The sequence below is a fragment of the Phalacrocorax aristotelis genome, chromosome 13, assembly GCF_949628215.1.
Source record: "Phalacrocorax aristotelis chromosome 13, bGulAri2.1, whole genome shotgun sequence".
Taxonomy (NCBI): domain Eukaryota; kingdom Metazoa; phylum Chordata; class Aves; order Suliformes; family Phalacrocoracidae; genus Phalacrocorax; species Phalacrocorax aristotelis.
This window is the reverse complement of record NC_134288.1, coordinates 16,213,781-16,356,576: the sequence shown is the minus strand read 5'-3', so window position 1 is coordinate 16,356,576 and position 142,796 is coordinate 16,213,781. Positions and strand designations below refer to the sequence as shown.

The 142,796-nt window shown below is 43.7% G+C and overlaps 3 protein-coding genes and 1 long non-coding RNA gene across 18 annotated transcripts in view; 3 read left to right on the top strand and 1 right to left on the bottom strand.

Moving 5' to 3' along the window:
* The window catches only part of LOC142064196 (uncharacterized), a 20,728-nt gene extending 11,774 nt beyond the window's left edge, over nucleotides 1–8,954 (top strand). The window contains exon 4 of the long non-coding RNA XR_012663027.1: nucleotides 8,718–8,954. This is a non-coding gene — a long non-coding RNA (uncharacterized LOC142064196). The remainder of the gene's footprint in view (nucleotides 1–8,717) is intronic.
* On the bottom strand, nucleotides 1,329–10,562 carry CYP24A1 (cytochrome P450 family 24 subfamily A member 1). The gene is made up of 12 exons (XM_075108834.1): nucleotides 10,296–10,562; nucleotides 10,008–10,198; nucleotides 9,714–9,807; nucleotides 8,935–9,031; nucleotides 7,605–7,696; nucleotides 6,689–6,800; nucleotides 5,139–5,284; nucleotides 4,662–4,828; nucleotides 4,443–4,521; nucleotides 3,834–4,028; nucleotides 3,615–3,726; nucleotides 1,329–2,743 (listed from the first exon to the last, which is right to left on the bottom strand). Exons 1-11 carry the CDS (start codon nucleotides 10,560–10,562, stop codon nucleotides 3,616–3,618), a joined length of 1,551 nt encoding a protein of 516 aa, XP_074964935.1. The 3' UTR covers nucleotides 1,329–2,743; nucleotide 3,615.
* A 12,422-nt stretch (nucleotides 10,563–22,984) lies between these two features.
* On the top strand, nucleotides 22,985–26,232 carry PFDN4 (prefoldin subunit 4). 2 transcript variants are annotated; one of them, XM_075108656.1, is made up of 4 exons: nucleotides 22,985–23,358; nucleotides 24,206–24,313; nucleotides 25,338–25,481; nucleotides 25,818–26,232. In XM_075108656.1, exons 1-4 carry the CDS (start codon nucleotides 23,335–23,337, stop codon nucleotides 25,947–25,949), a joined length of 408 nt encoding a protein of 135 aa, XP_074964757.1. In that variant the 5' UTR covers nucleotides 22,985–23,334; the 3' UTR covers nucleotides 25,950–26,232. The 2 variants fall into 2 exon arrangements, with proteins under 2 accessions (XP_074964757.1, XP_074964756.1); XM_075108655.1 differs by lacking the exon at nucleotides 22,985–23,358 and adding an exon at nucleotides 23,572–23,782.
* Nucleotides 26,233–41,044: 14,812 nt separating this feature from the next.
* On the top strand, nucleotides 41,045–141,150 carry DOK5 (docking protein 5). 14 transcript variants are annotated; one of them, XM_075108649.1, is made up of 8 exons: nucleotides 41,045–41,131; nucleotides 117,363–117,470; nucleotides 128,014–128,128; nucleotides 128,229–128,348; nucleotides 129,139–129,289; nucleotides 130,646–130,781; nucleotides 137,484–137,604; nucleotides 140,532–141,150. In XM_075108649.1, the coding sequence occupies exons 1-8, from the start codon at nucleotides 41,060–41,062 to the stop codon at nucleotides 140,555–140,557; spliced, it is 849 nt and encodes a 282-aa protein (XP_074964750.1). In that variant the 5' UTR covers nucleotides 41,045–41,059; the 3' UTR covers nucleotides 140,558–141,150. The 14 variants fall into 14 exon arrangements, with proteins under 14 accessions (XP_074964750.1, XP_074964747.1, XP_074964740.1 ...); XM_075108646.1 differs by having other exon boundaries at nucleotides 129,100–129,289; XM_075108639.1 differs by having other exon boundaries at nucleotides 129,100–129,289; nucleotides 140,480–141,150.
* The last annotated feature ends 1,646 nt before the right edge of the window (nucleotides 141,151–142,796 follow it).

Sequence of the window (142,796 nt, the reverse complement as noted above, 5' to 3'; positions counted from 1 at the left end):
ATGTGATATCCCTGGAATTGAACAGCAGTCCTGACTTTCTGTTAGCACTTAATCATAGAATCATTAAGGCTGGAAAAGACCTCCAGGATCATCAAGATGAACTGTTTTCTCAATGCTACCATGTCCCCAAGCGCCGCGTCTACATGTCTTTTGAACCCCCCCAGGGACGGTGACTCCCCCACCTCTCTGGGCAGCCTGTGCCAGGGCCTGACCGCTCTGGCAGGGAAGACATTTTTCCTAATATCCAGTCTAGTACTTGTTTCATATCGGCACAACTCCGTTGGCTCTCCTGGAGTAATATTAGTTTATAATACTGTAAGAAGAGACTTAGCGTATATTATTGTTGTAGCACCTTGGGCAGATCTCCCCACACAGCCTTGCACCTTAGCACGAGCTACCAAAGCTCCCCGGGGATCAGGCGAGCACCTACGGTCTCCCAGCCCACCTTCCCGGGGCTCTGGGACCCGCTGCTCCCAGCTGCCAGGTGCGTTTCAGCAGCACGAACTACAGCTACTCTGAAGTACACATTGCAATATGTTTTTTCAGAAAAGCGTTATTCTCACACAGCCCTGTACCGGATTTTTCTTACACCATCATTCACTGAGCTGGAGGCAGCCTTCCCTTGGCAAAGGCAGCACAGTTTTGGTAACTGTCAGCTTTGCTCTTTGCATTACCATCAGGCTGTCAGTCACAGTGCCGGGTGGACGGCTTTTTTATATATATCCCACTTCTTTTGATCCTGCAAAGGTTCAAACTGTTTTCATCTTTCCTCAAAACTTTATATTGATTTTATCTTGTCGTAATAGCAGAGACCCCATCCCTGGAGACCTCAGTGCCGTGCATGCTGGGGAGGAGCATGTTCAGGCTGTGCTGTGGATGCAGACAGCTTGCATCCACCGAGGGATTATACAGGGGGAGAGGGACTGTAGGCATGGATTTAACATTCCCAAATACCAGGGCTAGCTTGGATTGAAGGAACAGCAAGAAGATTAACAGCACAAAAGGAGTTTGGTATCAAAGCTCTGTGCTGCAGGGCTTACCTCCCCCGTGCTTGCCGACCCGGGATCCACCTCCCCGGGCTGGTCCTGCGCCCGCTATACCCTCCCGCCGGGAGCTGGGCTTTGCAAACAGTTTCCCAGCTAAGGGGTTGTTACAGCACACAATCAAGCAACTTGAGGCTATTGTGAAGCAGAATTTTTTCACTGTTGAGTTAAAGTAACTTGATTTTGTAGAACTTCAATTTCAAGCCCACTGAGGATGTTAAGCAGAGGGATGAAAATCCCACAGCAATTTTTTTGCAAGAAGTTACTATGAAAGACAAGGTTTCTGTAATGCTACAAAGACTTTATAGCAAACTATGGAAGACTATTTATAGAAAAAAAATAGAAATCTTTATTTTATTACAAAATTGACTATTACCAAATGGACTAGAAAGGTGCAGATCATGCACAAATTGCCTTACACTTTGTAGTACGGCTACATTTACATGTCTGAGTACAACAGCAGAGGAAACCAAACATAAAACCGCAGGAGACAGACCAACAAATGCTAAGAACTTGTATCATTTCAGAATGTAAAAAAATAAAAATAACCATTCACGGTTATATATATAAACCTGTACTTGAAACTGCATCATGGGAAAAACACAGTAGTGACCGTAATAGCTAACATACAGTATTACATGCAGGGCAGTGGCGGCTTTAACCTTTAGATACAGGTGCTGAAGTCTCTGCAGGAAATAGACCTCTTCGAAACGTTTAGGATCCGTATTTCCTGTGTTCTTTGAAATATATGTTTTACATTACTCATCTGATGAAGTAACTATCCTGTTAGGATAATCATCATTTAGTAGTGGCAGAACCCATAGGATTCCAGTGATTCCATTTACGGAAAAGGCCTTTCATGCAATAAAAGGCCACCAAGGTTTTACAATAAAGGTGTGAAAAAAATGGCTCGTGTGGGAGTTGGAGGCATGAGACACTCTATGGGTATGAGCAGAGTAAGTGGCAGGCACAGTATTGCAACCCTCCGAAGCAAAGTACTGTGCAGGCACGAGGAATAAACCCTGTAATATTCCCTTGTCCTTATTTCCCTTTTATTAAGGAAGTGAATACCATTAGGAAAAGCATCCTTAATCCATCATCCTGAATTTTAAGCCCCATTGTTAGCGTAGTTACAGCCTGCCACCTTACTTCTCAGTTTAATTCATGACATCATTGGTAATTTGATAAGGACTAAGCGACTTTCTCCCTTAAACTGACTTCTTGAAACTCTTCAACTCTGACCTAACAGGATCAGCTCAGCCATGACTAGCGTTCCCCCAGGTGTCCTATATGATACCCACAAACTGGAAACCAGCTCTTTCCAAACTAGCCTGTTGAATGGCTTGGGGCCATCAGCATTTCACTGTGCACGAAGAAGAACTATACCTAACGCTCCACAGCTCATTATCGGGCTCCATCCTGTACAGTCCCTCAGCTGCACTAAATCAGTATATTTGCATAGGTTTACGAGCGTGCATGGTATTTTTCTTTCCTTTTGACATTGCTAAGTACAGCTGAACTAACCACATTTTCCAATAAAACAGTATGGGAGCCTTTGTTGATACTCTTTCTGGCTCAGCAACTGTTCAAGGGATGGGTGTTGCAGTTTCTCCGCTGGTTACCATAGGCTTTGGCTTTCCCAGTCAACGTATATTATTTCAGAGAAGGCAGCAGCAGGGTTGTCATTTATTTTCTGCAAGCTGTATTAAAGAGAAAAAGAACCTATTGAGTGATGGATTGTTTAAAAGCAAACAGCAATGAACAAACTTCAGTTAAAGGACTTAATGGAATTAATGCCCTTACTCAAATTACATGGGGTGATTCCTTCCTGCGGTGTTGGCCAGCAAAAAAAATATCTCCCATAGTATTTAAATGTCACTTGATTTCTAATTTGAGGACTTAATTCTAGATCAAAGACCCAGTTTTCCAATTTAGATTTTTATAGAAATAAGCTTTTATGTTAGCTTATTTGTGTAAGCTTGTGAGCAGAGAAAAATCTTATATTCAATGTTTTTGAACCAAAAAAATGTATAATAAGTTGCAACATTGCGTGACTATTTACAAATAGATTTTTTTTTTAATCCTTCTGCCTAAAATCAAGTTTTCTGATCTAAACATTGTAGAGTCCTGGTGTACTGTTCCCTCACTAGGGCATTTTCTTTTCAATCTGTGCGCTGATGCTCAAAATCAAATGCTACTTTAGAGGAAATATCTTCTAGAAATGCAGTGGAGAAGTTATGCCATAACAAAATAATGGCTGTTATTTTCCCCAACAGTATATACATTTTGATTTCCCTGTTTCTGATCTGCATCATGCACAGAAGACACGGTCCCTTGGAGTTTAAAACTAGACAGCTAACTTCAGAGCCATGAGCCGTACAAAATTTGTCTTCTTAGTACATGGAATATTTTCTGGTAAAAGTAATGAAATGTGATGGCATTTAATAACTCTCCCATTGTGAGAATAAAGCTTAGAAAAACATCTGTTCTCTTACACTCACAGTTCTATGAAACTCCTAAATGAGGTTCAAGGAGCAGCCCGATGTACTCAGGAGACCCTTATGCACATACCTTATCGCCTGTGAAATGCAATGGGGAGCTCCCGGCTGGGAATCAGTATTCCCGAGTGCAGCGTTTCCACTGGTTTGTTGTCAGTTGCTACAATCTGGTATTTGCGAATGAGCTGAAACACAAAGATTTCAGTTAGCGTTTCAGGCTTCTGGAACCTCTGAGTAGGTTCAGTGTGAACAAGCAGGCATTGTGCACGGAACGCCATTTGAGAGTATTTACCCAGCAAAGGGCCAAGTGAAGCTGTAGCTCTGCTACGCGGCGCCCGATGCACATCCTCTTCCCAATGCCAAAGGGAACATGAGAAAAAGGATTTATTGAGTTCTTCTGGAACCAGCGCTCCGGTTTAAACTGAGTCCAGCCATTAAAGTATTCTTCATTGCAACCCAGGGCATGGCTATTTATCATTAGTACGGTCTATAAACAAAGCAAAGGAGAGCGTCTCGTTACAAATTGGCTTAGAGCTACCGAGTAAATCAGCCTGTTAATGGAAAAAAACAATGCAACAGTAAAGGCGAGGCAGCTTCCTCAGAAGATGTTGTGTAATTCTTTGAAGATCGATTCAAACACAGTTTCCTCAGAAAATCATTGGAAAGTTTGAAAAAATTTTTTGAAATGGCACACCAAAATATCGTTGTCCAAGTCCAACAGCAGCGCAGGCAGGTACGGTTTTCAGTTTAGGGGAATTCTTGGTGTGAATTTGTCATTCCTTACCCTGGGACTCATCCTTTGGCAAAGTCATTTTGAGACTGAAATATGACCAACTTCAGTGGTTTACAGGTCAATTTTTCAACGACAAAATATTCTAATAGGCGAAATTAATTGACTTACTCCTTTGGGCAGTACATAATCTCCCAGAACCATTTCTGTGTCGATGGTGCGAGTGGTAAATGGCACCGAGGGTGTTAATCTGCAGTGGAGGAAACAAAATGGGTTACATTTCCAGTATTTTTTCTTCCCGTTTCCATTATAGTTCACCCTAAACAACAAGGTGAACAAAAATTATATATACTAGAAAATCCTTTCTCAGTAGTTCTTTGAGAATTTTACCTCATGGATTCTTTCAGACATGCCTTTAGGTAAGGCATATTCTTCAAGTTCTCGGCACTTGGACTCTCATTAGCAGCCAAAACCCTCTGTATTTCCTGGAAAAGCTTCTGCTGCACATGCGGATTGCGTGAAATGTTATACAAAGCCCACAGTAAACTATTGGCTGTCTGAAATAAACCAAAAAGAAAAGTAAGACCTCCATTTGTGGCGGCAGGAACAAGAAGTTGCCAAAAGTTCAAAGCAACATCTACGGCTGGTCACTGCCTTATGGTATTTTGTAAACCTAAGGGATTATGAGCCATCCCAGTTGTTCTCTAGAAGTCACGAACAGTAGAAAGAATCTAGTGATTCCAGGTAAAAATTCACTTGCATTTAGGCCACCAAAGCAACTACAGGCTTAGCTCACTCTCACACGTCACGGAAGAAAGCAGGGGGTTGGAAGGAAGCTCTAGCAAGCCCTTGGGAAGTCGGGCTTACCGTTTCTACCCCGGCGATCTGGAGCTCCGCGATGGCAGCGTACAGCTCCTTCTTGGAAAGTTGTCCTCCAGAGTAGATGTCGCACAGGAAATCCTCCTGAGGGTTTGCAGAGTGTTTATCCAGTCGACAGTCAATTGAGTGCTTGGCTGAGGAGGGAGGAGCAGGAGGTAATTAATGGAAAATCACTAAAAATACTATAAAAATAAAAGCGAAAACACACCTTACATGCAGGATTTTGGAAGAGGATACCAAGCTGTGCTCTTTTTTCAAGCAATTAGCATAATACTGAATAAATAATGGTATACTCAAATTTTGAACAAAGAACTTGGTCACAAAACCCACGTCTGAACAGAAGGAGCTCCTGCAAACTATTAGGAATTCTGCTTTCTTGAGTTAGGAAAGGAAATCAGCCATGTGTTGAGTAAAATATTCAGCAAGCAGAAATACAAGTCTGTAAAATTTATTAGGTTGAATTTTCAAAGGGATCAAGGTGTTAAAAAAAAATCCAAAAGACTTAGCACTCAGACTCCCCGAGGGGAAATTTAATCCTTTAATTTACATGGGGAAGGCAAAAATAGATGCCAAATTTCTACACGCCTTTTTTTTTAAAAAATATAGAGAACTAGATTTTGCCCACCCTTTCTCATGGATAAGGTGTTCTCATTAATAACTTTCTCCTAGTAAGGAGCTATTCACGTCAGGTGAAGGTGTCAAACTGCTTCTTCTGAACAAAACTCGTTTAAAGTGTCTTTCCTAAAACCCATAAAGTAAGAAGCAGTACAAAAAGTGCACGTGTGGCTGGCATGACCAGAACTCCTGAAGTATCAAGTACTCAGATACCCAAGAGAAATATATATCGTGTAGTGTTACAATCATCCAAGTGCCAAAACCTTTCTTAATCTTTAGCTATAACTGTCAGCCTCTAGCAAAATATTGAAAAATATAAACTTCATGTCCAGAATTAGAGAAATCTCTGTAACCTCGAAGGCCAATTCATCTTAAATAGGCAGAAAATGTTGTCAAAAAGCCGAACTGTACCTTATGATTTAAATTGCATCCATTTTTAAATCTTACAGCTATATTCCAGGTAGTTCAGAAAACCTATATTTCTTCTTTTTTTTTTAGCAAACAGGCTTTTGTTGCATGTAAAATCCTAGTTTCTCAAGAAAACAACTCCCTTTGAGGTCCGTTGGAGGGAGGCCCTTTTCTTACTCATATGCCTCGCCTTTAAAGAGGTTGTACACTTTCTGGCTATTTACTTTTATGACAGATTAAAGTGGACTCATGACACTGCTGGCTCCCAAATTCCTGGGGCTTCCCTGGGGATTGGGTAGTGCCCCACAACCAGAGCTAAGCGTTAGTCGTAAGAAAACAGCGCTCCTATGCCTGGAATAGGTCTGTGGTTAGCTGCAGCAAAGGTGTCTCAACCTGTGCTGAAGGTAGCAATTAACAGCAGCGTAGGGCAGTAGCAAGTGTGAAGAAAATTAATTCCACCAAATAGGAAACAGAGCAGAAGGAAAAGGAGAGGAATGATGTTAAAAAAAAATAACCTGTTTTAAATATATCATCCCATGCTTTAGTATGAGCTTGCCAGACTTTTGTGTTCAGACCCTTGTGAAGTTCCACGGGGGTCACCATCATCATTCCAAAAGTAGCCATCATCTGTGGTGGAGAAAGAGGTCTTGAAATCTTTCTTTAATCTACCTACTTGCAATTTGTAAATAAAATTGAGACTGTAAAGTAAGAGGCGATTTTCAGGAAGTCAGGATTCTGGCAGAGTTTCCCTACTGGACAGAAAGGATGGGTCTCAACCTACTAAAGACCGTATTTTCCAGCTAAAACTTAGGGAGAGCCAGTGGAGGACAGGAGCTTCTCTAGCAGGTGATTCATCCTATCTATTTTAGGCACCTGTTTTAGAATGGGACAAGCCACCCTTTGGCAGTGCCTCTCTCTCCCTTGACAACAGATGGAGCTAAACAACTGGGCTAGGCTAGATGCCTATCTTTTAGATGGCTAAAATTAGGCAGATTTCTATCACCGGCGTCCAAGTTGCAGCAAGATGCACAGCAGGTGTGTTTCAGGAATGACTAACCTCCATATCCAGCGTATTTGCATAATCCCACACAACTCCAAGAGTCCTACCCAACTAAGAGCAGTGTTGCACAACAGGTGTCTCAGAGGGAGAGGGAAGTTAACCAACCAACCCCAGAATTCTATTTCCAGGATTACCCTGCTGTCCATACAGCATTTTTCCCCTACAGATTTAGGCATTTCATAAATGGGACAGTCTGACGGCCAGTGCTAGCATTGCACATAGAAGCGTCGCTCTGCATGAGCAAGGCTGCCAATACACATGTGGCACAGAAGCCCGAGCTTCTTTTTTCAGATGACCCATTTAAACTGGTACCCTCTCACTAGCAGTAGGGGTAGAAAATCACTGCAGCCCCAGTAAAGACCCTTCCATACCGTTTTTACAGCCTTGATGAAGTTCAAACTTTCTTCTTCTACATCCTGCTGTAGGAGACCAAACCTCTTTCCATACAGCACCAGGCAGATACCTGTTGTTGAGCAATATTATCATTAAATTATATAAACAGAAGGGAGTCTGGTGTCTGCCATTTATTGTCAAGGAACGGCTTGGACTATCCTTCTGGAAGATGGTCTCTGTTCTGTGATACCCACCTGACAGGACAGCACTTCAGACCACCTTCTGAGCGCTCGCCTCAGGCCCAGGCAGCCATGTATCTAGCTAAGGTGCCCTTACAGTAGCCCTTTCTTCACAAATAAGAATCACTGCTGATCCCTTCATGAGCAGCAGATCATTCTGCCAAGCAGGGCTGGCAGTTTTGGCAAGTAAGCTATTTGGCAAAGCTACTGATGCGAACTGAGCTGCAGGAAAACGTGACCTGACGAGGCCATCTATTCCAGCGTGTCCTAGCCCTTTCCGCAGCCAGAAACCACTCACAAACACTGGCAGCATCCCACACTCCACCAGCTTCCACCTCTTTCCACTTGCTCTTGTTTTTTTCCCTCCCCCAGTGTGTCACTTCCTTTATCTCTTTCCAAAAGCAGCCATCGCCACTGGGAGTGGAAAAAAAAAAACCCAACACCAAAACATTTAAAACATTTTCAGGCAGTCAGTACACAGGCTGCTGGGATGAGCTGGCCAAGAGCAGACAGGTCTGGCGGAGGTCGCTCAGTTACGCGCCGTACCCGACCATCCCTCCTCGTTGGGAGCCACTGATGCGGTTTCTTCTGCCCCAAGTCATTCCCGGCAGATGGTGCCTTGCTGTACACTGAAAGCTTTCTAATGGTGGAGGCTCCTGTCTTCGTAACTTATCCCAATGGTTCTCAATCCCAACGCAAATGTTTTAAATGGTATTTTCCCACCCTTGTCTACAATGATTGATCATTCACTGTTATTGGATCATATAATTGATCTGCTGCTGGTAATTAACAAATATCAGATAGGCAAAAATGGTCATGTTCTAACCGATCCCACTCCTGATAAATGCACTGGATTCCCCCAGGTTTGGATTTCTAAGTCACTACTAATGTTTGATTTTTTGTTTTTACAAGCTGCATAGATAACCTGACAGAACTGAAGAGAGAACAGATGCTGATGAATTCTGAACGTGTACTGATGGTCACTGGCCTTTCTGCAACCCACTTTCCATGATGTTGTGGCTGACAGTTTGGAAATTATCAGCCTACACTGTCATCACTGATCGTACTTCAGCTGAAATGCCACGGCAGGTACAACACATGTACATTCTCAGGCAAAAAAACAACTTACTTTCAAAGGACCACTTGTTGAATTCTGAATAGACATCTTCTATTTGTCCGTTGTGGTTACAAATATCATCTATTCTGTGCATGAAGTCCCCCAGGACCTAAGTGGTGGAGAGAAGAGAGGGAAAAGAAGGGAATAAAATGACATCAAGTAATAAAAAGCCTGTGTAATTTAACATTTCAATTGTCTTAAATGGGTAACAATCTCACATAAGAGAGGAACAGTTATATTTCCTGCTCAATTTCCCCCCGTGTTAATATGTTTGGGTTTTACATGACTCTCGTGCTATTCCTGCTTGTGCTTCGGTGAGCTGAGCTTTCCTCCGCAGGGATGAGACGCTTCAGCCTGATGCTGGGATAATGCTGGAGTTTCACAATAAAGAGGATTAAGCTGTTTATCACCGATGCTCCTCAAACTCCGTGAGGAGCACAGCAGTTAAAGAGGGAAGCGTTCCCTGAGACGAGGAACGTAAGAATGAAGTGGTAAAGGCAAAAAACTACCGAATGCAAGAAAAGTAAGCAAAAACCCTCTTTGCAGGAGCCCGTATCATTGGGGAATCATCTTACTGTTCTGTGGAGAGAGACATCTCCCCAGTAAGATGATTGCACAGTGACTACAGGTTTCTGTGCGGTCTCGCTTCTGGCCAGACCCTGATAACCAGTTGGCACTCGTTAGTCCCTGAATGATTTCAGATTTCATGGTTATACCGCCCTGCAGGTGAGCCCGCCCGCCCCGTCTGCTGGGGACAGGGGGGAGAGAAGGGATTTCTCGAAGCGCAGCACCTCATTGATTGTGGCGTCCAGTTTCGCAACTTCCCTGGGTTTCATTAATTTCTTTTGAAAGGCGCTTCTTACCCTCTGCCAGTCCTTTCCTTCCCTGGATTGAATTAAAAACAGCGAGGATTGAATAAAAAACGAGCGATTGAATTAAAAAGAAGAGAGAAAAAGGCTTCAGGGAGGGGGCATCGCCCGGGGTCGATGGCGCCGGGGGGGGGGGGGGGCGCAAAAGCGGGGCGCCTCGGAACCGACCCCCGGGAGCAGCCCGCCCTCCCTGCACCCCCCGGGGCCGCCACTTACAGGATCAGCAGCCCGTAGCCCTCGTCGCGATAGTCCCGATAGGCTTTCCAGGGTTTGATCTCCAGGCGCTGGGGGCAGGCGCTCTCCCGGCGGTACAGGGCTTCCAGGAGGCAGGGGGCTGCGATGTGCACCGAGTCGAAAGCCCCCAGCTTCATGCGGAAAATCTTGCCAAACCTCCTGTGGTACTCGGCCTGGGGGCGCAGAAAACCCCCCCCCCAAGGTGAGTGCGAGGCGCTGCCCAGCCTCCCCCCGCCGCAGCATCCCCCGCCGCCCCTCCGCCCGCCTCACCAGCGTCTCATGCTGCCTCTTGAGCCCCCCCTTCCAGAGGACGTCGGGCAGGCTGCCCATCAGCGGCCAGCTCGGGGGGCCGGGCAGGGCGGCCAGGGGGTGCCCCCGGCCCCGCGGGGCGGGGGTCGCCGCCGCCCGCGGGGCGCTGAGGGGCCGGGGGGCGCTGAGGGGCCGCGGCGCGCTGAGGGGCCGGCGCCCGGCGGGGCTCATGGCGGCGCGGCCGCAGGTGAGGGCGGGGTGCCGGAGGAAGATGCTGCAGCCTCCCATAGCCGCCGTGACAGCCGCCCATCCGCATATATCTATATATATACAGCCGGGAGGCTCGCTGGACTTTCATCGGGGGCCAATGGGAGCCCTGGGTGGGGTGAGGTGGGGCCGGCTGGCCCGGCCCGGCCCGGCCCGGCCCGGGGAGGCTGCGGGGCAAGCGGTTCATGAAAGGGTTCAGACGAGGCGGGAGGGCACCGCGCCAGCGCCCTCCGCTCCGGAGCTTCCACGGCGGTCGCGGGTCCCCCTCTGACCCGGAGCATCCCGGGGGCTCCCGGTCCCTCCCTGACCCGGAGCATCCCGGTGGTCCCGGGTCCCCCCCGACCCGGAGCTCCCCGGGTCTCCTCGGTGGTCCCGATCCCCCCCTGATCCGGAGCATCCCGGGGGCTCCCGGTAGTCCCTGTCCCCCCCTGACCCGGAGCATCCCGGTGGTCCCGGGTCCCCCCCGACCCGGAGCTCCCCGGGTCTCCTCGGTGGTCCCGGTCCCCCCCTGACCCGGAGCATCCCGGGGGCTCCCGGTGGTCCCGGGTGCCCCCCTGACCCGGAGCTCCCCGGGACTCCCCGGTGGTCCCGGTCCTCCCCTGACCCGGAGCTATCCGGGAGCATCTCGGTGGTCCCGGTCTCCCCTGCTCAGAGCATCCCTGTGGTCCCTGTCCCCCCCCTGCCTCGGAGCTTCCCTGGGGGCTCCCGGTGGTCCCGGTCTTCCCTGCCCCGGAGCTCCCCCGTGGTCCCGGGTCCCCCCTGCTCTGGAGAATCCCGGTGGTCCTGGGTCCCCCCTGCCGCGGAGCTTCCCTGGGGGCTCCCAGTGGTCCTGGTCCCCCCCTACCCTGGGGCTCCCTGAGCAGCACCCACTCCTTGGCAAAGGTGCCTGGCATTCGTGTGAACTGTCTCATAAAGCAATTAATCTCTTTTATTTTTTCTTTTTTTTTTTTTTTAAATTCAGCTTCTTAAGGGGGGTGAGGCAGCCAGGGCACATCTGCATGAAGTGTGTGTGTGTGGGGGGGTTGTGGTGTTCATACTGCAATGCACAGGTGGCCAAATAGCTCAGTCTTCCTTCAGTATTTGCACTTTGAAATGACGGAATAACAAATCCAGGGAGCTGAGGAATAACAAGTTTTGGTGGGTGGACTGCTGTTACCCTATCTCGCTGACTAACCACCTATGTATGAAAAGGGCATGTGAGTGCACCATCTGAGAAGGCAAAATTCCCTTCGCTGTTAGTGTTGGCAGCCATTAAAATCTGACAAAAATCAGTTATTGCCATGAGCCTTTTAATCGGAAGCTGAGCAGTAACCCTCAGAGAGCCAAAGGTTTTCGTGCTAAGCGAAGGCAGGAGAGGTGCTAGCCCAGATAAAGCAGCGCGGGTTACCTGGGCGCTTAGCACTCTGTCCTCTCCTTGCAAGAGAAGTCAGAAAGGCTGGGGATCTTGCTGTGAGACAAAAAGCTACCTGTAAACAGGAGGATTTCCAGGAAAGACAGGTAACTACAGTGAGGACTTGATTTTCTCCCACCCCACGCCACCTTTTTTCATCTTCCCCAAGTTGCGTTTTGTGACTCAGCTCTTAATCCCCTTTATTTAAGTGTCTGACGGTAGATGCAGAGCGTGCAGATAGATGGGTGTGTTAGACAAGGGCAGAAGCTGAGGAATAATCAGAAGATGGGTTTGACACAGAACCTGAAACCCAGAAAGGCACACGTCTCAAAGTCAAATCAATAACAATAAAGGGACCAAGGTCGCAGTGGTCATTACGGAGAAAAAGGTACAAAAGCGTGACATCTCAGCGCAGGCTCTTTCTGTGATTTTTTTATACGTCCTTCCCAACCCTGCCCCTCTATTTCAGTGGTTTTCTTCTATGGGATCACACCACGAGGGCCACAAGATCAGAGCGCTTTCTAGGTGGGCTTTAAAATTAAAGCTGGCTCAAAGGTTTGCAAATTTATTTATTTTTTTTTTAGGGAAACACCACAACAAGTTGATATTCTTGTGATTTGTGTTCTTTGAACCAGTCCTACTGAAAACACATCTTGCTGTCCTTGTAGACCGAGTGCAGCTCGGGCTTCATTCAGTGATAAGTTCTTCTGAGAAACCAGACAAGAAGAGACAACTCGCGTGCCCTGTGGACACCTGTCTATTTAAGGAATTAAAATGAACTCATTTGAAGGGTCACAGCTTGGTGCCTGTGAAACAATCTCTTTAGAAGAGTCTGGAATAGGCAAGTCAAGGCTAAACTGGGCACAGGTCAATTTTTCCATGTTCGGCGCTGCTATGGGGAAGAAACCACCCTGTTAATACGAAATCTCCTCTATTAAGCTGTTTTTAAATTACAGAATGGAAAAGGTTTTATTTAACTTCTGTGGTCGTGATGTAACTCTCTGGCAGGGAAGCTAGTGTATTTGTAGCTCAGCTGGGGCTGGAGCTGAGAGAGCTAATGATTGCCTCAATTTCTGGTAAAAAGCAGTTCTAAGGGCATTTTCAGCCTTCACTTCTTCCTCCCCTCCCTTTTAAGAGATCTCAAAAACAAGCCTTTAATTTTCAGCAAGATCTTTTCTTGTGACCTTTAGAACATATCGAGGGTTACCTTACGAGTAAAACGACGCCAGTTACAGGGTTCCTGAACTGGATTTTGGGGGCATATCCTCCCAGGAGTACCGCTCCACTGAGGCACCTGTAACAGTGAAGATGTCACCGCTGTCCCACAGATTTTCTCTATGTCCCAATATTTTCTAATAATTTTAACAGCTAATGACAACAGAGTCATTCCCTTCTACCCTATGGCAAGGAGTATTTTCAGGTCAAAGACCAGAAAATATCTGAAGATCAAAACTAAATAGGTTATAATATGTATTTTTCTATGCTTCTCTTTTGCTATAGAAAAAAAAGTGTATTGATTTCTGCAGTCTCAGGTGTCAGGAGAGAACATTCCTTGAAAAATGATCTGCCGGTGTGATGCGTCTGTAGAAGATCGGACAGGGACTGTCGTAGAGGCACAGAAAGGCTGTATCACAGCATATATTTTTCCTCACCGAAATATTTAATCAGCACCTGGAGTCCAAGTTTTGGAGCTGCTTCCTAAGCAGAAGTAATTGCTAGTCCTGCCTCCTGGGAAACAACAGTAACATATTCTTTAAACCAAGCTTGGAAATCCCATCCTCACTGGGATTTAAGAGACTGAGGTGTGCTTGGAAACCTCACTGAAACACGACAGCTGAACTGCTGAGATACTGCAAACCATACCAAAAGCATTGAGCTCATGAAAGGGAACTGAGTGCTTTTCATATAGCGTGTTCCAAATACATGAAATACTACCAAAATAACCCCTCAGTGGGAAAGAGCTTGAGGTTGGCAGTGGATTCTTAATACCTGTAATTGCAGGAGCTTTGTTTTGTGACATATTACGCAATTCCTCTCTCCTGACCTCTACTCTGTCTCCTCGTTGGAAAAAACTTTTTGCTATTTTGGCCCTAAAATGCTTGTGAAGTCTCCTGCGTTTTCTAAAATACTGCAGTGTAGGAGGATGGGTCGACTGCCCAGGGAGAATCTCAGTCGCAGGCAAGGTATTTCACAATGCTGGGGAAGACAAAATGCAACTTGTAAACTCTAGCGTCAAAACACAAGGTTGTTATTCCAGGTTTTTGCTCATGTTTGTTTATACACTTTCAATTCTATGTCTCTTTCCAGCTGAGGATATGAGAGTTTTGTAAATATTGACGGATTCAGCCTCAGCTTAGGAAATGGGAAAGTACAGTAATTCCCGTGCTACAGAAGAGAAACTGAAATGCGTTTGAAAAGTGAGATCTCAAAGTCATTACACAGACACTCACTGTAAAATGAAAGCAAAAGAAATCTTTATAATACTTCTACTCAAACACTAGCTTTTTAACACTAAACCCTTCCGATCTCACTGCACACTGGACGGTTACACTCCTACAAGATGCCAGTAGCAGTGTGGAAACAAAGGTCTGACGAGCAAACTGAGACCAAGGTAATCCTTAGAGAGGGATCTAGTAAAACAGAAAGGTAGATGAACAGCTCAAACTCCACCAGCCAAGGAATCTTCTAGCTGGCCATGACCTGTTTCAGATATCTACCTCTGCAATAAACATTGCGACATGCAACTACTGAAGGAGTCTCTAATTAAGTACACGGTTCAAGAAAATTAAGAGATTTCTTTTCTTAAATTAAGCATAGTTAATGTTTACTTAAAAAAAAAGTTGAGCCATCTTTTCTGTGAATAAAAATTTATTATCTGCTTCGCATGGAAAAAGCAGTGCGCCACACATGCTGCAATCTCTAGAGAGGTTAGGCTTACCGGGGATAAGCCAGGGAGAAAGTGGTAGGCACAGACCAAGAACCTGAGGTCCATGACAAGATGTTCTGACAGTCAGCTTGGAAATACTCAGGACATAACTGGCTCTTCCCTTTCTCCTGATAACCAGAGCCGCTTTTTGGGCTTCTCCAGTTTCTTGTCTCTTTAAGCAACCTTGTCCTCCCAGAGCAGGGAAGGGAGTCATTGTAGCAAAGGATTTAGGATGCTGTGAGAACGAGTTACTGTCCCAGGCTGAATTTTCCTCTTTGAACAGAACTGACAGAAATCTAGAAGCTTTCTTCACCTTCCACACAGCGCTGTGGAAGGCACATTTGGTTGAAAACCAGCAGCACTTAGCAATCTGTCAGAATATTTCATTTTTGAAAGCGTATGGTTGACGTTCAGGAGGTAGGAATCTCACTTGTGGAGACTGTGCCGTGGCAGGCGATGCTGGAAGTCCTGGGTTCTCCTTACTAGTCTTCAGCTCTTTCAGGGGGACACTGAATGTGAACTGAATCCCTCAGGATGGCTCAGAAGTACCTACTGAAATCATGATTTTGTGATTGCACAACAATTGCGGGGGGATGCTAAGCATACTAAGCATGACATACTAAGCGTGACATATCATACTAAGCAGGACAGCCTTGTTTGTCCCAGATGTCCGCAACCCATCTTTTTCCCGGTGACGCCCACCCCGGCCTTCTCTGTTCTGCAATTACTGACAGGCTTAATGTACAATCTAACTGTATTTTAAGGATGCAATTTGGTTATTTACTTGCAAAATAGTTATGTACGTTTATGACTGTAAAAATCTAAGTGTCAATTTATTGCTGATGTTATCAGCGTAACACGATGCTATGCAAAGAAAGTCTTAGAGGACACAAAAAGTATAATGCAAATAGTATTTCCCTCGCCACTTGAACAGGGTCACCTAGCCTCTTTTATGATGCCTAATGATCCATGACACGTAAGCATTGTGCCTTTAGATCTAGTCTTTACTGAAGCATTTTAGCTTAGCAGTATCAACAAAGGTTTATCATTATATAAATTCCATAAATTACCATTAAACTCCTTTATTTTTGTGGTGGGTGTCAGGGACTTCAGGTGATGTATCTGCAAATCAGGCCAGCTTGCATCCACTTCAGCTTAGACCTGCAGACGGTCCGTGTATATACGCAACGTCTAGATATCTATATCTTTATTAACTGATCCTAAAGGTACAGCGGGCAGAAGGGTCCTGGGAATTATTAGGAGGGACTGTGAAAGATTCCACCTAAAGTCTAAAGAAGCATTTGGGTGGTCGAGTTATGCCCGAGATTCAGGCCAAAGGAGTTGGTTAAAATTTGCCGTATCCCATGGAGACACGGAGCGTTAGATCTCTACAGAGTTCGAAACGTAGAACTGCAGGCATCCCATATCAAAAAGGCATCTAAATTATGTAGGTGCCTTTATTTATGTTTCCAGCTGTAAAAACCCCTAACAACTTGCATCTCTGCCACCATGAAAGTATGCAGCTATCCGCGTCCTGAGACAGTAACTCTTGGTGATTTTTCCCCATTGGGAAATTAATCTTGATTTTGGCTCTGCTTACAGAAACAGTGTACTTAAGAGCGATCGTGTATATTAATTTTTATGCACAATTATACTTTCAACCTTCTGCTGAGACATTTTACGTTTGCAGTTGCCTTGTTCCCAGGCAGTTAACACGCAGAGTAGCACTTGTGTTATGGTACTGAAAAATTATGAAAAATGTTTTCAGTTTTAGTGGTATTAATAACTCTACAATGTAAGTAAGTGGCAAAAAACTGTTTGCCAAAAGCAAGGAGAGCTTTCAGAAGCAGGAAGCGTTGAGTATCCCTTTAACTCAGCACTTGAAATTTAAAATAAAGATCTACTTTTATGAATCTGAAGCTTTTAGTTGTTGTGTGACTGTCTTAATTGCCTGGAGAAATAGCTGTTATATGACTTCTTGAGAGAATTTGCTAAAGCTGGTTATACAAACACTTGAACCAGACTCAAACTCATTAAATTTACTGGATTTGTTGATTAAGCCTGTAATGTTGGTACAGATTACTTCTGGTCTGATGGATGTGCTTCTGCTGAGGTAAAACTGACCTCATACCAACTCCTTTGAAAGCAAACAGATACTTGCTACTTGCTAAAATTTTGAAGGCTCTATTTCTATGAGACGCTACCAGCCAGTTTGTCAATGAGAAGACAAAAACGATACTGCTTTTGTACATTTTTCTTACATTTATCATAGAATAATAAATATTTATCTTATTGTTCCTGCCCTGACATGTTGTAATAAAATCTCATACAGCATAATTATGCGAATATAGTCTTTCATGTTATTTTTGTATTATACTGTGTTATACTTCTAGAATTAGAGTTTCACAGATATTAATATCTGGTCTCTAAATTCCCCTGAAATACCAGGCTAATAGGTGATGCTCTCATGGGGTTAGCATCTTGAACTCTTGCCAATACACGAGAGAGATGGTTTCGGAGGTTAAGTTAGTGACTAAGTAAGCGGTGTCTCCCCGCTGAGCCGGTGCAGAGCTCAGAGCCCCAACCAGCTGTTTGTAGCTTCTCCGCCGTTTGCAGCGAATGCCTTCTGAACAATGCACACCACCCCGGCCATTTGCAGGTGTTCAGAGAGGAGGAGTGCTGGTTATTATTATTATCATCATCTTGCCCATGAGAACAGTTTGGTAATAACATCTGGTCTGTAAATTTCCCAGAAACGGCAAATAGAAGGGAGATCTTAAATGTTTTTTAGTAATTATTAGGGAGCACTGCTGTGTTTCATCCCAGGGAGGGGGTGTGTGAAACAGTCCTTGCCCATGGCCTTTAGAATATTTTCTGATGAAAGTTCTAATAGATATGTAAAAGGTACTATTAATCCAGCAGCAGTTCTTTAAAACCACAAAGAGATGAGTTTGAACTTTAACTAGCAAATCGCTGTGAACTCCGTGCATTTTGCTTCTGTTGTCCTCATTAGAGCCATAAGAGAATATGAAAACTCCATCTCCCGTTACCATTAGTCAGCCAAAAGGCACTTGGGCTATGCTTTGCTGAACTCAATACCCTCTGGGCCACATCCTGGTTACTCCTATTCATTGCTTTCGGAGGGATTAGAGCAGATTGCATCAGTAGTTCATCAGATAAAGCCTTTGCCTGAAATCTTCTGTTTATTTCAGTTCAAATGCCTGGCCACAGACCTCTCTAGGGAAGAGTTTAGTTTCCTTAGATGTATGACTACTGAATGCAACTATTGCCCTTGGGAAAATATTTAATATATCTATTTGGTAAAGTATCAAATGAGCACATCTGGTACCTCCCCAAGGAAAACTCTTCTCCCAAACCCCGTTGAGATTCTGCCAACACTCCCCCCACCAAAAAAAAAAAGAACATAAAAACTTGTGCAGGTTACAAAATGCTGAGTAACACTACAGAGAGGGCCTGTTAACGGCAGACCTGCTGTGAGTTTACAACCAGCCTCCGGACTCCGTGGCAAATACATTTATAATGCTTTAAGATGAAAGAATGCAGCAGGGTGACGGTTAAGGAGGGAACAGGACTCTGCTCCTCCTTATGTGTATTTTTTCAAAAAATAACATACAGGCTTTTGAAACTGGCCCTGGCAGTGCTGCTCTTAGACAGGAAATTATTTCTCCCTGTACAGGTGTAACTGCAGACCTGATTTCAGGGAGTTTGTGAGCGGTTCTTATTGCAGCTCAACGACAAAAGTAAAAAAAGAGCAAGAGCGATGCCGCAGTTCTAGGCCCTGTAGAGAGACTTCCAGTCGCGAAACGGTCCCGGTAAACTGAGACTTGTTCCACCGCTAGAAACGTTTCTGGACCAGGATGGATTGTGGAGTAACAGAAACATGTAGCTGATGTTTTGGACCCTGGTATATTCCCTGCTGATACTGAGATGCCACGTAGTGGTGAGGAAGGGCAGGGTTGCAGGGATAGCTCTTACCTTTTATTTTAAATAAAACCAGCAACAACTGTTCTGCTGGGACAGAAGCATGGGATTATAAGGCACTACGTTTACAGAATATCCTGTCCATAAAGGTGGAGTCAGGTCTCCTACTTTGCTTAACCATGGAGGGATTTCCCAGCAAAGGGGAATCTCCAGCTTCCATTTCAGGCACAAAAAGGCAGCAGAAACTCCCCTTGGCTTCATGGGTCCGGCTGATGCTGCAGAACTATCTGCAAAGCACTACAGTGAGGGAAAAGAGTTCACCTCACGGAGGGTGAAGTTTATGGGGATGGCTTGCAGAAAGGGGCTAACGCGATTTAATAACCCTAATGCTGGATATATATGAACATAGACAAGGGCTTGAACGAAGGGCAACAAAGCCGGTAAAGGGTCTGGAGAGCAGGTCTTACAAGGAGAGGTTGAGGGAGCTGGGGGGGTTTAGCCTGGAGAAGAGGAGGCTGAGGGCAGACCTTCTCGCTCTCTGCAGCTGCCTGAGAGGGGCTGGAGTGAGGGGGGGGTCGGTCTCTGCTCCCAAGTTACTAGTGATGGCCTCGAGCTGTGTCAGGGAGGTTTAGATTGGAGATTAGCAAAAATGTCTTCACTGCCAGAGCGGTCAGGCCCTGGCACAGGCTGCCCAGAGAGGTGGGGGAGTCACCGTCCCTGGGGGGTTCAAACACCATGTAGACGTGGCCCTTGGGGACATGGTTTAGGAGGCCTGGGGGTGTTGGGTTGGGGGTTGGACTTAATGATCCTAGGGGTCTTTTCCAACCTTAGTGATTCTATGATTCTATGATTGAATGATGAAATGGTGATGTTGCTTTTGACTAACAGGAGGAATTTTCTTTCTTTGAAAGAACACGGTTAGAAATCTGAGAAAATCTGCCTTCCCTTTCCTAGACCACAAAAGAATGAAAAACTAAGGAGGATTTGTCCTATAGATACTTAAGACTTGTATCATTAAGAGCTGGCATGTCTTTCTGGAGAAGAACACCACCATTAGAAGGGGATTTTTCTTCTTCAACGCCCATTCCCCCTGCAGTGCGGGTATGAGAAGGCCAGACACAGGCATTCTGACACAAGGACCTTTATACCACAACAAATCACGCTGTCTAGTATTGGCAATGCCATGCTACTGCTAGCTCTGCATCTGCATGCTACAGAAGCTGTACCCCTTTAGTACAGTGGCGCAATTAAAACAGAACAACTTTGTGCGGCTTTTGCTAATAGCAATCCACATTAGAAAGGCTAAATCTAGATAAATCAACCACTTGGTCTCCATTAAGTTTTCTCCATTTCTAATGTATCTTGTATTAACAAACACTGTTGATGTGTGGGTGTTTCAAGATGCTCAAAGACTGACAAAGAGCTCTGCGTAACTTCAGGGAAAGGGTAAAGAGTTTGGTAATTCAAAACAACTCACTTAGGCAGCAAAGAGCACGGGAAGACTCCTGCTGAGCTGTATTGCAAAAGGCTACAGCAAGTAACATGAAAATGAGAAAAAGAACCACAGAGGAGACGTAAGATGAAGGGCGTGGAGGTTATACACACCATGGAAGGGATCCCACCAAGTGCAAGGTGAAGCTAACCACACTCACAACAACAAGGACCAGTACAAGAAAGAGCAAGTCCTTTTATGCAACTGAAAGAGAAATGAGGTCACCGAGTTCAATGAGTTTATCTTACTCCACCACTAGATGTTTGCACTCGTGCACTGTTTTCACTTTTATTTACATAAGAAAGGTCTACAGTAAGTTACTCTTGGCAACATGCTCACACCACAAATCTTGCCTGAGCATGTGGGAGAAAAAGAGATATTTTCAAAGCCTTCAAGTCATTAAATTCTTACGAAATCCACTCCTTTTCTCTTGAAGGAAATTACATTGGCTCAGACCTAACATGTATCATTCAGTTAATCCACCCGCGGAAATAACCATGCTTTAGACTACATCCTTTCATAGTAGGATCTTTAAGACGAGAGAAGACAGCTGACTTAGGGAAGAGTAGGAGAACAGCCAGAGAGAGGAGTTTGTTCTCTGAGAGAGACTTAGGTTTATGTTCTTACGTAAGTTAGTAACAACATAATTCTCCAGGGAGAACTTTTGTGATGAATATTTTCCCTCTGTGGGAAACAAGTCAAAATTATGCACCAAAATAAAATGTAACAGTCATCTTGAGGGCCACTCAAAATATTTTCTTCCCTATTTTGTTTTTTTCTACTCGTTTGTAACAGGATTTTTGAAATGAGCAGTCATTCTGAACTGAAAACAAACAGAACTTTTTCATACAGTAAATATCCATTACAGAATCCTTTGATAGTTCTGAAATTTTTTCCCTCAACTGATTTTTAAGTTAGAATCCCACCCCAATCTTTCCCACAAGTAGTCATGACTTTCTTACATTTATTCAGCAAAAGAGCAGTTACTGAAGGAGAGCTCCCAAAGCAGCTCTACCATGAAGTGAAGCTGAATGCCGTTGGTGTAAGCTCTGTCTCCATAAGTAATAAGGAAGGACCCCAAACTTTTCATTCTCACAGGCAGTAGGGCCACTGTTCTCATCTATGATGGGCAAAGCCAAGGCTGAGAGAGAACGGTGTGAGTGTATGTGCTAAGACTCAAACGGAGCATGCCATATTTCAGCTCTTCCTAATAAGGCCTAATCGCAGGAAATTAACCGGAAACTTTTAAAAGATATACCCATTCTTCTGCTGGGTGTTGTCTTCTATTGCTCTCCACGGATCTCCTTTGGGATGGACTTTTATGAGCTATCGTGGAGCAAGGACTCTCCTGCAGCTGCAGGACTGGATTCTCCCTCAGCAACGAGTGGTTCTACCAAAATCAAATGCTAGCACTCCGTCCCATTGATCGTTCCTATATTTTTCATTAAAACGGTGTTGGATAACATAACACATGGAGTTATTTATGGTTGAGGCATTAGGAGGGGGGTGGGAGATGTGAATACCCATCAGACAGTAGGGAAGTGTACAGCAGCATCCCATACCACGCTCAAGTGTCTGAAGAACAAGACCATTGCGTGCAGTCAGGGTATTAGCCTTTTTAAAGCATAGCTTGAGAAAGAAAGGTTCTAAATTTTGCCTTCAGGAAACAGTTTTGATCTTTGGACTCCAAACTGGTGTGGGCGATTCTCGGCAGCTCTGAGAAAAGGTTCAGCAGTTTTGGCTGCCTGGGACCAAAATGTGCTGACCCGAGACAGCTCCTCGGTCACAGTACTGTCTGGTTGTCTTTCTGGAGATCCAGACTCTCCCCAGACACTGCTCAGTGAGCTGCAGACTCTAAGCCAGCTTTCCAAATTCCTTTCCAAAGCCTGACACTTTAGAAGCACGCCGTCCAGGGCCCTGGGCTCTCTGTACCTGGGTACTTTGGGTCTCATGCTAACGACTTTCAACTGCAGCTCCCAGGAGGGCATAGCAGAAAGATGAATCACAGCAAAACACCTGAAGATATTTACAAACACCTTTCCGAATCTTACACCGCAGACTCATTGCCATCCCCTCCAGACACTGCCACAACAGCTCAGAAATCTTTGGGGCTGAGGTGTATCCAAATTTCCGAAGGCTCGTGGGTACCGCAGAGGCTGACCGTTCTCCAGGAAGGTCTTGGCAGACCCAAGGAGGAGCCGATCGCAGTCTCGAGGAGCCTCGGCCACCCTCGATGCCTCCAGAAACCCTGCCCGATTTGAGCCTTGGCATTGACAAACGCCCATCCACGGACTGCCCCGGCCTTGGGACGCGGGGCCTCGCACCCGCCGCCCACCTCTCCCCCGCAGCTGCCGAGGGCTACAATAACCCGGGTCCTTTCTTCTTCTGTTTGTTTTGCAGCTGCAAGAAGCTAAATAAACTTAAGCATGTGGAGGCAATTATGCAGCTATCCGCGTTTCTGTTTAGAAACCGTCAATCAGGCTTTTCAGAAAAAAAAATATTTATTTTTGCTTAAAAAAAAAAAAATTAAAAAGCCCCTCCGCAACGAGCTGACCTCGAAGGCCCCTTCCACAGCCGCTTCCAGAAAGGCGGCTGGTTCTGCTGGCGGGGGCGCGGGGGGCGGCTCGGGGGAGCCCCTCCCGCCCTCGGGGAGGCGGCCCGGGACCGCCCTCGCCGCGCCGGGCGCCCGGGGGCGTGCGGCCGTGGCACCGGGAGGGCGGCGGGCACCGGAGGAGCCCCGAAGCCCCGTCTCGTGGCGCCACCTGCCCGCCGCGCCGGCCGCCCGCAGCCACAGCCCTCCTTTTCGCTCGGCGGAGGGGCGGAACCACGGCTCTTCCCCTTTAAGCAGGACGTACCAAGCGCTGCGGGGGTGGGTTGGGGTTCAGCGTGTGTCCCGGGGCGCCTCCGGGCCAGCCCGCCTAGGCCGCGGCGAGAGGGAGAAGCCCCGAGCCGCGCAGGGCCGCCGCCGCCGGGCGCTCCCCGTCGTTTTCCCGCGCCGGCAGCTCCTCCTCTGCGGGGAGGGGAATCGTCCCGTCCTTCCAGCATGGCCGCCACCATGAAGAAAGCGGTGAGTGCGTGAGGGGCTTGGTTTCCCCGTCCCCGGGCTCTCCTACCGCTGCGGGCTCCCCCCGAGGCGGGCGCGGCCCGGCCGCAGCCGCCCGCGCCGCCCGCCCGCGCCGGCCCAGCCGAACCAGGCCGCTGGCGCTAGGCCGCGGCCGCGCCGGGCCCGCTCCGCCTTAGGCCCAGCCTAAGCTCCCTCCTTCCCCGCTCTCCTGTCGGTGGGGTAAGGTCCTGGAGTTGTTATGTTGGCTCTGCCGAAACGGCCCCTCGTGCCATCAACCGTGCAAGCACGGAGCTGGTTATGTGCTTTTTTTGGGGGTGTCCTGTGCAGGGACAGGAGTTGGACTCGGTGACCCCTGTGGGTCGCCGCCAGCTCAGCACATTCAATGATTCCGCACTGACGTTAAGGCTCCGCGCTGATGCGCTTCGTGGTAAACTGCCCGCTCGAAGCGCCTGTGGATGGAGGATGGCTGGTGGCTCGGTGGGCTCCTGCAGCACCGCAGCACTTCCCAGCTAACCCATCCCTATAAAAACGGCGTCGATGGTGGGTTACACCGACCTTGTTAGGCTGTACCCTGCGGCGGTGCCCGGTTCAGCTGTCAGGGCTGTCGGGGAAACAGCCTTTGGCGTTGGGATGCCGTGGATGGCTGGTGTCTTGGTGGGATGCTACTGGGGCCTCTGCCCAGCTACAGGTGGGCATTGCTGATGGCCTTGAGGAGGTGTTTGGAGGAGTCAAGCGTATAAGCAGAATGCAGTGGCTGTAAGGCTATTTTCCAGAAGCTTTGTAAGAGTAATCTTGTAGTGAGGTTCAAGTTAATGGAAGAAACAAAGTCTTTGTTTTGACCTCCTTGTAGGCTGCAGAAGATGTTAACGTTACTTTTGAAGATCAACAGAAAATTAACAAGTTTGCAAGAAATACTAGCAGGATCACAGAGCTGAAAGAAGAAATAGAAGTGAAAAAGGTATATTTGCTTCAAATATCACTTATTCCTCATGGCCCTGAATTAATTTTCAGCTGTAACACAGAAAATAGGGGCTGTGGGTGACTGTAAGTAATGCTTTGGTTGTAAGAGGGGATTTCTGATACTTTGAAAAAAGCTAGAGAACGTTAAAGTGGAAAAAGAAATCATGAGGAATAAAGGCCACTAGTATATTTCTGCGTGCAGGTCTTGGAACTCCTTAGCTGTCATATATGAACCATTGTCTATATACAGTGGCTGTTTGTAGTGTCCATGAAATTCCCTGCCTGAGGTTGTTCATATTTATTTATTCCTGAGCCAGTAAGGCAGTTGTTCGTTACATCCTTCTTTCGTCGTGTTGGCAGAGATTGTCGTTCTGAGCGCAGAGGTTTTTTGCAAGGCTGAAGAGGATACATCATTCTAATTTTCTTTTTCGGTATTCATTCCCTTTCCTCAACAGCAGTCATAGCACTTCCACAGAAGTTTTACCGAGTTTTTAAAAAACGCGAGTACTGTCACAAAATGTTTTCTATAGTTACTTTGCCTGTTACGTATGTTGCAAAAATGTTGCCTTTTTATGTTGGCGTTCCATTGACGACTTAAGGTGCTGGGACTGTAAACAGTCCTACTTTTGCAATGAAGTAATAAACATTTGCCCTCTTATTTATTATTCTTTTCTGTTCTATGGGTAAACTAAAAACAATCCTCTGTAAGAGCATATTAGATATTAGTGAAATTTATATCTGCTGTGTTTCCCTTGTCTAGGAAGTTAATTATCCTATTCACGACAGATAATGAGTATTGACTAGGAATTTTTACTGGTACAGCTGTGCTGAATTTAATACTTACGTAAATTACAGCTCTGGAACTGTTCTGTTAAACGTGTTGGTGTCATGCTGGCAGGCAGGATTTTTGCCCACAATTCAGACTCACTGAGTTCATTATTCAGCTGATAGCACAACAATGTACATGTTGAAATACCTTACCTGGTACGAAGTGATCACTTTTGTTATGTCTTGATAAATAGAAACAGCTTCAGAATTTGGAAGATGCTTGTGATGACATCATGATGCTCGATGATGGTGACTCCCTTCTGATACCCTACCAAATTGGAGATGTCTTCATCAGTCATTCCCAAGAAGAGACGCAAGAGATGTTGGAAGAAGCAAAGGTTTGTCTGGGCGAACGGGAGCTCCTTTACTGTCCTGGCTGCTGTAGTGTGATGAGCTCTGGAATGGGCTGCTGTGTTCGTCCTTTGAACTTCTTACTTTCTAAAGCTTGCGTTTGGGGTATGGTTTGAGGAGGGGAATGTGCCTGCCCGGTAAGTCACAACTGGGACGTCAATATACGAAGTCATGCTAGCCTTTGTTTGGCCCGGTAATGAGTCTTACAGCCTGACTTGGCAAAAAGTTGGCAAAGTACCTCTTTATTGTTTACATGTTGCTGGCAAACAGAACTCAGTCTGTTTTACGTGACTAGTTGTTGGTTTTTCTTTTTCCTTTTTCAGAAAAGTTTACAAGAAGAAATTGAAGCGTTGGAATCCCGAGTGGAATCAATTCAGAGGGTGCTATCTGACCTGAAGGTTCAGCTTTATGCAAAGTTCGGAAATAACATAAATCTTGAGGCTGAGGACAGTTAAAGGTGTTCTAAATATACCATATAACTTTTCCTTGTTTTATTAAATGTTTTGATAACATTGTTCTGATTACATTTTTAAAAAAATCCACCACTGTTTCTTTCTTTTTTTTTTTTTTCTTTACTTTCCTGTCTTGGGTTCTACCTATTTAACAAGAGCTTTCTTATTTTGGTTGTTGCGGTTATTTATTTGTTCAGGAAAGCATTAGCTTCGTACTGCTGGTAAAGCATCAAGATTGGAATATTTGCATTGTGTATTGAAGTAATAAAGTCAGGCACATATTGTAGTTTCCTTGGTCTTGTTTTCCACTCATCAAGATACTTAAGTATAAAAACAACAGAAATGGGGCATTTTTGATTGGCGCCGTAATGGCTGTTTGATAAAAGTTTCTCTGTAATATATATGGCGTGATCTCACATTCAGCTGTAATATTATTTAGCTGGTTTTAGCAGCCCTTCTGGAAATACTAAATCTATCCTTTGTGTTTCAATCTTAGCTCAGATAGCATAAACACTGTTAGCTCAGTGCACAGCGTGGCAACAAGTTGGCAGGGGAGAAAGCAGGGCTCTTTAAAGCTCGCCTTGATATTGAAGAAAAGCTTTTGGAGCCACAGTCCTACTGAGTCATTTACTGCTTTGTGTTTGGGAATCACAAAAGATGCTGTAAGTCAGAATGGTGAGTCTTCTGATTTTCCTGAACAATCCATTTTCTAAATCCAGATTTATATACTAAATTAACATCAGAATTGTCCACCGATGATGTTGCTATGTCAGCATCAATTCCTGGAACTATGTGGAGTTGAATGTAATTTTTAAATGTCTTAATTTGCGCACTCCTTACCTTCTTAAAAAAATTATGTACTGTCTCACTGTAATTTTGCTTTTGGACTTTTGCCTGCTTTGATTAATGTATTGTTCCATGGAAATACCCGCACACTATGACTTCTTTCTAAAAATTAAATCTTAGAGTACTTAAATCATCTTTTAAAGCTATTTTCCAAGACAGCGCGGACAGAGAATTCAGTTGGATAAATATTAATCTACAGTCATTGTTTTTAATACCAATAATCAGACTCTGAGATGAGTATTTCTTATAAAGTGATTAATACCTACCTGTCATATCAATTGTGTAGCATCTCCTCTTCAAACAGTGTGAGCATGGGTGAAAAAACCCCACGGGTTTCTCTATTATGGTTTTAACAGGGTAGCAATATTGCACTTGATCTTCAGCACACCTGAGCAGGATCTTACCGGTGCATTGTTCTTTATGAATTACAGCGTTGTAACTTACCGAGTTGTTCACACAAGTTTATGAACATTGTATACAAGGTTTGGCGTAGCCGCAAGAGAAGACTGTCGACAGGGAAGACCTAATACCTCGACAGCAGCACTTGCGTTACAGCCGTCAGTTGATACACGTTGTACGTGAGTCTCAGAAGCTGTGCTAATGTCCTGTCTAGCCCTGGCGTTTCCCAAGCTTCTCTTCAGTAGAATTCCAGTGGTTTGTATGCTTCTGCTGCTAGACGTGTGTACAAATACCCTGGCTCTAACTGTACAGATTTTTAACCTTGTTTTCTAACTGGTTGCCGTTTTAATTCAAGCCTCTGCCTTAGGAAAGGGTTCAAGTTTTTCCTTACTTCTTGAGTGAATACTTCAGCTACTCTTAGGTAAAATGTGACTATGGTAGCCATGGCAACTCTGCTCAATCTGCCAGCCAGTGCTTGTAGCAAATGAGGTGTGTTGGGCCTTCAAGGTGATGTAGGTGTTCCCTTACATGATTTTGAACCCTTCATACGTTTTTTTCTGTGTTAGGTATGGGTTTGGCACCAAACTGCTTGGAGCAGTTCTGTTATTTTAGGCCCTAAAGGGGGAAGAAGGTGGTCATTTATTTGAGAGCAGCTGATATGAGTATTGTGGACTTAGGTGACTCAGCTCTGCCTTATCCTGCTTTATTAGATACAGCTCTTAGTCCTAAACTGTCTTTCAGGACAGTGCAGTTTGAGAGCGAAGTAACGCAAGGTTACTGTCTTAGGAGGTGCTGGTATCTTGATTTTTTTTTTTTTTTTTTCTAAACAGCCAAACCATTCATTTGGTGTGTTAAAGTAAACCATCCAATGCACTTGTCTTTATACTTATAAAGACAAGAAAATATAAGAGACTTTTTTTTCCAGGTGAAAACTGAGCTAGTGATGGAGTTTGACCCATCATGAGAAGCATCCAGCAGATGGCATCAAAGAGCTGGGAAACCCATTTTCTGGTAAGCCCGTGCCCAGGCTGAGTGCTGGTGCTGACTTGAGTGCCGTGAAACTTTGGCTGCAGTGATCGCATTCTCATTAATTGGTTGGTATCACTTTAAAATCCACCCCTAAGTGACTGCTGTGCCAGCTCTGCTGTTCTGAGCATATTCATGGCTGTGCAGGCTGCAGGTGTTTAAAATGATGGGGATTTCCAGATAGGCCATAGTATGGATATGGCTCCATTATGGAAGAGAAAAAGGCAGCTAGTAAGGTTTGACTGTGGTTGCAGTGGCAGCTATAATGCCAGTGAGGACCTGAATTCAGTAAAGGACCCAAAGGGAGAATGCTGGTGAGGTGTGAAGAGCTTGCATTATCCCTGCTGATCTTTGGTATCCTAGAGATGGAACTGTCCATATATACAGCCCAGGTGTTCAGGGAAACAGAGCGTTCTCCTGAATCCTCTCTGGTTCTGGATTTCAGTCCACTGGGGTTTGTTTTGTGACACCACCCCCTTATTTTCTTTCTTCTTTGCTGGTTATCATGGTGTTAGTGTATTTTAGGCCATTTCTCTAGGCCTTCCTGCGCTACTGGAGTTTAGGCTTTTATGTGTATGACGTATCTTTCCTGTTTGCTTAGCCCTTACTTCAAACTGTATATCCATGCAGCCTTGAAAAGCCAGGTGCCCTTTTGCATGTGTAACGTCCAGTTTCCTTGCATGGTTTGGACTATTGCATTTGCAAGTCAGGCAAGCAGTTATCCAACAAACTTTTTCAGATTAGCCTCTGGATCTTTGTAGGCTACAGAACATGCTGTCCCCAGCTATCATTTCATAATTTTGTATGCATAAAATAGAACATACAGGAAACTTTTTTGTTCTTAAGTTGCCTTTGTAGAAGTTAATTTGCAGATTATCCATCAGTTGCTTGAAAGTATTTGACAAGAGTCCTAGCTGTTCCTTTTCATAGTCTTTCTCCTCCCTCATGAATATATGCAGTTGTTTTTCAGTTGGAATTTATTCTGTTCAGTGCCCCATCTTCTAAGTCCTTTTTATTTTTGGTAGATTGGAGGTTTTTCTTATCTCTACTAAATGTTTGCCTTACGGTTATCTTGTTCAGATAATGTAAGTCCATGAAAAGAACCTGGTCCTCTGTGCACCTCTGTACGTGTCATGAATCATTTAGCTGCACTTGACAACATACACTTTTTAATATCGTTGTCAGAATGCAAATAGTTTCCTGTCATTCTCTGTATTGTCGAGGGAGTCACATATGTAAAGTGCTTCAAAGATGAAATGCACTGTAGAAGTGCTAAGTGTTATTTTAATCGAAGGGCTTCGTTTAGAGCATTGGGCCAATGACCTCTCACGACCTCTTTGTGATGGAATTAGCTGTTCAGCTCCATCTTTGTATTAAAACGTGGTTTCCATACTGGTTTTGTTTTGCAAGCCATAGAGCCGCCAGTGGCTGGTTTTTCACTTGGTTGCAGCAATTAAAGCAGGTAAACTAGCAAAACCACGGCCAGTGAGATACAGCTCATTTCAGTGCATGATGCCAAGGAAGCTTAACCTACCAGTTTTTCAAAGTAGCCTGATAAAAAAATCCTGTAAAACATAGTAGGACATAATCACTGTATTTTTAGGGACTTGTTTGTGATTCTGTATCTTGTCAGCTGATATAAAATTGTTTTCCACACGGTGATCTGTTGCATTACCTTCTCCAGTAGAACCTTCATTATTGCTCATCGCTTTTGTGTAGAGATCCTCGGATACCATTACACTCCATAATATAAATGTGGTTGATAATTATTCAGTAATTAAGGAAGCAATGAGTAGCCGAAGTACAGATAATCTTGTGGTATTAACTATCGCTACAGAGAGCGAAATCAGATTGAATGCTGGATACTGAAGCCATATTTTCTGTAGGAGCAACAGAATTAAGTAGTTTGGCTTGCATGAATCAGTGGTTCAGATAAATTATCTAATGTTATTCTAATAGTCTGATTCATGAAAGAGGGAAAAAAATATGCATGTATATAGGCGTGATAAGGCCTGACAGAAATTATTTACAACTGAGTTTGTCCTTATATTGATTGTATGAGTCATACAGAAAAACAAATTATTTTTGTAATTAAACGCTAGCTGCTGATGGGCTGGCACGGAACGCAGGGCATCAAACGCAGGCGCAAATGGCTGTGAAGGATTTCCCTCTGCAAGAGATGAAGTGGGTTTCCAGTTAAGGGGGACTGCATCCAGCTGTTAGAGATGTAATAGAAATATTACAAACCCGAGTAGAACAGCTGTTTACTGCAGATTTACAAAAATCTTTTGTCTGCTGTTGCTCGCCAAAGCCGGTTAGTGTACGGTGACTTTGAGTTCCATTAAGAAACTGCAGGTATCGTTAGGTGGCCCTCTGTACTCATGCCAGCCAGCCCCACACATGGGGATGCTGAGCGGTGGGGTGCAGGGCTGTATTGCACGTTCATCAAAGGATTGCTTCAGGATAACTGCTCTGTTACCGTCGTGATCATAGTGATCATAACATCAGCCAGGTAACTGGCTACCACTTGGACAGGGGAGAGGAGAGATGAGATGTTCCTGATGTTGGAATACACGCTTGGCCAGTGCTACACCTGGCCATTTCCATAAGCTATTAGGAAAATTTCCTGTTTGCTTTTTCAACACAGCCATGCAAAAGTGAGGAAAAACATTGTTCAGTGGATTTTTAGAGTCTGTCAAGTTCTGCCCCTTCAAGCACGGAACAGAAGTCCATCATGCCGTCACACGTTTGGATGATTTTCTTGCCTTGTTAACTGTAGCTAATAGGATTGTGCATACCAGGCTTAGAGTGCTCAGGTAAAGTTACAGCTTTTTATAGAATTATATTTACAGTTGAAATTTCTACTGTCTATTAGTTTTCTGGATAGAGGTGTGAATTAAACCAGACTGATTGGTATGGGACAGTCATTGAGCAACAACATCCTGCAGCACACACAAGTATAAAACCTGACTGCCTTTGGGTACACAGTAGCAGTAAATCAACTCAGATAAAAATGATTAATCTCAACTCAAATGGCTAAGGACTGATAGTAACTCTACACCCAAGACTGGTTTTTATTAACACTTTGGGCGAAAATAATAAAACTTTGTTTCATTTCTGTTGTGAAAGCTCTTTCTTCCCCAGCTGCTTAATTTTGCTATTAAAAGCTCATCCGTAAAAGCTTTAGTTTGCTTTTAAAAGTGTCTCCCAGCACCAATGTTAGACATGTCTAAGCTCTCAAACAGCCTCTGGGGAAGTTTTAAAACTTAAGACTTGTCTCTTCTTTGCAGGGGTTAGAGAAGCGTTTGTATGTTTTTTGTGTATGTGCTATCTTAGATGAATACATTATGATAATTTACGCTCTTGGAAAACATAGCAATGGATGTGTTTGAGATGTTCAGGATAGTATTTCTAGTGGTTGACTGTTGATGAGGGAAGGAAGGATAATGTCAGCCACAGATGGACATCCTGGCTTATGTAGATAGCAGTGTTAAACCTCCTATAAAAATGTGCCCCAACCATTTTACCTTTATTTCCCTCGAGGCGCAAACTCAAAATCATGTTAAGGGTGAAGGAACATTTTCCCCCTCCTTGGCTCATGCAGTTGTTTACATTAAAGAAACTGCACCGGGAGATAAGAATTATAAATGCACACGTGGTTTGGTAGGTTAACGCAAACATCTCCCTCCAAGTCAGTAGTTGAAGTCATGCATAGTCCTTGCTTTATCTGCTGTTATTCTGCAAGTAGGTAGAAGTAGCTAGAAGGGCAACAAAGCTGGTGAAGGGTCTGGAGGGCAGGTCTTATGAGGAGTGGCTGAGGGAGCTGTGGGGGGGTTAGCCTGGAGAAGAGGAGGCTGAGGGGAGACCACCTCGCTCTCTACAACTGCCTGAGAGGGGCTGTAGCGAGGCGGGGGTCGGTCTCTTCTCCCTAGTAACAAGCGACAGGACGAGAGGAAACGGCCTCAAGCTGCACCAGGGGAAGTGTAGGTTGGATATTAGGAAAAACTTCTTTACCAAGAAGGTTGTCAGGCATTGGCACAGGCTGCCCAGGGAAGTGGTGGAGTCTCCATCCCTGGAGGTATTTAAAAGAAGGGTAGATGTGGTGCTTGAGGATATGGTTTAGTGGTGGACTCGGCAGTGATAGGTTAGTGGTTGGACTTGATGATTTTAAGGGTCTTTTCCAACCTTAACGATTCTATGATTAGCAAACTGTTCATCTCACGTTCCAGATCCTTCATGAAGGCAGGCCTCTTCAAACCCTACAGCATTTCTTCTACCTCCTTCTCCCCTCCCCAGCTACTTTTCCCACTGCCGTAGGGAGTAAAGCTGATTGATGGGCTTCTTGAAGCAAGGTAGGAGTACACGAATACATATAGACTATCTAAGCAGATGGGACCGTGTTGGTACTCTCTGGACTTCGCAGAAAATGCTGCTACAGCGCATATGCATCCAAATACAAGGAATTACCATTTATTAAAAAAAAGGAGCAAAATGGATTTCACTGTAGAAGAGTTTTGGCCATGATAACACGTTTTATTATGGTTGTGATCTTTGATTTTTACGGAAGTGGTAGTGAAATGAACTGTAGAATTTATTGACTAGTTCTATACCATTTGATGGAGCTACTGTTGTTTTTCTTCCTGTTCTCTTCGCCCTCCAGCTTTGGACATCAGTGATAGGGAGTAGCTGTATGGCTGCTTGTGGATGTTGCTGGGAGATCACTGTTGCAGAGGTTTTGCAGTTATTCTCTCCCAGATTATCCTCCTTGCAGTTCATTCCTACGTGATGTAGCCAGCGAGGCGATGATGACATTTATTAATAGCCAAGGAATGCATTATAGCACTCACGTCTGCCTGGACAGTCACTTCTCTGGCACCTCATTACTGCAGGTACAAAGTGCCGTGTGACTTGGAATTGTATACATGACACTCTATAGATGAGTGTCGGTTGTGGGTTTCTTGGGTTTGTTTGTTTGTTTTTTTAAGCTGTTGAATTAAAAGTAACCAGAGGGCACAACGTACAGGTTTATAGTCAGCTTTGCATGGATTCAGTAGCTGTCAGGCTTTAAGAAAGTTCAGAAAACTGGTATTTTACGTGTATGCTATTGATACTTTCTACTGTGGTAGCCACCTTTATCTCAGATGAGATGTGGAGCTTCGTACTACTCTTGATGCTCACCAACCAGTATTTTGCATTTCAGCCACATGCACTGTAAGTCACACTTAGCTGGCGCTTTGCGTTTTTTACCTCTAGCTTGAGCTTCGTATGCGTTCACTTTTCCAGACAACAGACTGCTAAGTAGCTGTGTGTATTTATAATGCTGTTTGGTGACATCAGCACAAGAATTCACATCAGGTTGACTTTTATTTGTTGTCACTGGCTGGAACTTCTTGACATGTAATTTTATTGCCATTATATTTGATATGACAAACATCTAATAAAATAAAATTGCATTTCATTTTATATCAAAGCAAAGATTTATTTAATATCGTCATGAAGTTTCAACTGATGCCCGTTGCTATGACAACATGCCGTAACTTTGTGGTTAGCATAGGAATTATCTCAAGAATTTCCTGAGTTTCATGTCAAATGTGACTAGCTTGCAAAGCTTTCCTTATACTAAACAGGACATGTGGGAGAAAGATCACAGGCTCTTTTCCTCTGCTCCTTAAATGCTGGTTTCAATTCACTCTTATTTCAAAGGTGAAGTTCTTCTTGATGTCAAAGTTGAAACAAAAGGTAGGAAAGTGTTCAGGGTAATTTGTCTGTGACCTGCTGGTTCCATTTGCCCTTTTTACTGCAGTGGAGAAGGCAAAGTTTGCTTTTTATTCCACAGCAGATTTGATGCATTGATAATGAGCTCTGGATCAGGCTTGGCTGTTGTTCACACACTTCCTAGCATGCTGAAAAATATGCATTTAGGCTCTCATTTTTCTCTGCTTACGTGGTGACCTGGAGCTTTATGTTGAAATGTTTGTATTTCAGTTAACGGAGGTGTATAGATGTGAAGAGAATGAATGCCATTCACAAACTGGAAAAACAAATTAATCATACCATTAAAATAATGTAAAATGGAAAAGTGATTAATTTGGAGCCAAAAGAAATCAATTCCCCTTAGCCGTAATGAATTCTGAAAGGAGTGAGTAAGAGAGATTCTCTATAAACGTAACTTTTCTGAAAAATCTCAGCTATTTCCGGTGACCACCTCTTCATTAGCATGTACATCTAAGTTTATTCTATACCATTTTTCAAATAAAGCCACAAAGTTGGTTGTTACACATCAACATAACACTTACACCTACCTGAATTATACGAACCAAATTGTGTCACGTTCTGTTCTGTTAATCATCGTCACGAAAGGAGAAAGTTCTAGTTCAGCTTTGAAAATGCTGCTGTCTCGGTCTTATGGTTGTGAAGTAGAACTGAATTAATAAGCTGTAGTAGTCTGCACAATTATAGAGGAACAATTCATTTAAGGCACAAAGCAAACATGGAAATTTGCAACAACTCAAAAAAAAATAAATCAGTGATTTCCATTTCATAGCTATTATGGTTCATTTGCAAGCAAGGGAGTAAGAAAGATCTGAGAACCAACTTACAGGTTGTTGCGAAAAGGTGACACCGGCAACATTTGAAATGCCTGTGCTGTATTTCACATGCAACAGAAATGCGGTAGCGTTTTCTGTTCCCAGGGCATTAATGAGTTCCATCTGAGCTGCTTCTAAAGGGGTTCTGAGCTCACACAATAAAACAAACAGTACTTTGGAAAAACACCTCGGCTTTGTTTTTATGTATACTTGTACTGGTTCCCCGAATTCATTGCTCTTGCATTTGTACAAAATCACCGCGTGTGGAATTAGGCATGGAAACGCAATGAGAAAATAAGTTTCATTTTTGTTTCCTGTGTTATCTTTTGGAATTTTGTGTTGGTGTTAGTACCTTCATTAAAAGCCATTGAATTTCATGGCATTAGGACTTCTTCCCACACAGAGGAAGCTGTGACATTCCCTCTGAATACTTGCTTTTACCGAGGTGTGGAATATTACACAGTTTATAGGGAATCTTATGACTGTAGTTGGGAACAAGAAGAGATGAGACTTCCAGACATCCAAGCTTTGCTGATGATCTTCACCATTACAGAAACAGCAGGGTTGAGCAGGAACCTCCTCAGCAATCTGCCCACTTTTCCCTGTGGTTAACATTTCAGTTCTGTTGAAGAATTAGAGCTGACCCTTGTCTGCTAAGCCATTACCGAGGGCCCCAGACGCAGGCTAGAGGAAGGAAGTGAATTAAACATAAACTGCACCACTATCTGTAATGTGGTGAACATAAGACCACACACACAAAGGTCTCTGCCTTGGTAGAAGCAAATGTCCTCAGCTCAAAGTCTGCAAAAGTTGGATGTGATTTGCATTAAGCAAATAGTTTACATTTTTCCTAGACATTGCGTTAAAATGGACTCTAAATTAGTACCAGAGCCTGTGAGAAATACTGGTTTAGAACAAAAAGCAGTAATTGGTCTTATCTCTTAAGAGAACAGGCAAAAACAGAAATTGAAGAAAAAGGTGACTGGCATACGTATAGTTTTTAATGTCTCTGCAATGTAATTTTCAGGATTTTATTATTTTTTCACAAATGGAAAATCTGAAAAAGCACATGCCATTACTCATCATATTTTCTTTCTTCCCTGTGGCTTAAAAAGGGGTACAATCCGCAGGCAAGGCAGCATTACTGTGAGAAGGAAGGACACGGCCATTTTATACAAAATAATGAGATGAAAAATACAGTAAAGCCTACAACTGTTTCTTCCTTGATTATTGATATTGAGCTTTATTAGAGCATTTAAAAGCTTGAAAGGGATTATAGTCATAGTACTGGCGACCATGGAAATGCCACTTCAGATGATAAACCCCTTCGAGTGACACTGGTATTTCAAAGGATATCGCAAGTAATTATTCAGGTGAAGAAGTGAATTTTTAGTAGCTCTTTGGAATTGATTTTTTTTTTAATTTCTCCTCCACCACTTTTTCTCCTGCCTTTTAAAGAGAGCTGATCTTATTTCATCTCTGTTCCCTGTGAAGCAGGCATTTGGAATGCTTATCTCAGCTTTCCAAAGCAGTATACGGTACAATGATTGCAGCTAAAAACACACCTCTCCCTACTGCCTGTGAAATGTTAAAACAGAAAAGAATGATTGTTTCTTAGTCCCTAAGGAGAGGAAAATTCTTTTCCTTTCACTGTCGTAACAGCACAAGTGGAACAGAGCCAGACAGCTGCAATGTCCAGTCTATTGGAGCTAAAGACGCAAAATGCACGTGGTTGTCCTGGTTTCGACCAGCCAATCGTCTGGACCGAGAAAAGCTGGATTTTGAGTGTGAAAGTGTATTTGGAAGAGCTGGGGATTTGGATCCCTGTTTTTTAGGCAGAGCCTGCTAAGTACAGCAGTCGTTAAAAGAGGAAGCAAGGTAAAGACATGCTGACATTTATACACTAATCCTTTCAGGTTTACATTTCAGAGGAGGTTCAAATTGTGTTACATCTGAACTAGTTCATAACAGTTGCAGACAGACAAGTACTCAGGCACGCAGAGCATATCCTTTTGAATACAACGCGATTTATAAACTGAGAGAAGTTTAAGCTCCATAATTCTGCTGGCCTTCTTTCAGAGGTTGCATCCATTACTCTCAGATAATCATAAAAAGCCTAACTTTTGCACAAAGTTCCAATCAGTGCTAGAAGCTTCACTAAAGCAAAATATTTGTACTCTGTCCCAGGGATATCACAGCAACTGTCCAAGTATTTTTGTGAAGCTACATGCTAACATTCTCCAAACCAAGAATTAGGTATGAAAAAGTAATTTTTAGGCCAGTTAAAGAATCTAAATCCATCAGAGGGATGTATTTTACAATAATTTCATCCGGTAACTTAGAATTGAAACTGTGGATTTAAGTGGAAGGGATAAATCTTACCAGAGGGACTCCCCTTCTGTTATTAAGCAGAGTAACAGAGCCTGCTTGCAGATTGTGTTAGCGTGGGGCTGAGAATTCACCCTTGCACAGAATTTAGAAAATTAAATTATGGAAATGAAAATCCTCATGGAAGGACTAATAATTCCTCCATTACTGATGCAATGAAACCAAGGCTTGAAACGCGAATGAGACATTGAGCTCCTTGAAGCCTCCCTTACGTCCTCAGCAGAGGATGAATTCCAGCCATTTAACCAGGAGCAGGGACGGGTATGTTCTCAAACTTGAGCGAGCGTTTCGCCTGACGTGTGCTGGCATGGCCTTCGGGACAGTTTACACACAGAGGGTTCAGAAATGCTGCGAACGCTCTTCTCGGCACATGAAGTAGTTTTGGTCTATTCACATTGGCCATTTCAACGGAGACTACTTAGGGTGGCAGAAAACTTTAACTGGCCTTTTCAGTTACGATAATTACAGAATTATGTGCTGTTTAAATAATGTGTCTCCTTCCAATTGACACAGATGAAGAAAAGCAGCCCCATACAAAGAATTACTAGAACGGAATAAATAATGCATGATACACTGTTTATTCAAGCACATTGTTTCCCATTCTGTTCCCAAATCGGCTGCAAAAGGACTGACTTTTTTATTTGATCAATTATTCAAGAAATTCACTCAAGTCTTGGTCTCCAACGCTGTCGTGTCAGCTTTATTAAAACTAGGAGAGATTTGTAAAGCAACCTGTTTAATTGGTGACAAATCTCATGCTGTGGATCTTGTTTGATAGGAACATGGTTTAGTGGTAGACCTGGCAGCGTTAGGTTAATGGTTAGACTCAATCTTGAAGGTCTTTTCCAACCTAAACAGTTCTATGATTCTACAAGAGCAACCATAAAGTTGATTAGAATCAGGGTTTTAGTTAAAACGACTTTGCTTTTTCATCTGACATTTAATTTTTGTCTAGACAGCTCTGTATTTGCTTTGAATTTGCTTTTCTTATAGCTACAAGTATTCCTGAAAATCAGTTCATTCACAGTGGCAACTTCCAGAGAAACGCCAGCAAATTCTCTGAGATAAGAATATTACAAGTGGAAGAATTAAGAATTCCCAGTGAGACCGCAGGATATGCTTAATATCAGTGCTAAGAGTTGGACTGACTCTGTTAACTTCATGTTTTAAGGCATAAGCCAATCATTAACACAGAAAAAAGAAAATGTCTCTCCAGATGGGTAATTTCAGAGCCCGAAATTTCATTGACTGAAGATTGTCTTATATTCTACATAAAAATCACAAAACCAGCACCTCTCATGGAGGGATTCAGGGCGACAGTCCTCCAGGCGGAGGGGCTACACAAAGAAAAGGCTGCCAGAGGTTAGTTCTGTTCTCATACTCGCCTTTGTCCCACCGCAGTGGATCACTCAAAGGAATGACATGGGCTAGAAGGATTTTGAACCAGGCTGGTGTGGTGTTTCTGACACTACCATGAGCACAGGGCATTTCAGGACAGCATTCTGACTCACTACAACAATAACTATTCATTTTGGATGCTGTGAGAACATCAAAAAAGCTTAATTTCTCATTGTTCAAACATTTAACTAAAACTGGTATGCTCCTGGAAATTTTTTATTTAATTTTTTTAAAAATGAAGCTTCTGCTCAGTCCTTTTTGTCTTCCTCAGATTAGCTAGACGTATTTACTTATCTCTCTCAGCTACTGTAAGGGTGAATTAGTCAGCATTTTCAGAGCTTTGTAAAGCATCATGTAGGTGTCAAGATTTTAAGTAATCGCTCAGCATTTATCACTATATTTAATAGGCTTTCAATTAGAATGCCCATTAAAACTGATTTGTTTTAAAGAAACAGACGTGTTTTTAATTACAGCATGAGCGTTCAGACTTGTATTTAATTGCAACAAGATTGCTGAGATGCTGCCTTTATTCCTAGATGCACAAGGACAAAGCTTTTACTCAATTCTCTGCAATTAGGATGAAGTAGGAACATTATCTCAGCAGGTGCAGAATAGCTCAGAAGGGAAGAGCTGAGGAGCAGATTTTTGTGGCCTCGCTGGCTGAATGGCTGTAATATTCCAGAGGTCTGCCCTGAAACAGGATCCGGTTGCCTGCATTTATCATGCTATAGCCTGCAAACACAGGCCTAAGAGAAGCTGGAATTAGTTGTGGTAGCTAGATCTCCCTCCTCTCCTGCAGAGTTCACCATCCTGTGTCGAAATTCTTTGCAGCCGATACAGTTAAAGCCTCAAATAAGTGGCGGTGTTACAACCGCGGCGCAGATCCCTGGCTCCCCTTCAGTCTGCTCAGCGTGAGTTCTGTGGGACCGTAAGGGCGCGATGCTCTGAGACAAGAGAAATCTTCATCTTGTTCATCTGGGGCTAGCCTGATCTGCCTTATGCGAGATGCTCTTGACCCTGCTGGAAAGCAATGCTGGGCTGGAGGAATGGTTTAATGAGACTTCTTGGGTTATGCCATCTTGTGCCCCGGAGGCAAGAAGGGCAGGCTCCAGCCCGTAGGTTCTTGTCCAGCAAAGGGCTAAGAGTGCAGGTAATCCCAGCCTGTAAGCAGGCTCACTGGAAACAACAGGACTATACAAATATTCCAGAAGTTTGATAACAGCAAAACGCTTTCCTAAATCAGGTGTTTGATACACAGTATCTGCAAACCAGAGCCTGTATTCAGTATTACTCCCCCTTCCATCGTGCTCTTGGATCTCACTTTGCAAGTTCTGTCTGTTTTTTCTTTTACCTTGGACCATGCTATACTGGTATTGAAAGGTGGTCTGATTTATGTGTTAGATATTTTTATCCATTTGTAAAGCAGCACATCGAGTCTTAATATGTCATCTATCAGTACTGTAAATCTCACGCTTCTAGATATTCTGATGTCAAGGCGAACTGCAGTCTTTGAAGTTTTAATACAATAATCCCCTTACTAGACAAAGGAGAGGTTTTCAAGATACCAATTTCCTTCAGTTTTTCGGTGTGGTGTGACTACGCACAAAAGCTGTGCTTCACTAACTGCAGTCAGAGGAAGTGTACCTCTTGTGGCACTTCTCATAGCTAAGGATTTTAAGTGTAGGTTTGGAATATAGCATTACAAATAGTGACACTGATCACCGGTGTGATCTGAAGTATCCTGTAAAAGTGGTTAACTGTCTTCTCACAAACATTGGAGCCTGAGTGTGTCTCGGTGACTTATCGCTTGTCAGCTAAGCCAGGATAACTATGCATGGCATTTTGCAACAGCAAAATAAATCATTAGCTTAAACCACCGCAAAGCTTTCCCCATCAGTCACTCACATTAAAAACCACTTGAATTCAGGTTAGTCCTCTTGCTGGTCAGTCTTAATATTCTCATATTCCTTTAGAAAATAGTGGCTAAACATTGAAATCATAGGTTCTTAGGACAATGCACAGCGTGACGTTTTGTATAGTAGCTGTAATGGTGGCCCGTTCCCACATGAGTATTTAAGTACCTCTTTTCTGTAAGATCTGAAGGCAAAAAGTTGAAGTCATTTTGCAGCAGAATGTGACAAATGTCTGGACTGCGTGCCATATGCAAAATGGAACGGAATAAGCTTTTTCAGACACTTCTATAATTAAAGTAAACAAAGCTAAAATAAACCCAGAGTGGAAAATAAATTGAGCTGAGCATACGATTACACCTAATTTTCACGGGCTTTGTGTCATTCTGCCTTCACAGCATAATTCCCCTTTAGCACAACTGTAAACATTTTGTTCTCGCCTGGTCATTGGTTCCTCGTATCCCAAGGAAGAACTTTGTCCGTAAGCATCAGGAAGAACGTGAATGTCCAGCCCCTGTCCCTGATAAATGTCATACTTTCAGGGAAAAGCTGCATTTGGATGCTTTCTCCCGCTGCTGTTATATTCTTGGCACACGCTCCGAATTCGAGCAAAAAAGACAGACCTAGTCTTGTGAGTCATTTTCTTGATTGATCTAATTTACCTTGAAGGTTAATGTATTCTAAACTAATGCAGAGATTAATAACCACTTAAAGATATATGAAAGACATTTGACTGTATACCAGACGAGTGTTGTAACCTAGTTTATTATCTCTTCAATGACTTTGGGAGTTCATCTGATGAGGTTTAAGAGTTATTTGATTGTTCGATACACAGAGTGGCAGATGCAAAGCAAAAAGGTGTTTTCAGAGCTCAGTAGGTAGTTCTGGAAACAAGGATGTGATTCTGTTTGCTTTCTGTTTGCATAATTCAAATGAAACAAGTTCAAGGTGATAATTAATGTTTTTTCTTATGACATTCATTAAGATAAAGAATTAAATAATTAGTTGGACCAAAACAGTGCTGGACCTGTCCATTCTCCAGCCTGCTTTTGACTTCTAGGACAACAGAATTGATGCTGCTGCTCTTCCTCTTTATTTGCAAGACTGCACCAGAATACCAATACAGAGCTTTGCCTTTCTCTTCAGGAACCATATCAAGTTTGGGTGTTAACGTTTTTCCAATATAAAAAAATGCAAGTCTGTTGTATGCCTAGTGTGTTTGGATGTGTCCCCTTTCTGCTGGAGAAAATTGCCCCATGATTTTCTGAAGAATTTACGTCTGACCTGATAGAACGAGCAGATGGAAATGTGAGACACTACTGCGTGCGCCCAGGAGCTCGCACTGGGCAGCCATATGTTTGAAAGTCTCAGACATTTTCCAGTGTAAGTAGAGATGCTTGTTGCTTAGAGGTATTTGCGCCGAAGATGTAAGCCCAGCTTTTGTGGGAAGCTCTGTGTGTGCGCACTGGGCAGGAGCATTCTTGGCTGCATCAGATATATCGTGCATATACAAAGAAAAAGCAAGAACCTGCACGACATGTATGTGATAGGTCCAAAGGTTTTGAAAACCCTGGACAGAAATATTGGACGCTGGGGCTGTAACTTACTGTCTTTTGGCCAGCAGGAGATCAAAGCTGAATGAAGGCTGAGCTCTATGTCTTCTGGTAGTCCAGTTCCACACTTCTTCCTATCTCTTAGAAAATGCAGCATACCAAAGTGCCTCGCTTAAGACACATCCTGTGAGCAGTCACTGTGAGTTGTATGGGTCCCTCTACTCCCTCAAAATGGTCTCTCAGGGCTTTGTTTGTCCCCTCAGCCTGGAAAGTGTAGGATTGCAAAAGTGCCGTTTTCTTTACCACTGACAATTAAAAAAAAGTAAAAACAGACAGCAAAAACTATCCTGTCTTGGACAGCACACCGCTATGCTTTCCTGAGAATAACACAGCCCCATACATGTTATTTGACTCATGGTATAGCTTAAAATGCAGAAGAGATGCAGCCGGCGAGGTATTTGTCAGGAAAGCATGGATCAGCATGTCTGTTTTGTTTCTTATCAGTGATTTTGACCAAAGCATTTGTCCCTGTCGAGACCTGGACTTTCACAATGACCTGCAAGTTCTGTTCTCCAAGAAAAAAAAAAAAAATCTAACACACCTGTAAAATTCCTTCAGGAGCCTTGGTTTTAGCAAGCCCCAAGAGGGAGAGGATTGTTTCTCAAGAATGCAACCAGAGATGGAATCAGATGCAAGCCAGGAAAGCTGAGATGCAAGCCACGGCAGTTGAGAGCTGTGACAGTATCACGAGGTTGTCCTGTGACAGAAAGCCTGGCGGATGGTGCAAGGTGATCCTTGTGCCGTTGATGGGCCAGCAGTGTTTCGTGAACACCGTTGAACAGACTACGGAGTTTTACACGCGCTGAATCACATTGATTCGCTGGTAACTGCCCCATGGAAGAAAGCACGTACACGAAAAATCAGGAAGCTGAGTATGAGCTTAGTTTGAGAGGTGTGAACTCATAAGAAACTTGGGGAAAAGGACATTATGTGTGTCATTTTGAATCACGGCCTGTCATTAGTCATTATAATTCACAACATACGTTAGCCATGAAAATTTTTGCTATTTTGGAAATACATTATTGGAGGGTGTTCACTTGAACAAAGAACTGTCAAATATCGTTAGCACAGCCTGTCCGTCTTTTGTAGGGTTTTTTAAGAAATAAAGCTTGGAAGCAATATGCTATCAGTCTCTAGATTAAATTAAAGGTCTGCAAAGTGGATGCTTTATCTAATTTTCTATACGAGAAGGCACAGACTCGCTACTGATAATGCATACAGCTCAGGAGGGATTTCGTCTGCTTACCACAGGAAGAAGTTTTCTTTTAAATCATTTTAGAGCATAGCAGTCTTCCAGGGAGCTGAAACCGTGATCATTACAGCACCCTTCACTGGGCTGGTCTTATATCTGGAATGGAAGACAACAGGTTTAGAAGATTGGCAGGTCAGATGTTATTTGGTGGACTGAAGGAGGGAGTGTGTCAGCAGGGCAGTCAGACGAGAACGTTCAAGGAAATATTGGAGCACAACCTGAAGCAAGATGACGCTGCTATCAGCAGAGCTGGGGGTTACTGACAGCAAAGAGGGCATGCTGGCGGCGGCAGTTTGCATCAGGATGGTTTGGTCTGACCAGCAACACAGGGCTGATATTGAAGCAGATGGCACTGAAAACTGGCAGGTTCACGAGGCGGAGGTTCCAAGATTTTCTGCCTTTATTTGCACCCGATCATGGAGCGGAATGGACACCATCCATACACCAGACTTCTCAGGATCTGGTGACCCAAGGTGCAATACCACCGTGTATCGTCTGTGGTTCAGAAGTCCTTATCGCCACAATGCCATTGATTACTGCAGCGCCTCAAGACGCAGCAAAAGACGACGTGATGCTTATTGTAGACGAGAGGTGCCTTCAGATCGCATCATGCACCTCTGCAGCCTGAAAGAAAACTTGCAGCTTAAAGACCTCTAATTTTTTCAGTCTTGCTGTAATCGGGCAGTGCTCGGCACGTCGAGCTTCTCTTTGCTTTTGTGCTGCTATCTTGAACGCTAACAGCAGCAACTGTAACGATCAGATAGAGTATCGAAAGATCAGTGGTTTCTGCTTCCAGTTCATGATCAAACACACAGTTTTTGTTGTCAAAAACATCTTAATTTATCATTTTCATTTCCCCCCATAGTATCAATTTGCTTTTGATGGCAGTTAAACTGTCAGCAGTTGAATGAACTTTCTGAGCGTAGACTGTAGAATTTAGCTGGATGCAAAAGCAAACCTATCCCCACTGTCGGAAACAGGGTTAGATTATGCCTTTCACGCTTTGGTCAGCCTCCAGATCAGTTGCGTACTTTTGGATTCTTTAGGAAAAGCTGTTAAAGTTTTTATGAACAAATCACTTTTCAGTGAGAAAAGGGCAACTTTTTCTGAAGGAGTGAGATCTGGTTTTGCCCAGTTCTAACAAAGCGCTAGTAGCCGGCGGCATGATTATGAAATCAGAGTACAACTTGTTTGGCATTACGGACCTAACAAAAAGACTTCCACTGTATAAAGAAACGTCAGTTACAAACGTGTTATAATAACGCATGTGGTAAGACTTTGTCTGACGTCTGTGGGCTTGGCTCAAAACCTTATTCTGACTTTTCTCAAACCAGCGATGCTGCATGAGATCCAGGCACTGATATGTAAGTTGCAGCTCTGCCATTTCGGCATCAACGCTGGACACTCTTGCCTATCTTAGCTTTCAGTTTAGGTTCATTATTTCACAAACTTTGTGACGTTTGTTTCCGTGGTGACCGTAGCCATTTAGCAAGTTCATTGGTAGTCTCGGACTGTTTGGTTCAGAGAGCCTGTAGATAGGATTGATTTCCTGTTTGAGGCCAAGTATTTTAATTACCACGTCAAAAATCTCTCTCTCCCTTCAAACACAGAATACTTTTTACGTGGTGTGCAGAGCTTTCCAAAAAAACTACACAAAACTCCATGTCCATGACTCAAGCTTAGCTGCAGGCAGTAAGTCCCTCAGTCCATTTAGAATTGTAGATAAACAGGCAAATTCAGGTATTTACTTACAGTAAGCACACAGCATTTAACAGCGCAAAGGTGGCATTTACAGGGATCTCATGTTTCACCGATTATGCCGATTGGTTGAAAAACGTGTTTAATGTTTTCCTTGAAATAGAAAGTGCCTTCATTTTGTTGTGTTTCCTATTCGATTCGCTCTGGTATCTATGTCCATTGCATTTTTTTTTCTGTCTAACTTACCAGAGTGATTCGGTAATTCTTATGATTAAATGAGCAATTAAGGCTTAAGCACTATTAGCACAAGGGATTTTGAAATTAGGATGAGACTAACATTGACATCAAATTTAAATGTCAGCACTACTGGTATAGGAAGTGTGACTTTCATCTTTCAGTTAAGAGCTATGTAGCTCTGCCATGCAAATTGCTAACGGGTATAAAGCATGATGAGGCATCAGGACTCAATGTACCCAGCAGCAGTACTTAGCAGACCTATAATGGATTTACCCATGGTAATTTTTGGAATTATATGTATGCTGACAGCATACAAATGACACAGTGCAAATTATATTGTTTTAACTTGTTTATCAACTTGTCATCATAGCCCTTGCTTTTTTTTTTTCAGTGCAGCATTGTAAATCTGACTCATGCAGAAAAAGTCACAAAGATGCACTGGCCTGTCTAGATTTCCAGCAATATTATTATGAGAAATACATTAATTTGTCTGTATGGAAAGGATTTAAAGGTTGTTGCATTCATTTGTTACCAGAGACCGAGCACTTAATCACGCAGACTCGGTTCAGCAAGAAAATTATCTCTTCTTCTCAAGTCTATTAACAGTACTTTTACAGAGTCTTGAGAAATATAAATATTGGAGGATATTAATGAAAATGACATCTATACCTGATGTATTGGTGCCCAAAAATGTGATTAAGTGCCCTGTTAATTAACTTTTTTTGCTATAGTAGTTGTAAAAGTATGGTCATTTTTTAAAGCTTACTGAACTGCCCAGAAAAAGACCAGTAGTTTGATCTGGGTGAACTGTTGTCCCATCAGTGGCTTAATTACGAATAACAGCAATATTATAGTGCACCCCAGATCTGTCACGCTGTATAAAATAAAACGCTGAAGTTAGTGTTTTATTACTACAGCAGTGCCGCCATGAGCACTCCTCCTCTTACTACCTTCCTGCCACCAAGCAAAACTTTGTTATCGCAGTGACAGAAAAACCCTGTATCTTCCTTTTAAAGATGGGAATTTGAGGCATAGAGAAATTAAAGGTCTCAAAAAAGAAAGTCTAAAACGACCTCCCATTAAGCGGTGATGTTTCTCCTGAGATCAGGACGGTGGCAGTGGAGCTGTTTTGAAATTCTGGCCCTTGGGAGCTTAGGCAAGGGTGCTCAGAAGGAACCGGGCATAGCCAGGGACTGAGCCCAGGTGCCCTGAATGCAGCCTGCCAGGCTGTCCTTCTCACTGGAAGTTACCCTCTGTGTCCTGGCATCGATGGGCCTTTAATAACAACAGGAAATCAAACAGCTCTGAAATAGGGTTTTCTTTATGAGATCTTTTTCTACTCGTTCTTGGCTCAAAAGGTTTTCAGTGAGTTAAGTGGAAGCTGAGCGAATGCAGGGCTTGCAGGTCGGGCGGCGAGATCTTGCCTTTAGCAGATCCCTCACCTGGCCCAAGCTGCTCTCGGGTGGGAGGAGAAAACCCTCTGACACGCACATGATGTGATATTATGCAATTAATTATTATGCATGAACCACTGCAGTTTTTCTGCCTAACCTCTGTTCGTGTTCATTAGAGTTCTGTTCATGGGATGATCTCAATGAAAAGGTGTGGGCAGTCCCTATATTACAATGGGGAAACAGGCCTTTATTTCAAGAAAGTAGAGAGAATAACATTCTGAAATGCGTCCTTCAGAACAGCAGTTCATTCCCTTACTTGTCTGGTGGCTGGGTTTACTATTTAGCAGTGAAATATTAATTTTTGTTAGCTTTGATATTTTTTCTTTTAATTGCGGAGCTTCTTTCATTGACAGAACCACTCTAATAGCAGTTGTAAAAAATTACCACCCCAGCATTGGAACATACTTCACAACCAAGGAGACATTAAATTCACGCTACTTCACTGCGTTTGCATTCGCAGTTATTAATGAGTTAATGAGCTGCACAGTTTTAATGAATCGAACATAAATGAAGAGACAAAAAAGGATATTGGAGTGAGTGAAGCCTGTGAGTGAAGGTTTAATTACACTCCCATCTTCAGGTCATTAGCTGCATAACTACCTGTGGATGATCTGATAATTATTCTCTCATGGCTCTAACGAATTTGCTTTTTGTTTAGATTGATAAAAATGTTAATATCCTTTCTGTGCACAATTAAACTCACTGACATGAGGCGTATAAAAAACTGCAATCAGAATACCTGACCGCACTCTGCGTGTCTTCTGTCACCCCTCATGCTGCTACATGTTTGTAATTAAAACTTTTCCAGAATGACTTCCCATTAATTTTACTACATTTTCAACAGCAAATCTTTCTAGTGCCTTGCAAAAAGACAAGGAACAAGCATTTCTTTTTTCATAAAAAGTTGCTAAGCGGTCTGATAGAATTTATAGATATCAAAACTGGTTAGGTTACTGTTGCACCTAGATACCTGTTTAAGATTGCTTTCCCCCATAAAAAGTAGGGGCATACCTTGTGTCTTTTCTCTGTGGCAGCATATAATGCAAGGACTACCTAGAAACAAGTTCCCTTCAACTTTATGAATACCAATGAGTAACACTCAGCTCCCGTTGCCACATGCCCTGGGACAAACACATTTAAATATTGGATAAATTAATAGCTTCTACATGATGCAGACTTCCAAATACTTGATTTTTTGAGGGGGGTGGGGTGGGGGGGAGGTAGGTGTTGTTTTTTGGGGTTGTTTTTGTTGTTTTTTTTTTTTTTTAATTAATGCTCTAAAGAAGAATTCTCAGGCACATGACAACTTGGCCTGAGTAAGAAAAAGGCCATAAAGAAAAAGCTAAGTCTTCCACAAATAGCCTTATGTTTTCCAACAAACAGCAACCAAATAATACCATTTTAGTATCATCTTGAAAATAAACAGCCTAAACTCCTGTTGTTTTGTAAGCTATTGTTCTATTAACCATAACAGATATTATTTTGTCATTGTTAAGACAGACAGCCAAAGACAATGTACGGTAGGCTCGTAAAATGCATGGAAATAGCGGGGTCCCACCAGGTAAGAGCTGCCCCCACTTCACTCTCGTCGGGGTCCCTTCCCAGAGCACTGGCAGTCTTGGGTCAACAAGAGAGTGCCCTGCCCTGGACCAGTTCTCCTGTTGCAGTCTTGGCTTACATGCGCAGGGAGCTGAGCTCACCCCTCACCGTGAAATTAGCACCGCGTACACTGTTAGTTTCACATCAGGCTTTTGCGCCAGCTCCGAGTCATGAAGGTTTTGCTGCATTGAGAAATTACATTTTCATAAGAGGTCTCAGTCTGAATTCTTGAGGCTTCAGACCCAGGGAGACTAAATGACATCAGAAACTAGAGAACCATTACCTTGGGGTCAATTTTGAAAACCATCAAGGATTTCAGTAGCTAGAAGTTTTTTGAGCTTGAGAGAGAGGTGTTAGCAACACGTCACGATACTCAGAAAATTCAAAAAAAGCTGGCAAAAACCCCCATCAGCTTCCACCTGTTGCACTTATAGATACACCAGAGAGCATAATTCTGCTCCTCATGATTATTATATTCTGTGGACACTGAACAAAAATTCTTCACACTTTTTAAAGTAGCTTCCATACTATGGAGGGCCTTCTTGGAACTGAAAACTGGTGTTTCGTCACTCGTTTAACCAGCATCAGAGCCAGACAGATCATTTCTCACGTTGGGTGTGTTCATTTATACATTAGAAAGGACAGGAAAAAGGCGTGCAACTAATCAAAGCCGGGTCACTACAGTGTTTGCAGATGACCTGGTAGCATCGAACAACTGCTAGGAGAGCATAAAGCGTAACATGTGATTAAATTGTTAGACTAGTGGATCATTTAAAAATGCAGGACAGAACCTTGTGATGTTTTTGCTAATTTATGACTTAGGTCCGGTTAGTAACTGGAGCAGATCATTGCTTTTAAAAGTTATGCCTGCGCTGGACAAGAAAAGACAACAACTAAGTGTTATTTCTAACCTAGAAACGGGCCTGGCCAAACAGCTCTCAGTCCGAATATAGAAGGCTTACCAATATAATTTCTGAAGCTATTTTGAATCTATTTTACAATACACTTGTTTCTGTACCAGGGCAATGACAACAGGGTTAGAGCAAATACCTTCCCATCTGTCTCCATTTATTTAAGGTTTTATTTTTTTTTTCTCCTTTTAAAAAACCATTTTCTGTTTAAACTGTTATTCTGCTTTTTTACTTAAGCATTTTGTAATGGAGCTACAAGTTAATCATGCTGAGTACATCAATTCTGGCTGCAGTTAATAAGGCATTTGTGTAACCCCAGTGACTCAAACAAGCCCCCTCGGGAGTCCTGCTGTGCCTGCTACAATTTACACGCACAAAAAAGTACTCTTCAGAAAGGGAGATGGCGGTTTTAGCATGAAGTTAAGCACATTAGGCTTTATTCAAAGTTGTAATTGTAACGTAAGCAGAATTGTAAGCTGTAGCGGCTAGCTTTTGACCAGCTACCGAGATTATTTATCCTGAAGTCGCAGGGCTGAACTCCCAGCCTTGACTGTACTTGAGTGTGACAGTTGTGACACTGGCCAGAGGCAGGAGGTGAGGAGGCAGCAGTTGTTTAGCGGGTTACTGAACTGATAGTACATTTGTTATGTGGCTACTGGAAGCTCATATAAGAATTTAATGCACACTTTCTTCCATAACAAATATCTTTTCATAAATAACCTTGACATTAAAAGCCCATTGTGACTAAATAGCACTTTTGTTCTTTGAAGACTTTGTTCCGTATAATATTTTTATGGTTATGAAAAGCAGTCAGCCCAGACAGCTGTCTTTTCTGACCAGCATGTTTTAAGTCTGGAGATATTTTGCAGTGTATCATTTAGCTTTTCTTCCTGAAAAAATAAAGAATATCTGAGAGGTTCCGACTGCTATAAAATTCATAATGGTTCAATTCTGTATTGCCTTTCTAACTTAACAAATGCTTAAGAGCACAGCCAAAACGTTGAATAGACTATTAGACCCCTTCTCAGGGAAATCTGTAGGCAGTGTTAATTTGGAATTCCATAACAATTTTTGGAATCTGGGTTTTGTAAACCTGAACCGAAACAAGTTCCAGAGAACACATTTTGAATTAATTTTAAAAAATGAATATATGAAAAACGAATTAAAAGCAATGTATGTCTGTGTAGTTTATGTATTTGATTGCCCTTGAGGTAAAGCCAATTGCATTGTACAGACATACCGGCTGTAGCTGACTACAAAATAAAGACATAACTGCAGCATATAGATATGTAGCTGTCTTCTGAATCTGCCTAACATAAGCTAGGCAAGTTTAACCCTTTCTAATTCAAAGTATGGAATGTAAAGACTTGGATCAAGAGAAGCTTAAAAACATAAAGGAAGTTACCCACTGAGGTGAGAATAGCTACACACTTGTAAAAACGAACAGCTGCTTAATTAGTGAGCTCTTAAGAATAGAGACATGTGGCTCTGGCCACTAAAATGCCAAGGAACATAACCTATACATTGTATATTTTCTTCTTGCTGTAATTAATTCAATAGATGTGTACAGATCACTAGTGCTACACAGGTAGCTTTTGCAGCCAGCTCCTATAGTTGTTACCACATACGGTGCAAGCTCAAATGCAAGCTTTTATTACAACTGGGTTTATTAACAAATAAAACCAGGAAACAGTATATCCAGCCCACGTTTTAATTAAAGGAGTAGTTAATTCTAGGGCCCCTCTGTTTGGGGTCTGCTCAGTCGCACACTACATGTCTTGCTGTGAGGCAGACTTCCTGAACCTCCATCAGGTATAGCGCGGCATAGCTACCACCTCCAAAAACCGACTCGGCTGTCCTCACGTGACAGCTAATTAGCAAACCTGGTCCTCCTGGCCTTTGGATCCCTCTCATGCCCTTGGCCAGGATGAGCCTCTTTAAAACATGGCCTTCCCCCTACTGCTCCGCGAGGATAACGTGGGGACATTGGTTTTGATGAAAAAGAAATGAGACATGCCCATGAAGTTGATTCACTCAGATAGGATTATTACCTGAGTAGTAAAAGGCTATTAGTGAGAAAGTTAAGTTGCACTTTTGGCTTATTCTTTGTGATTTTATACTGAATATATACCATAGGTAGGTCTCTTCTGTATCACTAACATGGTTCCAGTGATTTGTTTAAATGGGTTATTTAGGCAAGTGGTTCACCTGGGAATTTCAGTGACAGATGTTTTGAGTCGAGCTATTTCTCACCTAGTTAAGCTTCTAAAATACTAATGACCAGGCCCATACAAAGAAACGTGATGATGTGACTCAAAGTATTCTAAGTAATGTTCATGAGTTCAATTTTCAGATCCATTTCTACAGACCGATAGACCAGCAATTGTTTCAGGGCATTTTGGAATGCTAACGATGGCCCAAAGAATGGTTTCATTAATGCTGGAGAACATTCCTACACTGTAAATGAGGACAAAAATTGAGAAAAAGCATCACCCAGGGAACATGTCATCCAGGGTTTCAAAGAGCAGTGCAAAGGTTGGCAGTTGGACTCGATGATCTTAAGGGTCTTTTCCAACCTTAACGGTTCTATGATAAATACAGGTTCTTTTGCCCAGCAGATAATACGTGTATTGGGCGATGGTACAAGACACTTTCCTCGTTGCCTCTGCGTCTAATCCTCCTGTCATTTAAGCTGCAAACCCAACCGGGCGTATTGGAGGGTTTGGGGTTTTTTATATTAATGCAGACCAAAGGAAGGATGAGAGGTTGTTTCTGGAGTGAAAGTATAGTGGTATTAGTAGGAAGTAGGTAATAGGACAAGGTCAGAAGCCTTTGGAACGACAGCCTTTGATGGCACCGAGACTGCCCAGGCTTCCCGCCGCGGTGCACGGTGCAGAGCAGGGCGCTGCGCTACGCGAGAGCAAAGCGTTTCCCCTGCTTTGCACCCGCCAGCAAAGAGAGTCAGGCTGGGCCGGAGTCATAGCCACGGCCTCAGAGTCACCCACGCTCCTGGCAGTTACTGTCCCTGGAAACCAACACCCCCCTCCCCGAGCAGTGCCATGCCCCTGCAGCAGCCCGCCTACCCTGAGCTGCTGTGGCTTTGTTTTCCATCACAGCACCTCGTTTGTCTGAAGCAGCCAAAGATTTTTATGAATTACTTAGGCTTCGTAGCACAGCAAGATCTGTGTAATGTATTAGATCTATTAAACAAATCAGAAGTGTTTACTTCCAAAAAATTGAAGTCAAAGTGTCATAGAATAGTAATTTATCACAGGGAGTTGGTTCAATGATTCGGAACATGAAGCATAAAAAAAAAATACTAACGGGTTCATTGTGTAATAAGACAGCGTTAAGGGGATGTAAAATTAAAGTAGAACATTGGACTGTAGACTAGGATCATCAGTTTGCATAAACTGATTTAATTCGATTACAATCCAAAGGCAATATCTAGATTTATCAACAAACAAGCATAAAGTTTCTGTGGACAAGTGGCTGTTTCAGCATGTGTAAAATCCATTCCCAGTTCAGTGATAAACTTGAATGGCAACAGTATTTGGGAAAAGTATGACCCAGGAAAACAAAAAATAGTCATGTAACCAGAAACGTGGTCAAACTTAAAAGCGTAGTTTGGGATTATCACCCTGGTCCGCTTCTTAAAAAAACAAAAATCAAAATATCACATAGGTTATCCAAAGCTGTGAGCTGGAATTAATCCAGACAGTAAATCTCCAGCAGATTCAGTTGTGTTATTTAGTAGAGCAGATCGATATTGCTTTAAAATCTACTAAAAGTCAAGATATTCCTGCTTTGATCAGCAAAACATTTTGATTAGATTTTACAGTTTAAGTCTCTATATTTTTAATTCTTTTATACCCAAGGGAGCACAGACTTTTACACCACTGACCTACCCAGTGGATGCCCCACCGGCATCATATCCTATCACCTTCGATAATCATATCAATTATACAGCCTTCCAGTCTGTCTAAGGGAACGAAGCATAGCATACTCGGAGCTCCTCCAACGCATTTTTACTTCTGGGGAAAGAAGACACTCTTCTAGGCAAAGAAGAGTCAGAGTTCCTTCATTCGGGCTGAAAAAATACTTGTATCAAGAGGCAAGATTGCTGAAATTAGAGGCTACTTTTTCCTGGCTCTGGAAAGCATCTTCTCTCATACTTTTGTTTCCCTGTAGGGGAAAAAATTCCCTTACAATATAGTTTCCTTTTCCAGAGGCCTACAACGATTTGTATTTGGTTTGTGATCACCTGAATCTGTACGCAGCTCCAGCGCCGGAATCATTTATTGTGCCATTCTATGTGCAGGTACAAATATTCTCCTGTGTGGCTGTTTTGCAATCATAATATTCCCTCACGTTTTCTTCCATGGCAACCTTGGCCTCAGCAGATTCGGTAGAAGTTCACTTTCATGAGTTACGATAAATGGTTAGAAAGAGGCAAAGCGACAGATAAACATTCAGTACAAATGGTAAGTACGAGCAGCCTGAGGTAAGATGTTAGACATGTTCACCTTAATATTCCGGTGGTATATACAGCAGCCCAAACAAGGGCTAGGAACAGGCACAGCGCGACACGACTTTGGTAAGGGCATTGGGGATAAAGTTGACTGCTTCAAAAAAATCATCACGGGATCTTTAATGTCCCCTGCGGCAGGTGGAACATCTGTTTACTTCTCAGCCCTAAAGGGGTAAATTATAACACTATCAGCTTCAGCAGCATATTCGGAGTTTTATAGATCCAATGTCAAAAGCCCATTTAGGGAAAGATAAATAAAAGGAGTCCAAGGGGAACCTGTGATCTAGAATGCAGCTGTTTTGTAGATTAATGTTTTTATTTAAGAAAATGCTATATATGTAGAAAGTGTCACGGCTCAGCCCTGGCTGCCCTCAGCTAACACAGTTGGAGCCTGATCACATTCATACCGTTCACACTACTCCATCCTTACTCTTTCATACAAGGGTCTCAAAACACTTTAAGCATTCCACAGTTATTTGTTGCATCAACCGAGGGTAGAAATGACGTTTGTTTTATTTCTTTGATCTTTTTGTTTACAGACAAGGAACAAAAAGGTTCATTTACTTTGCTCAGGGTCACTCGAATCAATGGAGAAGAGCTCAAATGTTACAGCTCCCAAAAATCATACGTAATCCAAGAGACCGTATCCCTCCACTGGATAATTCTGGAGAGGACGCCTGGCAAGTGTAATATATTTGAATAGAATTTATTTTAGCTGTTCTGAAGAGCTTAGTTTAAAATACACTAAGGGTGAATTTTTTTTTTGAGATGTTCCAAACCTGCTTGATGCATTTTTCTCTGCACTTTACATGTGTAATTGCACTTGCATGCAAATAGCAGTTGAGTGAATGCACGGATCGAATAAGCTGACAGCTCACATATACAAATCCTGTTTGCTTCCAATATACCTACAGGGCTAAGTATTTGCATGCACAAATATGGCTAATTTTTAAATATGTGCTGAAGTTACACTGAAATCAGATGGTATCAATCAGATTCTTACGAGTTAATCATCATCTTCAGTCTCTTTCTACAAAGGGCAATGGGGTATTTTAAAGATACCCTTACAGAATTTCAAATATTTCAACCAAAGAAAATAAACGGGCTGGAAAACAGGCCCTGTAACTAATCTTCCACCTTCATAGCTCTGTTGGTTATCTGGACTAAGTGTCAGGGACTGACCTGCCTGGCAGAGATCGTGGCAGGAACCAGAGCGGCAGCCAGGACACCCAGTGCACAGCCTTTATTGTAAGAAAGCTGGCAAGAAGCAGGTGTTGCAGCAGCCACCGCCTGGAGAGCAAAGGGATTCAGCTGTATCATCGTCTTCCCATCAGTGGGAGAGAGTCTCTGATAATAGGTGCACTGCTGATGGGTTGCAGGCCTAGACTTTACATTAAGTAAATTATCTTGAAGCCAGAAGTGAGGATTAGTGTGCCTTCCTTAGATGTTTGCCTGCTTAGTAGAAGGCAGAGTTGGGCTAACAGGTTCGGTTTGGATGACCATTACATTTTCCTAAGCTCTTTCTGGTTCACTGTGGCTCTGAAGAGCAAATGATGCTCCAGACAGTATCATTTCAGTTTCGGTACTCCTGTATTACTGGCTCCTCGGTAACACTCCCCCTGATTTTATCTGGGATATGTCCATGCAAATGTTTTCTTCTTCTCCAATTTTATCTTCTTCCCTTAGTAATTTCAGGTTGAATTAAACATCTTTTTGGTTTGCCACTGTGCTGGGTGTTCTAGATCATATATGCACTTTGAATGAAGCATTTAAAAGTCAGAACCAGGCAAAAATCTCCAGGTCACAAGTTGAAAGTTAGAGAGATGGTGACTGTCTCCAAATGGCATCTAACTGTGACAGAGAATGACGCTAATATGAAGCACTGAGAATTGATTCTGCAGGTGAATTGAGGTTAACATTTAGTAGGCATTGAACATAAAACACAGGTGGTGCTGTGTTTGTAGGCTATATCTTGTGGGTTTATAGAGTCCAAGTTCTGCCCTTGTATTTATCTTTTCCTGCATTTTATAGATCTCTTCTGCAAGCCAAAGAGAAAGGAAACAGGCATAAGTTGATCCTGGCTGAAAAACATAGCCCTCTGGAAAAGGGAGAACAAAAAGGCTGGTTTCAAAGCAAGCTGAAGGATATTCTTTTTAGATCCACTGATTCCCACTTTTCTGTTTCAAGACGAGAGAGCTTGCTTACTGGCTGAATTCTAAAGAGATGCAGCTGCATCCACAGATGTATAGTTGTCCATAAGCCAGAGTAGGGCAAATAAGAAAGCAGCTCCCTGAGCCTAGACTTCCCTCTTCCACAGCTGGTTCTGCCCAAACTACTCTTTTCCAGCCACACCCTGTAGTAGCAATAACCTGTATTGCTATCTTTTAGGGATATTCCCTTGTCACCGTGAAAGACTTTAAAGAATAATTCTCACCTGAACTCTGCTCCTACTCTTCTTGACTTGTTTGTTGGAAGCCTAGCAGGCTGCGTATCCCCTTTAGGGCAGCTTGAAAGAAGACAAGTTTGTTTATTTGGTTTTTAGTGTTTGTTAATTGCCTTCGTAAAGCATATTGTGTTAGTAAACCTAAACCATATCATATATACCGAACACATTGTATTTTGGAAAGTCTCCTTTAAACAAGGAAGTTTAGTGCATATGGATTTTTGCATAGCTGAAGGTATATATAGTTACTTAAGGAAGATAGGGATGCATAGCTAGAAGTTGAATAGTTTATTCCTGAACCTTCCAGAACAGAACATCAATTTTAATTTTTTTTTTTCTAGTAGATATTATTTGCTAAGCTCAAAACAGAACAGAATTTCTTAGTTTGAAAATATTTTGTACAGCATAGTAGTTAAATAGCTATGGAATATTCATTATCAGTTTGGAAGTGTTATATTAACAATATTCTCTGAAGACATTACTTCTTTTTATTATATAAGGGCAGAAAGTGCTCAGTTAAAAAGCACTATTAAAAAAATCCTAAAAATTCAGCTTCCTTATTTTTACTGATTATCTAGCTTGTCTTAAAAAAATTTGTTCCCTTGTTAGCCAGAGTGCACACAGACAAAGGAAGAATCTATTTATATCTTAAATTAATTTACCAAAGGTAACAGCTGCTTAACCAATAGTCCATCCAATGCTACTGAAGCTTTTCCCTGTATTTCTATAAATTTAATTTACTCAACAGCCTCAAATATCAGAGAAAGAAGATAGACAGACTTTTATTTTTTCCTTTCAAAGCAGGGTGTATTTATAGTTAGTCCCAAGTTAAGTGATCCCAGCTGAGCTTACACATCACCCCACCCACTTCTTTTTTGTCCCTATAAATTGTGGTCAAATGGGTGCATGGCCTGTTTTTTTAGGAGGCGGGTAGGAATTTGTAGTGTGGAGAGTTACTTTGCTCTCAAAGGAAGAATAAAGTAATAAAACTTTTATTATTTTTAAGAAGTGAAACAAATGTAAAAAAGTCTTTTAGTATTGATCTTGCTCAGCTAAAGAGGTTTTATTTTCTGAAGGTGTGTGCTTCAAGGGCCTGATGTAAGTCCCAAATTACTTTTCTTCTGTATAATGGGGTAGTTTACCCTTGGGTTCTTCTATGTGAAGTTTAACTGTGTCTTTGCAGTCTTTTTTTCCTAAAGTTTTAGATCAGTAGAAACGCCATACCATGTGGTTTCTGTGTCTCTAACGAAGCAACAGCAAGACGTTAGAAAGCTGCAGTGGAGCTCTTTAGCAGGAAAAAAATGATAAACTGTTCACTCTGTTCTTATAACAAATTCTGTCAGGAAATGCATTGATTTTTTCTACTTTTTAGCAGAAATTTTTGCAAAAAGCTCTCTTAATATGCTTTGTTACTGAATAATTGCTTATAAGCTCACTTCTGTAAACTGTTAAAGAATTGCTAAAAGTCCCCTTTCTAGTAGCTGCTGAGGGTACCTGGCCTGGAGTTTGTGGAGCAAGTCAGAAAACAAGATGGGACTAAAAATCACAGCTTGAATGGGGGGGAAGATGGTTCCAGATTTTTTTGGTCTGCTCTGTACGGTGTACCTTATTATGAGATAAGGCATAGGGGAATTTTTAATGATTTTTAATGATTTGAAAGGAAATTCTATTCATCTTCTAAACTTTCAGCCTATTTTGAAAATGTATGAAAACTTTCAGCTAGCTGCTTGGCACCAGCTTATGCTCGAGCCATATATATGGAGGCTGGTAAACAGCTTGGGCTCTCTCAGCCTGTTGTGTGAGATGTCCAGCACCTCCTCGCTCTCCTCCCTGGGTTATTTGCGTGGGTTTTAATAAGCGTTGGGATCCATCCTGATAACTACACCTGTGCCGCCACTGACCTCTTGCAACCTTGGCTAAAACTCTCAGATTCTTCTAACGGAAGCAATTGGACTTGGAGGGACAGGGAGGGGATGCTGTAATTTAAAATGGAAATTGGATGAGATCTTAAAATTCTTCATGAAAAACAACTCTCTCTATGGATTTCCCCCAGCAATAGCCAGGACCCTTTGCAATTATACTCTGTACTGGATGAAGGTCTGATCACTGCTAAACCTAGAGATAGTTTTCCCTTAAACCAAAACCTGTCAGTCTAAATAGCTATAACGAAGCGGTTGGAAAAAAGGTGGAGAGGGGAGGTGCCGAGTGTCACAGAGCGGGTCAAAGTAGAGCTGGTAAGAGTCTCCTTAGGTGAGTTATTTACTAACTGCACTGAGATTTGGAATTGCTTTCTGCTCCGTAGGGGAGGCCTAATTACTCACTCAGGCCTCCATCGCTAGTGAGTTATGAAGCCATCTGTATCTCATGAATATAAATTCCATTCTCTCTGGTGTAGTTATATATAGTTATATCATTAGGGGGATGGCATATTCCATGTATAGAGAAGGATAGAGGGACATTCTCTTTAAAAAACAGGAACAGTTTTCTAGCAACACAAATGATCATGTATTCAGAAAGATAGATGATTTCATTTTACTCCTGCTGACATGCAATACGTCAATTAAAATATTAACGTATTTTTTAATTCAGCAGATTGATTTTTCACTTTGCCTTATTTTTAAGTAATTCATCTTTGTTCGCTGCCTGAAAGAAATGTGGTATATTTATTCATCCCCTGAGCCAAAATGGTGACCACTGCATGAAATATTGCTCCTATCCTCTGCTGCTTTGCCCCAAAACTAACAGTGCTGTCAGCTTTTACACCCTGGAGACAGGAAGCGTAGCAGAAGAAATTATTTTATATATTGTATAATGTTATAGCTTCCAAAAAGTCCTGTACCTAGTGTGTACGGGCAATATGATGCTTTCATTCCAGCTTGCCTTGCTAAGAGTCCATCAAACCTGGCAATGGTGCAATTGAGCTCTAACCATTATGCCCGAGATGTGCTATCTTGTGAAAATAACCTGAAGAGAGGTCTGCTTTTACGCAGGCTTTTGTGTAAGAAAGGTTAATGACATGAGAAGCTTCCAGGCACTAGAGCAGGAGGGAGGGAAGTGGGAATCGTGGCTGAAACTGCCTGGTTTGGGGCAAAGGGGGGAGATCTGTGTTTTGAAAGGCAAGAGAGGATGCAGCTTTATCGCTTCACAGGACGTGAGAGAAAAGTCTGTCTCTGCTCCTGTCTGCAGTCCCTCGAAATGCCTGTGCTGCTCCCAAGCCTTTAGACTTGTTTATCACTGACTCACTGAGACCAGGATTGGGCTGACATTTTCCAGGGCAGATTTCTGAAGCTGTGCAGTGAGCTGGCACTGAAATAATTGGCCTAATTTTTCAGAAGTGATGAAGATCCCACTGACATCTTCATTACATCCGGAGACATTTAAGAAGATAACGCCAGGCACCCACATTTGAAAATCCTAGCCTTTTACCTCACCAGAGATTTTTACCTTGGAAGGAATTTGTGAAGATTACTGTGTTCCTAATGCTTTTTGAAATCCTTAAAAGGTTTTGCGAGTGAAGCATAAGGACAGCAGCAGCGTTACAATACGCAGCCCCCAGTGGCTCCGTCAACTTACTGGGTCAAAGCCCCTGTTAGGCAGCCAGTGGTACCATAAACCAGAAGTTTGGGAGGTTAGAATAGACGGGAGCGCGATCTGCTCGCAGTATTGTGGGTACAAACACCTGCAGGTTCTGTGATAAGCTGCGTTTTGAACTAAGTGTTGTAGCGGTGGCGCTGACTAGACTTCTCTGTAAATCTGATTTCAAAGGCGTAATTATTCCCTTTTTCCAGACCTAGAAGCTAATGGGAAGTGACTTGCTTCAAGTGTGACCAGAGCACGCTGAACTGAACAGCCTCCTGTCATATGGCAAGACTACTTACTGAAAATATCAACAGATTATCCCCAGTTTACTAATTATTTGTATATGTAGGGCTTTATTCCATGTCCATTGAAGTAAAATGTTTGTTCTTTCCATTGCTTGGTTTGCACGGCCAAGTAGAAGCTTCAGACTTTGCATTCTCCAAACTGCAGAATTTTGCTTCCACAAACTACAAGCAGAAAACAAAGGTTATTGTTTATAATCTGTCCCATTAGTGTTTATCTTCAAATAATGTTAATTAAACTAGTGAATACTATGGCTGTTGCTTTACTCACTCAGCTCATGTTGCAAGAAAATCACTCTTTCAAACATCTGAAAAACCAAGCACAGAGATTACTCAGCAACTGGCTAACAATTTTGACCTGAACTATACTTCACTTTTAAATGGAATTATGAAGGCTCTTGACAGATGTAATATTCTAGCTGTAATCTTATTAGTAGAAGCAGCGATGGTAAGACAAGTTGCAGTTCGGATGAATTTACTGCCAAGGCTAAACTATTTATTTTTGGCAATACTCATTTTTCAAAGAGCAGATGGTTTAATTCTCTGAACCAGCTGCTAATAAATAGGAGAAGGAAAAATCAGAGGTGGGGATTGAAATAACTGTTATCCACCCTTCAAAATTCAGCAGGGTTTAAAGGTATGCAGGCATTCCAACCTCCAGTAATGGATTTTTTTCAGTTTCTTCCAACTGAAGTACTTACAGCCTCAAGTGATACGATATAATGAAGTTTGTAAAATGACCACTTCAAAACTAGTCTATGGAAGCAATGAAAACAAGCATCTAAACTGCATGGAAACTTGGTTTTGCAGCAAAACCTTGAGGCTTACATGTATTAAATAACCAATTAAATTGCATCTAGCTTTGGAAAAATGGTAAGGTTTTAACTGGCCAGTTAACAGCCAAGTCTTACAGAGATTTACTTCTGCCACGGAAGGGATTCAGCTTCAGTCTTTCTTCTGACTGTTCTGTTAGGTAGAACCTTTTAAGCACTCTAGGATATACAGGGCATGATGCAATGATGTGACAGCTGAACCTCGAACAAAACCCATGAACTTCAAGGCCTTGAACTGACGAATCCAACTTCATTGGCTCTGTTAATCCTTCCTAAAAACAACCCACAAACCTTGTGTGCTCCGACTGCAGGGGATCCAAGGCTTAGCTGCTCACAGGGATACAGTGTGGGAATTTCTAAACAGATTCTTATTTCCTTCTGATTAGGCAAATAAAAACATCCTGCAGTGAATTCCAGCTGCATCTGCTGATGAGTTTTGTTTGCTGAATGTTCCTCAGGAAGCCCACACAATGCTTATGATTGTGTGCGATATACGTCTTGCTCCTGGAAAGCAGTAGATGCTGCCAGAGGTTTCTCTGGGAATGTGTGGTGAGGACAGAGGATATATGGATGGCTGTGGCAGCACGGTGCAGGAGACACGAATGTGCTGTTGTCTGTGGGTAGTTGGGGTTTTTATATGATCATAGAAGACTGTTCGGTGTTTTTTCCCTTCTTTCACTTGCATTCTTCTCTTCTGTTCTCCTTGAATGCTAGGGTTCCGTGTGCTTGAGGTTTAGGTGGTCCGCCACCTTCTGTTCTTATTCCCTGTCATGCGAGTCTTCAGGGGCAGTATGTTCAGCTCGCTCCAGCCAGGCTTCCATTTAATCTTAGTTCGGCAAAAATGGGCAACAACTTCCTGAGGATGTCCTCCTGTGGATTCTTGAAGTGTCTGCTGTGTCTTGAACATCTATCACTGAATATTAAGCCACCCAAGATGAGAACTGCCTTGCTTTGATACCAAGGTTATTAGAAGCAGTAGTTCCTGTCTTGAAATAACAGCTTGTTCTGAAGGTGGGAGCGGTGCTTTGGCAAACAACGACGTCCGACTGCAGCCCTTGGACTTGTTTTGCTCAGAGATAGGTCCTGTGGGGAGCAGGCAGGGTGTGATCAGCGTGTGCGTGCGATGGGTGAACTCCCCTAACAAGCCCTCCTTCCAGCGAGTGACAGCGCTTCTGCTTTGAAACTCGTGTACAACTCACTGAAAAGCTGTAGTACCCCAACGCTACTGTGGTAAAAGGTATATCCTTTGGATAACACAACCTGAAGACCCCAGATCCAAGCAGCAAGGCCAAGTGTGTAACAAGCAGGGTGGGTGCTGAGTGTGTGCAGTACTGAATTAATTATGAAGGAAAAACAAAGCAGGAATTATATGGTGTCAGAAGTGTCAGCCTTCAAAGAGGAGGCTGTAATGGGTAAAGCAAGAAGGTCACTTCTGGAAGCTGTGCTCATAGCAGTTCAGGTAAACTTAAAGCCCAGCCCTTTGCTGTTGGCCACCCTGGCCTATATAATGAACCACAGGTAGTTCATATAAGATCCCACGGCTGTCTGTATCTTCCCCTGCGTTGTCTTCTGCTGTCTTCCTGTGTCATCGCGCCTCAATGCTGCCAGTTATTTTTCCCTTTGCACACAAAGCCTCATAGCTGGTACCAAAGGCTTCTGAATGCTACTCCTGACAGCAGCAAAGTCCAGAACTATGCTGCTTTCTGCTTCATGTCCTGTCCCTCATGGTATGGTGGCTGACAAGAGGAGGGTATTGCTGGCGCCTCTTAGGATGGCCCAGTTTTTCTTATCCTGTTCTCTGTCTTCTTGGTAGCCAAGGCCTCGATAAATGTGCTCCCTACGGAACAAAACTAAGCACTGTGTATCTGTGTATCAGCAAAAAACCATCATATAATTGGAAATTATACTACTTATGATGAAATAGAGCAAACCTTAAACTGCAACCAACCTTTCCGGAGCGCTGAGGGTGTTTCGATAGGGCATTTTGCAAAGCCCCACAGCTGTAGTAGCAGTCCGCAGTTTCAGGCTTCCAGAAGTAATGGTGTGCAGCCTTTGGTTCTAATCCCCATGGCAATGGACTCCCTTCCTGACGCTTTCTTGTGCGTTTGATAACCAGTTGTTAGTGAAACATCTGACTAATATAGGAGACCTGGCCTCCTTTGTCCCCTTATTAATCAAATAATGGACTGGAAAGGGAATGGATGTATCTATGAAATTTTTGCCTAAGCAGAAACAATTAAAATCTTCTGGCTCAGGAGCCAAGCAGGCTAGCTTACTGTGAATCTTTGGCAGCAGTGATAATCCACTCAAAGTAATGAATAGCACAGCCTGGGTTTTGGTGCTCTGTGTGAAGGGTTCCTGAGGTGGCCTAAACACGTGTCCATCTCTCAGGTGTGATCAAATTCATCGTGCAGGTAGTCTGGTGATGGTGTGGGGGGAAAAAAGCTAATTTGCGTAAGCATTTGGAAATAAACTTTAATAATAGCTATGTTTTCTACAGCATTTTTTATAAGGAAACTGAAATTGTCTCACCATTACTGTAACTCGAGTATTCTCAGAATGTTACATTGCCGCTTGGACTCGTAGTTCATTCCTGTTTGCATCTGGTTGGATACTTGAATATTCAGGAGCATGGCACAGCTGCTTTGGACTTTCTTTTTATATTGCTGATGTAGAGAAATATATCGGAAGCAATAAAATAGGTTCCTTTCTATCACTCTATTCAATAAAACATCATTACTCCAGAGAAATCTGTACTTGTTGAACCATTGCCTCAATGGAATTGAAATGTAATTATGTACTTTCATGAACTGAGGTCTAAACTATTTACACTTCAAATATTGGTCATAGTGGACTGAGATCCAGAAGCTACGTACTCAGACCTTGTAGCTTTGATTGAATAATACATACAGATCTTTTAGTTACGCTGATCTTTTTTTCATAATTGCTCTAATATCGCTGTGATAGTTGCCCTGCGTTGGGTCTGTAGCGAATAGGCAGATCTAGAAATAACTACGGTACCAACGGTGTCATTTTCTTTAGAGCAGAGACAGTGTTGATGCCAAATTTTTATTCTGTTTCAGCAAGGAAATGGCAAATGCAGAGACCGCATGGTTCTCGCTGCTCCTTTGTGCCAGTGAACCATATGGAAAACTAGGCAGCGCTCCTATCTAGATTCTACCTGCATTGCAAATCACTGTCTGTGAATTGGATCAGCCACCTTTTTAAATAAATAACATAAGAGCATAATAGTGATGACTTCGATTCTCTTTTCTCATTGCCTTTCTTCGGTTTAATAACACTCTACCAGGAAGAGTACTTCAGGTTAACCTAAATAACGTCTTTGCCTAAGGAGCAGGTCTAATGCATCCCTTGATAATAAGCAAGTGTGGTAAATGAAATGAGAATAATTTAATGTCCATTAATCTCAGAGAAAGACACGTAAGCACCAACCTGTTTCATCAATTTACTCAAATGATATGTTAGCACCGCCCCTGGATTATTTTTAATACCTAATAGATCAGGGATGTTTAAGAAGATAATGAAATTGGGATTATTTAGCTGTCAATAATTCTGTTAAGAGAGACAAACCCCTTCAAAGGAAGGGCCACAAACGCCACGTTTCCCCCGTGTTGCTAATTGTATCCCTCTGTACCCTGCCTGCTTGGATGGCAAAACTCATTACTCGTGGAGCGGGGCAGTGGCACACCCAAGTTTAACAGCATCGTGGGGAGCAGTGCCAAGAGAAGATTTCTGCTGAATTACATGACAAAGGTTATTTGATTCATTATTCTCAATTTAGGGCTTTCATAGTTGGGCGCCTGTTATAAAAGGAGAAGGAAATTGGAAAGGGTAAGATTGGTTCAAAATGAGTATTGCAGTAGATTAAATTGGGACTTTCTCTGCTTCACTATTCTCAAATGCAGTTTTGAAGCTCTGTGGATAGGTTGGCAGCATTTCTTCCCCTTCTTCCTGAGAACTAGAAAGAAAAATGGTCTTTAAATTGAGTAAGCCTAATTGCCACAAGGCAGAAGAACATGGACCCGGCAGTAATTTTCACTAACCTACCAGTGGAGAGGAGTGCAGTTTAGAGGGAGTTCTGTGTGAAATTGCACAGGCAGACTTCATTAGGAGGAAAGTTCCTGCTGGGTAAAACCGCACGTATTCATCCTTTCTCTGACTCATTTTCTTCCTGTTATTACAAGCAGAGTTTTATTTCCCCCACAGTTTAGGACAGTTTTGCACACAGAGCTGGGGCGCGGGTGCTTTTACCCCTTACGCCGCTCATCCGACTTTGACCTTCGTTCCCGGTCGCGCGAGTAGGTGGGGAGCGGTTTGCATCGGGGCGAGGGCTGCGCTCGACTCCTGAGCCCGTGAGGGTCAACTCATCGGCCCGCTCCAGGGCTTTGTCTCCCATCTGAGTGTTTTGGCCCCTTACCTCACTGCCAAACAGATCAAGGGATTTTTTTTTTTCTTATCCCATGAATTGAGCAATACAGGAACTATAACTGAATCTCTGAGGTTTTTTCCCTGTCATAAATTTTCCAAGAGAAATCCAGTGTTGTCAAAAAATATTTCATTAGATGTGTCGATTTTTGCAATATTTTTCATAGGAATTTATGAAAACACACCACTTAAGCTTTCTTATTGTGTTCTGATAATCTTTAATCCCTTATTTTGCTTAGTTTCAGATTTTAAGTGCAATAACTTAATATTAATCATTGCATATTTAATAAGACATATGATAATTAATTTTGACCTTTAATATTTTAAGCTTTGCCTACACGATACAATATGGGATTTTGAGACTGTGAAGAACATCCAAATGTTCACTTTGTTCTGAAACAGAATGAAAATAAATGTCAAATTATACAGTGCTCCATGGAATGTATGGTCAACTTTCTCAATAGATGTAGTAATAAATAATATTTCAAAATTACTTAACTTTGGAAGAAATAAACAGCTTCAGTTTGCCTTCAAAGCATTAAAAAAAATCAGTCATAGATTGTTTTCTTACTCATATGCAGGCTTGTGGCTTTTTTGGTTTGTTTTCCTGTAATTTAGGATTGTTCAGAGGTTAAAACAAATCTAGACAGGGAACTGAAAATGATTATAAGTAAACCATGCCTAGTGAGAAAAATAAGACTGCAGGAATGATTCTAAAGTAATATTACTTCATTTTCAATGTAAAGAATCCAGAGTTTAGATCCGATTATAGGACGGAAGCGGTACGCGCGGAAGGGGCAGGCAACGATCTGGATTTGAAAAGTCAAGTCTCCACACGCACGTTGCGGCTCCTGTGGCCACCGCAATAGAAATTTATTCAAAATTACACTGGTATTTGGGTATTTGTCAACTTAAGTTCTACTTATAAACATCCCTTGGGTTCTGAAACACACAAGAATAACCCTACAAATGCAGATATTGAATATTTTAAAATATTTTGATTTTTTTGGAAGTACAGGAAGCCACTGTTGCTCTAGGGCATATCAGAAGCAAGACTGGGAAGCTGAGTGAAAGAAGGAGTCAGAGGGATTGACAGAAGGACTAACATAGACTTTACTTTCTTTTGGCTGGCTATTTGCTTGGCATCCAATAGCGTTTGATTATTATTCCAATGAAACACAGGCTTTTTCCTCTCGAATGTCACTGCAGAATGTCGTGGCCTGTTTTAGAAGCTCTTTTCTTTGGTATTTGTTTTGCAAATTCTTTTCCATATCTGTGCATATTAATGGTTTTTATGTCAGCTTGAATAGACATCATTTGGTGTCACAGTGCGAAAGTGAGGAGAATTATAAATAAGTTTCTAAGGAGCAGGTAGTGATGCTTATGGTAAATAATGACTAGGAGGATGCCAGCAAATAATGACCAGTGTACGCCAGCTTCCCGAGATCATTTTTCACCCAGATACGTACCAGGAGCATACAGTGCCGGACAGCAACGACCTGCAGATGTGCTTGCTTAGGGCTGTGTTCAAGCATTGCTGTAACACCCTGATGAGTGAAGGAGATCTCTTGGTGCGTAATTGGAGAGATTTGGGCTTTTCTCAGCTGAAGTAACTGTTGGTGAATGCCTTTAGAGGCATCTTCATGACGAAATAAGCTTCTGCTTCAGCAGTGGCTCGGGCAAAGTCCTAGAACAACGTGTGGAAATTATCCAGAGGGATCATCTAAAGGTGGCCCATTGTGTTGCTATGAAAAGGCGCGATATCCAGCCTGAGTGGCAGCTTCAGTTTGAAAAAATTACTTGTACACGCCAAAATCCTATTGATTTTTGTCACTAGTGCCTGGAATTCAGTATAGCCCTTACTACCAATGCTTGAAAAGGCAGAGAGTAAAATACTTTGGCCTATCATCAAAGGGCAGATCATATGGCAGCATTTTCCAGTCAGTCACATGGACCTTAAGGGCTAAGAAAGCTTAATAAAGGAGGTGGGGGGAGAGAAAGATGTGTTTGTGAAGCTGAGTCCAGTGAGGAACACTGGCAGAGAAGGGACATCTATCTCCAGCTAGCTAATTTTTCATTTCAATATGTTTTCCTTGGGTGATATCTGCAAATCCTGGGAGAGTCCTGAAATGTGCTGTTTTGATCCCATTCCACGTTCACCGTAGCAGTTCTGATAGCATTTAACTAGATTCAGCATGGAGTAAAAGAAAGCTGTAATACTTTATTAATTTATTCCCATTTCAACTTGCTAGGTGTATTAGGCTGTTTATAAAATGCTGCATGGTTAGAAATAAGACTGGATTAACAGGATGCTATGTTCATTTCTCTCTAATTTCTAGGTCAAATTTGGTCAACCTACAAGTCAAAGAATCCTTTCTGCCTTAGCAGTAAACACCGCTGAGATCAAAAGTCAAGCTGGGGGAGGGGGAAGGCTCTAGTCACTTCTCCACGTCTTTGCCTCGTGCGGTTACATTGTCAGCTAAATGTTTTTCAGGCTCTTTCTAACTGTTTATGATACTCAGATGAAAGAGGCAACTTTTTAATTTCAGAAGGCCGGGCTCTCTGAGCCCCAGGATAGGATGTGGCTCCTGTCATAGATTGATCGTTCTCAAGAAATCGCAGCTCTGCAGGCGCAAGGGAAAAAAAACGTGCTTTTTTTGGTAGTGAAGCCAAAAGATATGAATCAATGATATAGAGAAAACCGATTTTTATTGTGTAAGGTGGTGTGTGTTTTGTCATGGTCCAGTTTTCTGACAATAATCAAACCTGTCTGCAATATTGCACAAGATAATATCCTTTATAAAGTCAGTAGAAGGTGGGTCATTTATCATAAGTTTATCAAATTCCTCTCCTCACTCCCAGTGTACACAGTCCTTGTTTGGGCTGGAAAACAACAGAACAGGAAAAAGATGTTGTCTCATTTCATTGAGGAAATGGTTTTGGACTGGTCCCAGCATTAGGGGAGAGACTTCTGTCGCTTCTCTGCATTGAACTTGGTGCACTCGCACCACACCTGTATCACGGCACCGGCTGCGCATTTGCCCTCTCTTTTGGCGACCTTGAATGTCAATGAGGAATGTAATTAATAACTGAGATATGGAAGGAAATAAGGCAATGTTATATAGCTGGCGATTAAGGTGAAAGCTTGTCTACTTTTGCTTTGGGCCGTGGAGAATTTGTGTGCTTCTCATATTCATCATGCACACGTGGGCTTTCTTATTTATTATTCCATAACTGTGAAATAAATATGGAAGGGAAAGATCTTTCTGTCAAGTATTAACTAGGGAAATGGAGTGATGCAGTACAGTATCTTACATGTATCTTCCTTAATTCTGATAATTTCAGTGTAAATTCTGTGAAGGGATCTATTTTCCTCTTTGAGAGTTGGTTGCGTTTCACAAGCAGATATGTGATACTAAGATAATATGCTGTTTTTCCCAAATGTCCCATTGTGCTTTTAGCCATTTGCATTTCTGATCGCTTAATGTAGACTATGTGCTTCTGAGATGAACGTTTCGGATGGCTTTCATTAAAATAATTCAATATAATTATAATTTGATTTATCTAATTACATATACTTTTATTTGTCCTTTGAAAAAAGTGAGCTCATTATCTCATCACTGTGGTGATCCAGCCATAAGCAATTTTGGGGTTTTTTTTAAACCTCTGACTCGGATACAACAAAACAGCTCTGGAGGGTCCAGGTTTCAGCATAAGCTGTGTCAGGGTCTATAAAACACCAGGGAAATTCTAGACCTGCAGAAGTGGAAAGACGTTTTTGGTTTAAGCACATCTACATGTCCAGTTCAAGTCTTGGCTTCTTGGGAGGTGGGGAATGCACGTAGGGAATTGCAGGACATTTCTTAGCCCTTTTCTATATTTGTGTGGACAGAGAGCTGGAGAAGCAACATAGCTGAATACAAAATAGTAAGAGGTGAAAAGGCAGTGCCAGGATGTGTGAAGTAAACAGCCTTGTTAAATTCTCACCACCTACAAAATGATGAGATCTTACCTCTCCATCTTCAGTTTTAAGAAAATGGTGAAGTTGCCTAGAAATTTGGCTCTTCCTTTGACATCGGTGCGGAGCCAGCCTGCGAAATAACCGTCGCTGTGCTGCTTTATGGACTCTTTTGGCAGGATTGCTCCTTCATTAAAAAATGAAGGTTCATTTCATCCATGCCAATAACCTAAGCAGTGAGACAGTCCCCTTTTGTAAGCTTATCCAAAATGAACAAAACACCACATTATTTACAGTCTCAGTTGTTCTAAAGCTGTCACAGCATGAATTGACATGAATTGCATCTGAAGGACCTTGTACTGAGTGAAGACCAAGAACAGATCAAAACCCATCTCCTTTAAGAATTACACTTTTTTCAGGTTGAGCAGCAGTGTAGAAATTAGACTTGAGCAGACTTCCTACTGTTCACACTTATGTTCAGTCTGGGAACAGCAGGAACTTTCACCTCCTCTGGCAGTTGGCTGCTGCACAGTTGTATTTGGTCCATGGTTTTGTCAGGTTTGTGGGAAATCTGCTTGGATCACGTTCCCTCTTCTTGGTGCAAGGAACTAAAGGACCTCTCCTGCTCCTGTTCACCCTTTGGTGTCCCAAGGCACGCAGAACTAGTGCTGCTGAAGTGCTGCTGCCCAAGAGCCTGCCCTGATGCCTCTCCGTTCCCCAGACCTTCAGCCACTTTCCTTGGGTTAAACTCTCTGGATAATCTGGTCACCTTGAGGATGTTGTAGAAAAAGTCTTGCAGTTAAACAGCTGCCCTTTGGTGTAACAGCCCCACGTGAAGCCAAGCCAGCACAGCCTCCTCGAAACTACACATTCTCATGCTGTACCTTTCTCTTTCTGCTTGTGATCTTTGTGATGGTTCAAGGGAAACCAGGCTTTTGAAGACTGTTAGGCTGAGACTTGGGAAAACTGTGTTTCTTCCCACTCTTACGTCAACCCTCTCCAGCCAGAGGTGAAACAAAGCTCTCGCGACTTCTGCCCTTGGTACACAGCTTCGGTTCGAAGAAACCACTTGGGTGCGGTACTATCTAAATAACTGTTTCATTATTTATAACATGCAAAGCCTGCTTACATCTACAAACAGCTGCTCTAGCACGTTTCTGAAATGCAGAATTCGGTGAAGGCTGCTGGAGAGCTCATAAATCATTCAAAGGGAGACTACTGAGCTGCCGGCGACTGTGGGAGTCTTCCCGATCTAGTCACCATCCTCTCCCTCATACGCCCAGCAGTTTCATTACTGGTTTTGCAATTCTATCATTGAAATTCACCCCCCAAAAATTACATTTTTATTTCCTTAGTCAGAAGCTCATCTAGGCTGTGTTGCAGCGCAAAGCAAAATTTTATGCTGGAGTTCTTTAAAAATGCTCAGAAATGGGGGGGTATGACAGTGCTGGCATAGCTTAACTGAAGGAGAGCAAACAGATTCATGAAGTACTACTCTGTTAATTACTACTGCAATATTACAGGTAGCATGGTGAACGCAAATCTTATGGAATACTTTCACCTAAATCCATGGGTTTCCTTCTGCATTATTGCAAACTTCTGTTGCTAGTGTAAATTAATGAAAAACAGAGTATAATTCTCTGATCATAATATTTTTATAAAATAGTAAAGAAATAAATTCTACAGCATGCTCTGAATATTAGAAAGCACTTCCTCACTTGGTCGGAAGCCAGTAATAAAAAAAAAAAGCTAATTTCAATTCAAAATGTACTCATTCCTGTGCTGGCTGCTGAAAATGCATGAGACGGGCATTGTGCTGGCAGAAGCAACTTGGATTCTACCTTCTTCTGCCTGTCTGCCCCCAGAAAAATTCCTAACTGAAATATTTCAAAACAAATGGGTTTTAGAACAAGATTAACAGCTGTTACAGTATTGGCCCATGGCATTCTCCGGCCTGTTTTCTGAACCCCAAATCCATTCCAAGTGCTTTTAGAAAGGTTAATAGGCACAAATGCATGAGTACGATTCCTTATATTGCATATAAAATACAAATGGGTTGTAAGATGCTAGGAAAATGATATTCCACACCAGAGAGCGGGGGAGTTTCACTTTCTGGTGGAATAAATCAAGAGGCCACCAAAGAAACAAGTAGAATAATCACTTCGAACAGGTGAGGATTTAGCTGTTGTCTGTATCTGATTCATGTCTGAAATGGCAGGAAGAGGGGCATAAACATACTTAAAACCTCTGCACTGAATTCCTCCGTCTAAAATATAATTTTGGATACTGGTAGCTAATCCTTTCTCAATTGCAGTCTCTCTGAACAAGCTCTTATACCCGTGAACCAAAATCCAACAGTGTGGATTACCTATTTCGTGGTTTTTTCCCAAAAGATAAACTCTGCCTGGACCTCCCCAAAAAGGTCATTTGCTAACTCACTCTCCAGCTTCCCACTTGAAGCTGCCTGATGATGTGGGGGTAGAGTTGTTTGTGATAGCCCCTTACTTTCTCAAGGGGAAGGCTTTTCTGGTGCAATATGTCTGTGATTATCTTTCACAATCATGCCACCGTGGCCTTGGTGTGACAAAATAGTCCAGCTGAAATTCATTGCTAAAGCCTGCCACCATACAAAAACCAGTACGTCTGAATGACAGTACTCAGCAGTTTGCTAAATACTGCCCTCAGATGTGAGCTCGTCAAGAAAACATCTGCCTTCTATCATGAAAATTTAAATTTTTCATGAAAACCACAAAATACCCCCTGCTTTGTCATAAAATTGCCGAGATTGGGGTAAAAAAATCGTTGCTATTCCTTCTCTGCACCCATATTCCCAAACTGTTTTGAAGGAATCTTTTCTGCCAGTATTTAGTGCTACAACATTGACTTTAAATGCCTTGAGTTCTTATAGGATGGATTTTATCTTATTTTCAGTTTTAGAAGCCTTGTGGCAATCAAAAAATGAATATACTAACATATAATGCAGCATAGTCTATTAAAATGTTAGCAAGGTTGTACTACATGGAAGAAAAGGTAACCGGAGCTTGTTGAATTGGATTGTAATTACAACCAATAATAAAATAGAAAATGTTTTTTGTAAGCTAAAACTCTACACCAGATGTCTCTTCCTAGTCCCACTCGCCTCAGCCAGTGTCCTCCATTGCCCCCCACCCGCCTGCCTTTCCCGTTTAATTTGGGGTGCTTTTAAATAGATACTAAATAGTTAATTTTTCTAGAGCATTTGAAAACCTAATTCGTTATTTCCAACAGCCTCAGGTTTTTTCAAGCTAAAGATGGGATAAAACTGCTTCTTATTTGCTAAGCCAGTAATTGGAAAGCTGACTTTCTGTTAGCAACCCTAGTTTACTCTGTTCAAAAAGAAGAAAACATTGACCTTTCTACCTGTCACCATGAAGTGAGTCACGGCTGACAAATGTTTGAAGCTGATGTGCACTATTTGCAAGATAAATCAGTACTGCAAATCACCCTGGTTTATTTTTGTCTTAGTACTTCAGATGGGCCCAGAACAGTGCCTCAGGCGTCTCCTGTCTCATCCAATTACTCGCTAGGCTCAGGCATGTTGTGTCAAAGTCACTTACTGGACCATTTCTTGCTCTTGAGGCAAACTGAGACCCCCTGGCCATGACCCGTGTCTTCTCCTAAGCACATGGGCTGAAGGTTCTAGCTTGGGCACTGGGGAGATCTAAGGGACAGGCGGAAAATCCTCCCCGGCCAGTGGTGGGATGAGCACAGGTCCCCTCTGTGTTGTCCCTGCAGCTCCCCTCAACCTTTTCTGTGTGTCGCAGTGGGTGAGGAAGCTGAAGGATGCCATGGCTGGCTGTGGTTGCTACTGCTGTCTTCTCTCACTGGAGAACAGAGGCCCATTTTAAGAAGGGACAACCAAATCACCTGACTGTTTCTGCCAGGATACGGCTGGGTGAAAAGAGTGGAGAGAACAGTTTGCGGTGCCAGCACATGCCTAGAGCAAGCCATGACATCCAGAAGATGACAGTGTCACACTCTGCTGTATCTCTGACTGACCGGAGCAGAGCATCCTGGTAGACTTGGAGTAAGAACCTGGCTCCGAATGTGTGAACTTATAACACGTGAATGTTTTGGTCAACTCCCTTTCCTTTTCCCCGCTCCCAAAATCTGGTGTAAGTGTGACTGGACAATGTGCTGAGACTTAAAAACTCTGTTCTAGCCAAGGTGAAGGATTCTTTGCTTAATTTCTTCTAATACAGCTTAATTGCAAAGTGTTGGGTATGATATTAAGTTTGGCTTGAAACTGGTGGTATGGTAATGGTTTTAATTTTATCTCTCGGCTTGAAGACTGACTTGTAAACATTAGCTGACAGGCATATCTTTCATCTCCCTGACAGTAAACCTATCTGTCAAAAATCCCAATTAATATTCAGTGAGGAGGAGAAGTAATGCAATTCAAATTGGGTTAAATCACTCGAGTTAGGATTTGGAACTTCTCCCTTTGAATATCTTGGATGTTTCTTTAAGGTATTGTTCTGTACGTATTATGTCCAACTGCAGTGAAATGGTAGCTGGTTGATCACTGCCTTTGTGCCTCTAGAAAGAAGTGGCGGGTCCAGGTGTTTTGTTCTCGACCTGTCCATGCTCCTGTCTTGCCAGTCCACAGCTGTGCCTTGGGCTATGAAACCGCTTGTTTGGGGGTGTACCTCATTCACTACCGTATTCATCATTTGTGCAGTTCCCTCAGTGAAAAGTATTTTCTTTCCGCACATTCCATTAGCTGCAGGTATTGGAGAAGTTCGTATTTACATTTTAAAAGACATGAAGTCGAAGACACAGCAGGTCAGCAAGTGCCGTCTACGCACTTTGAAGAGTGTTTTCAATGTTCACACGCTAGCTGGCCTTCACAAACGAACCTGCACAGCCCCCCAGGTCACAAACGAACCTGCACAGCCCCCCAGGTCACAAACGAACCTGCACAGCCCCCCAGGTCACAAACGAACCTGCACAGCCCCCCAGGTCACAAACGAACCTGCACAGCCCCCCAGGTCACAAACGAACCTGCACAGCCCCCCAGGTCACAAACGAACCTGCACAGCCCCCCAGGTCACAAACGAACCTGCACAGCCCCCAAAGGCACATCCGAATAAACACGTTACAGCATGCTTTGAGCATGCAGCTTCCCTGTGCACAACAAAGCCCAGACGTTTTGCCTCTACAGATATGTTAAACATATCTTCAGTTGTCGTTTGTATTCATGTCTTTGCTTTACAGTTTTGGAAATCAATACTCAGGTCTTAATTTTACAGTCTTAGAAATCAGTAGGCAAATAAAACCTTTGTCTTTGCTTTCCTTTTGGGCCAGGCATCGCTCACGTTTACGTAGGAGATACTGCTGAGGAGCTCTGGCAGCAGCAGGAGTCTGGACTGGTGCATTTGGAGCTGGAAGTAACTAGACTAGAAATGCAGAAAACGCCTTGTTCTCCCACTTTTCAGCGCACTGAGCGAAGCACAATTGTCCATGGTTTTTTTCAACCCTAATTCAGGTTTTCTGATAAGTGGTTGCTTTGTAATAGTTCATCGTGACTACGACTCTATCTCTATCAGTGTCAGATGAGAAAGGCTGTTACAGAAAGCCAGCATTACCCAGCTAATGATCTGAGCCACGTGGCACTGAGTAAGAAATGACAAATGGATGTCCTCAAGTTTGGATGTCAGCTAGCTGCACAAATGGGGCTTGCTTGAATGAAGTCCCTGTAATGAAAGAAAATGAAATGAAGTGTTTATTCTGAAGTGGATTTTCCTGCTATAGGAAAAACTGCTATAATGTTTTCAAGTAGCCTGGGAAATAGTGTTAGAACTTTTTGCTTGAGAGATGGAGGTGTTAGGCTTAATTTAAGAAAAAAAATCTAAACTCTAGTTTCTATGAAGTATAGACATAGTCACACTGATTCTTCTGTTAATACAGTGTGATAGAGGGCAGATGCAAAGCACCTTTACTTGTTTGACCTGCTTCAGAGTTCAGTGAGATCAAAGGAAGACTTCTCAGGGACTTCAGGGGAGGTTAAGCACTTAAAAACAAAGCCAGCCCTTGTGCAAGGCTTCGGATATTTCTAGCAGAAATTCCTAGGGAAGAATGTCAGAAGCTTAACTTCATCTTTGCTCCTGCTGCCTTTTTAGTTATCCTTTTGGTGATCACCAGAGCTCTGCAGCCTGTTACACCCAGGTCAGATTCTGCGTTGCACCTACGGATATCCCATCCGCTTATTAATAGATGCTAGCGTTTCTAACCCGTAGGCGCGCTGCCGCCAACCCTTCCCGCGCTCTAGTACTGCGACGTTCTCCTTTGAACACGAGGTCCTAGCTTCTCCGCTGTTTGTCAGCAATCTAGTTAAGTTGCCTGGTTCTCATTTTATATTGTATTTTTCTGGGCAAGTTTTCCAGGCTGTGGGTCTCGCACATCTTCATGCACGATCTATTGCCACTTTAGGGTGAATTTTGCTCGTGTAACCTGCCAATGGTGCTGGGCAAGGTACCAGTCAGCTCAGCCCAGAGATTTTTAGTCCGTGTCACTCTGACAGAAGATGTGCTGTTCTTCCTCCTGGGGACTTTCTATCTTAATGGACCATCAACCCAAGCATGCATCCCTTCTGATGCAGAGATACCCTGTAAAAACCTCTTGCTCTGCAGATTTTTGACGACTCGGTGGATGCACTTTTTCTTACCTTAATTGCATTTGACGCTGCAGCCCTGTTTCAATGCTCTTAAGTGAACCCAGATTCGTTACATAATAATTCTTTATGCAACCTCAGGGAAAAAAAATTATACCCGGCAAAGTAATGACAGAAGTAACAGATTGTCCTTCTTCAGAACTTACCAAATGTGGTGATTTTCTTTACTGTATCTACTGTTGGTACAACACAGGACTTTTTAAATTTATTTTTCTTTAAAGCAAAGAAAATACAAGCCCGTTCTATACCAAGTTGTAAAACTTGTCTGTCAACCATTGAACAGAAAAACTGGGAACAATAAGCACCTGTACTTCTACATAATGTAGCTTCAGTGGGTTCACAGAACGTATTGCGTAGAGCTTTTCTATGAATCGATCCTGAAATAGTACATTAGCACATAGGTAAGCTGGAAGACAAAGCAAAATCATGCTCCACTGAAAGAACTTTAATTTGCATGCAAATTTATTAGTGAAAGATGGATTCAAGAGGGAAAGAAAAAGTCGATCTAGGTATGAGACAAAAGCATCTATATCTGGCATTAATAATGTATAGTGCCCCTAATAGAGCAGAGAACAGGCACGCTTCCTCTCTATAAGGACAAACGGTTTTAATAATAATAATGATTTCATACAAGTGAAAACAGCAATTGATCTAATTTACATTAGCATGTAAATTATTCATTAGTGAGCTGCATAGAATAAAATTAGACTAGCCAGCAGAAAGACTTATTTGTCTGTGTGTGTTCCTGCCCTCGGTGTGTGATGTTTGCTGTACAGCTGGCAAATTCTTAAATGATTTATAATTTCAGCAAGGAGCAATTCTGTGCAGATGACACACATGAAGACAGCTATCCAAAATGTCATTATATGTTGGTAGAGACCTTTTTTATATATTTCACAATTTAAATAGAGATATACCCAAAGCTCTTTGCTTTTAGTTCTCTTATACTTAATGCTCTTTGTAATTCCTATACAGAAACTTGAACTTAACCCCTCTTTAATCCTATTACCCCTCATATGCCTTTCACTTAGCAAACATTTAATTTTGCTCTTTCTCCAATGGAACGGCGGGGAAACTGGATTCAGATTTAGGTATTAGTCATTTTCCCACTCAGAAGCAGCAATATTCGCCACACCATTTTTCTAACTCGTTCTCAGGAAGGAGCGTTTGTCGAGGCAGTCTGGGTACGTCTATGACTAACACTCCTCTTCTGATACGAATTTTTCTCTTTTGCTGTGATTCAGTCCCATGGGAAGATCCTCCATTCAAATCGGTGAGAAGTGACTGTCGTTAACAACCCCTCAGCAATAGTTTGCGTCCATTTGGATCAGCCCTTCTGCTGGCCTGGGAAGGTGTTTGGGCTGGAGGGCTGTAGTCACTCGCTATGAGCCTTTGGCAGAGATCTGGGGCAGGGGAAGCTAGCAGGGTCTCTCTTCTGGCCGATAGCCCCTAAAGGACGTTATCAGAAGGGACGGTTTTAAAAATGTTTTCTCCAGGGATCTTCATGCCGCGTCCAACTTGCTGTTGTCTTAGAAAATAAGCAATAATACAGTGCTTTTCTATTGAGCTTTTCTCAAAGGGCCTTGCGTAACATTCATCTGCACTAAAAGCCTAGTGAGAAAATTTCATCCATCACCGAGTACAGCTCGTGGCGGGGTGGGCTGCAGCAACTCTTCCACAGCGACAAGATTACCGAGTGGCTTTGGGAAGAGAATGCGGAATATCGCATCCAACTGAAATTGTAAGGGTACTTCCACGGGATGTAATTACATGTGATGCAGTTTGCCCAGGGCACCAGGAGTAACTACAGATGCCGCCTGACACCCGTTATCACTGCAAGGAGGGACGCTGCCAGGCTGCAGCTGCGGTGGGGTGTTTCATGGAGGATTCAGTTCAATGACCAAGCAAAAGCTTAACACGCTGTCTACAAGGAAAACCATCAAAACAGGGATTAGAGAGGCTAAGCGGGCCTTGTGCACAGGTCTGTGAACGTCAGAAGTGCTCTAAATTAATTGCATTAAATCTTTATAAATGGGATTTTTTTCCAGAAAACTTAATGAAATTGTTTCAGGTTAAGATTTAGGTGGTGTCTCGTGGGATTCAAGAACGTCAGACTGTACGAACGAGAAAACATCTCGGTTTACGCTTCTGATTTTTACAAAAGTATGTACATGAACTTGACCAAGTTTTAATTGGAAAAATCCCACCGGCTAAGCTTTCAACTTAAGTCAGTCTTAACGGGTCCTGGGAAGGGAATCCATGAGCTAAGAGGAAGGATATGTGGGCGTTGCTTTTTAGGTGATATTAAGCAAAACTCCAAAAACCAGAGGCAAAAAAATCCAGCAGATAACTTGTGGGGGTGTGTGTTGAAACAGAAGGGAGCTACTTGCAGTCAATGCTGAAAATAACCACCGCATTCAGTACAGTTGTTTCAGCTACAGTTATAAATACTAGGATTGAATTTCCTTCCTCTTTACTCCAGAAATGCCTTGTAGAGAGCAGAAGTGAACTATTACTGTCTTTCTAAATGCTGTTGTGCTTCCTTTCATCGAGGAGATCTTGGAAAGAAGCGTGGCCGCGCGCACGTTAAGGCCATACGCTTCAGTGGGATTTACTGCGTGCGTGGTGTAAAGTACTTGTGAGCCCCAGGCAGCCTGCTGGGAGCCACCGAAACCTCCGGAGTTTCTACTGGGTAGGAAAAGTTTCTTGACAGAAGAGGAAGATCTAAGGAAACCTCTGATCAAGCACCCCCAAAGACTGTCCTTCAGCGCTGAGCACGTTCCCAGCCACGTCCGTCATCCGTGGTTTCTTCAAAGTTTGGATCTGAACTTCTGCTTCAGTGCGCTCTGCCAAGTGCCTTGGGTTGTGCTTGCTCGCGGCGGGCCTTGCCAGGGTTTCATCCTCGGAGTTTGCTTAACAGTTTGGCCAAAAGGGTTTTCGGATCAAAACCTTGTCCCTTGTTCTGTGGGTTGGTTTCCCTTTTGTTTGCATTCAGGCCAAGTTACTACACGTTGGCTGGGCTCCGTTTGCTCTCAACCTCACGCCCAGTTGTTCCAAGCAGCATAGAATGAAACACAAATTCAAATATAAAATTATTTCTATTACATTCCTTCTTTGCTAAATTGCAGCGGGCCAAATGCTGTTCCTGCAATAACTTTGCTGGTCTTGTAAAGCAACCGAGAGTAGAGTTTGATCCAGTTTCACCGTTGTTAATCACCATAATGGTAAACAAAACCTAATGTTATGAATGCATTAAAAGTAAATGAAAAACAGCATTGCAAACTAAAGTGGCGGGCGGATGCATTTGCTCATTATATACTAAATAACCCAAGCAGTTAATGCCTTTGGCTAATTGCTTTGCTTGCTGTTTTAGACCAGAAGAAGTCATATTTGAATATAAATTGGTGTGCCTGTTCATCATGTACCTCTTTTTATGACTAATTAACTTTCTTTTGCATTTAAACTACTAAAGCCAATTGAACTTCAGACTCGCAAGCACCATTCTCTCCATTTGGCAACACGTTTAAAATTCCAGCGAGGGATCGCGGACGATCTGAAATTTCTTTCTGCCTGTTAGAGCAGCACTTCAGATCACGAGGAGAGCAAAGTGGTGCTGCGAAGGCCGTTTGTTGTGCAATCACTTTCCGAGATCTCTGCTATTTGCAAAGCAAAGTAGTGAAATAGGGGCATGTTTATGAAAGATCCTTCATAAGAGATCACTTCAAGCACTCAAATCTTTCTATTTGGTACGTTAATTGCTCTTTTACAATAATAGTGGGGGTAGTAAATGAATAGTTTTGTTACTGAAGATTCATTTTCAGATTGGAGGGACCTTTTTCTTTTTTTTTCTTTATAAATATCCACGAAGGTAAGTTGAATTACTGCAGATGGTTTAGCCTGGGGGAAAGTATGTATTTTTAACAAATTGTAATTGCAAAACACATTTCCATGGCAGAGAGCTTTTGCGCTGCTCATCTCTTGTACGCGCTTTCTTATTTTATTTAATTTTTTGATAACCATCTTTTATGGTGATAAATGCATAATGTTGAAAATCCTTTCAAATATGACAATAGCAAATGCCCTCCCACACGTGACGCCTGAGCTTCGTCTCTAGTGGGCTTTATCACTGATCGGAGAGCTCTCTGCGTGAGGAGGGTCTCGTGCTCTCCAGCCGCGGCGGTGTTCGGGGGGTGGCAGCGATCGCCCTGGCACAGGCTGCTCTTGTTCTTGGACAAATGAGTCTCTGCTCCAGGTGACTGCCTCGGAGGTGATGAGGAAAGCTGAGGCGCCTTGTCTGTGTGTGAGTCTGCACTTATCCAAAACCCAGAACGCAGCCCAGTGTAGCGTATTCTGAACTGGCCCGCCAATTTTGGGTTTTTTTCTGGCTCTCCTTGGGGAATGGAGGACATGGGGGGGCAGAAGCAAACTCCTTTTGTTCTGTCTAGTTCAGGGCTAGTTAAATTCCAAGATAATCCGTGCCAGATATCTCCAGACAATCTGGATCCTTATGCAGGACTCACCAACCTGTCTTGGTGTGCAGATGTTACGGTGACTGCATGCCAACTCACTGAAATGTTTTCATTCTCGGAGCGGGTTACTAAGACAACAGTTCCACTCAATTCTTTAAAGCAAATTCATTATTTGAATGAACATAACAAGTCCTTCTGCCGCTCCTTGCATTTCTCCAGTCATTTTTAGCTCCCACATTGCCTCAGGGTAGTTGCAGGGTGCTGACTTGTTAATTATACAGTCTCTCTATTCTCTCAAACTCCTAAGAATATGACGGCAGATGCTGCTGTACTAGTTCTTGTTTAGAACTGGTACAGGATGCTGGTGTAGGACAACTGCATGATCATCTTTGGCGCGAAAGGCAAGCGCTGGGTTTCTGGTACACATTCGTGTATGTATCCATCAAAAGAATGTAGCAGCATATTGTGGTTTCAAACTGTTGTGATTCAGTTCTCGGTAGCGCTCCGTTCCTCGTAACATGTGCTGGACTGAGGATGGAACAGTGGGATGAGAAGAAATAGATTTGGCTTGAGAACTTCTTCAAGTGTACTGAAAAATATACATTCATGGTCCTTAGGTAACCTAGGAGTGCGGCTCAGACGCAGTGTTACAGAAACGGCGCGTTACTACAGCCTTAGTGGTCTGTGCAAAGTAGCAGAGGTGTGGCACAGATAGGTTTAAAATTAGTACTTCCAACATTTTTAGGACTGAGCAGTGAAATAACTTTGTCTTTATTCCATAATTTGAGGCACTTTTCAGAAAAAAAAAAAACCATTAACTTCCTAGAGAATTTGACTATTGCTCTAAATTTGGCATTGAGGGTTCTCCAATATAATAAAGATGGTTGGCAGTAGAAAACCTGAAGACAGGGAGAAGGGTTAGACGAAGAAAACATCCTAATCACATAAATCATTACTCCAGGGCAAAATGTAATGAGCATTTTTTAAAACCATGAGCTGTCTGCACTGTGACATCCATTTAACATCGTACCATCATGCCACACCAGTAATCTGTTAACTTTAATGGAATCCTCCTCCCCTTCATGTCACCCATGCTTTTGATTAGTCTGAAGATATTCACAATACACGGTATTGATTTCCCCATAAAAACAGCTTCTTGGTCTCCCTGGATAAATGTGGGAGCAAGTGACACTTGTGACCGTGCAGATTTCAAATTAATGGGCTACTCTGGTATGACTAAAAGCAATGATGGGTACCTTGGGGTATTAATCATCCTGTGACAGTCCATCCTAATTGCACCATTTTTAAAGCCCTATAGAAAATTCAGCTTTCAGGGTTAAATCCTCCTATTGCATATCATCCATCCTCAGTGACGGCCATGTTCTCAGTACGAAATGGCCAAGAAAAATGCTGCTGAAGAGCAGATGCTACACTGAGGCATTTTCCAGGTTTCCAATCACCTTCCACTTCTGAGCGGCCGTAAACGATCTCCCATACAGAACCCGGTGATAGAAATGTCTTTGCACTCACAGGCAAAAACGTGGAGCAAAACTAAAGAAACATTTTTATTCCGTAATGGCCTTATTTGAAAGAGTGATTGCAAGAGAGAGATCTGTCTGAAAGGCCGTATTTATCCACTTGATGCATATGTGTGTTTACTTACATTTACATAGGAAAAATAGTCTGTCACATTCAGCTTTCACTTCCCCATAGGGGGAATGCAAATATCCATTTAGCTAAAAAAATATGGCTGTCTCTGTGACTCCGAACATCTCTTCCTCCTGAGTTCTCATTTATAACGCCCTCTTGAATACCAAGGATGTTGATCGCTGCAATCTTGTTAATTCCCCCATGGGGAATGGGGCTTTTACTGACTTCCAGCCTTATCAGCGAGGAGACAAATGAAGCTCTTTGTCTTATTGTTTTCTCTTTTATTCAACGAATTACAGGTTTGATGCAAATCCCATTAAGCTCTCAGTGTGTGTTGGATCGTTTTCCTATTGCAAAGCTGCTCTACTTTTTCCTCTGTTAGCTGTTAGGAAGAGGCGAGAGCCTCTACCAGCTGTTGTCTGGGCTTGGTGTCATGCTCCTAATGCTCCTTATCCTCCAGCCAGCGTCATTCGCAGAACTGCGACGATGCCAACATCGTGAAATCGTACTGAAAAAGCGACTTCAGGTTTTGCCTGCATTTCAGTACCTCTACATGAAAATAAAACAACCCCAAAATCCCCAAGCCCCCAGCAATTTACTTAGGAGGCAGAGGTATTATGGGGCTTCACAGAATGGTGCACAGGTTATGATAATTGTGCAGATACATACGTGCACGTGTACACGGGCAGGCGTTTCTCAGTGCAAACGGTGTTTTTAACTGTCTCATACTCTTTATCTGGCAATGATTCATGCGAGGTGTTTCTTGTTATCAAACATGCTCTGAAGCATAAAACAGGCACGTCTCCCTCATGAGATGTTCCCACCAGGACCTCACGGTGTGCTGGAGGAAGGAAGCTCACCTTCTTTTTTGCCCTGAGCAAACTCTGAATCACCAAGAAGCGTGTTTGCGCTGTGGCTTTGTGGTGGCAGATCCTGTATGTTGCCTCTCTCTCTGGCTCTTGCTTTTAAACGAGGTGCTGCGCTGAAACCAGAAGAGGTTGCTTGAGACGGCAAAAGGGCAACACCATTATTTTGCTGGAATTGGGACCAGTTTTAACATGGTGAGGTCAGGACAAGAGCCAAGATTCCACAGCTTTATGATAAAAAAAACCCCAGTGCTGTTAGGGTGACTCTGTTTAAAGGAAAGAGAGTGGGCTTTATCTATCAAGAAATAAAGTGGAGTCACAGACAGTTTAGAAACCAGTAAAGCAATGTCTCCTTACGTGATAGCTGCTGATTTGCTGCTGCCGCGGACCGAGTCACTCTCATTAGCACACTGCTTCATTAAGTTTTTCTTTTAATTGCTTCATTGGGTTACGCTTCAGTAAGCATCTCAGAATATTTTTCCACTCAGCAATAGAGAAAGCAGGAGATGTCCGGTACGTGACGTTGTTCATGGGCTGTCAATGGAATAGAGATGGGAATATTTTGGTTTTTTTTCTTCTATTTATGATTAAAAGAGCAAATGTCAATCGCTGGCATTACAAGGGATGAGAGTTACAAGGAACGAACGCGAGGCTCATATGATTATATTTTTACGGCTTTTGGTTTGTTTTTTTTTTAATTCTTAGTTTTACCAAAGGCCATGAAGATTGATCAGATCTGTAACCCCAGGGGGCTTCAAACTGGCGAGGTTCATTGAAACTGCAGTGGCTACATCTTCCAAAATACTGCTTTTGTCTGATTTAAAAAAAAGATAAATTTCTGACTGATTCTAAGTCTCTTGTCACTGAAAGACTTAGGAGTTGTAAGCAGTCGTGTAATATTTGCTCTTATCTGCCTGTCGTGTGCGTTCTCACTTGCTTTGAGTTAATTTGTCACATATTTTGTAATTACCATTAACCATATGAAATCATCTCTAAATGAAACGCACTGCCGACATGGTCTTTTGCAGTTATTCAGTTTTGATTAAGCAGATCTCTTTAATAAACCTGAAACCCTCTTTTGATCTTATTTGTAGTTTCAGGAGCTGCCTTCTAGCTTCATCATACTGGCTTTTGAGTTCTGGCTCATTAGTTTTGAGCAACCTTTCTGGCCAAATATCCTTAGAAATATTGTAAAGTTCAGGTAGGTTGATTTAATTTGTATTTTTAGATGTGTTAAATGGCGTTCTTAAACTATTACTTTATTTTCCCACCTTCCCTGTATTTATCCGTAAAAATATTTCCCAACTCAATTTATTCTTTACGCTAAGTTTCAAGGAACTATTTCGTTTCCATGCGGGCACGCACACACAGGTTACAGGATGACATTATTGCTTGGAAAATGGATTTGCCGGTCAGAGCGCTTTTCGTGGGCAGTGTGGCTGTTCACACGTAGCCGCCTTCGGGAAATGAAAGGCGGCTGTCTTAGCTTCATGTATTTCGGCTGTCTGTACGCCAGACCGTCGGAATGGCCTTTCACCATCCTAAGCAGGTAAAAATTGCTGTCCTTACAGCCGCGGTCTCGGAGAGCATTGCCCCCCGCCCTGCCTCTGGAATGGCTCTGTGTGCTCCTGGCTCTTGCAAAACACTTTATTTCTGATAAACTTTCTCAGAGACAAATTATATTTTGTTGAATATTGATTTTTTTTTTTTTTAACATAGATGCAGTTTGCGTGCAACTGTATGGTTTGTGCTTCCTTAAAGACCGGGCTGCAACTTGCACTGGCTCAGTGATTAAATGCTAAAAAAAGAGCACCCAGAGTTTAATACCATGCCTTTCAATTCTGAAGTACAATTGTTTATTTTTTGTAACATTCCAGAAAGATAAGGTAGCATCAAAGTCTCAATAGTTTATTTTACACAGCTATTTTGGAGTCTTTCTAATCTTCTTGCATGATTGCTTATCTCCTCCACTGCAACTTGTTGAATGAAAGAATAATCTTCCTTTTGGATTAGTTCAGGAATTTTAGACCAAAAAGTCCACAGTGTTTTATATATGAGAGTATTTTATCGTTGCTCATGGTGCTTCTGCTGAAATTCAATGTTACTAAGTACACACTAGAACAGTTTTTAATTCTGCTTAGCTGGTAGCATTACCTGAAAGTCCTTAAAAAGAGTCAGTAAGCAAAATCAACGTAAGTATATATCATGATTTTTCTGCCTTTCTTCTAGAAATCAAGGTACAAACAAAAAATGTCCAGAAATTACAGTGAATCAGTTGCACAATGTTTTCTGGGATTATTGAGGTTGTCTGGGCAGGGATATCTGTGAGGAAATGTGCAGAACTGTGTGAAACCTAAATCAAAACTCCAGTCATACATCTTCTGACTCTGGTAACTAAAAGATCGTTCCAATCCAAGCTGTAATTCAGGGTCACGTTATTACTCTGAAATTAAAAAGGCTAGAAATGTAATTTACAAAGTTAAAAAAAAAAAAAGAAGCCATTACTAGTGATACTAAACAAGGGGCTGGGGCTTTAAAAACCTTCAAATTTCACATTTGCAATCCAGTTTTGAGAGGTGGCAACAATGCCTGAACGTATCTAAAATTGTTTTCCAGATTCCACGAGTGTTTTCAAGGAACTGTATAGTCAAGTTCCTTAATTTGAGATGGATACATATAGGAAAAAGCTCACGGGGAAAAGCCACTGCAGAATTCTATTCAACAAAATCACCAATTGCTTACACTTTTAGAGCAAGAAATCTCCCAGCTGAACCTTTAAAACTAGTAATTGTAGGTATGGGTTTTGCTCATGAAAATAACCGATGGGCAAGCACATCTATAAAGACAATATGTGCAATTAGATTAGCAATTATACGTTTGTTTTATTGGCAAACACTCTGGTTTGAAACAAAGAAGGAACGTGATGAGCAGCTTTTGGATGACACTAAATATTACACACAAACGCTTTTTAGCAAATCTACCCCAAGCACGCCTGATGAAAACCACCGATTTTCATAAAAGGAAATATTTGGTTAAAGTTTAATGTTAAGGAAACGAACTGTCACAAAGTATAAGCCTTGAACAGACTGAGCAGGACTGACAGCAACGCCTGTTTCAGACCCAAATGCTGCTAAAATGCCATGGTAACACTCATGCATTATTTATTTCCATGACTAAATATGAGCATTACTTTTGCTACCCCAAACTGAGCCACAGCTGGGAATTAGAGTTTTCTTTCAATAAAACTCATCAGTCTTCCTGATCTATCAGTCTCACCTGATTGCAATTAACCAAGTAGTTGTTCGATCCGCCCACACCAGCACCGCCGGGCCGGGGGATACAAACTGCGCCAGGAGCTCGCGCCAGCCACCAACAGATCCATGTGTTCCGGGAGATAAATTGCCCGTATTTTCATCAAGGGACGGGTGCACCGTTGGCCCTATGTGTAGTTGCAGGAGGCTCCGAAAAGAGAGAGCAAGCTGCCGGAAGAAAGTATTAGTTGGTGGCACCTATCCTGATCTAAGGGATTTCTCTACAAGGAAGCTGGCAGAAAATATGTTGACGGCCAAATTAATTGCCCTGGCAGCCTGCGATGTCGTTATCGGTGCACCAACCTCCTGTATTAAAGTTTTAGCTCTTACGTGACCTCCTGCAGTAAAAGGTTAATTGTGGGCAATTATTTGACGCCTTAAGTTCGCCGCACGCGTTGGGATTGGAGACCGCGAGGAAAGCTCCCAAGACTAAAGCTAAAGACCGACCTGTCCGCTGGTGCAAACTGGCATCATTCAGCTGAAGGGAATGAAATTCTGCCAGTTTAGATTTACTGAGACTCCAACCAAAAGCTCGTAATAAAGTTACAAAGAGCGGACACCAGTTTCTCCAGGAAAAAAAGCCCTCAAAACTAGTGTTATTGATAGAGAGTGAAACAGAGGCCTCAGAATTACTCATCCGTCATTCAAGGAACAGGGCCTGGGAACAGCCATTGCCTGGGCACAGAGCAAACATTATTACATGAGTAATTTATAATGTCACTATGGAACTGCTTTAAATTAGGTTCACAGTTAAGGCTCTTGATGAGTCAGGGCTGTAGCATTGTAGTGCTCATGGTCAAAAATTACCAAGAGGAGATCTGCAGGACAGAAACGAATCCTTCCCCACATCTCGCCCAAGTGAAGGCCGGGCTTCCCAGCGGGAGGCAGGGAAGGGCGAGGTTCGTGTCGTGGGGGACAATTAAGCTTCCCGGTGAGGCGTGTGCTTCCAGCGCTGTCAGGAGCCCCAGAGGTGTGCACGGCTCTGGAGCAGGTTTGCGCCGTGCCATTGATTGCTCCTTGTGGCCTTGGCTAAAACCTCCCAAGTCCATAGTGGAATGGGAAAACTCTGAATGTTGCTCCTGTTCATTGCAGAAGCCTCCTTCAGAATGGAGTAAACAGGCTCTCAGAGGAACCTGGCAGGGGTAGGCATCCGAGCCCCACTGAAAATTCATTAAGTTGGGCTTCCTTAAGCTCTTCTGAAAAGCCCAATGCACACAAGTGATCTCTGAAGCACAAAAGCGATGCCCAGAAGTTCTGCGATAGTGCCAAGAGCAGACTACGCTGCTAGATTTTCACTCCTGCTTCAAGCTCCGGCAATCAGAAGGGACAGGTAATATTGTTACAGCGAGGTTACTTACAATTTAAAAATTACTTCCCCCCCCCTCCCCGTTCTTGTGGCCATAGTTTGTTTTGAAAGAGAAGGCTCTTTGAGCTTGCGTGGATAAATTCATAGGGACTCACCCCGAATGACCACAACTTGAATTTCAGTACTTTAAGGCAGATGGCACGTTTAGCGTGTTCATGAATTGTACATGGAATCCTTCTACACAATTTCCTGTTTTTTGCTGAAACGCATGGAAAAAGATCAATGCAAAGCTGAGTGAGGCGATTGTCAGGACGGCTGAGGCACAGCGCAGCAGGGAACCGCACGCACCCAAACTACCCGTGCTGTAGAGCAATTCACATTAATGTTCGGAAAAATCAGAGTAATCCATTTGAAGGAAAATGAACTGCGGTTCGGATTTTACATGCCTCAAAGAACGATCAGAACTAAAAGAGTGCCGAGTGCGCCGAGGGCTTACGTGCCTTCTGCCTTCAGGTGCTTCGCAGAGACCGGGGCTGGGCGCGGACTGGGCTCCTCCGATTTCGCCACCAACGGGTTGGGTTCGGTCCCGGCGGGCGGGAGCTGGAAGGGCTGTGAAACTGCACGTTAGGATGCTCCAGGGAGCGACCTGAGGCAGCTTAAGCAACCCATGAGCGTCCCCTGTATAAAGATGTCATAAAGCTTTAATGCAATGATGGAAGCTTCGGCTTCGAGGATCCCTTATGGGTTATAGAGCGCGCAGGTTGTGCGGTGTGTTAGGAATTCTTCAGTACTACGTTTGGTAATAACTTCTAACCTTGTAGCTTACTCAAATTCACATATTATTAATATCAATTTGACATTTTAAATGTGTTGTAAACTACTTATTGAAAGAGCGTTAACATAAAGCGAGATCGGTGAGTCTGCCCACAAATAATGACAAAGATAAATTTGAATTAATCTAACATTTAAATACCGGTAAGGAAACAAAGGCGCTGCTGACAGGACTTGTTTACGTTGGGCAGCGTGTGCTTCTCGGGTCGCTTTCGTTGGTTTTGTTTATGAATGGGTGCTCGTTGTGCGCTGATGCCGTGCTTTTCTCCTCTCCGTTCCCGCTCATCAGGGTGTATATCCACCGCCTAGGACAACTGAGGAGCCCCCAGAGCCAGCTGAGCCTTGGCAAGCAAAGTCACCTGTGTTAATGCAAACCCATTTGAAATAATTTACATAAGAGATGCAATTTACAGTATTTTCTGTGTAAATTGCAAGAAAATCAAGGATAATTGGGCGTTAAGTCATTCTTCTCAGTTTCTCAGGGAAGTAGCTGCATGAGAAAGTTCTGTAAATCCCACCCAATACAGCCAGATGTTCAGTTTATGGCAACTTTATCAGAAAACTTGTTAAACTTTGGGTACGAGTACACAAATATTTTTACTGATGCATTCTACAGTCCAAAACCCCGGGTATTTTTTTTGTGCATTGCTTTTGGGTGACCTGGCATAAAATTGAAATTAGCACTTTGGCAAATTTATCCTGTTGCAAAAATCACCAGATTTGATTATAGTAGAAATAGAAAGCTAGAATATTGTGTGTTTTGAAACTCCTAACCATAGAAGCCTCACTAGGTAGCTACTGTTTTGTATTAAGAAACAAAGAGAAACTGGGTGAAACAATGAAGAATTGAATAGGGGAGTTTTGTCTGAGTCCTGTAACTCTAGGAACCGTATTTGTTAGTTATTGTATTTGTTAAGTCATGTGAAACCAAGGAAACTTGCTCTAGAAACCTGTTACGCACCAGTGATGCTGCTAGGAAATCCCCTTACCCTTCCCATCTTGATTCGAATATCAAGATGTCTAATAAATAGGTATTAATAGAGGTGACCAATGATTATTTTGAGATATGAATATTGATGAAGCGATCTAATCCAAGAAAGTAATCAATGTAAAGGTTAAATTTAATAGCGAACATAGTATGAATTTTTATGTTAAACAATTTATGCAATAGTGATTTGACAGAAAAAGTGTATAAAAAACTGGTAAATTTGAATGCAAAGGTGACCCGTGTTTGGCGGAGCTATCCCCCGTGTCCCCAGCGCCGGAATAAAGGGGCGCCTGCTCGCCTACGCGGGGTAGACGAGTTTTTCCTCCTACGGATTTGTAACGATCCTGTTTTAGACAATGTATGCCTGCGCTGGAATCTGCTCCTCAAAACGTTGAACAGCAGCAATATTTACAGCCCTTGGGAGGAGTAAGTAATGTGGAATGAATTCCCGTGCTATTTCTGACCGAGACCCTGGGCAATCCGAGAGATGATTTAGCCTTTGAGAGTCCTTTCCCGTTTGTGTAGCAGACGTGCTGGTGCAGGCTGGAAGGGGGAAGCACTACGGCTGATCCCGGACGAGTCCCCTTAAATCTTCAGTGAGACTTTAACTTCATCGTCAGTGCGAACGCGATTAATAAAAGGTGTCTCACAAAGACAGGTCACAAGTGACTCAGTTTAAGGCACGGGCGTTAGCAGAAGTTCACATCATCTCTGTTCTGCACAGAGCTTTTCGCTACACGGGGTTTTGGAGTCACGCAAATAGCTCTGCTCGCTTCTTGAGCTGAGGGCCTGTCATCGGCGTTTTCCCGCTCTGAAAGGGTTAATAATATTTTTAGTTCAATCCTGAAATACAAATTCCAGATTTGTTTGCACGCCATAAAAAGAATGAGTTGCCGTCCTTGGTGTCTGCCTTATTTGAGTTAGTCTTTGTTTTAGAATGGCTGTTTTGAATTTCCACCTTCAAAGTTAGCAAAGAACACCTGTAAATCTGGGCCGCCTTTTCAAAGAAGTGACATGCAGGTTTTCACATGCGCACCGAGTGTTTCCCAGTGCATGTGCAGGAGGATGATTGATGCAGGCTTTTGTCTTGGCTGTAATTAAGGGGAGTCTTGAAAGTACATCTTTTTAGCTAGCTCTCTTTGCTGATACTTCGGTGCGAAGGTACTGTGATTCAGTAATCGCTCTTTCCTAATAATTTGTCTTGCTTCTAAAGGGAAATAACCTGCTTTAGCCTCTAATGCATTACAAAGCACAGCTCTTCTTGCGCCACCTCCATGCGAAGGGATTGATATGTCGGGAGAATGACACGGAGAACAAAATCCACCCTTCACACCTTCCCCGTTCAATAGCTCCAGGGTGCAGGGTGTTGTGGGAGCTCTGGCTTTTCCTACCTGCAAGTCATGCTGCAATGGGGAACGGTGTTTGTTTTCACATTCACTCATTTTGTTCAGGTGCCTGGCTCTGGTAAACGCTTATGCAAATTTAACCTTGCAACTGCACAATGAAATGTTAAAATCCAGCCCCCAAATCTACTGATTATATAAGGCAGCACGTAATGTCAAACTCTGCATTGTAAACTGACGCTATTTGATATCTTCAGCAAATGCCGTCCACAAATACTATAATTAGAATATATACGTTTTTCTAACTCATTTAACAGCAGCAAAAAGATAAAAAAAAAAACTTTAAGGTGTAAATTTTCAGTAGACACACAGCAATAAATGCTTTAATATGCACCGAGTCAAGTTAAGAATTTGCCTTGTAGACGCATTGTTAACGCAGACATCAAATTAGCTTGACATCGGCTCAGTAATGAGTATTTAGGGCAAAACAACAGCAGATAAATTTCACTGGAATCAGTGTTGGAATATCTGTAAATATATATATTGAAGTCTAATTTAGAAACAACTTCTCATGTTTAAATCATGATCTAACATGAAGAAGCTTCTCTCTGAATTTTCAAGTGAAACCCTTAACATTTGGGTTTAAACTGAGATTTAGCTGATGCTTTTCTTGAAGCGTGATAGTAGTAAATTCTGTATTTAAATACACCGTAATAGCAACCGGCATCCTGTTACAGCACTGATGAGGCACTGCAACCTGAGTGCCTGTACTAATCCCAAACCCTCTGCCTAGACAACGTTACCAGAAGCAAGGTTTACGCTCCTACAGAATGTCCTCCTTAAAAACTTGAGATACCATTAAATATAGGCCCTGGCCTAAATATTTCCCTGGGTACCATTAATAACTTCCCCAGTCAAGTTCCTTTGTGAGCATCCAGTAGGCGAAAGATCCGTTTATGCTGTGATTTCTACAGCTTTGCCTGCTAAATCTCGCTCAGAGCTCAATGTCGGCCGTTCGAGTCCTGAGGCGCCCTTTAGCAGGCTTGTCTTCGCCGTCTTGGAAAATGCCGCTGTATCCCAGAAGACACCGATTTTACCATCGGTGGTGGTAGGTCTTGTTTCGAAGGATCTCTCGGAGGAATTACTCAGCGTGCTGTGGGGTTTAGCTGGGCCAGCCCCGATGCCAGCCACGTACGTCGTGCAGTGAGCTCCGCCTGCGCAAGCAGAACGGTTAAATCCAAGCACACAGAATGAGTCTTTCATGTCCACGTGGGGTAATCCAGGTTCGGCTGTCGCGGAGGCCTGAGTCTTTGGCACTGCTGCATTGCCTAGTCACGGCTCGATAGAGACTGCAGTCGCACATTTTGGAACCTGCCCTGGGATTAATGTTCTTGTGCTGGCTCAGATGGGAAATATCAAACAGGCAGTCAGGGAAACCGCAATCGCACAGGCTGTATCGCCCCAGCTCTGCCGTTGCCAAAGATCAGAGCGAGCTGCTGGTCCCAGAGCTGCGCTTTGATACACTGCAGGTCTGATAAATTACCTATAGGAGAAGGGAGGATGGATGGTGACCTTGTGACCCACTACTCAGTCCTGCTTAATCCCTCCAGCCGTGTTCTGCAGATGCAGGAAGGTCCCTTGATGTATGTCTTCAGGAGAGCGAGGATGAAAAAGTTGCTTAAATGCTTGTATCTGTCACAGAAATACAAAGCAAGAAAAATGAGTTGGGTTTTTCAATAGCTAATGTTACCCCAGATTCACTTTGCTCGCAGATTCAGTCAGCGTATATTTATTTCTATCTTAACATTCACTGTGTTGACAGTAATTTTGTTAGGGACAAAATATTACAATCAGAACCACAGTTTCCAGTAAAAGGATGCATTTCATTTGCTGCTTTCCTCCCTGCCCCCACTATCTTCTCTGCCTCTCACCACCTTGGTCTACACGAAGCAAAATTATTTGAATGAATCATGCAGAGGCAAGGTAATTTCGGTGCCTGATACTGCAATATTACTGTGCAAAATGACATGTTAGCCTGGTTAATAGATTATTTATTTTCATTAAATATTGATTATCAGTGGCTTATGCTGGCAGGCACTTCCCTGTTTACTGTGCAAGTAGCTATATGCCTACATTCTGTTATGGCAGGGGTTTTTTTTGTTTTAAGTTAACTGTTCAGTCTCATGAATTTTCATGTTTTGGCACTGACTGACATCTGCATAGTAATTCTGCCAATAAGTTATGTGTGCATTTCACTAATGCAATTTTATACCTAAGGTATTCAAAAATCCCTGGAGCGAATTGATGATGTTTTAACCAAGGGTCCTGCCCTCGCTTCACCGGGTAAGCTACCTCAAAAGCCTAGCCCAAATTTTAGGAAGGCTTCCTAAATTCTGTGACCCAACGCTCTACTCCCCTGCCTGCCGCCTGGCAGCGCGGGCGTCGCGCCGGCAGCCTTATGGCGTATTAGAAACAAAGACACGGAAGAAGATGTAACAGCGGAGAAAAGTATCTGAGAAATCTTAATTTCTGCAGAATTGGTTCACTCAAAATCAATCAGCGCAGGGACATGTAAATGGTGAAGGGGGAGAATTTCCGAGCGGTTTTGTACTGCGGATCCAGCGCGTGGCTGGGCGGATGAGCAAGCCACAGTTGTGAGGCAAAATGAATCCAATCTTTGCATTGTGGCAGAAGTAAATTCAGAATAAACTTCTTTTTTATTTTCTTTTTCCAAAATGAAGCACGGTTGGCCTGACGATCCGAGGCAGCGCTACAAGTTTGGCTTTGCAAAAAGGAGAATAAGGGATTGCAAGGTTTGCAAAGCGTAGGAAAAAAACCCACTTTTTTTTAAAGAATGGCGAAGCTTTCCTGTTTTTGCTCATTATCTGTTGCGTTTCCTCGCGGGCAGGACTAGTCCAAATTCGGAATTTCCATTGCAAATGGAAAACTTACCTCACACCAAAACAAAATTAGACGTAGGAATGCCAAAAAGCTTTTCACGGAGCTGCTGTGTTTGAAACGTTGCATTCCAGTAACCTCAAAGTACTTGATAAGGTCAGGACGCTTCATTGTGACGTTATCATTTCTAAACTACTCTGAAAAATCAAATCAATAGCGGAAGAACGTTGGCATCTTGACCTTATGGAGACAAAATGTTATGGGAGCTTTTAATAAAACAAAAATATCGACGCATGCTCTGTATTTCCAGAAAATCATTTCAGGGTGATCAAATGAGAAGCGTTTTTGTCAGGAGCTACTTGACTAGGACCAGCTCCATCTGCTCAAGGAAATAACTTCCCCAGCAAATATTGCTTCCTTAAAATGGCCTCCGCAGTTTCCTTGTGCCTTAACTTGGTAACTCTGGGAGATGTTTGTTAAATTTCGCCCGGAGACCGTGATGAAATAATATCGCGGACACGGGGGATGACATGCTGCAAATATAATAAGGTGAATGTAACTTTTAAATGTCAGTATGGCATTTTGAAGAAAACCCAACCAATGCCTTCATTTCCAGTTCAAACGCTTACCAGCGATTTCTGTTTCCAGAGCCTTAAAAGCAAACGAGTTCATTGTAGGGCAATGCAATGATAGTTATTATGAGATTAGAATATAACAATAATCCACTTAAATTATTAACAGCAGGCTAGTGCTTCAAAGTGACCCTTGACTCCTATCTTCGTACGAAATAATAGCAGTAACGTTGTCATTAAAAGGAAAAGAATTTGAATTTCAATGAAAGGTTTTATACAGTTTTGAATATAAACACACACGTGCAGCATTTCCTTACAGGGAGTGAAATGGTCGATAGACCCTGAGGGAGATGAAAGAAGGGCTCCTGTGCAAACAGGGAGAGCACGCGTTTGCGTTGGTATTGAAAACCTGGTAAACAAGTTTTTATTCTTCTAGTGACAGCATTGGGTTGAGAACCCGAACGATGAGATTTTCTGGCACATTCTTGGAACACACTGCACACGCGGGAATTAAAATGCGTTTTCTCTTTGAACCATAGCATGTGTAATGGTTTTATGTTGTTCAAAGGAAAAATGTAAGTGGACACTAATATCCTCATTCATCAAAGAATAAGCACAGGCTTAAATCCACCTATACTTAGCAAAGCTCTGAGGAATGTGTTTACCTGCAAGAATATGCTGGTGGCAAAAGAAATCGGCACCACGGGTTTGCAGGTACTGGAAGGGATTAGAAGCGACGTCTAAACTTGTTGAAAAGATACGTAAAGTGGCTCAGTAATTTGTTTCCTGCCACAAAAGCCTTTGAATCCAAAACAAGTGCTCTCTTTCTGGGCTTAGAGAATACTTGATGCTTCCAGCATTAGTGTTTTTAAGGTGCTTGAGATTGAGGGAGACGTCTCCGTGCTGAAGGCAGCTTCTACGCAAGGCGAAGCGGGCTGGGTGTGTGAACTTTTCTGGCTTTCGACGGGCAGCGAAACGCAACGAGCGGCACTGGGGAACTGGGCTCAACTGGGTCTGTGCAGTGTATTTACCAAAAATCTATTACTTGGCAATTTTGCGCTGAGGAACCCAAGCTTTGTGACATGCGACTTCTGGGTTGATTTAGGGTCGTAGAATCCCGGTGGGTGGACTTGTCTCAGAATATTCTGGCGTATTTTGGCGGAAGCTTTTGTTGTTTCTAGCTGAAGCTGTTCTGGCTTGTGCGTTCTGTAAAATAGCTTAGTGAAAAGGAGAGGGAAGCGTAAAATAATAAAGTAGACTCTGAGGCAAGGTCTGCAGACTTGTCTCCTTCGTCCTAAGTGAATTAGCCCTTCAGCTAGAGAGCCTTACACTCTATCTCTGTAATCCACTCCATCAATTAATATTTCGTAAAGCCTCGGAAAGTGTGATCACCTCTTCAAGCAAGAACTGAAAGCACCGCGCTGTTGCCGCAGCAGAGCAGCCGCCATCATTCCTGGCTGCTCCCGAAATGGAGGAGAGATATATTTAAACCGGGAAGGGGCCAGTTTTATCGTAGGTGAGTTTCGTAGTCATTGAATGACTAAATAAGAACGGGCATCGCTTCCACGTCGCCCTGTGCTTGGCACAGCTGCGAGGTGATTCTCCGCTCTACCTTTCTTGCCACCCTATTCGTAATTTCCACGGCACGGTAATTCCCAAAGTCAAAGTCATCTATCTGGCTGACCTCCTCAGGCGGCCTATATTTGTAACACTATTAAAAGATGTTATGAAGAGATGAACAGTCCCTCTTTCCAGGACGCGGTATTTATAGCGTACCGCTAACAGGTAACCCACGCAGAGCAAGTGGGGTCGCCGGAGCCCCTCTCTCCCGGGCTCGACGCGCGCTTGGGGCTATTTGCGTGTTCTTGGAAAAGGAGAACTCGGGGGACGTGGAAGGCGACCCCGGGGCCCCGTGCCGGGCGAAGGCTTGCGTGACCCCGCGCTGCCTAGAAAACGCAGCGTGTGCTGGCGTGACCTTTCGGCGGCACGGAGCGTGCCGTGGGGCGCCGGCTCGGGTTACTGGTCTGCACGAGGCGGTTCTGGAGCTCACCTTTCGGGCGGCTGGAAGACTCTGGGAAACCTGCTTTCCTGGGGAAAACCAGGAGTCAGAGCCTCGGCGCGGTGGGGCGGGTGTCGTTATGGTGCAGCGCGGGGTGGCATCGGGGCGTCAGGCTGGTGTTGGCACGCGCCCCGAAACAGCCCCGGGGACTTGGGGGGATGGGGACCCGCCGCCTTTTGCCCCTCAGAAGGGCCTCTGGGGGGGCGAGGCCGGCGGGGGTGGCGGGAGAGGGGCACAGCGGGGAGGCTGCGGGGGTGGGGGAGAGGGGAGGAGGAGGAGGGTGCGGGGTTGCACGGAGTGGGGCTGTGTGGGGAGGTGCGGGGCTGAGCTGGGCGGTGCGGAGCGGGGCCGGGCTGGGTGGTGCGGCGCGGGGCGGGGCTGGGCGGAGAGGCCGGGCTGGGCGGTGCGGTGCGGGGCCGTGCGGTGCGGGGCGCGGCTGCGGAGGCTGCTACGCGCCGTGCGGGCTGGCCGAGCCCCGCCGGCCGCCTCCAACTTTGCCGGGGAAGGATGGCCTCCAATTTCAACGACATCGTGAAGCAGGGCTACGTGCGCATCCGGAGCCGGCGGCTGGGGGTGAGCGCTGGCCCCCGCCCGGGGCACCTGCCTCTGGGCCTGGGGGAGGTGGGGGGTTGCCTTTTTTTCCTTCTTCTCCTTCTTCCCCTCCTTTGTCTTCCTCTTTTTGCAAACTGAGCTCAGTGGGTGTTTCCGCAGGGGAGCCGCGAAACAAAAGAAAAATTGCGGGGAGAAGAATAAAGGCACCTAAACACGCGTATGCGTAGACGCATTATAGATATACGTGTGTGTATATCTATTTTTCCCCTCTCTCCCGCCGGGCGGTGGGATGCCGCCTGCAGGGAAGGCTGTGCTGCCTCCACCTCCCGGCTCTGCCCTTCCCTCCTCCCGGAGCCAACTTCGGGCCGGGGCTGCGCGGGGGGCGCGGAGCGCGGCGAGGAAGAGGGTGGCCGGGAGGAAGGCGGGGGTGGCGCTGCCTGGTGCCCTGGGGGGTGCGGGGTCTGTGGGGGTGAAGTCCCGGGGTTCCTGGGAGGCTGCTGCGAATCAGGGCTTTGAGGTGTTGTGCGGGACAGGGGAAGACGTGGTGATTTCTTCAGGGCTTTTAAGTTCATTGTGTTTCAGTTGCACAACGTGAAAATCCAGAAAGCCCCCTTCAGCTCCTGATTTAATTTTAAACTTATTTTAAGTCTGTTGTTCTGCTGTCACGGCACGTTTCGGCTGTAGGTGCTCGGTGGGCGATGGCGGTGGGCCGGTTCCCTCCGGCGCCTTGTTTGGCGGACACGCTCGGAAAGCGTGGTCTGGCCGGGGGGCTGAGGGGCTGCTGCTCCCCGCACCCCCGAGCGAGCTGCCGGAGCCCTCCCGCAGCGGGACCCGCACGCTCCGCACCTCCTGCCTGCCTCCCTGGGCCAGCGCCGCTTGAGCGGGGCTTTGTGTAGGCTTGAACTGGTGTATCTGCCTCTCAGGACAGGGAGGTAGCTCGTTTCTGGGGTTTGCCGAGAACTGAGGGGTTGGCAATTCTGAATTGTTCGTAGCGTGAGTTTCGTGTCAAGATTTATTGGGGGGGGGGGGGGGGGCACGGTGGTCTGAAAGCTTTTGCTGGCTCATTACAATTATAGTTTCAGTCTCTTGCTGTATCTGTGTTCAATGGCTTCTCTTCAGTTTTGGTAAGTTGCGTCTCCCTGACTTCTTGGGAAACTGGAAAGCGTTTTAAAGTATTCCAGCAGGCGTCTCTAAATGGAAGATGTTGTTTTCCTTGTACCTGGACTCGCAGGCGTAGTTCATTCTTTAAGAACCACATGATTCTGTGACAGATGGAGATAACGTCATTATAAGAGAGCTTGTAGTAAATTTGCTGGAATTGATGATTCGTAACTATCCTTTCATTACTGAATGTCTGTTAGTGCTCAGTTTGTTCTACAGCAGAAGCATAAGATTAAACTTGGACACATCTTTGTGTACTGTGACAGTGAAACCCAACGGGCATGCGAATAAGGCGCATCTGACTCTGAGATAGGTGTAAGTTCTGTTAATGCCTGTGCCTTTCCTTTATTAAGGCTTTCCAAATCACGTCAAGGGTGGTGGTGGTGAGGCAGTGCTCGGTGCCCTCTCAGTAGAAGTGCGTTTGACAGCTGAATGCAAAAACGGAGGGAGAAATGGAGAATGACACTGAGTCCATGGAAACAGAAGAAATGTTAAATGTTTTCTCTGAAAGTACGGTTTATTTGATCTCATGCCTTCTAATTCCAACGGTGTGTATTATTATCAATGGCTGGGAAGTGTGAAAGGGGTGATGGAAAGTGCTTTTGTGAAGAAGTCCAAGCGAGGTCCCAGAGAGTCCCCACGACCATAGGTTTATTAAAACGAGGAGCCCTGCGTTGTTGCCCCGAGCTGCCCTTGGCTCTGGGCGTGCTGTCCCGACGGCTTTCCAGAGCCGTGGAGAACGTTCGGAGGGAAGCTAGTAGCTGCTGCGACCTGGTTGTCACGGCTTTAGATCTGGTGACGGAGGCCTGTGCGATGAGGGAGGGGTGACCTATTCAAATCGTGCTGCTCCATTTGGAAATAAGCAGCCTCATCAGCAGTAATGCTCTCCTCTCCTTGTGGTTTTTGGTTTAGGGTATTGGCCCACTACTTAAGAACAGACTGTTGACACACGGCTGAAGATTTCTTCCTGTAACATGCATTTTCTATAAGCTGCTTAAAAGCCCAGTGCCCTGATTTACAACACCCAAGTAAACACGGGTAATTATGATTAACCCGAGTTCTTTAAATGCAGGACGAGCTTGTGCTGCTGGCGGCAGCGGTGCAACTGTCAGCACCCGCTTCCCCAGCTACGAGTCCTTTCCCCTCCGTGCGTTTTCCTCCTTGCTGCAGGTGTGCATGTGCACGGCTGGTACTGGAGCGGCCTGAGCACCTGGGGTGCCACCTGGCTTTAGGAGGAGCTTGAATTCAATCTTAATCAGTGACTAACGGGAGCTTGGCTTCTTCAGAGGGGAAGGAATGATGCAAACAGCTTGTTTTCTGGTAGCTACGTTGGGGAGGGCTGTTGGACACCCGGGAGTTGGAGGTGGGAAGGGGAAAAAATATACTTTAGGCCGTAAAATACTAACTTTCAAAGAACTTTCCAATGCCCTGAAAACATTAGGAAGGACGAGCCCACTCCAGCCCCATGTAGGACTCCTGTTTAATTGCAAAGGATTTCAATACTCTGTGTGTGGCGAGGTGTAAGTGGGAGTTATTAAAATACTTTCCAATATTATGGTGGCACAGCTGTAATCAGTGCATTGTTTTTTCAGACTGAATTCAGCTCCTGGGTTTTTCTCTGTAACGCTATGGTAATTCCATCACCAAGGGAACTAGGAGCAGAGCTTGTATCTACAAATTAGCTCAAGAAATTACTTTTCTGAGTAACTGGGGTGCAGGTGCTAGATTTGGAAAGAAAGGGGTGCAGAGAAGCAGCTTGCTCAAAACCAAACCTCTTTTAAAAGAAAAACGACAATTCTGGTAGGCCCTACTTTGTAATTTCAAGATTGAATTTAGGCTAATTAGTTTCGTACCTGGACTGGTTTTGCGCACTTTAAATATGTAAATTTAATTTAATATTATTTAATAGAATAGTTTCCATAGCAACATTTGTATCACATGTGTCTTCTGTGGAGCCAAATATATTCAGGAGAAAGCACACTATTCCCAAATCTTTCCATCCTTACAGGGAGAAAAACAATTCCCTGAGCCAATGGTGTCCCTGTGTTATGCCGTTAGCAGTGGCACCGGGGAGGTTGTGTGCTAGAAAAGTGCTGATGCTGTAAAAGCACAACCTTCCAGAGTTCTGTAAAACAAATGATATCAGCTTTGCTCTGCGAGCAGCGCTTCCATCGGTGACCACTAGTGACCACCGGGCCTGTGCTTTGGGAAAGAAGATGCTCTGTTGCTCTGAGAGCTTTTGCTTGCAATCACCTTCCATTTGACTGAGTGCTTTATATCCGTATATGAAACAGGGGAGTAATTTTATGGCCTATGTACCTAAAAATGCTTTTTTTGTGCTTAAGGTTTTCAAATAATGTCACGTTCTGTGATAGAGATGTGACCTTTCTGAGGGGGAATATATTATGGGGGTGTTTCCTCTCCTTAATGAAAAGCCCAGTTCTTGTGTTTCCATCTTAAGCACGGGAGGGTGTGCGCTGCTTGTGACCACGCTTGGGCCTTCACTGTGGGTTGGACTGGCTCAACTGAGAGTTCAAATAGCAATTAAAAATCAAAACAGGAACAAATCTTTGAAACAGAGAGCCTTTGGAGAGCCCGAAGAGCTTTGAAAGGCAAAGAGTACTCGATAGCCGCCTTCGAGGTGCAGCCAGCCCCCCCTCTCATGGGCTGGGAGGTGCCCAGCGGTGCGTGTTTGGTTGCAATCTACTGCCTTGGTTGAACTCGCTCTTGTTAAGGCTTCTCTTACCCTTGCTGTGTCCAGTCCTAAACTCAGGTTTGCTGGAAGCTGCGTTTTGATTTGAGCAAGCATCGTGCAGCACAGCAGCTGCTCTAAGGACACCCTCTGCTGCCATTGTCAAGGTGTAGGCAGAAGTGCCGGAGGCTCAGGGTGAAGGCGGGTGATGCTCCTGAAGCCTGTTCCTCGGGGTACAGGCGGCAGTGCCGGGAGTGCTGGTGGTGTGGCACTGGGAGGGTGCCCTCCTGCGTGCAGGGCTTTGAAGACAGCACTGTTCCCCTGGAAGACCCTGCGGAGTTTGCAGGCATCCAGCCTGTCCCTGCCTCTTGATGTATGGGAGGCTGCTGGAGCAAGATGCCGTGGGGTTGGCTGTCAGCCCCTCGTTCCTGGTATGCCAGTAACACACTTGGAGTGTCTTGTTGCATTAAGCGATGAAGTGCTGCTAGTGTCAGGGGGAAACAATCTCTTCGACGAACAGCAACTGCCTTGAGCTGTCTGTAGCTAAAAGCAAAATAGTGCTGATCAAACAGAAGTGCCTCAAAGAACCAGCTGAGATGTGCTGGGGCTGAGCAGAGATGTCTCTATTAAGGAGCTGTACATTTTCATAGCTATGCAAAACCTTGTAAAGCCTGGCTTGGTTCTGCACAATACTTGATTGACTAGGAAATCACCGGCTTCCAAAAACATTCTCTCTGGCTTGCTCAGAAACTCAGCACCTTCTTCCCGATAGAGGGCTTGGCTGCGGTGGCTTACCTGTTGCTGCTTTCCAGGAGGGGTGGAACACCTTTCTCAACACACCTTAGGGCAATACAAATACGACTGCGCTCTTCCTGCCAAGCTTTGCCTGCTACGAACGCATCTGGCTCGCGCGCCAGCGCCTCCATCGATTCCCCGTTCCTCAGACAGTGTCCCTTTGAAACTCATCAGCAGAGCGGGTCTGTCGAAACGTGAGCTTCGTTCCGTGGGCTGCGGCGCTTGAGCCGCGGTGGCGCGAGGCGGATGAACGCTCTGTACAGGCAACGCGAGGAGTCTGTGCTACTGAACAGTCTTCCAGGGAAAACCCAACAGGACAGACAGAATCTTTCAAATTTTTAAGGCTTACAAATGGATGCGGAGCCATCCACAGTAGTTTGTGCTCTCATGTGCTCTTCCCTCTGTCACAAACTTGCCGATGCTGAAGCAATCTTTGTCTTGCTAACACAGCTCTTAAAATGTCTTTATTCCGGAAGACTTCTGATATAAGGGGTCTGTGCCAGAATCCAATATAAATCCAGGTTGAAATAAGGAATGAATTATGGTTAAAAAATTGAATGTACAATTATTTGCCTACATATTTCTTTCATTATAGAGCAAGGAAAGTGTAACATTTGTGATGCTTTCTGCTTCGGCAGACCTCTCTCTAACACTGAAACGCTTTCTGTTCCTGGCCTTCGTTACTTCAGGTTGTCTGTCTCTTAATTTCACTGTGAAGATGCAAGAATTGGAGCTGTAAAATAACTTTGGCTCTCACAAATGTAGAAGTAGCCTTCCCGAGCTTAAATGCACGTTTTCACAAAGGATTCAAGAAAGCACTAAAAGCGGAGTAGGAAATGCTGAAATAATTTGCATATGAAAATTAAAGTGACCTGTATTCTGGAAGAGGATGAAGCTTTCTCCTGTATGAAAGGCAGGGTTATTAAAATTAGAACAGTGTAGGACAGCATATGCTGCTGAATTAATATACATAGATTACTGTTTCTGCATGACAGAAGTACTTAAAACAAATAGTCCTGGCAATTTGTTTTGGTTTTTGTTTTTTTTTTTAAGAAAAGCCTTACAAAGTATTTATCTTTCTAGAATATATGCTATTGCTAACTAGATACACTGGGTGTTTACAGCCCAGAAAAGCAATCTGTACGCTAAAAATCCTGTGTGGAACTCTCAGAGTTGGACATCGTTAACAGGCAGCCTGATTTATTTTATCATTGCCATGGTTTTACGAAGGCATTTCCTGCGTGTGGGGGTCCGGGAGTCTGCTCCACGAGTTTGTATTACTATCACATTATTACAGGCTATTAAAAACACTCTTTTGGGAGGATCCATTGACTCTGCTGGAGCTGTGCTAAGTGTCCGTTGCTAAAAATGCAGGTCTCTGCAGAGACTTCTTTATCTCTTTGTCAGAAATTAAAGCTCACGGAGAAGAAGAGAGGGGTAAAGTGGAATTTTTTAACCTAGCAATCTGTTTCTTGTACCTCTGTCTGGCAAAGGAAATGCTGCTAACAGATTTTTGCAGAATCCTGTCTCATGAGGTATCTTCCACTTTGCACTTAGGAGGCGAGGCACAGAACCGTTCTTGCAGTCGTATCTGTTTAGCAACACGTCTGATTAAATCCGCAGTCTGCACAGCCTGCTCCTGGGGTTGTGTGTAACCCCATCTGTCGGAGGCACCTCCTTGTTATGCAAGGAATGATCAGCCTCATCTGCCTGTTAGAGTGGGTCCTCCACGGAAATTTGGGCTGGATCCAAGAAAAAGATCCCAGCACCCAACGTGAGGGTTAGCGGGGTTTGAGCAGCTGAAGCCCAAAAGTGCAATTCTGATCCCACTTGTGTTTGTCCGTGGGAGTTTCCTAAGGACACGGAGATCAGCCGGCGTCCTCCAGGCTTTCAGTCGTGGCAAGCTCCGGGTTGTCCAGCCTCTGGTGTGCCCCTGCAGTCCTGCCTGGGGGGTTTCTCTTGCTGTCCTCTGATGGGGCCGGATGATCTGGGGACAAAGGTGTAGAACGGAGTTTTAAACGATGGCTTTCACCACCTTTGTTAAAGGTGGATAAACTTCTGCCCATACCTCTACCAATAAAGTTATTAGAAGAGCTAAAGATGAACTAAGCTCAGTCCAGACCTCATCCTTCCAACCACTCTTTGCAGGGCACTTTCCTGGCTCTGCTGGGGAGCATGTGGGTCAGGGGGCTCAAACTTTCCTCCTCAGTGCCCTTGTCCTCACCAGTGGGGCAGCATAAATGGATTTTTTTGTGCCTTTCCGAATCAACTTGGGCATGATGAAGTGATTTCTCATCACAAGGGCGGCCTTACGCAAGTGCTGGATGTTACTGGAAATGTGGCTTCATAAGTAGGTCCTGGCTTCGTGGAGTGAAGGGAAGGAGGAAAATCAGACGTCGTACCTCTGAAAGCAGCTGCGTCGGCACCGTTGATCTCACTGGTGCAAGGCTCACATTAACATATAGCCAAAATGGTTTGTGCGGGTGCTGTCCTTCTGACCACTGGGCAACGCTGACCTGCACCAGCTTAACCCAATTCAGGCAAGTCTAGGTCGTAGTGAAATAGGGGACGTAAAAATTAGTAGGTAACTGTAACAGGGTCTCTTCTGAAAGATGTGACTGCTGGAAGTACAAGAGTAGGCTTGTTCCATCTTTAGTGTTAACCTTGTTAAGGACAGAAACTAGATCTGTGCGTGTCAACTTTCTTTGCTTGATGGGTCTGACTAGCCCAAAAACTTCTAATCGCATCAGTGTGAAGGAATGTGGTGTAAGTGGTGTCCTCCAGGGCAGAACCGGGGCTCTCCTCGCCAGCCCCATCACAGGAATTTGTAATAGTTTAGTCTTGAGCCTGTGGCAGAGCAGGGAGCCGACTTCTTCACGACTTCGTAACTAGTTGCTCGTTTCTCGGAAATGCTTGCTTACGTGGCGTAACGTGCAGGACTTGGATGTTTCTGGAATTATTTAAAAAACAATGAAAAATAATTCTTCGGTTTCTGGAATCTTCTTAGTTTGATTAATGCTTTACATGCAATATTAAAGATTTTTTATTAATGTTTAGAAAATGAGTTAAAAAATCACCTAAAATTAAGAGGATGTTAATCTCTTTTGTATTTGAGTATTGCATGAGAACTTACATGTTGGACAGTGGCCATGTACGAGATTTAAGTGGAAAAATACACAACTCGTGCTGTTGACCGCTCCTCAGGAAGTATAGCGTTACTGCTTATTGCACACACTTGCTCTAGGACTAGACGGGAAAACTTCTGATTCGTGCTTAGAAGTTTGGATAAACTTTTGTATAAAGTTTTGGACTTGTCCACTTCAGGCTTTTTTTTTTTTTTTCCCCTTGAAACTTCAGCTGAAATTTTTGATTGTCAAAAGCTGAAAAGAGATGAAGCTTTCAGGGTTTTCTCTTCTTGGTTTTAATTAAACTGACTTCTGTAGAAACCTCATTGAGAGGATTGGTGTGGAACGTTTAAAATGACATGTACTTTTACAAGTTTCTGCATAGCACTGTTTCTGTGAAACCCTGTGGGAGGAGAGGTAAAATGGGGGAGAGACAATCTGCAGGACTAGAACCATATGGTTAAAGAGATTGGTGCTTGAATAAGCGTGCCAGAAAGTTAATATGGGGATTTTAGAGTATGAGCTGTGAAAACTGGAAACAAGAATGATGTAAGGCTGGGGGGGGAGAGGGAAAAGTTGTCTGCCTATATCTGCATTTGAAGCAGCTTTATTGATCAAACTCTAGTGTTCACCTATATGGCTCCTTTCGGTCTGGAAGCATTGGGACAGACTAAAACTGCACAGATTTCTTATGTACCAACTTCAACCTGCAAGATATTAAGCCCATTGGATATTCATATTTTTAGAAAACGTTAAATAAGGTGTTGGAACATATTCACAGATATTAAGATTTCTTACTGCTTGGAACTTGTCAGTGGCAGCAGGGATAGGATCCAGGACATTGCTTAGAAAGTCTGAGCTTTTATCTTAGAGCTGATAAGGGGAGGAATACCAGTAAATGTCATTCAAGAGCTAATGCAGCTCCATCTGGCTGCTGGCATTGGGTCTGTCGGCCCATGAGCAAGTCCCCTTTGGGTGTCCTCTGGCACAAAGTTAATGGGATTTGAGTCCAAGTCAGTGGGTGTCTTGATAAGGTTACCTCTGGAATTGAAGCAGAGAAGACGAGTTGGAGAAAAGTGAGCAGTGCTTGTCATCCGGGAGCTGCTCACCTTGCGTGATCTGTGTGTGAGAGGACCAGGGCGCTTAGCACTGTGTTCAGGGTGAGTTAAAAGGAGGTTTTGCAACTTACATGGTGGAATTACATTCTGTTTCTTCTCTTAAGGTATATTAATTTTTGCCTTGTGAAAACAGGCTGGAGAAGCAAAGGTCTGGTGTCTTTCCCGTGACCCCCCACTTTTCCTCATACCGCTTTTCCTATCCGAGTTTCATTCTGGGGCAGCATCTGGGTTTGTTTTGGAGGTCACTCGTAGCCCAAGCTATGATTCTAAACCGAGCTGGGAATTCTGGAGGTTTGTGTATCTTAGAAATAGGCAAATCTGATCTTTAGGGTTGTGTGGAAAGAAACAAAAGAGAACCTAATTCAGTTCCAAAAAAAACCCTCCACCAAAATCCCCCAAAACAAGCCTAAGAACTGTTCCAGTTTTTCTCCAGGAGGCAGAAGATGGGAGATTATGCAGATCACGATTTGGAGGATGAAATTCCTGTTTTGATGGTGGCCCTTTTTAGGAGCAGGAACAGCTTTTCTTGTGCTTTCTAGCATATGTTTCCTGGTAAATTACCTTCCACGTTCTTCTTTGCAAGATGGCCTTAGTTTGTTAGGCAAAACAATGAGATGCCAAACTTGCCTTTTCTGATAAACTGAGTTAGCCAGTAAACAACTGGATCTTACCCGTTTGCTGTCTTGTGCTAAAGGTGGAGTTTTCGTTTTATCACGTCTAATGCAAACCCGAGCAGAACACCCTTTTTCTTCTGCTTTTTTCTCAAACACTTCCCTCATCTTCTGCCAGTTGTGGGTCCCGATTCGGCATTTTCACTACTTGCTCTTCCTTTGTTAGACCAAGGTCTGCACGGTGGCTGGAGGTGACTGCGCTACCTGCTCCGAGTTGGAAAGGAATGCCAAGGATTAGTGTAAAGGCAGTGAGAGGAAAACAAAACCCAATTATAAGCAGGTGAAATTAGGTCGTTCGTGGCTTTGATGCCTTTTCATCATCAATTTGTTACCTGGTGTGAAGGTGATTCTCCTGCTGGTGTATATGGGCATTACCCTGAAGTTAGATCAGCGATAAATTAACATTTTGCAGTGTCTGTGGAAACACTTGAAAGAAAGTAACAGATGTAAGGTCTGTACCTGAGACCGACATCTTAATTTGATGTTTGTTAGTTTTAGGTGTACCATGGAAGTTGATGGACTGTTCCTATTATCTTCCTGTCTGACTTCATCAAGCCCTGTCAGAAATACCAGTGAAAGTTCAAGCTATTGGAATGAATAGTGGGGTTTTTTTCACCTTTACCGAAAATAATGTAGCTTGTTTCAGTCCAGAATATCAATACGGTAAAATCCATGGTATTTCTCTCCAGCAACATTAATGTAGGCAATTAAGTTGTCCCTTTACTTACCAAGTAATGTTTACCTGGGGAACTATCAATGCCCTATGGTCGGCAAAGGAAAAATTCCTCTTAATGCTCTCACTAATGTCTCCACGCCAGTGAGGATGGATGTTAGCTGATTGTAGTGAATTAACTGCATACTGTTGAGTGGCGTACTCTTGGCACAGTGCTTATGGTAAAACACAAGTGGCTATTCTCTGTTAAATGAAGTAGTGCAAATTAAGACAGTATTCTGCTAGGCTTTCATAGACTTTTTTTTAATGCAGCAGTCATATTTTCTTGGGGATGGAGTCTACCTAATGTGAATGAACTTTTGAACTCTTTTTTTTTTTTTTTTTATTAGTACTACACAGCTGGGACATGAGAAATTAATAGAAGTTGGGTTTGTCCATTTGAACTAGTGCATAGACTACCCTAAGCAAATGCAAGAGGACCGCAAGAGCCTGTGGAAAGTCAGGAATCCACCAGGGAAATATTGGCTCTGGAATCCTCATTTTAATCTGTGTTTCTTTAAGTCAGTATTAGTCCGTGTCCCCCAGCCCAAAACAGAAGAAAAAAAACCCCAATAAACAAACAAAACCCTCCCAAGCCCCAGCTGCACCTTTACTAGAAAACTGACTGGATATTTTTTTTAAAATATTGGACAATTCTCACTGGTCGGTAGCTTTAAAAGTTCTGGCAGAGCAACGGAGCTGCTACGTGAGGCATCGTCACTTTGTGCCCAGGATGGAGCCCATCTACTGGTCACGGGCCCCGTGGGTTTATGCTGTGAGGTGGGTCCTTCTGTGCACGTGCCTTCAGTAATTCAGGGTGCCCCGAAGGTTGTCACTCCGAAGCCAGTGCAGCCAAGTGCTTGAAAAGGGAAAAGGCGTTTTGACTGCCATGGACTTGTCCCCGCAGCGGCTTTGAACAGAGTGTCTGTCCGTCTAACCGTCTTGGCAAATGCCTTCAGTTATTTGCTGCAATCCTGTAAGGCAAAGCTGAAGTGCTCGTTACTATGATTTAATGGGCTGTAATTCTGTCACTCTTAACAAAGCACTATATTTTGGTGAAGTCCAGCTTGCGGTGACTCACTTGGTAGCATTATTTGCTCTTTCATGCAGATTTACTTTGATTTTAAAACTGATCCAAGCTCCAGAGCAGCTGGGGGAATGACCTTTGACTGCATAGCTTTGATGTCAGGGTTGAAAGAAAAATGTGGAGGGAATAAGGTAAGTTTGCCTTGTGGTGGGACAATCTGATGGGCTAACCTTGAGACTTGAGGTGTCTGGAGGGCGTCTGGAGGGATGGGAGCTAATGTATTTGTTGCAGGAAACCTGTGATGCTTTCTGAAGCTTGCAGTTAAATTAATTGGTGAATGGCAAAGAATGACAGCGGGCCAGAAATGGGCAGTTATACCCATCTGTTAGCTATGGGCTTGCAGGGCATTTGTCATCCTTGGCTCTCCGAGCAGCACATAACAAGCATCATTAACCGTATTTAACAGGTGGGCAAGTGGCAACAGGTACAGCTGAATTGTTTGAGTCCTACGCCGAAGACTGAGAAACTAAAGCCCTTCTCCCGTGTCTGGCTTTGGATGCTGGCAGCTTACTGCTGAAGTGCTTCCTGAGATAAAGGCCCCATTCATGTGCACTTTCTGCCCTTTTTTTTTAAAAAATCTCATTATATGTAGTCTTAAAATTACAAGTCCGGCTCTGAAATGCACTCTTACAAATGGTGGTATGCTCTGGGGGGCTGAAACAAAGCCTGTTGCTGGGAGTTTGTGAGCAAGCAGGGCTCGTCTCCAACCACGGAGCACGTCCCAACTGTGCCTTCTTGACAGCTGGGTTCAGGAGAACGTCCCCCACCGTGGCTTTAGCAGGCGAGCTGTTACCAAGGGTTAGCGGACATGTGCTCTGCAGCCTTTTTGTGTCTGATGTCCTAATTAGTGAGCTCTGTGAACTGTTAATGAGCTGTATCAGTGCCATTTTCCCCCTATAGCCCGTGTAATTAAAGTAACCAAATCAGATACTTAGTGACAAAAAAAAAAAGAATAAATCCGAACTATAATTCACCGCGGTCACTTGAAGTTATTCAGCAGTTACCTAATTCTAGCGCAGTACTAGATGGTGTTCCTTCACTGGACCGCACTGGTGGCCTGGCCCAGCAGGACAGCACATCCAGCTGCACTCTGCAGAGCTCAGCCAGCACGAGCTGGCTGCACAGAGTCAGTTTTTAGTCTGCTTTGAAGCCTTTACCTTTTTTTTCCCCCCTTCCTTTAGTAGTTAGAATCCCAGGCTGATTTTCTTCTATCCAGTTTCATGCCTAGAATTAACTGTGCCCATATGTAAGGCTTAGCAGATGTTCAAGGAACCAAATCAGATACTTAGCTCCAGCCTGACTTTTTTTGAGCTGTCACTAGCAAGAGAGGGTTTCTGCTGTAAATGCTTCTCGGCACTTGGAGGCACTGTCCTCTAACGGCCTTACGCAGCCCAGAATTATAACCTTTTCTGTGTATGATTTTAAACAAACCAGCAACCCTATACTTTGAAGGCTGTAAACCCATAAAGAAAGGCCTGTAAGAGGCAGGATGTTTCAGGTAGCGCTCTCTTCCTAATGATACTGCATCCAACATATCGTTTCTGCAGGGAGAGTAGATTGGAAGTTCAAGTCTTGCTTTCCATGTCTTTCAGGTCCCAAAATTCTAGACAGTCATTAGAGAAACTAAATAATTGAGCCAATTTCTGTATTGCCTTCCATCACATCAAAGAGCATGACTGCTTACCCCTTACATCTCCTGTGTAGTTTACTGTGCAGTGTAGCTTATTTACACATTAGTTTAGCCACAAGTCTCCTGTGAGTTGCATGTAAGGAGCACCTGCCAGTGCGAATTCAAGGCACCACGCACTGAGTAGAGAAGGGAAAGGCATGACTCCTATGAGAACACTTATGATACTCATGTGGGATAAGCAAGCCCTAAATCCCAGCCCTGTCATCTTAACGATGTTTTGCATTAGCAGCTGTCACTGTTCCTTTCCAGGTGCCAGCCTCCTAGCTCTCCTGCATTCCTGGAGCCCTTTCCCTGCCCCTTGAGGTCCAGAATCCTGTTCTAGGTGTCCCCCCAAGTCTGGTGGCTTCTCTTTCCTCTCTGGACTGAACCATAGTGTCCTTCCAAAGCCCTCAAAAGATTGCCAGTGACATCTCTCACGTACAGTGTGCTTCATCATCTGGCCAGGATCTGCAGTTAAGACGCCCCTGCACTCCAGACTTCCAGCTGCTGAGTGCACCAGCAATCTGAAGGGGTACCTTGCCTCTAAACTGCTTTATTGACAGTTGCAGTGATTTACTGTAAAGGGCTCTCAGAAGCTCTTGGGTGTCCCTTTAATAATAATAATAATAATAATAATAATAATAATAATAATAATAATAATAATAATAATAATAATAATGTCTTCTACCAGGCTGGAATGCATCAGCAAATCCCTCCTTGTCTTTCAATGAACCCATTTCATCGTGAACTCTGCCAGAGGTGACCTATGCCAGCAGCAGCAGCATTTTTTCCCCATTGTCTGAACCAATGACTAATATATACCGGTTACAAGCAAAACCTGTAAAACGCTGCTTGTGTTTCCCTGTCAACGTCCGTTGTCACAGAGCATAGTATAGACACGAAGTAAAACAAAGGCTCCATTACTAAACTGTTGGGTAATTTTGGGTGAGCCATTTTACTGTCTGGGCTTAGATTATGCTCCTCACCGCCCTGCCATGGCTCGGACAACGTGCCTGAGATCACGGCACGCAGACTTTCAGTTGCTGCGGATGTTTTGGCAGTAAGTACGCCTTGCCTGTGGAATGGATCCCATGTAATCATGGAGGACCAAAAAAAAAAAAAAGATATAGAACAAAGTTGTCTTCTGCCTAGTGTGCCAAGTGGGAATGCGTCTGTAGGCTCAAATCCAGCTGTTTGGGGTTTTAAACTAAGGCTGGAGGAATGGCTTTGAGTTCTGAGACTGAACCATTAACAAAAATCCCCCTTCTGGTTGATGCAGTTCCAGTTGGGAGGGAAGGTGTAGAAAGAAAGAGTTTCTGAAGAGGGACGACTGATTAAAATGCCTCCTATTTCAGAGCAGTAGGCATCTGTTGTGACTTGCATTAATAAGCGTAAGAGTAAGAGAAGGCGTATAGATTCGTAAAGATCTGCCAAGCATTTTTTTTTTTGTTGTGCACTGGTGTTACAGCAAGTTCTGGCCAGTGCCAAAGCTGGGTTTTGTAACTTGATGAAAAAACTTTGCAGTACGGAGCGACGTTGTGCATTCTGAACGCCCAGAGGCGAGATTGCCGCTTTGTTCCCTATTAGCAGCTGCGCATGACTTCTTAGGGCAAAACATTGCTTCTGAAGACGTACACTGAACGAGAGGAAGGAGTGAGGTTTATCTTTCCACAAATGTGTTTCTCAGGGGAAGGAGAAATCTAGATTATTTTCTTCAGTCCCCCGGAGAAGAAGATAGCCATGATGTAAACCAACTTTGATTTATGTAGTCATTATAGCCTGATCACAATGAATAATGCAATATTGCTTACTCATAACACACTCACATTAAATGGGTATTCGGGGAAAGTGAAATTGTCTTGTTGCCAAGTGCAGCGATATCTTTACAGACGACATGTGGGCAACTTTGCTGCCTATTTTACAAAGCCAGTGAACCAGTCTACGTTTCTATGCACTGTTTAAGTCATGCTAAACACATTTCAGTACAAGTGAGATATGCTTACAGCTATGTGATCCTTTCTAGCAGTCCATCCACTTGTAATTGTTTTGTACTTGCTTTATGGGTTTTTTTCAGAATGAAATAGAGCTGAACACACCTGGGGATGGGGTGGGCAAGGGGCAAAGCTGGGCTGGAAACATAGAGGCAAGTCATCTTACAGAAGAAATACATTCAAAACATTCCTTTTTGTGAAGTCATGGAACGATTATGGGGTCTTCACTAGAGCCACACAGTCCCATTCAACAGGAAACATAAGGCATCGTCGTACTTGCTGATACCTAGACCTCTTTACTAGAAAGCAGTCCTCCAGTTTTTCGTGAAGAAACAGCTACCTGATGGACATCTACTGCTTCAGACGTGCCTGAGGAGTGAATGTAATTAAATGCATGAGCTGCAATCTGCCTCTGGTGGCAATATTTCATTTTTCTAGATGCAAAGCAAAATTCTAGATCCAGTCTCCTCACAAATTTCCTTCAGGCTAAGAATTCTATTTCAGGGCTCTTTGCCACCTTTTGATTCAGAAGTGACATACTAAGACTTTTTTTTAAATAGAAGAATTAAGATCCAAACACTTTTAGGAGTAGCTGGATAATTTCCTTTGTGAACAACTCCCTGTTGGAAGGGGCCTTGTCCCTGGGACTCCCATCTGCTGGAGACTCCTTGGCAAAATTCAGCAAAGTGATTTTCCACATGCAGCTGAGGTGCTTCCGTGGGTGAGCTATCCACCAGCCTCGGATAAAGCGGCAGCACTTTTTTCCCCACCAAAAAAAGAAAAAGTTCAGGACACACTGTGAGAAATTTCTTGTGCTATTGTGCTGTGCCTTTACTAGATTATCTGTTTCTCGAGGTTATCAGAGTCACAAAAGACAAGTTCCTGGCAGTAGCCCAGGCTTTCTGGTAATCATCCCAAGCTGCATGATAGCACTTTCAGCTACTGCCTTTAAAAAAAGCAAAGTTTGTTTTTATTTGACAGTGAGTTCAGTGTCCTTGTAAACGCAGCTCATTGGAATTCTTTGTTTTAGGGCAGAGAGCAGAAAAACACAACGCAGGAATAAAATAGGGCAGCTTTCCCTGAAGGTTCTCTTATTTGCAAAGGAGAAATTTGCCAGATGAGACTTTGTGCTGCTGTCCCCGACCTCTATATCCCTCTTAAATAACAAACAAATAAGGGGTGGGATTGTTTGGTCCTGAAATAAAATGGGTTTGCATTGCCATAGGGTAGTGGAAGCTGCATATCTTAGTTTTAGAAAACAGACAGTTTTCAACCCAAGATTTGAAAAAAAGCCTCTCCCTTCCAATTTCTACATATTTGGCTATTTCCAGATGCTTCTTATGATCAGTTGCTGAGCAAAAGTATCGAGGGGCGGGGTAAACTTGCTTTGGACTGACACTGAATTTAGTTTCTAAATTCAAATGTTTGTTTCTTGTGTGGAAGAGTTTGTTCTTCATGTATAAAGAAGGACATTTTAGGCACTCAAAAATCTAGCTCTTAGTTTTCTTGCTTCTCTGATCAGTTGGGAGGTGGTGAAGACTGACAGGTCTCCCTCCCCACCCCCATCTCCAGGACAGTCAGGGGGTTTGGGTCATCACGTAGGACGGCAAGCCCCCGGTTTCAGTTTCCCTCTCTGCATGAGAGTATTCACAAAGCACAACCGAACCATGAAACCCAGGAAAGTCAAAAGAAATTTTTCCACTTTACTCAGCCCGATGCTGACCAGTTCCAGCTGAGGTTAATAGCTCCTTCGCTTGACAGTGTATTTCCAGCATCAGAAGGAGCATGGGAACGGCTGAGCAATCCTGCCTGGTTTCGAAGGCATAGCACTGAGGGGCAGGAATCCAAATACTCAGATTGCATCATTCCTTTGAAGTCACTCCTCCTTGGACTTCAGTTCTGCTAATGATTTATATCAGCTGATCTTTAGAGCCAAGAATAGACCTGTTTTGATGTGACCTTGGACGTGCACATTGGGTCACCTATCTGGGGTTCAGATGATCCACGTCATAAACAGTCGCGTTATTTCCCTCAGGGTTTATGTTGTTACCTGTCCGATGGGCTGTTGGAAGCTGAAATTTTAAGGAGAAACCATAGGAAGTAGGTGCTAATTTTTGATACTCAAATTTTGAGTTAGGCTTTCTCGGAAGATGTGACAGCGAGAGCTTTGTAAGTTTTAGGTGTTATGCAAATGACAGCTATTACTGTTCTCTCGCAGTGCATCAGATCCTGATTTGCTGTTTGGATTATATAATCACTGTCAGCCCAAGTGTTTGGAGTGGAAGTAATTACAGCAGTACTTCCAACTAATTCCTATTCATGGAGTAGTAGTGAAAATGTTGATTTGTGGGATAAGTGAGCTAAGTACTCATGACGGAATAGGCACCTAAGAGCATTTGGGGCTGGTTCTTGTTGCTGCTGCCAAAACAGCTGTAACGATGTAACTTGAAGAAATACTGACAAGTCTCAGACACGTACTAGATCATGATGGCGTCAAAGACCTAATTACTTGCTCTGTGCTGTAGCTCATAATGGGGTCTACCGTTGGCTCTCTGTCTTGGGCACCGCATCATCTCTTCTGTGTGTTGACTGTGTTGAAGGGCTTTCAGTGCTCCTAGGCAGATGCTGCCAAATTGGTTATTCATAGAATCGTAGAATGGTTTGGGTTGGAAGGACCTTTAAAGGTCATCTAATCCAACCCCCCCTTTTTTTTATTGCTTTATTGCTAGAGGTTTAGGGTATCATGTAGTTTATGCTCAGTTAAGATGGTGCTGGATGTTCACCTGTGAGATCTATGTGTCATGGGAGCATAGAAATGTGACTGTGATAATAGCACCCATTGTTGATGGCTCCATTATCTCATTTTTGAAGTTGCTAAGCAGGTTTTAAGTGAGCAGGTCTTTTTGAGTTTGTTTATATAAGCTCGGCAGAGTTAACTATCAGATCTCTAACATTAATGGGATTCCGAACTGTATGTTCAGGCAAAAAAATTGTTCATTGTCTCTGATCAAAACAAAATAGTTTACTTTAAACTACTACTGCCGTAGAATCTCTCTGCCTAGAGATTCCCTGAGAGGAGAGAGCTGACTAGCTCATACAGAAGGAGGAGGAAGTTCAGGGGAGGGACCTTCATGACCTGACTTTCCTCCAGGTTGCTCAAGTTAGCATCATGCACACCATTTGTTCTTTATAGGTGTAGTTACTTGGGTCATGATGATTTTGTCCTGAGGCACTGGCATAATGTATTCTAACCCTGGGACTCTTTTGTTAGAGAATCATTGTAATATGGGAGCGGAACCAAAACTCAAAGACCGGTATTTATATTGTAGGCTAATTTGGCTTCCCCGCCCCGGCCCAGCTGTGTCCTGATTCTGATCTAAATCTAAGAATTAGTCTTGGATTAGTCATTGTTGAACTGCAGTAATAAATTCCAGTAGCACCAACTTACAGCCATCTACCATGCTTGACTGAAGTTGATTGCTAATAGTACTTATGCTTCTAGTGGCATTTGGAAGCGCAATAACCGTCCTGGATGTGTGCCCAGCTGGAGGCAGAGCAAAACTTTATTTGCTTACTTGTGTTAGAATGTTCCTCTCCTGTTCTGCCCCTAATCCTGCGTGTGGCTGAGCTCACCGTTGCAGCTACAGCTTTGGGGTGCTTGCTGACCCAGAGAGGTGCTTCTGAGTGCAAATGGCCCGAGCAGGACATCATCATGCTGTAGTTGTCCTCGTGTGTGTTGTGCAAATGTTCTGGTCTCTTCTGTGGGCTTCTAATTGCTGAAGTTAAAACTATAGGTTTTTGAAAAGCAAAAAGGCTGAATTTGACAATTTGATTTGATTTTGATAATCTCTTTTGGGTGGGGCTTTGGATGAGGTTACCTGGGCCCAGCAAACAAGATTGTCAGAAGGCAAATATAGAAAGTCTCCTCCAGTAGAAGTGGGTGCGTATCTGAATTGCTATTTTGGTGGTGAGCTCTCATTTTGGTCAGTCTCTAGTAATTGTTGAACAATTCAGTTCAGACCCTTGCATTAAACAGAACAGGTTGAGTGGCCAATAAGCTGGGAAACTGAAAGAAAATCTTGGTAGGTTTAGCTGGTGCCTGGCATGAGAGCAGCCTGTCCATATGCTAAATGCTTCTGCAGCCGAGTGGGACAGAAGTCCGAGCACCCACATGTGAGGCAGAATAATAAGGCTGCGGGGAATAACAAGGTTCCCTGAACATCGTTATAGAAACAGCTAAAAGCTGGTGAAAGAAGCACAGCTGGTTCAACTAACGATCATTTCTGGGCACAGAAATAAAGTTACAGATGCTTTTCATGGGCAGAATTATTTTGTGCTGACCGCATTGGTTAGAAACCCATCAGGGGTTCAAAGGGTGGAGTTGCCTTGTCTGCTGGTTACCTGTTGGGCGCTGGCTGAGCTGGAGGCAGTGAGATGTTTTGGTGGGTCCCACTGCTGATGACTCCAGTGAATTTGTGCTGGGTTGGAGCTCTGTCAGAGCTGTGAACTACTGGATAACGGCTGCTCAGACTTTTTTTTGCTTTGAAATCAGACTAATTTTAGTTGCGGTTTTGTGTTATTTCTAACTTGCCAGGTGTTACTTTGGAATTACTGATTAAATGTAGGCTGTGAACAGTTGGCAAGGCTTATCATTCTTCCCTTTTATACAGCCAGCATGTTATCCAAGCTGATGGCTATGGTTTTGAATGTAAGAGGATGGTAGAAAGTGCACCACAGCTAAAGAATAGGTGGGAAGATTGCAAGAAATGGTGGTGGAAGTTTGAGAGATGAAGTGGCTTAATGCTGTAGAAGGAAAGGTGTTTTTTTCAACCACTCTGCACAGACGGAGTCTGCCCCAACTGACTTGATTTTGGATTCAACTGGACCTTGAAAGCAAAACACCTGTTGTCAGAATGGTCGTGTTCTACAGCTAAATGATCTCTCTTTTTCATTATGCAGTAATTCAGTTCCTTCTCCCTTATGTATCCTCATTTACATAGAATATACACTTAGAGTGTTTCCCCTCATACTTGTGTGATGGAAGATCCATTCCTACCTGTCTGCTCAAGCTTTCTTCGTGTCTGTCTTAAGCACTCAAGACAAATCCGCATGGAAAAGTGTGTCACTTGATTTTTAAAAAGCTGTTTCCTAGAAAGCCCTGCATTTGCAAGCATCGTTACTGCTCTTTCTTCCTAGCACCTTCCATGCAAGCATGCAACTGTCTCCATAAGAATTTCTGATTGTATCATAATTCAAAAGAAATAGGATGTAACTATCTGTTAGCTTGATTTTTATGTTTTGTCAAAGCTACCGAGAGTCATTAATTGTAGCTCCAGAGCAACTGCAGATTTATGCTTTTAACTTCTATGCAAATATTAGTGATATTCAAGTCATTGGAGATGCGAAGTTTACTCTCTTGTGTTTCTAGATTTACCAGAGATGCTGGTTAGTATTCAAAAAAGCTTCAAGCAAAGGGCCAAAGAGGCTGGAGAAATTCTCAGATGAACGAGCTGCTTACTTTAGATGCTATCACAAGGTAAGACTTGGTAATATGGTTGTTTCTCAAGCTTCTTTTTCATGTACAATCAAGAATAAAATCTGAAGGTGATATGTTTTAATTGGCTTGAAAATTGGAACTTTTTTACCGTTAAGATCCAAACCCACTTACATGTTCATTCATTGAAGTAGAGGCAGAGTGAGTGTCCCATTTTCTGCTCTGTAGCAAACATCTTGCTAAGCTAATGGAAAATGAGTTTATTTCCAGAGAAGGTGTCCTTTTCTCTCTTCAGCCCTTTAAAATCAGATCCGAAAGACTTTGCAATGACTACTACTCTTCATAATTACAGCAACAGCCATGTGAGGTGACGTGTGAATTTAAAAAGCTGGGTACTTAGAGGTTCCCATTGTACTCGGATTTTGCATCTGTGGGAAGACAGTAGGTAGCTACAGAAATGAAGGGCATCGCGCAAATTTTTCTTGCAATGATGATGTGAAAACCTTTGCTAAATTCACCGGTATTAAAAGAATGAAGTTTTCCCCTCTAATCACTTCTCCGGAGTTATGTGCACATTTCATATTCATCTGAGGATTTACATGTGTAATTCTCCTGGGCATGCAGATGAAAATAAGAAACTCTTTAATTTATAATCATTGTTGGCAAAAGCTTAATATATTAGAAGATTACGTGCATAAATTCCTAGGAGTTGGTGAGCACAGCTCAGCTTGAGGCTGATCTGCACGCACTTTGCCGTACGTTTAGGAGGAGATCTGGAGGGAATACTGAATCTGAATTCAGGCTCGTCTGTCTACATGCCACATAAATTGTAACTGATCGGTCATAAAACCCGTGGCTATTGGTAGCTAAGTCATGCCCAGAAATAGCTGATTCAAATTTATATTAAGCAACTTTCAAAAGTAATGAGAAGTGCGTTTTTGTTTTTTAATTTGCTGTGTGTGAGGGTTGCACAGTGCGCAGGGCAATTTCCAGCTTTGTGTGAAATGTTGTGGTTATATTAATATGGCTCTGTCAATTATTGATGCAAATCTGTATTTCTTCCATTGTATTAATGCAATATATCAGCAGCACATGCAGGCATGATGTTCGGATTAGGTAATGGATATCAAATCTATGAGGAATCTAAATGAGGCTGGATTTTCTTCTTTTTTTTTCAAGAAAATCAGTAGGTTAACATTTACTTGCTGTGCATGAAACCTAACGGCAGTTTCCTACGTCTGGATCTGCAGACTAAAGCGCCATAGAAAGTCCCGCTAGCTTTGAGGGTTTTTCAGCTTTAAGTCAAGCTTAGTCTATAGTTAACTGTTACTTGGTATTAAACCATTGCTGCTTCTATAAATTTAGCACCTGGATTTCTGCGGTAGCTTATTCGACAGGAATAAACAATGGTCAGATTCCACAATCAGTTTCCTTTGGAGGAGTAAAACAAACTTGAATGCAGGTCGCTTGAATGTAGTGTGCACTCCTGAAAGCACTGGTTGCGGCTGGAGTGAACTGATAGATGATATCCTAAGTCTCCTTTTCAGGAACTGGAGGGTGGTGTCTTGGGGTCTGAGTCTCACGCTGGGTATGCCTGAGATGATCAGTCTGAGCTTGTATGGTTTTTCGGTGGGTTGGACCTGCTGAGCTGGACTGCCAGCCCCAGTGCTCTGAGCCCTTCCCCCCAACGTCTGTCCGCTTCACGTCCCAGGTATGCAAACCCAAATCACGGGATGCATTGCTGAGGTTTCTGCCAGAAAGCCTGTAGTCCTCCTGTATAAAAAGGACAGATCTCTCTTCCCAACGCCACGTTGGCCTGGAGACTCTGGATGAGCTTGCTGGGAGCCACTGGGGTGGAGACAGGCTGGGCAGCGATCTCGCTGCCGTTTGTGGGCGCTACCTGGGAACGTTGCCGTCAGCATTTGTTCTCCACGTGTATTGCTCCTCTTTGCCACTCTGTAATGAAGCAGTGCTAACCAATCATAGAATCATAGGATCACTAAGGTTGCAAAAGACCTCTAGGATCGTCAAGTCCAACCATCAACCCAACACCCCCAGGCCTCCTAAACCATGCAGTTAAAACGTGGTTGCCCAGGACAGTAGGTTGTCACTCATGAAGCGCTGCTGTTTGGCAGGGGGGCTCTGCAGTGTCCCCATTTTTCCACTGTGATGGAAAATGAGGCTGTCTTCTAGTTCTAGAGTCATCAGCTATACAAGTTGACGGGTCCTGTTTATTTTTAACGAACCTTACTTGAAAGGAAGCTAATGAATATTAAATAGCATTTTTCTGGCAAAAATGTGTTTCACTTACAAAGAGCACAGGTGGATAAAAATGAGTTGGTTTTTTTTTAAAAGCTTTGTAAATGTGTGATATTCTAAGGTGGTGAATAGTGCAGCTTCTAACAGTATTAAATATGAGGTGTTGAAAAAGGAGAACATGTCACTGCTGCTCTGTACTGCTCTATAGTTGAACTGATTCTTATAAATAGTAGAGCTAATTATTAATTTAAAAAACCCAACAAACAGCTTAATATGGCAGAGTCTTCAACTAACACTACTTGTCACCTGGTTTTGATGTATAATGTTAATGGGACTGCGGTACTCAAGACATCATCCAGAAGTCCGGGATAGCCGTTGCTGTTGTCCGGTTGTTCATTTGGCCAGCGAGGGCGACTGTTGCAGTAACAGCCTGCCGGTGCGTAGGCGCTTTTCTGTGACTAAATCTAATTCTGTCACTCGCGGGCAGAAGGCTGCTTCTCGCCGTCTCTGACAATAAAGCTAATCCTACAAATGAGAAGCCCAGCCAGTCCTGTTAACACGTCAAGTGTCACTGTGTCATAAGCTTGTGCTAATGAATCTAAGGACGAATGCAGTTCAGTCTGATGGATGATGCTGTAAGAGGAAAACCTCACTTATCGATTACCAGTGTTTCAGAAATATGGTCATTAACTTCCTACCTGGGTTCTGAAGTGATTCTCAAACGCCGTGGAGAGCTGCATCAACTCTAGAAAACTGAGGAGCCCCCACCCACCCCATCAGTCTCAGGGAAGGTTTAATCCATCATAAAACTGTAAAGGGTAGAAAAAGAAAATGATGAATGGAGCTAATTTTTCAATAGCACCTGCCTCCTTCACTGAAGTGTTAAATTGCTTCATTTTGTTGCTTTTTTTTTCCCCCCCCGTGATGAATGAACGTGCAAATATTACTTCGATTTATTAGTGGAAAGAGTCTGTCGAGAGCATTCGTTCTGTTGGCACCGTGGTGGTACCGGTCACTGAAGCTGAGCTGCTGTGGACTGAGACCGTGCAACACCTCCTTGGCACCTTTATCCCCTCAAGGCCTCTCCTTTATCCGCTCGAAGTCTGGGTCACAAGAGGCTTTCTGAGGTGTCTCGGTGGTGTTCCTCTCGTATTGGGGGGTCCAATTTGTTTGCGTTTGAATCTGTGATGTACGTGTCCTCTCCTGCAGCCCTGCACCAGAGGCTGAGTTTTGACATCCTTGCCGCTCAAAGTTTAAAACAACAAAAGAAATACGTACTTTTTTTTTTCCCCCTTCTAATACTGACCTTTACATACTTTCTAATCTTGTCCTAATTTTTTAAACACGGAAAGGTTAAAGTGTCCTAAAATACGGGTCACCTGAGAACAGTCACCTGTAGCTTATGAAGCGAATTTGAAGTCTGCATACACAAAGCAAATTGCCCACTTAATTCATTTGGTCCCACAAGGGAGAGAAAATAATTAGGCTCCTGACTACAAAACCTACGCAGAGAGTTGCCTTTCAGGTAGCTGTCTAGTTTGCACTTGGTAAATGTAAATAATCGACCACAAATTACCATAAGCTTTAACAAAACAATATTGGAGGAAGGAAGAAAATATTATTTCTCCAAGAGACTTTTGGCTTTGCAGTGTGCGGGAAGAATCCGTAATATTCCAACAGAAAACCGGCTAATTGCATACCGGTGACAGGAATGTATTGATTCCTCGAGGGGATCTAAGTTTTAATCCGATTGTATTAATCTTGCCTTGAAACAGCAGAAGTAATTTAAACAGTCTTTCTGTCTAGTTATGGAATAATCCATTTGGAAAATTGAATTGTGTAATTTGTAATTGTTTTCCAAGCTCGCTAATGCAAAACTGTATCGGTAGCAAATTAAATGTTTAAAGTATGACCACTCTGCTAATAGCTGGCTGTTAAACATTTATTTTAATGAATACTATCACTTACTGTGAATGAAATGTCTGCTTTGAGGCTTTAAAAGAATTAAAGTAACTTGTCAGGGTATTTTGGTATCTTCGCTGTAGCACCACGCAGCGAGGCTCGCTGCGCGTCGGCGGGGCACGTGTGTGTGCTTCCGTACGGAAGGACGTAGCTTGTGCCTGGCTCCCCTGATCCTGTGACTGAGAGGGATGGCAAAAACTGAGCCTCTAAATCTGGTAGCTCTTCCTGGCTTTAATGTCTTCGAATAAGCCAGCGTGGGACTACAGCGGGGTTGTGGCCGGCGTGTGCGCGATTATATACGCGAGAAAGTGAAAACCAGCGGCTGATGATTTTTCCCACTGAAGAAAGGGAGGTATAGGCGTGGCTGTAGATTTAATATATATATATTTTAAAATATTTTTTTAAAACTATAAAATTTTAGTATGTTTTGTATACTTAGCAAGTTAGATATGTACAGGTGAATCTTATGAGCAGGACTGGGCTGGAATTGCAGCAGCAGGAGCAGCATTTCCCATTAAACATTCCCCTGGCATGTCCTGGGATGTGTTCTACCTCTACTCGTCACGGGGGGAATTTTCAGGAAGCCCAGACAGAAGCACAAAGTCCTTAATTAAGATTAAAACACAAGATACTTGAAAACCGTTGAATGTGGCAGTTGTGTAGGCAATAAATATACTCCCTTGCGTTGTGCTCTGAAAGGCTGCCCATATTCGAGAATTATGTACTAATTCAAACAATAGTTTGAATGCTAAAGACTGTTGTTAGTAAACTGTGTGTTTGGCATGTTTTTGAGGGGAATGGGAGAGGTGGAAGAATTTGCCTGGGTGTATCTAGTCGGGGGGAAGCTCTGCCTGTGCTGTCGGCTGGGAAATGAGTGATTAATCCCTGCTGCTGGTTCAGGGCTCTCTTACCACAGAGCTCTGCAAGTATTTTAGTTTTTAATCTAAAGAAATGTATTTCAGTTTTATGGATTGTCATCTTAACATAAAAGAGGCTTGAAAGTAAAGGGGAGGGGAGAAGTATGCAAAGGAAGGTCTTCAACCCCTAAGAAAATATCATTCTTTTTGTGATTTCTTTGTTACTACCGTCTTGGGGCTGCTATTTGTGGTTTACCCACCTTTTTAGAATTAAATTTATAAATGTACATTTCTTATTCATCTCAGCCAAACAAAACACACATGGATTAAACTAATGATGAAAACACTGCTTTGCAAGAGCCTGGCAGGCTGAGAGTTATTTAAAAAATGCCAAAAAAAGAGACTTCAGCCTCAAATATTTGCAGGTGTTTGGTGTCTGCTCCTGACTCCTTTCCAAACGCGCGGTGGAGGGGATGTTAGCAGCCTGCCACTTCTTCAGTGTGAATTCGGTGCATATGTGCCAGACAATTTGAACCATCTGTTGCATAAGGGTGAGCAACAGGAAGGCTATTTAGGCACCTGGGATAATGGTGGTGCTTTGAAGCACCTTGCTGGGTGTCACAGCAGGTCAAACGGCGAGTGGTCTTTAGGCAGCTTCTCCCCCAGGAGGGCACGTGCGCTGTTGAGCCTTGGCAGCAGGAGTAGCTGCTTGGCTAAAGCTGGATCTTGCCAGAAAGGGGGTATTACCATACTGGAGTACCTCTGAACCGCTCGCTCCCGAAAGGGAAGAGAGGTCAGCTGCTTATCAGGTGTGTATTTGCCAGACATAAAAAGCTGTGTCCAGGACAGAAGGCACGCGTGAGCTGAAAGACTGAATTCCAGTGACTCTTCTGCATGCTGTCACTTGTGCCGCTGACTTCAGAGTCCCAGAGCGCCAGATTTTGTCCATCTGTTATTCTCCCTGTGGCTGCTAGGTCTGGTACTGAAGAAAATCTTAGTCTAAACCCAGCTGGGAAGAGCCTAGAGTTGTGCGCATATTACTGTAGACATTTGGACCTAGGTCAGGGGTCAGAATCGGGGGCTACCTGTCTGCCGCGCTTCAAAGGGAGATGCTTTGGTGTCAGCTTGTGCAGCTCAACAGAAGCAAAATGCCATCAGGAAATCTTCACACGCATGTGAAGGCTTTCAGTCCGTGCTGTGTGAAATGCCATTATACGAGAGCGCTCAAGCAGTCAATGCAGCACAAAATAACCCAGGAGCTGCCAAATGTTGTAGCTAGTGTTTCTCCAAATATAAATACCCTTTTTTCCCAGTTCAGAGCTAAAACGTGAGTTACAAAGGATTTGATGGTCAGTGAAATTAATGACACAATAGTATTGGTTTCAGCATTTCTTCAAGATATCGCCCAAGGGCTGAAATGGCCTGCGATTTTATCTGACCAGGCTGCGAGCCAGGGCTCTCGGCACGTGGCCGCTGTGCTTTGCGGTGCAGGCAGTCTGCGTTCGCACGGGGCCTGAGGTGATTCCTGGAAGGCCCTGGCTTCCCCCACGCTGCTGCAGCGCGCGGGCTTCTCTTGGGTGCCCGTCCTGTCCCTCCTCCCGGCATACAGCACTCGGAGGTAGAGGCAAAGTGATGAGGCTTAGGGTAGAGCTTCGTAATCACATTAAGAAAATAATCCTCATATAATTAAGTTGTTCATGTTCAGCCCATCTCCGTGCCCCTTTTTCCTTCCTCCTTTCCCCGTACACCCCCCCTGCAGACCCAGGGAAAAGCCCGTCACCCTGAGTTGCCCTTGCACTAACACTCATGTGCTCTCTGTCTTCATCCTCTGTTCTTATGTTGACTTAGGGAGAGTTTTTGCTTAGAGAGATGAATTAACCGCTGGTTGATACCGCAGAAAAGCAAAATAGACCGCTGTGAATACTGCCAAGGCAACAGATAGGTGATAAATAATGTCTTGGATAATCTGCATTGCCTTCTTCATAACACGGTATGCTTAGAGGGAGTACAGTAATAAAAAGCAAAGGTAGAGAAGGCATATTCAAATGAAAACAAATTTTTCTCTTCAGAAGGATGAACTTTGGGATTTCAAGCATGAGCTGATTCTTCTAAAACCTCTATTGGAATATATTACTCTGTATTTGTGATTACAAGGAAGTACTTTACTGCAGTAACTGGCTGTTGAGAGGAATTTATGATAAGGAAAAAAATTATTGCTATTCTCAGCTCCAAAACAATAATGCCATTATATCCATGCTTTTTTTTTTTCTATTTAGTTGTTTCTAAAGGGGAATGCAGGAGTTCTGAGTTATGCTGCCCTGAGGTCAACTCACCCCACTACCATACTTCTGGACACCTTGAGTTTTGCGCAACTCCTTAATGGTCCGCTAAAGTGATGTAGCATAAGGTGGCTGTCCTCGCTCGGTGGGAGGAGAAGTGACATCGCTGTGCTGGGCCACAGGATGGAGGAGGAGCTGCTGTGTAACTTTTGGTAAAACTTTTCTTGACTGGGAGACCTAAAGAAAGAAAATTCTTTGTTGCAAGGCACGTCCGTGGCTTCTGTCCTGCTCTGTGTGCTGGGTAGATCTTGCTGGAATGACCAGCTGCTTCTGATGCGAAGCCCCAGGCTGGAGGGAGACCGCAGGTGTCTGAGATACTGGCAGGAGCAAATCTTGGTCCCCGTGGCTGGGTTCAGAGATGATGCCGTCCTAGAGCTGCACTGTGGACATGACACGTAAGCAACAGTGGCTGGAAGCCTTGGGGTGTGTAAGGGTGAGCTGGGGACTGTAGTGCGAGACTGGAAAGTACAGGATGTCTCTAGTGGTACAGAAATGAGAGGAAATGGGTGACGGCTACTCTGTGCGAGGGACGCGGAGACTACAGGAGCTCAGGCAGGGAGGCTGGGCAGTAGCGGCAGCTCGCAGCCCCAGTGAGAATAAACCATGGCGACTCGGGGGGGGTAAAGCGTGGTCTTAGGGATGCTGGGAGTGGTGAGGGTAAGATGTACAAGGCTGGAGTCATAGTGAAGAGAACGGTGATCAGAAATGTCTCTCCCTTAGAACAGGCAGACAAAGCAAATGCTTTAATCTTGTCCTCCTCCCGTTCCCAGCGGCGTTACGGACATCTGCTCCCATCCGGCCTGGAGGTGCCTGCCTCGGCCTGGACACAGGGACGCTGGTGGCACCGTTTGCGTTGGTTGTTCTTTCCTAGCCCTGCGCGGTAGCTAGCAGCCCCCCACGCGGGCAGGTGGCCCTTGCCTCCCTCGCTGGGACGTAGGGCATCTCCCTGCCGGGGGCTCTGGCAGCACGTGCTACCCATCACCGGGGGCTGACGGGGGGCGTGGGCAGCACCTGACCGGTCGGTATTTCTGAGCCTCCTGACTGCTGAAAGCGCTTTTGGCTCCTGAGCCAGCCCGGAGAGGCGATGTGCTGTTCCCTGGCTAGTTATAAACCTTTCATGATCCCACTGAGCTCAGTCCTTGGGATTCTTCACACTAGAGACAATTACGGGGATATCCAGCAGTTGGAGTGCAGCACGCCTGAGTTTAAGAAATAAGCTTTCCATTAGGACAAATCCTAGATAGCTAAATGGTTCGTTACCTGGACGTGTGGCTACATTCTGCTTCTGCTAAGTTTTGCGCTCGTAGGTACAAAACTTCATTAGCACGTTCACCTGCAGAAAATGTCAGTGTGCTCAGTATGAAGATCAGGGTGGTTGCTGCCCTGAATGAAAAAGTCTAGCTCTTTTTTTCCCCTTGCATTTGAATCCTTTCTTGGCATATGAGAAAAATATATGAGAGTTGAACTTGGCAGCTGGCAATTTGTGCTTGACCTGTCATGTGCTGAGCACGACGGGAATAGGTTATGACAGACTTGTCATATTTAACAATGAGTTTCTCGGTGTCTTGTTAGCACTGGGGGATGTGCTTCCATCACAGGATTTCCTGGAAGAGCAAGAAATGCTCATGCAAAATTAAGCACAGTTAGGGAGTCTCGGTTTTGACACTTCTCAAAATCTTGAACCCGGAGGCTATAAAAACCTGAGTTCTAAATTTGGCAGCTGTGCAGAAGTTTGGTGTGTTCCCCGTGGGACGTTCCTTCCATTATTTCCTTCTGCTGCTGCCCCTAGAGTGAGTTTCCGGACATTGGATGTGTTGCTTATTTTCTTTTTGGAGAGACATTGGCCACCAACTGCAGTTTGTTCCTTCCATTCACAGTACGACTACCTTTTCGGGGGGTCTTGCTTAAAAATGTGCTTTTGGCTGTCTGGTCTACCCTGCTAGAAGGGACCGGGCAAGAAATTGAGTCCTAGAAGAAAGTGCCTTAGGGTGAGGGGCCAGAGAGATGCGGTGGGTGTGCTGCTGAACCCGCGATGCTCTGGAGGCGCGGTTGCCGTTGCCAGACCCTACAGCGCTGATAACTCTTTATAATTCCTCAGTCTTACCTATAAGGCCACAGCTGTATTTCTTTGTTTAGAGTTGGCACAGTTCGATGTGAGCCTCTTCCGCCGCACTAATGAGAGCAAAGCAGTGAAGTTGTTAGGCTGTACAGCTTTGAGAACGTTTCTGTTAAATCTCCCCTCTTTCTCTCTCTATTCAACCCCTACCATGTAACAGAGTCGCTGAAATGTTTTCTGATGGTGAATATTTAAATATACCTTCCTGATTCCCCGTCTGGGTGTTAACCTTTATATTAAAAGGAATTTAAATAATGAAGAATTCCTCCTCAGTCAAATTTAGGAGTGTTACTTATGGTCGTGAGGGTGAAAAGTGGATGTTAGAAATACGAAGCAACGTTAGTATGTATTTACTAAAGCTGTATACAAGGTAACAGATACATGTTTACATTTTTTTGGCGTGAGAGCTATTTTTCCAATCAGTTTTTGGCAACCAAGCAACAGAAAGCTGTGTTTATAAGCCTGTGAATCTTTAAAGCTAAAAAGCTTTCTAATGACTAAAACTGTGATTTTGTATTTTTTGAGTTGACCGTTCTAACAAATCAACTTTCCATCAAAAACTAACTTAGAGAGCAGCTTTTCACCGTTCTTACAGTTTTGTCCTCCACGATGAAAGCTGTACTGGGACCGGACGTGCTCCTCCAAGCGGGTGAATCCTTTAGATTTGTATCTTCACCTCTCTTTGCTTCTGCTGCATCAGGTTGGTCTTTCTCGTGTCCTTCACGTAAATGTTTCTCAAACTGGAGTGAGCTTTAACTCTGCCTGCCTCTTGGCTAAAATCCTGTTCGGACGGGGTTGCACTGAAGCTCATGTGCAGACAAGAGAGAACTGGAGGACGTGGCTGCTTCATCATCCAGGGTCTTCAGGTTGATTGTCTGAGGCGATTCATGTCAAGGCTGCATTCCTTTAAGAGCAATCACAGGCGTGTTCATGCTCTCACTCCTTTTCTGTCCTTTGCAACATGGTAGAATTCTTTTCTCTCCTTCCCCAGTCAATAATGGATGTATATCTTCTCAAGCTCCTAATTAAAACTCTAAATTGTGCTTTTCCAGGTCACAGAGCTCAATAACGTGAAGAATATATTACGAATGCCAAAAAGCACAAAGAAGCATGCTGTTGGGATTTATTTTAATGATGACACATCGAAAACCTTTGCTTGTGAGTCAGGTGGGTAAAATGGCAACGCGCATTAGAAAACATAAGAGCATTAACTGTGAAATTATGGATGTATTATACCTACGCACAGATGTTCTGGGCATTTATACAGAACTTGAGGCAGATGAGTGGTGCAAGGTGCTGCAGATGGAGTGTCTTGGAACACGAATTAACGACATTAGCCTTGGAGAGCCTGACCTGCTGGCATCTGGAGTAGAGAGAGAGCAGAGTGGTAGGTACATAAATGTTGACCTTTTAAATCTTTAATTGCATTATTATAAAGCCTTTTGGACTGTGCATGTGAATATCAGAAATAAATCGGTGCAAAATTGTTTTTCCAAGCGCCGCCTTCCTGTTTTGGGGGGGTTCTTTTGTTTGGGGTTTTCTTGGCTTTTGGGTTTTTTTAATTGCTACCAGAGTTAATAAGAAAGGTAACTAGAATTCTTTTGGAGTAGCATTTTTTTACTTTCCCAGACAAGTTAGTTGCTCTTGGAGACGGGCGCTATCTTCTCCTGTGTGTTTCCTTGTATGGTGCCTGTACAACAGTTTCAATGTGCGACTGAGGCTCTTTGGCAACACTGTAGAGCAAATAATAAATGGTAATTGCATGCAAAACCTCAGCCCACGGCCTCTTCGCTTTCCTATGCAAACTAATGAATTACATGCACAAATGCAATGACAATGTATTTATTCATGCACACAATTTTGTTAATTGTTTGCAAATATCGGGATTATGATGGTGCAGTTCTCTTTGCTATCTGAATGCACGCACAAACGTTTGATGCCCTCTGAGTGCAGCATTCTGACTGCCCCAGACATGGAGTTTATGGAGTTATTGGATGGAATTGAGTCTTTGTTTTTTTAATTAATTGTTGAAAGTGGAAATAAGATCTTGTATTAGAGGTGGAAAATAGGAAATTCCTTTAATGACTTGTACATTTAATGGGCAGGGATTTTAGACTAACCTTTTGTTTTTCTCCCAGAGAGATTCAATGTGTATTTGATGCCATCCCCTAATTTAGATGTGCATGGGGAATGTACCTTGCAGATAACATTTGAGAATATCTGTCTTTGGGACATCCAGAATCCCAGAGTAAAACTCATCTCTTGGCCATTAAGTGCCCTCCGACGCTACGGGCGGGACCCATCTTGGTTCACGTTTGAAGCAGGGAGGTAGGTGTGTGTTTGCTGTCCTGCGTTGCTTTCCTCGGTGGTGCTGGGTGGTGCTCTGGACCCACTCCCAGAGGTTGATGAAGGACACCAGGGCTTGTCTTCAGACAGAGGCTAGTCTGTACCCTCTGCTAAAAGAAAAATAATTAAAAAAAAATATTGAAAGAAATATAGAAACAAATAAAACCCCCTTTTAATCCCAGGTTGCAGCTTGAATGGAAGCAGTTGCCAAACGAAAGTGCCTGAGGATGGGGGTGGGAGAGCTGTGGTACCCCAGGGGACTGCAGGGTGGAGGCTGACAGCATGGGATGTTACTCTGTGGGGTCGCTCTTAAATAAAGCATTGTATGAGCCAGAGAATTGGGTGGACAGACCGGGTGGGAAGGGTTGAACATCATTCCAGAATCTGTACGACGTGGGCCCGTGGGCACAGGGTTCTGGGTTCTGGGCTAGGAGAAGTGGAGTCTGGAGCTGCGAGCAGTGAGTGCCAAGTTGCTTCCCAAAAGCACGCTACAGTGACGGAGAAGGGACTCCTGTCTACCATTGATTATATGCCTGGCTTCCATCTATTTGACAAATGGATTTCTATGAAATTTGCATGTAATTCGTTGTTGTAGAGATGTTGTTTTGTATTGCTTCCTGCAGCGCGCTCTTAATGAGCTGAAGTCTTTGTGTGGCCGAAGTTGGAGCACTTATTTATTGAACTAAACTATCAAATAATTTCTAAGGGATATGGATGCATTATTTTAGATAAGCACATTAAAGAGTTACAACAGTAAAAGAGAAACAGATCATACAGTTGACTTATCTGGAAAGGGAAGAAGCATTTAAATGTCCATCCTCCACATTACTGCAGAATTTAGTCCTCTTGAGGGGCGAAAAGGATACGTTTTTATTTAGCTGATCGTAAAATTGGGATGCTGAGGATGTGTATTTATTGTTTCAAGTGGAAGACAGAACTCTACAAAACTCATTAGAGGCAGCGTTAAAAGTCTGAAAGGGGAAGACAAATTAATCCTGCCTGGCACAGATTCTAGATAGGGACTAAATACTAAAAATCTGGGTCTTGCACGTGAACTCTCTGGAGCTTAAGCACTTATGACAGATTAGTGGTGCTTAGCTGAGTCCCTGTTTGGCGAGAGCAATACAAACGTAGGCTGAAATAGTAAGATTGGAGCAGGAGTGGTAAGGCTCATATGCAAAGACTTTTAGATAACTTCATTCCGTATTTCAACAACCTTTGTTTTCTTACTGCTCGTGCGATAGCGCTTTTAGAGCAGCACGGTAAAGTTTTGCTTGTTGGTGGCGATCTGTAAACTTCAATCTCACTCTTGGATCCCATCTGTTCTTGCTTTGGCAGGATGTGTGACACAGGAGAAGGACTATTCATCTTTCAGACCAGGGATGGGGAAGCCATCTATCAGAAGGTTCACTCGGCCGCTTTGGCCATAGCGGAGCAACACGAGCGCTTGTTGCAGAGCGTGAAAAACTCAATGGTACGGCTGCTCGTTATGCTTGTTATTTGGCGTTTCTTCAATGTGGTTTTAAGTTTGATTCGCAGATAGTAAGCAGTCTGATTATTGCTCGTATTAAATTCTGATTGATTTTAACATTTAAGGCAGTGTATATATAACTGGGGCTGCTTTTTAAGGATCTAAACAACAGGGAAATTTATAGTCCTTGATTTTTGTGTTTGCAAAGCTATCAATAAGTGTGAATTAATACAGATAAGCTCCTGTCAGTGCACATTCTCATTAGGTTCCTTTGATTAATCAGCATCATGAGTTTGTTTGGAAGCATTTCTCATCAATCTATTTCAAAATGTGTGGCTCATGCTCAGTTTTCCATTTGCTAATTGATGTCTGCGCTCCAGGGATGATTTGGACAGAGTCATATGGTTCAGATTAAACTATGGGGGAGGACTAGATGTTTGTCTGGTCCCTCTGTGGACGTCTCTTTTCCACAAGTGCTTTTTGTGTCTAAAACTCGTTTTATGACACACGTGACTGGTAGGAGATATGGAAGTATAAGATGCAAAACTAACATACAGGTGGAGAACAGTGTGGCATTTCCAAAAGGGTTGTGTCTAAGGAAGGCAGTTTTATGGCACTTGCACCTAATGTGTTTCAGGATCTTATTAGCTTTAATTTCTTTTTTTCCCATGAAACCTGTAGAGGGAAAAGGAATGTTCTGTTTATCCCATATCACAGTTGGTCTCTACACCCCAAGCCTCACAGGTTGACTTTGACAGCAAAGTTAGTATCCTGAAGATAACAGGCTTTCTGGAAAGTATGAAATGCCCAGAATGGAGACGTGTGGAAGAGCCTGGCTATAAACAACATCTCTGTTCCAGGCAGTAGTAACATAATCTGCGATATACTCATGCCTTTCTCTTATTGTAAATGTGAGTGGTGCTGCTGTCCACATCCGTGTCTAATCCTTTCAGTAATTCTACTAACACCTTAGTTTCAGGGATAAGTTGTAGTGATGAATTATCCCAGTATTAACTGGACGGCCCAGCTGGGATGAAACAGAAAATGCCATTACTACTTGTGGAAACTTAAGAAAATACGAGAGTGGATCTTGAGGAAATGGGGAAGGGAAGAAATTGCCTTACATACTTCTTTTTCTTTCGTTCTTCCACTTTCTTGGGCTTGAGATGGAACGGAAGCCAAACACATGGTGGGAAGATTATTTCTCTTAATAACAGTCCAACGAGGAGGAGCAAGTGAGGAGGGGAGGCGCAATAGGGAACTCTTTTCAAGTGTCCCGACCAATCTTGTGGAGTGGGTAACTGATTGCTTCGGCTGCACATGCAGGCGAATGGGTAATTCCATCGTTTGGAGAGCAGGTGGCATAACTGGAATGGGAAAGTGAGGAAGATTCAAGTCTGTTTCTAGGCGATGAGGGTCATGCGATGTCTTTACTTTCAACAGGAAAGAGACTAGTTAGTGTTGTATATACACACACATATATATATTTCACTGATAGACCAGTTTTCAGTTGATGCTGCTCTGTTAACTTCATTACAATGTGGTCACTTCTGCAAAGCCTGTGGGAGAGCGCCGTAGCTGTGCGGATGGAGTACTAACTTAGAGCCTTTCTTGTGACAGCCTCTGCCCTGTGTCCGTTTAGACCACGTGCTTTTCCCAGCACTTCCCCGTTCACTAGGAAGAGCTTGACACTTTGCTTGCTTTCTTTGTAAAATGTTAGAATTAGCAGGTGAAGTCTGCAGCCAGCTGCACTGGTATTTTTCCCTTTCCCAGTGAAGTATCATCTGACACCATCTTTGCTGGCTTTGACTTTGTTTAAAACAAAAAACCTGTATAGTTCTAGTTAGCAAAAGGAATTTTTGTTCAAAAATATCCCAAATTATCTAAGCTGAGACAGATGGGTAGGTGATACAAGTACTCAACAGTGACTAAATTAAGCAGATTAAAATTAACCTAGGCTAAGTCAGCGTGACTAGCTAGCGTTTGTAGCCCACCAGGATGAGAAGCGATTGAGTAACCTGTTGAGAGCACACCTTCATTTTCAAAAAGCAGAGATAAGTTCAGTAACAATAATGAACAGACTTACAGGCAATTTCATGTTTGGTTGTTTTACATTTATGTACCAGCATCTTTAATAGATGGTGTCTGATGCTGTGCTGTAAAGTTTCCGTCTTACAAGTGCCAACAGACTTAACAGATGCACAGTTGCTGTAGATTTCAACAGAGAGCAGCTGCACAGCCTCTAAAAGCTTCTTCGTGAACACTGTGTCCAACCACAACCCCTAAATCTAATTTTATAGACCCTAGAGTGCTAAGTGGGGGATAAGAACATATTCCTGGCAAACCAAAAGTCTTGTAATTTAGTAGTGGAATATAATTGTTTTGGATGAGTCCATATGCCCCTGAATATGAGTTTCCCCAGTCTGTCATAGAAACGTTGTCTGGTTCCGAAATAGTAAGACTTGGTGGCTTCTCTGGGGTTCAAGGATCGCCAGGTTTAGAAGTTTAGGCAGAGGATCATTATGTCAGTGTAGAACTCAGGTGGTTTGTTTTGCTGATTACAAAATATTTGTAAGGTACATCTATATTCAGATTGATTGATTTCACTTGTGTTTTTCTTCTGCCTTTGAACACGTCAACAAGGAGTTCATTTAAGATGCTTGCACTTCATGCTCGGCTGTCTATACGGTTTCTGTCTCCAAGAATTAGTTACCCTGTGTGCATTTTCATCTTGGTGAAGCTTGAGCTGTTATTTACAGAAAGGGTAAATACAAGTAGAAAGTAGGAGATACCGGTGGTGAGAAATTAAGTCTACGCTGAACGTCTTCTGTTTGCTCCTGTAATCCTGAGCACCGCCACATCGGCGATGTGATTATCCGCGACCAAGGTGAAGGTGGTAATAATCTACCGAGGGCTCCTGGAGCCAGTGCAGAAAGAAAAAAAATAAAGGAGTTGAATGTCCCTTGCTGATAGAGCGAAATAAAGCTGCCAAGTCCTGTTGAGAATGTGGGCTATAATGTGTCTGTCACCTCCCCAGCAGTCGCTCTCTTTACATGACAGTATGTTGGTTCAGTTCGTGACTGTAACTGGCTCTGGCTCTTGAAATGCATGTGGAAAATTGATGCGATAGTGGTTCCTCAGCTGGGAACCTCACCCTGACACTTTCTGTTAATGTGCTGTTGCTTTCTGGCGAGGTCTGAGCATATGCTGACCGGAGCCTGTGACACTTTCACAAGGGGGTTTCATTTATTTTCCTTTTCAGTGAATTCAAAGATCTCTCCCTTTTCTCTTTTAAAGGGAAGAAAGAGCTGGCTTCGCCTAGCGATGCATGAAGCCATTCTGGTCATTTGGTAACTCATCTCATCCAACTGCTTCTTTCCTTTCACTTTTGCATTGCCAGACAATGGGAGGAAAATACCCATTCAAGTTTTATTTTTGTGAGTATTTGGTTGCCATGAAAACTGATGGGAGTAGTGCTGTGACTTGACTGCTGTCATTTATGCCTGCTCTCCGTTCAGTTTGCTTTAAAAAAAGACATTACAACTTGACATCTGGCTAAAGTAATAACAGTGAGCTTCCCAGTTTTGGCAGTTAAACCTCAGTGCTTCGTGGAAAGATATGATCAGCCAGTTTACCGGCAGCCTTCCCGGACTCTTATTCCCCTCTCAGCAGCTCAGTCGGGCACTTTGCTCTGGATCAATCCGATGTGCGAGTGCCTCGGTCCAGGCTGGAGCCTGCTGTTATCTCGGGCCATTTCTGCAGAGATTCACAATTAAGAGTGGAAATGGTGCTCGCTAACTTTTGAAATAAGGGAAGAACATTGAGCATTAGTGTAAGATGGATAGTAGCCAAAACGGCAGCAGTGTTAGTGCCCTCTAATTTCTGAAGTTGTTTTTATCAGTTTACCATTCTGCAGTTTTGCTGTAATTAATCTAGCAAACGTCTCTCAAGCAATTATCGTTCTAATTGATTTTGATTGATTATATGAATTTGCTTCACTGGGAAGTAAACTCCCTCAAAAACCCAGTGAGCGCAATTTCTCCAACTGGGGAGCGCACGATGTGGGCTTACTTAGTGCAAGTTCTGCAAAATCTTTGAAAAATGCATTGTCCAGCCTGAGGAAACCAACCAAACCTAATGGATCTTAAATCCTCTTTCTTTTCTTTTGGAGCCATGTTCGTCGCTGATTTGAGAGACTGTTGGTGTTGGGGGGGGTTTCGTGGGGTTTTTTCTTTGGTTTTTAGTTATTTGGGTTGTTTTTTTTTTTCTTTTTTAATGCAAGTTTTGCTGATTCTTAAGGTGGGATCCAAGCAAGAAAATATTTAATCTTTCCTCCCTGAGCCCCCAAGACTTCTGGGAACCAAGTGCACCCCGTGTTAGACCCAGAGCTGTGCTTTGGCCCAGCAGACTTGCCTTAGCGTAGCTCTGTACCCGTCTCATCCCGGGGTGGCACAGCAGCTCCCCCGCTGCTCTCGGCACTGGCTGCTGAAGGCTGTGAGTGCTGCTTCTCCACCCCCTTCCTCTGCAGATCTCTGGTAGCCCCTGGAGCCGCGGGGTGGCTTTGTGTTCCCCTCACCCCTTCTCACACCTTTGCTGCTTCCTCGGTTGATGGCGTATCGCGATGAAACGCAGGGAGCTGCGTTTGAGCTGCTCGGGGGATCCTGATCTCCTTTCAGGTTTCAGCATTCTCCTCCTCCCTTGGGCAGAAGAGGGCGAGAGGCTACGGATTAGGTACCCTCCAGTTAACAAGTTCTTTGCTGTATTAATGCTACGTGGCGTCGCGTGTCCCGCCCGGCCCTCTGCTCCCACCCCTTGCTCATGCGTGTTCCAGCATATCAATTCTGGCTGTTTTCGAGCTGCTTACAGTGCCGGGGGCTTCTGCGGCATAAAGCCAGGTCATTATCAAGTTATTCCTACTCTTTCTGTTGCCACAGAGATACAGTAGGTTAATTGTGAGAATGAAATCAACCGTCATTAAAGCTGCCTTCGCTCGCAGTCCGAGGTTTTGATGAAACGCTGTGTATTCAGGACGTAACATCCTAATTCTTATCTCCAGCTGTGGGTTTTTAATTTTTTCCCCTGCTGACTGAGTTCAGGAGGGGCACCCCTCTGGCCCTTTTCTGTGTCTTCATCTAATCTTTCTCTAGCTGTGTCTTTTTTTTTCTCCCAAGACAGCCTTTTGGTTTTTCGCACTCCTCCTAACAGCCAAACTGTTGCTTAAACGGTCTTAGCTTCTGTCCAGCTCACCAATAAATGGAACCATCAAAAAAACCTATCTCCAGCCAGGAAATGCCTTTCTTGCAATGCTCTGCTGATTTTTATTCCCAGCGAAAGATCCATCGCTGTTTGTTTCCATGGTGCTGAGATGTGCGTGGCGACACTGCAAAGGGTGTCGGGGCTTTAGCGAAGGAGCTGTAATAAATACGCTGTACGATGTAGGTGGAACCTTGCACCGTGCAGTGATTCACATCCAACCAGTGTGGAGGTGGGTGTTTTAAGAGCAGGAGTTGATCTGGGTTTGGTTTTGTTTTGTTTTACGTTCACATCACAGCGTCCACCGCTCGGAGAGGAGGTTGAAGGTAGATGGCACCTCCACGTAACTTGGAAGTGGGTCTCTTCGGATACAGCCAGCCCTCGCCTCTTTTCTGTGCTTGCTTTGCCCGTTTGGTTTTTGCTCCAGAATAGACTGATCTTCTCTTGAAAGGTTCTTTCACCTCAGGTTTTGTGGAACTAAAATGTAAAAGCTTACTTTTCTGTAAAAAGCTTTCTTTATAAATCAGAAAAGTCAAATGTAGTCTCGGTATGTTTGAACCGGTGTTTTTCTGAGCTTTGAAAGAAGAATTTTAGCTGCACTGCAAAGCTTATGATAAAATCCAATTATTTTTATCAGCTTGCACATACATCTTATTAAATTCATGGGAAAAAAAAAAAGACTTAAAGTACTTAGTCAGTTCTCACATATTTTTGCGTTAAGTATAGTATAACTAACAAGGGGCTGTGATTATGTAAGGAAACATAGCCGAAGGTCCTGTGTGGAGGGGGAAGTGTGAGATGGGGCTTCCAGCAACACACTGCAGCCTACGTGCTCTCCTCTCAGCGTACCTGGACGTGCTCTTCGTCCAAGGAAATTAGCTGAAGGATGCAGTTACCTCCTGTGTGAACTCCTGTGCCGTCCAGCTGGCACGTGCCTCAGCTGTGGGAAATGGGCGGCGAATAGAAAATGCTTCAAAACTAACAAGAACAACTTGTCCTCACCCATGTGAAACATCTTCAGTCAGGTTCTCGATGTGCTGAGGCCGTGTTTAGTTTGGGAAGCCACTTGCGGAGCTGGGAAGACCCTCGGATGGCTTTGCTGCTACAGGGGGAGGATACCAGCACTTTCCTATCTTCCGCTGATCCCCGGTTTCTGTTTCAGCTGCTTGAGTTAAAACTCCCCTCAGGGGAAGCAGCACTAGCCCAGGACCAGGAGAGCACCAGGGTGAGCTTTGGTGCGCGGCAGCAGCGTGGCCTAACCCGAGTGGCGTGTGCCCGTGGAGACCAGCCCCCGGGCTCATTGCCTCTGCTCGTGTCGGGTGGGCAGAGGAAGGGAGGGAAAGGCCGCGCTGGCAGTGTCACTGGAGGTCCTTGCAGCCAGTGGTCGTGCTGTTCTTGGAGGATATGCAATAAACGTGGCTGTCTCCTTCACATCAGTTTACTGCTTTGCAGCTTCAGATGAAAATGAGCGAGCGAGCCGTGTCCCTCAGCACCATGGTGCCCTTGCCCCGCAGTGCCTACTGGCAGCACATCACGCGACAGCACAGCACTGGCCAGCTCTACGGCCTGCAAGGTAAGGGGCTGGGGTGGGAAAAGCCAACGCGCAAATCAGATCACGACATTGTTGAGTATTTCCGTGTCTGTCCCTCTCCCTGAAGGGTGGTGTTCGGTCTAAGCCAGTTGCCGCTGCTGTCTGGTTGAGGCAGAGAAGGGCACATCCCACTGTAAGATGGACAACTTGGCAGAGGGGTTGTCATCACGAGGTGCTCTTCTTACTTCCCAGTGAGAGGGATCCTTCATTTGACAAGTTTTCTGACCGTTTTTAGGTAAACAAGGAGAAATTACTGTTACAGGATGGCCAGTTTTCAAGGTTGCCCAATCCTTCCAGCTACCAAAGTCTTTTAATGGCACCTGATTTTTTTGCCAGATTTATAACCACTTGGCTCCCCCCTCCTTTTGGCCTCATGCTGAGAATGATGCAGTCTGCATTATTCGTTTTGTGTACCTGCTAGCATTCAACATAAACAACCGCATTCTCGGAAACAGCTGAATTAGGGAAAGTAAAAGGAAAAGGCCACGATAAGTAGGTCTAGAAAACTGTTGCTTGAGCAACTGCAGCGCTGCCGCGGCACGTTGCAGCGTGACCTGAAGATGGGCAGATGTCTTCTCCAAAAGCCCTCCTTGCTGTCAGCCCAAGGGGCAGCACAGCTCATCCCCTCGGGCCTGAACACCTCCCTTGGGCGCCGAGAGGGAGGAAAGGCTCCCCGGGGGGTCCCTGCGCCCAGCGGTCCCTCCGTGGTCACCAAGGGACATCTAGTGGCTACTGGGCACACGGGTGGGGAGATGGGAAGGAAGCCCGCTGCACCCGCAGCACCGCCGGCGTACGGGTTTCGCCGGAGTACTGACGTGAGCCATCTCTGCCCGTGTGTTTCAGAGCGTGTTTCAACGCTGAACTTTAATCTCCTGAGATAAAGTGAAAAGTGCAAGCGAAAGCCACGTGCTGCGGGTGCTTTGTGCCCCAGGGGCACCCCTGGAGTAGGAGCTGTAGGTGTTCAGTACCTCTGAGGCGCTGGTCCAATGTCAGCGTCTTGTAGTCAGGCGTGGTTGCAGAGTTTTAAACAAATAACATAAAAAAAAAAAGCCCATTTGTATTTCAAAACAGTGTCTTCCACCCTAAGGTACAAGGATTGGCTGAGTTAGTGTTTGTCCAGAAGTTGGTATTGATGAGTTGCGAAGTCAGGATCAGGGCATTACTCAGAAAAGCCAGCAGAAAACAGAATATACACGGAATAGAAGGGGGATAGCCTGGAGTATTGAATGGAAAGAGGCAACACCTGCCATAACTTTATTTTCACAACATATGGATGAAAGGTTGAGCTTCATTAAACACCTGGATGATAAAGATGAACTGAAGCAGTTTCCCTTCACTGCGGGGGCATTAGAAAGCAAAGCTCCGCTTGGTCATCGGGATACAGGCTGTTTCCCTGTCATCCCTGCAGGTCGGCTCCAAAGGGCAGCCCTGGTCCCGGTGCCTCATGCTGCTGCAAAAACCCCCTCAGGTAAACCTGTGTTTAGCAGAAAAACCTTAGGAGCTGGCAGGGCTTTCTGGTACTAACACAGAGGTGTCACTTACCAACATCAAGCATTGAGAAATCACTAGAGAGAGATGCTAAAACATCCTTGTTTGGAAAACTTTTGCAGTCTTTGTTTTTCCTCCCCTCGGATATTAGGAGTTTCTCAAGGAATAATGAATGATAGCTATTTATTTTACTTTTTTTGATAAAGCAGGAAACTGTGGAGGCTAGCAGCTCCAGAACATGAAATATTGTAAGGTGTGATTGAAAATTACGCGCTGGCAGCCCTGACGTATACAGCCATACTCCCTGCTGGCCCTCTGATTTTCGGCAAATCATGAAAGCTCGTATTTTCCCTTCTTCCTTTTTTTCAACACTAGAGGGGGCAGGCAGCACATAAAAAGCCCCGGCTAAACCCGGCAAATGTTCCAGAGCAGGAATGAATAATAAAAGCAGCACTTACATGCCTGTTCAAATTTGTTCAATAAATTCGGGCATGGGAAGATGACCCGCTGGTGGCAGCCTGTGGCACGCGAGAACAAGACTGCTCGCAGCGCTCTGACACAATCAGTGGATTGGGCTTACTGTGCCTTACTAGAGAGTCCTTTATTAAAACAATAATTCAGCGTTGAGTTGACACAAGATAAATAGACTATACGGGTACAAACCACTTGGTTTATATTTAGAACAACAGCTTGCTTGTTAAACTAGGGAAAAAGGATCCTAGGAGATTGTCGTCATGAGAATGGGGTGAAAGTCTCTGGAAAATAAGCCAGCCATGCAGCCAGCATTGTAATTAGGAAAGACACTGAAGTCCTTGTCTCGTTCATCGGTCGGGGCTACTAGTTCAGGGGTACCCCAGGCACCTCTAATTAGATTGGGTTGGCGAAATCTTGAAATGCATCAATTACTGCTGGGAAAAGAAATATGAACCAATAGTTACAGCGAGTTGTGTCATTCCAGGTGTATGAAGCAGCATTTCACTCCCTGAATGGTTGAGGCATCTGAAACCTTGTGTGTAAAACAGTCTTCCACCATAGTTGGGATTTATGGCTTCTGAATTGCCTCTTTTCCCCTTTCTAGCATATAGAAAAGACCTGATGCTAACGGTGTGAGCGAAGGTGCATTTTTCATTTAAAATGCAAAGTCGGAACTTTTAAGGAATTAATTTGCTCTGTACAACTCTCTGTTCTGAAGGAACTGGGAAAGAAAGTCGGAGAGGAGATGTTTCTGAGATGGAGCAGCAGATTAAGCAGGGACAGGTTTAATCAAAGGGCTGTAACCTGTAGTTCACATAGTCCTTTATAAAAAGCCGAATAAGGTGCCTGTGTCTTACTGAGTGTTGTTCTGTTTTTTGCACCGGACTCGACGAAGATGTTTCTAGCCCAGTGAAGCTTCATCGCACAGACACTTTTCCAACCTACAGGTCAGACCATCGATAAAAGACTGTAAAGAACTTTACAAACGCTTTGTCTTCTGACAAGCTGCCCCAGCGGATGACAGTGACGGCGATAAGCGAGGATGGAAACGCAGAAGAGTGCAGGTTGGATGAAAAATTTTTGCAATACAAAGTTTTTTTTTAAACTTTGCCAGAAGTTAAAACTATTCTGTAGATACTGGGGAGGGGAACAAAACCAACAAACCCTCCAGCGTTTCTTTTATATCTTACAGCTGGACAGAAAAGAAATCACTCCCTAAATATTTCCAAATGGTTTTTGTATGATAGGTATGTTGTAAATATCCGAGACTTTCTTGTCGTAGCGTGGTTCCATTTTGTCTGTTACTGCTGTGTGTTCCCTGACGTCAGCTGTGTCACCCTCGCTCGTTGTAATGCTTCTCTTTAGTTACTTACATTATTGTTCAGCCTAATCCTTGACCTTTGAAACGCTGGCCAGTTTTAAACAGCTATTGGATACAATTTTTTCTGTTTGAAGCCTGGTGAAGACTTGATTGATTTCTTTTAAAAGCACCCTCTCTATCTTCTATTTCCTGTATTTATTTCCATCTCTGTAAATGTTTAAAATAAAAAACAAAAGTCCCACTTAGCTTGTGGTCCAGTGCTTTTTGTTGTCACCATCAGCGCCCCGAGCAGAGCTGTTGCGGAGCCACTGGAGCACTAGGAGGAGGGACGGAGGGGGACAGTGGCTTGCTTTGGGTGCCCCTTCCCCATCTAAAGCCGCACAGCCGCTCGCCGGGTGAAACAGGGATCGCACAACGCCGCGAACTGCTTTGTGGCAGAAAGCCCTTTTTTTTTCTGTTTTGTGACAGCATCCACGTTAGGCGCTACTTTCGTAGGTTGGCACCAGCACCCTTATTTAACAGCAGAGAGACTTCTCAAAAATAGCATGGTTGGCTGCTGTGTGCCATGCCAAACGGTCAGCAGTGTGTAACAGCTGTAGATAGAAAGCCGTGATTACCCTGAACGCAAGTGGAGCGCCGTGCTTAGCGAGGTGTAGTTAAATCATTGCGTTAACAAGCGCTGAGCGAGAGCGCCTTGTCAGGTTACGAGTCAGGCTGATCGTCTCTAACCATCTCGTTCCTGCTCACCTGACAGGCTTAAGGACTAGGTCTGATGTGCATTGCACTAGCGGGGAATACGGTCTCTGCATATTTTAATTGAAAGAAAGAAGGGGGGGGGGATACAATTCTAATGATAATTGCATTTATTTAGGCATGTGTAATGTTAGCAGGTAATTTTTCAGCAGATATCCTGGAAGAAAAGTAAAAGAATGCAGTGGCCAGAGTAGAGAATGAGCTGCATTTGTTCACGTTTGTAGAGAATGAGTTAGCACGGGCTAATTTTCTCATATGATGGAGGCATTCGTCTTATTTGCTGGTTTTCCTCAAGGCGTATCTTAAGGCTGGCTTTTAATTCTGAAATGAAGTTTCAAAGCAGCCTGGGAGGACCTGATGTTGGCCATGACCAACACGACGACTAAAAGTAGATTTCAAAACTACGCTCGTGGTTCCCGTGAGCTGCAGGCAGAGGTGCTGTCAGTGCTTAGTGCTGGCGGAGCCTAGCCCGAGCGGTGCGCGGGTCTGTGGCTGCTTCCAGTCCTGGTTAATCACTTGGACGGAGCAGCAGGGAGTGTGCTTATTAAAACCGCAGATCCATCAAATGGGAAAGAAGGGCACAGGAATACAAGATCAGAATACAAAATGATCTGGACAAATTGAAGAAATTCAATAGGGGCCAGTGCTTCTAAGCAAGGCTCATTGACTACACAAATACATAATGGGAAGAGAAGCGAGACAGCAGCTCTTTAGGAAGGGATGTGAGGGTTTTGGCAGACTACGGGCGGAACGTGAGGCAACGAGGCCGTGTTGCTGCAAAACAACTAAATGTCATGAGGGGATGTAAAAGCATTTAGCTTTCAAGACAGCTGGAGTAATTCTTCTGCTCTCCTGAAGGCTGGCAAGGCCTCGGGTCTTAGCGTGGTGGCCAATCCCAGGTGCTGACGCGCTGGGGCAGTTCAGCTCTTGAATTGCACTGTGCACTCTACAACATCTTTGCCTTCCTTTATTAAACAGCCTTTTTCTCCAGGAATAAGGAAGGAGCAGATGTTTCCACGTCAATTCAGCCTTGCCGTTTGTTACAGCGTCCTGAAGTAACCAGTCGCTGCAGTAAGGTCTCTTTTAACTGGTTTGGGCTTCACGTTATCGATTGCCAAGTAAAACACTGGGAAAATGT

Excerpts from the sequence above, each read along its gene's own strand:
- CYP24A1 (XM_075108834.1), bottom strand. The coding sequence starts at position 10,562 with ATGGGAGGCTGCAGCATCTTCCTCCGGCACCCCGCCCTCACCTGCGGC. Across the intron at positions 6,801-7,604 it reads TCATCAAGGCTGTAAAAACG|ATGATGGCTACTTTTGGAAT; the intron begins GTATGGAAGGGT and ends TCTCCACCACAG. Across the intron at positions 4,829-5,138 it reads AGATCGCCGGGGTAGAAACG|ACAGCCAATAGTTTACTGTG; the intron begins GTAAGCCCGACT and ends GGTTTATTTCAG.
- PFDN4 (XM_075108656.1), top strand. The coding sequence starts at position 23,335 with ATGGCCGCCACCATGAAGAAAGCG. Across the intron at positions 23,359-24,205 it reads CCGCCACCATGAAGAAAGCG|GCTGCAGAAGATGTTAACGT; the intron begins GTGAGTGCGTGA and ends ACCTCCTTGTAG. Across the intron at positions 24,314-25,337 it reads AAGAAATAGAAGTGAAAAAG|AAACAGCTTCAGAATTTGGA; the intron begins GTATATTTGCTT and ends CTTGATAAATAG.
- DOK5 (XM_075108638.1), top strand. The coding sequence starts at position 96,869 with ATGGCCTCCAATTTCAACGACATCGTGAAGCAGGGCTACGTGCGCATC. Across the intron at positions 96,935-117,362 it reads TCCGGAGCCGGCGGCTGGGG|ATTTACCAGAGATGCTGGTT; the intron begins GTGAGCGCTGGC and ends TTGTGTTTCTAG. Across the intron at positions 137,605-140,479 it reads CCAGCTCTACGGCCTGCAAG|ATGTTTCTAGCCCAGTGAAG; the intron begins GTAAGGGGCTGG and ends GACTCGACGAAG.